We start from the raw sequence: 144,179 nt of genomic DNA on the forward strand, positions 1-144,179 counted from the left end.
CTGCCGGTAATTCCAGCTTGTGACTGGCTTCACACTCCCCAGGCTCACATGCTGTGGGGGAGGGGCCCAGCTGCTCCGTTTGTCCGGGCATGGTGCAAGGACTGGGGGATGGAGGCATGTCAGGCCATTCATCTTGCTCGGTCTGTCCGGGCATGGTGCCAGGACTGGGGGCTGGAGGCATGCCAGGACATTCTTCTGCACTATCAGCGTCTGGCAGGAGACGAGAGGGGCCCGGCTGCGGAGAAGGGGGGGCGAGCGAGGCACAACAGTTCTCCTGTTCTCTTCCGATGTTGCTATAGCCTTTCTGCATTAGCCAATTTAACCAGGGTTCTCCATGCAGCAGTGGTTAGCAGTGGTGGGATTCAGCCAGTTCCAGCGAACCAGTAGTTAAATTGCTGGCTGCTCCCGCCCAGCCCGCCCCTTCCAGGAGTCTCCACGCACCCCATTTTTGCTCCCAGGAGGCTGCAGGGAGGCCTCCAAAATGGGGCACTGGGTGGGTGGATGTGACACACATCCCCATGGCCCATTTTTGCTCCCAGGAGGTTGCAGGGAGGCCTACTAGGCCCAAAACAGGGTGTAGAGGGGCGACATGTTCCTCCCCCATGGCCCATTTTTGTTCTCAAGGGGGTGCAGGAGATTGAGTGCTGCCTGTCAACCACCCTGGCCACGCCCACCCTGGCCACACCCACCCAGCTGGTCATTAGGACAGAGAACTGGTTGTTAAATTATTTGAATCCCACCACCGGTTGTTAGGCAACGATTTGAAGGACACTCATGGAAGGCATAGCAGATGCTTGCGTGAAGGCAACATTTGTGTGTGTGGTCTAGTGGTGCTGTCCTAAGATTGAGGAGATCTCTGTCCAAACCCACCTTTTATTTGGAAAAACTCACTATTATTATTATTATCATTATTTCACAGGAATATTTTGGGAAAATATTGAGAAGAATTAATGTTTTACTGCATGTTGTCTCCAGTTCTTTGAGTTGGGATCTACGTCTGATGAATAAATAAAGTCAAAAAAGGCCACAGAACCTAAGGTGTTGCATTAAACATTTCTTCTCAACTTCTTCTTTGCTCTTCAGTGTTTTTAGATTGTTTTTTTTTCTAGTTTTCTTTTCCTTCCTTCCATGTTTTGTTACCTTTTTTCTGTTGCTATTGCATTTGAATCTTCTCAGCATTTTGGGTCTTTGCATGACCCATTGGCTCATTTCGATCTCCCTCCCCCGCAAAATATCTGGAGAATAATTAATGGGGCGTGCATAAGAGCACAAAAGTGCCTACCATTCCTGTCCTATTGTTCCCCTCATTATATCAAATTAACATAGCTGTTGCATACTATTACTTATATATATATATATATATTTCTTTTATGATGTGTTGGGTTTTTTTTTATGTCGATGTTTGTGTATACTGTTGTGACAAAATAAAATAAATTAAAAAATTATTTGTATGCAGAAACAGTTAGTATAGCATGTCATGGAAATAGGACAGTTAAGTAAGTTACATTTAATGGTAACCCCCAAACTGAAGATACCCCTGAGTTTTTTCAGGCTTGATTCTAAAAAACATTCTGAACTTGAAAAAAATTATTTTCGAGATCTGTTATTTTATATATTTTTTGCCCCCCCCTCTTTTTTTTTTATTTCTCAATGAGCACCAGGAATGGCAGTGCAGTGAAATGAATGGGACAATCAGTTCAGAGGCTCAGCTTGTGTTCTTTGTTGAAAGTGAAGTAGAGTGGGGTGTTTTTTCCCCAGGCACAATGATTTAAAAGAAAAGAAAGTATTGGCAAACTCCCAAATCCCCAAAGTTTTCTTCTGAAAGCCATTTAAAGAAGTCACTTACATCTTAGCTTACACTGCATTCCCAAGACCCTGGTTTTCCTTGATCTAACTGTCCTAGGCTGTTCTAATGTGTCTTCTGTATATATATATATATATATATATATATATATATATATATATATCAAGCAATAGTCTTCATTCATTTGTATATTATATAAATGTCAACTTATTGCCCCCAACAATCTGGGTCCTCATTTTACCTACCTTATAAAGGATGGAAGGCTGAGTCATCCTTGGGCCTGGTGGGACTTGAACCTGCAGTAATTGCAAGCAGCTGTGTTAATAACAGACTGTCTTAGCAGTCTGAGCTACCAGAGGCCCATTAATCTAAGGGCAGATGAGGAGTTTTTCAGGGGCTCCAGAAAAGCAATATGACTATTCTTAAAACTTCAAAGTTATTTCTCCATATGCAATATGGATAACCTTCCCTCCCTCCCATTCTACCTTTACTTCCTCCCTCCCTCCCTCCCTTCCTCCCTCCCTTCCTACCTTTCCCCTATCTTTCCTTCCTTCTTTCCTTCCTTCCTTCCTTCCTCCCTCCCTTCCTTCCTTCCTTCCTTCCTTCCTTCCTCCCTTCCTTCCATCTTCCCTCCTCCCTTCTTCTCCTCTTCTCCCTCCCTCCCTCTCTCCCTCCCTCCCTCCCTCCCTCCCTTCCCTCCTTCCTAAAAATTAGTCACAGGCTTAACACTATAGCTATCGTGAAGCTTTACTTCAGATATTTGATCTGGGATTGATTTGACCAGATCTCAAAAAAAAAAAAAAAATCAGCTTGCCAAAATCAGATTGAAAAACTGACCCAAATCAGATGAATTCAAATGGTTTTGTAGCTGATTTGGAAAATCAAATCTATCTGACTTAATTTCCCCCCCCACCCCCGCTGTTGGTTCAAACGGTCAGATCAGACGGAATCAACATTTTTAAATTAGTTTGAAACTCGTTGGCATAGCCTAATGGACATCACTTAATCTTTCAGTCTTGGTTTTTCATTGAATTTGCCTTAAAAAGGTGTTTGCAAAGGTCCCACATCAGAAATGTAAAATCTATGAGAACTCAGGGGTGTTGTTAGATGCCACTTGACAGATCGCTATTTGCATCAGTAGCTCTGCTTTAAGACTGGGCTATTTTTACACGAACCTCTTTTAAGATGCTGCTTGAGCTCCTTCCGCCATTTTAAATGCATTGTTTCATTGAGTTAATGGATTGTTGTCAGTGAATAAAGAAACACTATAAATCCTGGATGCAAGCAAATCAGATTTCAAAGGAAGGCAGTATGCTCTCAGCATGATCAAAGATACCGAAAATCAGCATGGCTTGGCGCCAAATAAAGATAAGGTTGAAACCTGCATATTTTTTTTGTTGTTTACATTTATACCCCGCCCTTCTCCGAAGACTCAGGGCGGCTTACAGTGTATAAGGCAATTTATATTTAACCCATGTGTTCCAAGGGATCATCATTCCCTCTTCATTTTGGGGAACACATTGGCTTTTTTATTTAAATCCCAGCAATTATTTTCAAATACACCACTGTGCTGATTTGGGGGTACCTCTATTCTTTATTTAATATGTTTGGGCATACTCAATTTGGAGGCTAAAACATATAAAGAACGGGAACTGGGTATGTCTAGTTTAAAGAAAAGAAGGATTAGGGGAGACATGATAGCAGTGGTCCAATATCTCAGGGGCTGCCCCAAAGAAGAGGGAGTCAAGCTATTCTCCAAAGTAGGGGTCTCCAACCTTGGTCCCTTTAAGACTTGTGGACTTCAACTCCCAGAGTCTCTCAGCCAGCAAAACTGGCTGAGGAACTCTGGGAGTTGAAGTGCACAAGTCTTAAAGGGACCAAGGTTGGAGACCCCTGCTCCAAAGCACCTGAGGGCAGGACAAGAAGCAATGGGTGGAAATTAATCAAGGAGAAAAGCAATTTAGGACTAAGGGGAAACAATTTCTGACAATTAGAACAATTAATCGGTGAAAGCTGTGAGTACTTCATCACGGGATGATGTTAAGAAGAGCCTGGACAATCATTGCCTGGAATAATATAGGGTTTCTGCCTGAGCAGGGGGTTGGACTAGAAGACCTCCAAGGTCCCTTCCAACTCTGTTATTCTGTTCTGAGATATAAACTCGCAGCCAACTCAACTCCATTTTCTTTTTACCACCTCATATTTTTGGAGTTACGATCATCAGTACGGGCTGAGTAACAGCTATAACGCCCTAACTGTAACTTTGTTGCTTGTATCCTTACGATTTATATTGATTGTTTCCTAGTATGATTTGATTGCTTATTTGTACCCTATGACTATCATCAAGTGTTGTACCTTATGATTCTTGATGAACATTATCTTTTATGTACACTGAGAGCATGTGCACCAAAACAAATTCCTTGTGTGTCCAATCACACTTAGCCAATGAAGAATTCTATTCTATTCTATTCTATTCTATTCTATTCTATTCTATTCTATTCTATTCTATTCTATTCTATTCTATTCTATTCTATTCTATTCTATTCTATTCTATTCCATATTTTCTCTATTCTATTCTATTCTATTCTATTCTATTCTATTCTATTCTATTCTATTCTATTCTATTCTATTCTATTCTATAATTCTATTGTATGGTATTGTAGTATTGTATTGTATTGTATTGTATTGTATTGTATTGTATTGTATTGTATTGTATTCCGTTCCGTTCCGTTCCGTTCCGTTCCGTTCCGTTCCGTTCCGTTCCGTTCCGTTCCATTCCATTCCATTCCATTCTATTCTATTCTATTCTATTCTATTCTATTCTATTCTATTCTATTCTATTCTATTCTATTCTCAGTCCATTTGGCACTTGTCCTATTAATTAGAGTGCACAGCAACAGTACATATTGTTGTTGTAGTTTGTAATCCTTTGGTTCTGGTTCTGAATTTGCAATCAATGGCTCGGGCTGCAACTGAGCCCTTGTTTCCTCTTCTGCTTGTATATCTAGTCAAGAACAAATCGTTTGAGTTTCTGCAGTTATAAAAAGAAAGTGCACTTTTCAAAGCCCGCGTCTTTCTCTCCCCCTCCCCAATTCTCTCGCCACATTTAGCAGAGCTCATCAATAGTTTCTTCACCATAAAAATCTACGACTCCCCATGTTGTGAGTTTCTGCATTAGGGAGGTCCATGCCTGTGCAAAGAGCACGCTTGATAACATATCACCTATTTGCAATTCCTTTCTCCTCTCTTTCTCTCTCTCTCTCTCCCATCCCATTTACCGGCCTGCTGCAAACAATGCGAAATTGCTTTATAATGGCTTCCTTGCTCTGCCAGCTGCTTTACCCTTTGTGGAAGTGTCTGAGGCCACTCATATTTCCATTCCTCTCTGCAGAGCCAAAGCCCAGTTCAACAAACCATGGTTGTGTCTTATATTTCCTCTTTCTCTTTGGGTGCCATGTGCACCCGCAATGGCATATCAATCCGGATCAAGTGGCTTGCTCTGAATGGAATGCCAAATGTTGCTCACTACCCCAAGGATTAGCTTTAAAATCGTGGGACTGAATGCTTTGATTGTCATGGCATTAAAACAGCTATTACAGGGATATATGATCATGTCCGTGGTAAAATCTGAACCGGTTTACTACCGGTTCACTGGGTGCGCATGCGAGCTGGGTGCGCACATGTGCAGTGCGCACCATGCACTAAATGCAAGGTGTGCGTGTGTGCGATGCAAGCCAAAAAGAGGCATGGGGTAAGTAGAATAGTGTGCGGGTGTGTGTGTAATCCGCTGTGGTGCCCGGTTTTTTTTACTGCTAAAAGCATTTTTTTTACAACCTCTTCGGTGGAATAGGTTGTAAAAAAATGCTTTTAAAAGTAAAAAAAAGGCTTTGATGATCAGGCAGCTCATCTGTGATCGTCAGAGCCTTTTTTTTTTTTTTTACTTTTAAAAGCATTTTTTAACAACCTATTTGACCGGTACAGAATACTAAAAACAAGGACAAATAGGCTGAAAAAACAGCTTCTATCCCAGGGCAATAAGCACATTGAATTCTACGCTATAGTGCAATATCGGGTTTTCAATTTCAACTATATAGAATGTAAAGGATGCATGTTTGTGTTTTTATTTTTATAATTATAATGTACACTGAAGACGGCATTTAATTTCCTTGTACCATGTGCAATGACAATAAAGTAAACTAAAGTAACTAAGCTAACTAAAACCTGTAACTCCACCCAGTGGTGAGTTGCTCCTGGTTCGGACCAGTTCTATAGAACCGGTAGTAAAACCGGTGGGAGGCTCCGCCCACTGACCCGAACGTCATCAAAAGCAATCTGCGCATGTGCAAAAGAGTGTGTGCATGTGAGCGGAGCAAGCGTGTGCGCGCAGGCATGATCTGAATCGGTAGTAAAGGTAAGTAGACCCCCACCCCTGACTCCAACCCTACCACCAGCAGCTCACCTTCCAAAGACCCTGAACTGAGGTAACCGCCCCATCACAAGGCCCCATCACAACCTCCCCAACCCACAAGCTCAGAGAACGAACCTTCACCCTCATTTATAGTGACCAGACGTCCCGCTTTTGGCGGGACAGTCCCGCTTTTGAATAATTTGTCCCGCGTCCCGCGGCAATTCCAAAAAAGTCTCGATTTTTTGTTTGTTTCACTCCCATTCTGAAAATGGGAGGCAGCAACGAAGAGGAGGAGGCGGAGAAGGGGGAGTGGTGGAGAAGGGGGCGCGAGAGGGAGGAGAGATGCCGCTTGACTTCACCCGAGAGGAAGAGAAGAGCGGAGAGGAGAGCCGAGGAGAGCCGAGCCTGCCTGGAAGAGTGGAGAAGCAGCAGCTGCTCCTCCTCCTTCAGGCAGGTGGCAAGACTCAGCGTGCATGCACAGCCCCCCCTCCCCCCACCCCCACCCCACCATCAATGGTGTCCCGCTTTGCCATCGCTGAAATCTGGTCACTTTACCCTCATTCTATCTGAACTCTCCAAGACTGGTTTTTAATAACAGAAACCTGTGCTGTTGTGGAAGTTGTCCATTAAGTACATCTGGAGGCTGCTGTTGCCATCTTCCACATAATCATATTAACAAAATAGATGAGATTGTCCACAGATACTAGATCAGGCTATTAGCAAAACAGGGAACAGATGGAAACTATTATCTCCTCCAAAGAGACAGCGCTTCGAGTTCTTTTATCTTCATGTAAAACAGATGGGGGGAAAAGCAGTACAAGAAATTTAGACATTATTGTTCTAAATAAAGGTACTCGGCAGTCAGTAGAATTCTTTTCATAATGGCTTTGTAGTTTTGCTACAACAAATAATAGTTATCTAAAGTATTTGCATCCTGGGAAATATTTTCTGGAGTGTTTTGCTTTGTCAGCCAAGAGAATACTGACAAGACACGTAGAGTGAAGAGGTAAAATCTTGAGTAAGTAGCTCAGACAGATGATTAAGAGAAAGGATCTTAGTTTTAATTATCTCTTATAAAATAAAATCCCTCCAAGTTTTAAAAAAAATTATCAAGCCAATTAAATCATCACGGATACAAATGTTTACATATGAGAACGTTAAAAAAAATTAACATTCTTTGTCTGCAGTGATTTATTTATTTTTTTTGGCTTCCTGAGAACTTTTCCACCCAGCTCATTCCTCATTCTGCGGCCTCTAGTAACTTCTGAGGGCCAAAGAAATGAGGCCTTTAAACTCTGGTGCTGGAGAAGACTCCTGCAAGTCCCTTGGACTGCAAGGCAATCAAACCGGTCAGTCCTGGAGGAGGTCAACCCTGACTGCTCTTTAGAAGGCCAGATCCTGAAGATGAAACTCAAATACTTTGGCCACCTAATAAGGAAGGACTCCCTGGAGAAGAGCCTAATGCTGGGAACGATGGAGGGCAAAAGAAGAACGGGACGACAGAGAACGAGGTGGCTGGATGGAGTCACTGAAGCAGTCGGCGTGAGCTTAAATGGACTCCAGAGGATGGTAGAGGACAGGAAGGCCTGGAGGAACATTGTCCAAGGGAGTCATGATGGGTCAGACACTACTTCGCAACTAACAACAACAACAATATAGATTTCACCTTGTTACCAGAGATCAGGGATATCCCTGTTGTTAACGAAGATTGTGGGCCATTAAACTGGGTAGCTGATTTTGAATGTTGGTGATGTAAGGCATTTGAGGGCTTTTTAACTCACACAATTTGATCTTGTCCAAACAAAGTTCCCTTCTGATTCCAAGTGACAGCATATATTAAGAGAGTTCTGGGGGGGGATTAATGTAATATAGAATTTCCTAATTAGAGGAGAACTTGGGGCTCTTTGTCTTTTTGCCTGGGGCTTGAAAAAAAGAAAATTGCATATAAAAGGAAAGAAAGGTATTCTTCTGATATTATGAGTTCAAAATACGTCTTTTGTGGCCACTCTGGAAATGTCTCCTGAGATTAAAAGTGAGAAAATGCAGCAATATGTTTCCGTATGCTGTGGACTGGATAAGTTTAAGGACTGAATTAATCTTGTATATAGATTTCTTCTTCATTATTTTCTTTTCTTTATGTTCAGATTACTTGCCCTCCATCTTTGGAGGCTGTTTTTTTAAAAAAACACTGCATAATCAATGATATACTTTCTATTGTTATACTTCAGGAAGTTTTTAAAATTATGGAATGACCTCTGAAAATTCTCTGTAAAGTTTCATTAATGCTCTGCATTGTTCCCGGGTTACAAATCAGTCTCTTCGACTTCAACAAACATGTGGAAGATCAAATACGTCACTTTTTAATTCAGAACCAGCAATCAAGACCATACAGGAACATTTTCGATATGAATTGCTAAACAGTTCTACTGTGCAACCTGATCTTTTTCTCCATCCAAAACAGTGTTTAAGCATTTAATTAACTGCCACCCAGATTACTAAAAGCCCATGGGTGTAAGCCATTTGTTAAGACTTTAAGCCGTCGTTTAATATGTTAATTGATATTGCAAGGAATATCTCCAGGTATCTACCTAAATACCAATTATCTGGCTCAACTTTCTTGGCAAATTTGGGTTTGTTAGCAAGAATCTAATTATACTAGTTTACTGTTGATAGAATTATATAAGGAGTGGATTTTTCTCTTACATCAGTGTTAGATTTCAATAAGTGATCCTTAGCAGTCTGTCGCTATTCAATTAACAAGTAATAACTTCCTTAATGAAAGTAATTGGAATGCTTATATGAATCAGGCACTTTACCAGAAGTGGGGGAAAAAAATTGTTGAGAGTACTTTTCAAATGCACCGGTTTTGTTGACTTGACTGAAATAAAATTGCAAAGCGCAATAGAGATAAGGATTAGATTTTAAACAGATGATGCCTGCTAAAAATGATATAACCTAATGTATATTTGTCATTGTTTTTCGGCTTTGTTTCTGTGTTTGGATGCGGTGGAAGATTTTGGGACTCTAAAAGAAATGTTGAGACTCTAGAAAGAGTGCAAGGAAGAGCAACAAAGATGATTAGCAGGCTGGAGGTTACAATATATGATGGATGGTTGAAGGAACTGGGTATGTTTAGCCTAATGAAGAGAAGGACTAGGGGTGACCTGATAGCAGTCTTCCAATATTTGAGGGGCTGTCGCAGAGAAGAGGAGGTCGACCTATACTCCAAAGCAGAGCTGGGTTTCAGCAGGTTCTGACCAGTTCTGGAGAACCGGTAGCAGAAATTTTAGTAGTTCGGAGAACCGGTAAATACGACCTCTGACTGGCCCCGCCCACATCTATTCTCTGCCTCCCGAGTCTCAGCTGATTGGGAGGAAATGGGGATTTTGCAGTAACCTTCCCCTGGGGTGGGGAGGGAATGGAGATTTTACAGATTTCCCCTGCCACGCCCACCAAGCCATGCCATGCCACGCCCACCAAGCCATGCCCACAAAACCGGTAATAAATTTTTTTTGAAACCCACCACTGCTCCAAAACACCTGAGTGCAGGACAAGAAATACTTCTGGTTCATATCACACTTGTGTTAGAAGGACTGGGGCACTTCCAGGTTGAAAGAATTAGCCAGAAACATCACCATTGCCCAGGGGATGCTCAACTGGGGCGTACTTTCATGTCACTAACAGGAGCTGGAGCAAAGGATGGGAGCTCAACCCTGCTCCATGGTAACAGGTGGATCTCGAACATGAGCTTGCTCCTTGTCAATCCAGCATCCTATCCACACGAGCCACCATGCTCCTTGAAACATTCTGTTAATATAGCCTTATGATAAAGTAGAGCTATTTATTTATTTATTTGAATCTGTCAAACAAAAATGAGAACAAGAGAATAAAAATACAATGACAGGGACGATAGGCACATTAGTGCACTTATGCACACCCCTTCTACTGACCGCTTAAGTATGAAGTAAGGTCCACGGAAGTCAATTCGTGACTGAAACTGTGAAAATTTGTAGCTGAGACAATTGAATCAGGTAGGGCATTCCAGACTTTGACAACTCTATTACAGAAATCACATTTTTTACAGTCAAGTTTAGAATGATTTACATTGAGTTTAAAGTGGTTGTTCATGCGTGTATTATTGCGATTAAAATAGAAAAAGTCATTTACAGGTAAAACATTACTACCTATAATTTTGAATGCAATACCTAGGTCTGACTGTAAGCGACGCAGTTCTAAATTATCCAAACTCTGAATTTCGAGCTTAGTAGCATAAGAAATTCTATTGTGTACAGAAGAGTACAAGATTTTTCTCACGAAGTACTTCTGAACCCAGAAGCTAGCTCAACTGTTTGTATTTCCTGACCGGTCTACTTGATAAGGCTTACAGAATTTCCTCCATTGGGTGACTTCTGTGGGATAGTCTATTTTTCTCACCCCAGCACTCCACCACCTGTTGGCAGCAGAATCAGACAGTTAGAAAGTTGGGGAGGAACTTGGGCCAGTCCTGGGGACTGGGGAAAGCTCGGATGAGGGCTCTGAATCGGAGGCAGAGAGGGGGCCAAGACCATCTGATAATTATGTGCTGCCTCCAGAGCCTCTGGAGTCTGACATCAGCGAGGCAGAAGAACAGCGTGAACCTGTTCCCAGCGTGCGCATGTGCAGAGCTGCCAGAAGACAAGAACAATTAAGAAAACAGGGTCAACTTGGAAGTAAGGCTTGGAGATGATTGGCCCCTCCCATTAGACATAAAAGAGGAGCAAACGGGACGTGAGCTTTTGCAGGAAGCAATTAGTTCACCTGGTCGGTTCAAGCTTTGAAAAGTTCTGTTTGACTCAGTGTCAAGTTTGGCCTTGCCCAGTGTTTGGCGATTATTTCTCTGGCAGCGTTCCAAGGGAGATAAGGTGGGTGTTTATAAACATTCCCCTGAAAGACTGTGTGTGAAGCCTTGTGTACTTTGAATGACAATAATTCACAGCCGTGTAAATAAAAGAGGTTTTACCGGGACTAAGATTGTGCTTTATAGTTTCTAAGGAAGCCTAAGTCAGAACACTACCCATTTTCCTCTTACTACATGGGTACCAGCCTTGGTTTTATGGCTATAAGTAGAAATCAATCCACTGTATTCCTATTACAATATTTGGTCCTGTTTTGGGTGGAGGAAATTGGCAATCTACGTGCTCAGCTGAGTGACCGCGTACAATGTGGCCTCCGGCTGCATGGAAATCAGTCATTTGAAACTATTATCATGTGTGAAATAAAACTAAATTTAGTGAGCATCTCAGGAAAGGGAACAATAGCTATTAAAGACTTCTTTCTTAAAGAATAGCTTTCTTGTTAAAGTGGAATTAAACAGGCAGTTGGTCACAGTGGCCGAAATGCCTGCCGTTAATTTAAGTGAAGTGACTAATTTATTCCATTCGGATGAGTTGCCTGGTGGACTGCAATCTTTTCTTAAATTTTTTTCAGTTACTTGAATATTGTGTCACAGTAACATGATGGAATGTAATAGCTTTCGTTGTCCATTATACCTCTTGCCTATGGAGTAATGAGTCCCTTAGTACTCACTGAGTGAAAAGGTCTCAGTGGTCCATTTGTGGGCTGCTGGCATTAGTTGTAGGGATAAATACAAACACACGCACACAAAAACACTCTCTCTCTCACAGACTTGGCTTGAAACATAGTTATCATTAAAGGTAAAGGTAAAGGTTCCCCTCGCACTTACGTGCTAGTCGTTCCTGACTCTAGGGGGCGATGCTCATCTCCATTTCAAAGCCAAAGAGCCAGCGTTGTCTGAAGACGTCTCCGTGGTCATGTGGCCAACATGACAAAACGGCAAAGGCGCACGGAACACTGTTCCCTTCCCACCAAAGGTGGTCCCTACTTTTCTACTTGCATTTTTTTACGTGCTTTCAAACTGCTAGGTTGGCAGAAGCTGGGAGAAGGAATGGGAGCTCACCCCATTACACGGCACTAGGGATTCGAACCGCTGAACTGCTGACCTTTCAATCGACAAGCTCAGCTGTCTTAGCCCCTGAGCCACCGCGTCCCTGGTTAGTTACCATTACACTAAACTATTATTACACTAAACTATTTAGAATCTTACAAATGCCCCCAAAGAGGTAACATGGGGTATGAAATTAATATGAAAGCCTAATGGAAGAATACCCATCAGAACCATGGGAGAAAGAGAAAGAAAGAAGGAAGGAAGGAAGGAAGGAAGGAAGGAAAGAAAGAAAGAAAGAAAGAAAGAAAGAAAGAAAGAAAGAAAGAAAGGACTCCAAGACCCATTTCTGGAGCAACATCCTGATCATAATTATTGAAAATTCTGTATTCTATATATTCTATATTCTACCATTGGAGGCAGAAACCTGACCAATAAAATATTGATTTGTTCAATTTCTGCAGCCGCCCAACTCAACCAAGTGAACCAGAACCTTCACATAAGCTTGATGTAAAAAACTCACAAGCATTTCCCCTCTTCTACTAACCACTTTACCTGAAAAACATGTAGCCCTCCACTCATAATTACCTGTATTTTCCAAGTTTTAAGAGACCTTACCATCAATTCTGGGCTAGAAAACTCTGTATTTTAACCAGGAATGATAAGATTTGTGTCTGGTTTTTCAATGCTTGATTCTTTGGTATCTAAAATGCTAAAATCCATTCCTTTGGTTCTCTTACAAGAATAGTGGCATGCAAAACTTCAGGTTAACACTAGATGGCAACAACAAGTAATCTTTTTTATACTTTGCTGCCATCAAGTTGTCCACTTTTATTATTATTATTTTTTTTGCAAATCCCGTCTCGTAGTTCTCCTAGCTGCGAAAGGGCACACAATTGAAGACAGTACCTGGAGAAAAATGAAACTGAATTGAAATTCGAAATGAACCAATCAACCACAGTTACAGTAACTAACGAGACGACTCTTTGTGCATTTAGCACTTTGTCCTTCTATTGTAGGACTAACATGTTCAAATATGCTCACCAAATTTTGGAGGTTAGAGATCCGAGGCCTTGCGAAACGATCTGTAACCACAAGAGTCTCTGTTCTTAAGAAAAGCTAGGAGTGTGTGACCCAGAAGTATCTCTTCTCTTCAGGTTAAGTGGGTCAGACCCCCCATTAACTTGCCTAAATGAGGGAAAGGCTAGCCGGGGACTCCTTTGGAGAAAGAATAGTGTATATAAAGATCTTCAAGACATCATTTGTGAAACATTTACTGCAGTTCCTGGTCTTTGAGGAAGGCTGTGTGTTTAGCAGAGAGGATAATGAAAGTGTCTTGCACTCTGAAATCTGTGTGCTCCAGGGATGGGAAAGCAAACAAAAGGGGGAAAAAAAAGTTTTGCTTGCCGTTTTTTGGCACTTGGGTAAGGTCAGCTTTTGACAAGGCGTCTCAGTAGAACCACATTAGCCTCCTGACCTTCAGCTTCAATAACTTTTTTTTTTAATAATTATCTGAGCACAGAGAAAGCCTTAAGGCATTTATTCCATGGACTTGTGCAGGCCAGGACCCCGGCATGTCCATAATAATGTGTTTTGCTCAAGGGTGTACAAAAGAAAATACATCCATAAATAAAAACAGAAAGAACTGGGAGGTTGCATGTTGGTATTAAGTTTTGGTTACCTACCTGCATTTTTTTAACCTTTTGGGATGAGTGGGTGGGTGAAAAAATGGTATCCTTGCATTGGATATCCTCTGAAGGGAGGTGTTGGTTGTTCAGAAGAATTGGATCTAGCTACCAGCTGAACAAAACACCCTGCCAACAAAAGTGTGTATAGTCAAGGCTATGGTTTTCCCAGTTGCAATCGATGGCTGTGAAAGTTGTGTTGGACCATAAGGAAGGCTGAGCGCCAAAGAATTGAGGCCTTTGAACTCTGCTGCTGGAGAAGACTCTTGTGAGTCCCTTGGACTGCAAGGCGATCAAACTGGTCAGTCCTGGAGGAGGGCAACCCTGACTGCTCTTTAGAAGGCCAGATCCTGAAGAGGAAATTCAGATACTTTGGCCACCTAATGAGAAGGAAGGACTCACTGGAGAAGAACCTAATGCTGGGAAAGATTGAAGGCAAAAAAAGAAGGGGACAACAGAGAACAAGATGGCTGGATGGAGTCAATGAAGCAGTCAGTGTGAGCTTCAATGGACTTCAGGGGATGGTAGAGAACAGGAAAGCCTGGAGGAATGTTCTGCATGGGGTCGCGATGGGTCGGACATCATTTTGCAACTAACAACAACAAATAGCAATAGCGCTTAGATTTATAAACTGCTTTACAGTGCTTTACGGTCCTCTTTAAGTGGTTTACAGAGTCAATCTCTTGCCCCCAACAATTTGGGTCCTCATTTTACCCACCTCAGAAGGATGGAAGGCTGAGTCAGCCTTGACCCTGATGAGATTCTAACTGCCAAATTGCAGTCAGCCAGCAGGCAGCAAAAGTAGCCTGCAGCACTGCACTCTAACCACTGAGTAAGCTTAAATGGTCTCCAGAGGATGGTAGAGGACAGAAAGGCCTGGAGGAACGTTGTCCATGGGAGTCGCATTGTGTCAGACATGACTTCGCAACTAACACCACCAGCACCAACTGAAGGCTTGTTTCTGAATGGTCGCAATTAAATCCTATATGAATCCAGATAAGGCCTTTAGCAACTCCTTAGATTAGCAAGCAGGTCACTTTTAACAACTGTAAACAGCAGTTGTGTGCAAGGAGTATGTGGCTCAGTTCTCCTGTGGAGATGGGGCTGTCGGGCATTGGAAGAGTGAATACCCTGAAAAATGTGGGCCCCCGATATCCAGGTAAGGACATTGCAAGTAGTCTTCTAGACCAGTGTGAAGTCTGCAGGTATATACATATCCCTGCATGTCTGGTGCTATTTATGCATCAAGTATGAACAGTGAAAAGACACAGAGGTAAATGCAATTGCCAATGCCAATGCTCTAGAATAGGGGTCTCCAACCTTGGCAACTTTAAGACTTGTGGACTTCAACTCCTAGAGTTCCTCAGTCAGTTTTGCTGGCTGAGGAACTCTGGGAGTTGAAATCCACAAATCTTAAAGTTGCCAAGACTGGTGACCCCTGCTCTAGAACAGGGGTGTCAAACTTGATTTTATTTGAGGGCTGCATCAGCATGGGCATATACTCTATCCTCTACCCTATACTCTAATACTCTACCCTCAAAATGACGCTACAGAGCACTGCACACCAGAGCAACTAGACACAAGAACAGTTTCTTCCCAAATGCCATCACTCTGCTAAACAAATAATTCCCTCAACACTGTCAAACTATTCACTAAGTCTGCACTACTATTAATCTTCTCATGGTTCCCATCACCCAGCTCCTTCCACTTATGACTGTATGACTGTAACTTTGTTGCTTGTATCCGTAGGATTTATATTGATATTGTTTCCTGATTGCTTATTTGTATCCTATGACTATCATTAAGGATGTTTGGGATGAGGGCAGAAATCCGGCAAGATGACCTCCTGAGACCTATGGAACCACGTGTTTATTTTTGGAAGGAATGTAGGGTCTAAACGGAGAATGACTCTGTTAGGGTGAAAAATGCATAAGTGCTTCCTGACTGATAGAGCAGCCATTTCGGAGATCCTGCGGGCGGAGGTTATGGCTATGAGAAAAGCTACTTTAAAGGTTAAGAGCTTGAGGCTGGAGGAGCTCAAGGGTTCGAAAGGGGATGAAGTAAGCATCTGAAGGACCAGGATTAGATCCCAGGTTGGATACCTGTGGACCGGAGGGGGACGCAGATTGTGTACCTTATGATTCTTGATGACTGTTTCTTTTCTTTTATGTACACTGAGAGCATGTGCACCAAGACAAATTCCTTGTGTGTCCAATCACACTTGGCCAATAAAGAATTCTATTCTATTCTATTCTATTCTATTCTATTCTATTCTATTCTATTCTATTCTATTCTATTCTATTCTATTCTATGGGCTCCCGAGCTCCGTTTTTGGCTGCAATGGCCTCCTGAAACCTTCTGCCAGCGAAAATGCCATTTTTGCTGGCAGGGGCACCGTGGGCCGGTCCTTTGCTGCTTCCAGGGTGGCTCTGTGGGCCACATCTAAGCACCCCGTGGGCCAGATCCGGGCCCCCAGGCCTTGAGTTTGACTGAATAGAAAGACTCCAAAGATTAACACACTAGCATTGTATTATTATTATTGGTTATGCATTAATATTATATGACATGCTGGCTAGGATGGGTTAATCGATAGAAGACACTATTTGTAGTCAGAGCTGTAACTGTAGGATCCTTGGTGCTCTCTGAGCTTAGTGGTTTTCTTGCAGATGTTTCACTACTAATCTAGATTAGTGGTCCCCAACCTTTCCGGTTTTGTGAATGGGCAGTGGGGGTGGGGGTGGGGCAGAGAGGAAATGATTCTATTTGCACAAGTGGTGGGCATGCCTGTGAGTGCCTGGCGCTTGCGCAAATGGAGCTGCATGCTCCCCTGTCATTTGTGCGGCCCGGTTCCAAACAGGCTGCGGCCCAGTACCAGGCCAACGTCCAGAGGTTGGGGGGGGACGCCTGATCTAGGTGACTTCATTAGTGCTAGGGTTAGGGTTCAACTAGCACGGATGACGTTACCTAGATTGGTATTGAAACGTCTGCAAGACAAGCACCAAAACTCAGAGAGCATCAAGGTCCCCATAAGATGGATTTTTAAAGAAGTTTTCCATTACCCACAATTACTCACAGCAGCAGATGGCTTAGCTCCTGGAGAACACTTCTCCTGCTCATTATGGGAATGATGGTGCATGGATATCCAGATTCCATTGCTGTCCATATTCCACCAAGCTCTGTTGTGGCCTGTCAGCCTCCGGCCCCTCCAGCAGCTGAATCAGAGGAGGAGGAGGAGGAGGAGGCGGGGGCGTGGGAATCAAGGTCAGCATCAAGGCAACCTGAGAGCTCCAAGGGGGAAGAGGGAATGGAGCTGTCAGAGAGAGAGAGAGAGAGAGACAGAGGCGGAGCCTGGGCCGTCCATCAGTCCTCAGATGGAGAGTCAACAGCCCCCAGGTCTGGAGGTGGCTGATGAGGAAGAGGAGGAACAGCTGGGTCCAGTGCCTGACGTGCGAATGCACAGAAGGCAGAGGAGAGGAGAGGAGTGGAAATCCGTGGGCTGGTCCTTGGGATGGAAGAGCCACCGCTGCTAGCGAAGCTCTGGGGGCAGGCAACTGTGGCAGACAACTATTCATCTCCGTGTCGGACGGATTTGTTAGCTTGTGTGAAAGAGAAAACTTTTTGCTGGGGCTGCTGGCACTCCTAATAAAGGAATCATTGCTTCAACTACTAGGGTTTGTTGCGTTTGGGGACAGAAGAGGCTCTTGAATGATGGTTTCCACTATTTCCATCTGTGCAATCAAGTGAGATGTGAGATGCGTGCTCCTTTTGAAGAGTTTATTTCATCTTTACATGCGGTGTTAAAAACCCAAAGGACGTCTTTTATTTACACATCCACAAGTACAAGTTTTATAAGATATCTATATACACGTTAACGTACTCTATAGCTTGTATAGAGCAGTTTTTCTTTCCTTTTTTTTTTCCTCTCCGGGTTACTGTTTCTTTTTTTTACTTTTTTTTTAAATCACCTGTACCATTTAAAAAAAGATACAATCTGCATTTACCTTTGCACAAACGGATAAAGCATGTGTTTATTTATTTTTTTTAAGGAGGAAAAAAAAAAACCCAACACAAATTATAAATTAACAGAATAAAGACTATGTCGAATGTTAGAGGGTTTTTTTTTTTTTTTCCCCAACAGAAATACTGAGATGACTCACGTTACCCACAAACGAGGCAGCACAATGTTACAGAAAAGTTATTCGGGTTCACATAACATTTATGTTTCAGTTTTACACAAGTATGTATTACTCATTAATGATTGTAAAGTGACGTCAATTACATTTTTTTGCGGTTTGATTTCTTTTCTTTTCTTTCTTTTTTTTTATAAAAAAAATTAAAAGGTATTAGTTGCAAGACTGAAGATATTTTATTTTATTTTTTTAGAAAAATTACTTGTGGCATTTTGGGAGACAAGTAATGCTTGACCTACAGATTGGAAAATGAGTTTAACTGTCTATATCCTTGATGGCAAACCTATGGCACATGTGCCAGAGGTACACGCAAAGCCCTCGCTGTGGGCACGTGCGCCGTCACCAGCTGGTGTTTGCGAGTGCTGGAAAATGGCCGGAAAATGGCAAAAAATGGCCAAAAACAGCCAAGAAACAGGCAGGTTTGGGGCCTTTTTCTGGCCCCAAAACAGCTGAAAAACAGCCTGAAAAATGGCCAAAACCAGCCAAAAAACAGGCATGCGCGCGCCAGCCAGCTGGACTTCGGGTTTCCGGTGCTCCGGCGCATGCACATGCACACACAGGCATGGACATTCCAATTTGGGCACTCGTTGCCGAAAAGGTTCGCCATCACTGGTCTATATCAGGGGTCTCCAACCTTGGCAACTTTAAGACTTGCGGATTTCAACTTCCAAAGTTCAGTCAACTCTGGGAGTTGAAGTTCACAAGTCTTAAAAGTTGCCAAAGTTGGAGACCCCTGGTCTATATGAAAGAACCATCAATTTGAAAACTTCCTTTTTTTAACTTATGGCAGAAACGGACGTTTTGTATTTGACCTGTAAACTTTTTAGAGATTGGTCACGGAGGCTTCAGCAACCAAATGGTGGAACATCCAACACAAATCAAGATCCTCATCTGAGTCGACAATCAGCGATAAGCGCACACACACTGTAGCCTGGGCAACTTTGGGTGGCTTGTATTCTCCTACAAATCTTCTACGATTTCCCATTGTTGCAGTTTGATTCTTAAGCAATTCAGGGTTGGATGTTTAGCACAGCGAGGTTTCTTGGCTTATAGATTAGTTTTTTCATGGATAATGAACGGTTCCGCGGAAAATATTTAATCCCTTCCTTCTCTGCTTTTTTCCCTTTCATGTTTTTGGACACTGCAGAGAGAACTTAAAAGCACTCAGGGGTTTACGATGTACTATTACAGAGAACACTTGACAGGATTTTTTTTTTTTTTTTTAGTAGTGAGCGATTTAGGAAAAAAAAAATCATTCTTGTGAATAAGGCACAAAATGCACAGATCTGAGTAAAGTCACACACAGAATATTTACAATAGTGTTGTGGTTGGCATGGCTTCGAAGAAACCATAAGCTAAAAAGATGGGCTGTGCTTCTGTTGAATTTTGATGGATGGATCCTGCTAAGACATTGGGGGGTGGGTGGGATGGTTATATTATGGGGATAATCATGTCACATTTATCTCCCTGACTTAGGAACGTAGCGTATATTGGGTGTGTTCACATAACATCCAAAGCCAACACCTGTTATAACAGTGAGAACATTGCTTGAACCTTCTGGTTCTTACCACAAGTGTTGGAAGGGTACGTTTTCAAAACTTGGGAGGAAATCACAAAGCTTCATACAGAAGGAGACAACTAAGATGTTACTAACTACAACTTCTAGTATCCCTCACCATTCACTGTTGGCATGCTTCCTACAGACGTTGGGACTTGTCGTTTAGCAATATCTGGAGAGCTACCAACTGCTTTTTGCAGCTTCAAGTGACCCTCTCTCAAACTTGTGTCCTCCCATTGTGCTGGGAGTTGTGGGTTGTACTCACAACTTCCAGCAATTCTAAATCAACCAAGTTGGTCTATCGAGACTTGCAGTCCCAACTTATCCGGAGGACCAGAGTAGGGAATGTCAGCTTAGTGTTGTAGGAACATACTCAATAAGTTCAACGGAGCTCTTTAACAATGAGAAGAATCTCCTGACAATGATGTAAGCAGTGGTCAGAGAAGCCCAATGGCAAATGTACCTTCTCACCTCACATTAGGCTTGACATGTTGTTGGACTCATAAAAGACAATAATGGGGTTTCTCCTTGACTTCCCATGAGCTTAAGACAGATGGTGGAAGGACACTGCAGGAAGCTACGGAGCAACTCTTTCATTTGAAAAAAGAAACACCCAGAAATCTGGGGTATTTTCTTGCATGGGAATATCCTCTTTTTCTTTCATGAAGATGTGTTTGAAATTTGGGGAAATTAAGAACCTCTACACTGGATGGCTTCAGCCCTTGATGTTTTGAAGGATAGTGGTTGGGTCAATGGGTAACCCATTAAAACAACAGTTGGAAATTAGAGATCTAGCTTTAGAGCAGCCTAGCTTTGGATATCTATGTTTGGCTTGTTTCACATTGTACCTTAATTGTGTCCTAGGTCACAATCAAGACAGGTAGTCCTCAACTTGCAACAGGTTGTTTTAGTGACCGTTTGACGTTACAAGGGCACTGAAAAAAGTGACTTACGATCATTTTTCACCCTTAGAACTGCTGCAGCATTGATCACGTGATCAAAATTCAGACAACTTGTCAACTGGCATCTATTTATGACCGTTGGAGTGTCCTGGGGAGTCATGTGACCCACTTTTCTGACCAGCAAACTCAATGGGAAAGCCAAGGTCGACTCGACAACCGTGTCACTAACTTAAACAATTGCAGTGATTCACTTAACAGCGGCGGCCAGAAAAAGGGGGCAAAAGTCACTTAACAAATGTCTCACTTCGCGGCAGAAATTTTGGGCTCCACGGTGGTCGTAAGTCGAGGACTACCTGTATCGGCCAAGCATGACCTCTGCAGTGCATCTTTCCAAGGCCAGAGTCCCAGAGTGGAAGCTTCCGGCAGGTCCTCGTCCTGCCACAAATGTAAACAGTTCTATCCAGACAACAACAATGGAATTTGAGCACCTCCCTAACGATTCTAGGCTCCCTCGCACCCTTGCATGCAACCCCCTCTCACCTCCTTCTCCCCTTTCATCTGTGCCGTTAAAACAAACTGCCATCCTTTGGAGGCAGAAATAAAAATGCTACTGTCGGACCAAGAGGCTGAAGTTCAGCTCGCTGCTTCCTTAATCAACAGACGTATCTCGAGACATTTTTTTTTTCCTTCCAGATATTTGTGCAAGAGGCAAGGCAAATGCATACATAGTTTTTTTTTTTAAACGTTCACATTTTGTGGGAAGACTACACAGTATGGCAGTCTAAAAACAACCCCCCCTTTTTTATTCTTACTTTAATTATTATTATTATTATTAATTTCAAGTATTTTTTGTTGTTGTTGTTGTCGTCGTTCGCAGATCTGCTTTCTCCCTAAAGTACTCTAAAGTAGCTCTTTCGAAGTGGCCACGGAGTCCCATCCTTTTGTGTGTGTGTGTGTGTGTGTGTGTGTGTGTGTGCTACGTCTCTCCTCCACTCCCAACACAAGAGATGCAGTGGCCAGCCCTTCCTCTCTCTTTAACGCATGGGGCAAGCGGAGTCTTGCTGCGGGCCAGACCAAACCAGCCGACGGAGCAAAAAGAACCTGTTTGCCCCCCAAATTCGGTCCCACCCCCCACAATGCCCTCCGTGACAAGCGAGTCGGAGTCTTTCTTTCCATCTGTCCTGCACCATCGCCCCCAAGGTCTGGATGGCTTGATTAGGCAAAGTTTTAGTAACTGTATTTGTTCAGTGGTCTGACCGAAGGCGTCTGTGGGGCAAAAGAAGGAGGTTTAGGTGGCACATCTGGCTTAAGTGAGGGCATCCTCTTTATCCCTGTCCGAGGAAGCGTTCCGTTGCTTGTGTAACTGCTTTGCCTAGACAAGGAAGGCTGTAGATGGACGCTGACCGGTGTCCCTTGGATGTAGTCCATCTTTGTGCCTCCGGTCGGAGTCATATATCCTCCCCGGTTAACGCTAGGCTGCCTGGAAAGCAGCATCCCGTTTGGGGAGTTTAAGTTTTTAGGAAGAGCTGATATAGAATGCCTCTGGGAAGAATTCTTGTGGTAGCCCCTTTGCCTTTCCAAAGAGGTCATTGGTGCCGCCGGCGCGTTGGGGACGTCGACCCGTTTGGTCGGGCTATTTCGTGGCAAGGTGGAAGGAGGAGAGTACAAAGACGCTTCCCGGTTAGGGACTTTGGGGGGGACCTCCGTCACGTTGCCCATGGAATCCAACATTAAAGTCTGGTGAGCCACCTGAAGGTCAGCCATGATGGCTTTGGAGTTGCTGGGGGCCTCGTTTAAATGTTTCAGGAAGTCATTCAAGGTGTTTCTGGAATCCACAGATCGTCTGTGGTCTCTTTTACCCGAGGACTTAGTCAGTGGGTGGTCCACATTGGGCATCTTTTTGTCTGCTTTGTGCGCATTAGAATTGGAGAAGGACATGTTGTAATCGTGGGTGGCATTGGGAAGGACAATAGCGCTGGGGATGTGTCCGTGACTTAAAGGAGAATGGGGTGGAGGACTGGAGGGGAAAAACTGAGGACTCTTCAAGGGGGCTTCTTTCCTTGAAGAGCTGAGGTTGTTCTGGGCCTTCTCCATCTGGCTCTTCATCCCTTGTAAGGTCTTTTGCTGAAGCACAGGAGTCGATTCTGGAGTCGGAAGAGCTGCCAGTTCTGGTGGTTGGGCTCTGTGGTCCACCATCAACATGGACTTCGTGTCCGCCGTCTGGGGCAGCTCTTTGCGACTTGTCAGCAAGTTGGAATAAAGTTTGGGCGAATCGATGTTCTGCTGATACTCCTTCACCGGGCTATCGAAGAGGCCGTTCAGCTTGGCAAAACTCCCGCTGGAATCCGTGCAGGATTGAGCCGACTCCGCGTCTTTATGAATCTTCCTGGATTTTCTCACAAAAACGTCTCGGTAACAGTAAACAGCCACGCCGGCAATAAACGCTCCCAGAAGGAAAGCCGCAAAGACACAGGTGATCAGGACGTTCATGTGCACCATTTGGTTGGAATCGCCCGACTGGACTTCCCACCTCACACCTATGACAAGCACACACACACACACACACACACACACACACACACACAAACAAACATGATGAACAGGTTAGAGGGATGATCAAATCACGAGACAAAAGTTTTGCTATTTCGGGTTGCATCCCTAAAGGGCACCTAACCAAAACTTGGTATCTTGAACGCAACACCCCTTTGAGAAGCATCAAGGAATTATATCACTCTTGACAAGGAAGTGATCCACAAGGAGCATCCCAAGTGCATTCTAATGGCCTATATGTGTTATGAAACACCTGTGTGAATCCTTATTGCTTAACATCTCTCTTTTCTTTCTCAGTCCAGTCACCCCAGGTCCCTATTAAACATAAACTGGACAGGATCTAGCACAGCTTCCCTGTCTTCGTGTTTATGGTTGAATGAACTGAAATGAATGGACCTGATATTCCTGAAACGGTGTCCAAGATATAAAGCGGCCTTTATAAGTGCCAAATAAAACATGTTTAAACTAATTTTTGGAAGTCAAATCATGATTATTCCTAGATTTATTATACTCTTGTATGTGGTGGATTTTTCTTGGGGTGGGAGTTGTACATAGACGTTGCAACGTTATATTGTACAGCCCACGAAAGCCGTGAGTACATGCAATGAATAGCAAAGTGCAGCTGCACTTACGGTTTGTAAGAACGACCTTATTGTTCCTACCCCCTCCTGGTCAGCCTTCTAAATTTTGGAGATAATGCGCCTGATCTTTCAGTGAGGTTATCACCTTTGCACATTGGGCCTACTTTGGTGTCTCCACTTCTTCAGGAGTCCTGCGCTAAGCATATCAGTTGGGCAGTGAGATCAGCCAAAGGGCACAATATATAGAGTAATGGCATAGATTGGCATTTCATTCTGAGCGGGAATGTGGCCATTCAACATTCTTTCTGAGCTTCTTCTTCTTTGACGGTGTGCAAAAACTGACGGTGGACATGACCCAATCCATGTCCAAAGCAGGAAAGTCAATAGACCAGGGGTGGGCTCCTGGGGGTTTGGGCGATCCTTTAGCCAAGGATCGCTGGGGGTTCAACGAACCCCCAAATGCCAACCCTGGATGACCATGCCCACCCCTCCCCTTCCCTCCCCGGAGTCTCCACGCAGACCGTTCATCATTCCAGATAAGTGCAGGGGCCACGCGGAAGGTCGGGGAGGGCAAAAAACGGGGCTACCGGAGGTCAGGAAACGGGCCTGTTTCTGGCCTCCAAAGGGCCCCGGGGGAAGCAATTTTCGCCCTTCCGGAGGCTCGAGGAAAGCCTCAGGAGTTTGGGGAGGGTGAAAAACATCCCCCACATAGTGCAGGTGGCCAACTAGGCTACGCCCACCATGGCCACACCCACCAAGCAGCGGGGCAGTGAGCCCGTTGCTAAAGGATCTAAAGCCCACCCCTGCAATAGACTGAGTTACTCTTTGCTGAGAATACTTGTATTAAGAAGTATTTCTGCTCTTTGATTGCTTCTGTCCGGATTTCATATCCATTATAGGCACTTCTCTGAAGTTAAGGAGATGTGAGCTAGCTCTTACCTAGTTATAAACGCCCAACAGGATTGAGTTAATATCCTTACATCCTTACTGTGAAGGACATTAAACCAGCAGCAGCTGTTTCCCATCCTTTTTTCTATCTGGTGGCTGGTTTTCGCTGCTCTTAGTTCTCTAATTAAAAGAGCACGATGGCTCAAGTGGTTGAACACTGGGCAGGAGGTTAGCTAGGCAGTGTTCGAGACCCGAGAGCTGCTATGGGGTGAGCTTGAGCTCTCGTCCTTCACTCCAGCTCCTGCTGGGGATGTGAAAGGAACTTCCAACTGGGCATTCCCGGGGCAACGGTGAAGTCACCGGCTAAACCTTTCAACCCAGAAGCGCTTCTCACACGAGCGCAGCAATGTCCTCTAACTTTCTGCAAGGCAACTATCACCAGGGAGAACTTCTGCCGAAGTAGAGAATCAAAGCACAGTTGTGAAGGTGCCTCACCAATGGCTCCAGTTCTTAGTTGACAGGAGCACGGAGCAAAAAATTGAAGGCTGATGTGAAGATCTCCTTCCACAAATATATTCCTATAGAATTCCTTCTATTCCTATAGAATTTTTCAGAAGTAGGCTTGGGCAAGCATAGACTTCGCTCTGCTTTTGGATACAAGATGTGACTTCTACCTCTGGGTTGATCAGCTTGGAGAATGCGACATTCTGCCAATCTGTTCTCCTTCTGTCCCCAAGTCTCCTTTTAAGAGTCACAGATAGTAGCTTGTATGTTATTAACTTTAACAATTTCTGCTGGAAAATTGAGGTTAGAAGGTGTTACTCTGGCAGACTACAATTAATAACTCATGGAAGGATTTTTCTCTCAATTCCCTGCCTGACTCATAAATCAGAAATCAAATGCAAGAGGATTATGCAAATATATATATATATATAATTTGCATTATGCATATATATATATATATGTATAATTTGTTCATTGTATCAGGTAGCACTATGGTTCTCTTCCAACTCAATGTTTTATAACCTTTTCTTAGGTTGTCTGCAGATTAAAAGAAAACAAAACAAAAAAAGAACGATTTTATATTTTTATGGTTTATGCCTGAATAAGGAACGCACATTTGGAACCTCATGCTGGTTTAGAGATGACTGATTAATGAAAGGTATTAGTTTTTTCCCCTAAAATATAGAATGCATCTAATTTAGTCTTGAAGAATAATTAAAATCCCAATTAACACACAATTACCGGAGCTTGCATATTTTTCTGACAGCAGTTTTATTATTTGTTTGTGTTAAGGCAGCCACAGAAATCATTCCGGCAAGAAAATGTTAGCTTGGAAGAATGCATCTACTTGTGTTATTCTAACACCAGGCAGAAAACTTAAAATGAAGAGGAGCATTATTCTTATTAGTAGTAGTGTGGTTATTATTTGTTAGAAGGCAAGGCTTTTGACGAGAGTTAAATGCGTTCTGGTTATTGATTTTAATGGCTTTGTGCAGAAGAAGGGGTGAGTTAAGGACAAGAGAGGCCAAAGACAAAAATGTGCCACCATATATATTGAGCGCCTGTGATTAAATCCGGATAAAGATTTCAAAGGACACTCAAGCTATAAAACACCTGAAGCAAAGGAATGTCAGAAGGCTTGAAAGGAAACCTGATACGTTCCAGGGACTATCAAAATGCAAACAAGGTTCTGATCCTTTAAACAAGGAAAAAAATAGGGACAAGTGCGCGCAAATATGCAGTATCTACTAAGAGGTATGCAAATATAAAGGCAGTTCAGGTGAGTGGATAACTGAGACCTGGGTTGAAATAGGTGCCTAGAGAAGAAACTGACTTAGTGACTTTAGACCTCTTAGAAAAACGGAGCAGATTGAGGCGGTGGTCCTATTTTGCTTTGATAGCAGTCCAGTGGCGTATCATCAAATTTCATGATTTGATGGGTCTGGGAGCAAGACAGAGAGGTCAGAAGTAATCCCGTGAAGTAATCCTGTGAGAGAAAGGATATTTGAGGCAAAGCCTGTTCTACTGCTTAGCCGTGATTCCACAATTCCTCTATTATCTAGTAAAAGATGGGTTGGGTTTTGATCAGAATGTAAAGTACTTCATCCAACATTGTTAGGTCAATTGCATCTCTCTCCCTTCCTCCCTCCCTCCCCCTCTCTCTTTCTCAACTTATTTAGAAGAGGGCTGTCCAAACTTGGAAACTTTTAAGACTTGTGGACTTCAACTCCCAGAATTTCTCAGCATAGCTGGCTGAGGCTGATTTCTCCTTAGTTCTAAGTTGCCTGTGGTGGGTTTCAATTTTTTTTACTACCGGTTCTGTGGGAGTGGCATGGCTTGGTGGGCGTGGCATGGGAAGGATACTGTAAATTCTCCATTCCCACCCCACTCCAGGGGAAGGTTACTGCACAATCCCCATTCCCACCCCACTCTAGGGGAAGAATACTGTAAAATCTCCATTCTCTCCCTACTCCAGGGGAAGGTTACTGCAAAATCCCCATTTCCTCCCGATCAGCTGGGACTCGGGAGGCAGAGACTAGATGGGGGCGGGGCCAGTCAGAGGTGGTATTTACCAGTTCTCCCAACTACTCAAAATTTCCGCTACCGGTTCTCCAGAATTGGTCAGAACCTGCTGAAACCCACCTCTGGTTTCTACCCATTGCTTCTTGTCCTGCCCTCAGGTGCTTTGGAGAATAAAGAACAGGGGTTAGCTCATATGAGTTATGAAGCCCATCTTTTGGTTGGTTCCCTCAGTTCCACATTTCACCATTTTTTTAGCTGCTTATGTCGCTCTGCCTTCGATCTAACACACTCTGCATATCCATCGAGCGAGGGAGGAGGTCCAAGTTTACGGACCGAATCTTTGAAAATGGCGGAAGGTATCAGGTTTTCTTTCAACTGCAGTAGATTCCCTGATTCGGCCTTACCCTTTGGAACCCCTGATAAAGGTTCAGAATAATCAGAAGTGTTTGGGTCATCTTGAGCTACAAATTTCCGAGAGCCAGTCACTTTAGGTTTCCAGGAACCAATCACTTTGGGCGAGATAACAGGGATGCTTCCCACTGTGGTAATGGAAGCTGAGGATAACAGCATGTCTGTGGTGGCAAACAGATTTTTATTAATGTGCATTACAGTTGTTTTTCTTGTTCTTTCCTTTTTTTAATCCCCCCCCCCCCCGCTCATCCACTGCTGGCTTTACTCAATGGCTGCAAAGTACTATTCAGAGGGAGATGTTTAATGGGAGGAAGAAGGATAGACAATCAAGCCCGATGCCGCTCTCGTGAATTCATCTCCAAATCAGATTAAAAATGAACCGATTGGCCTTATTAAGACCGCTTGAAATGAGATGGACGGGTCGTGTCAAGAGGCAAAATCTAATTTATCCATTTGGCTCACTACTGTCAGCTTCGGCTGGCACCTTCTAGGTAAGCCTTTTTCCTATCCTGACTGTTGTCCAAACAGATGTCAAGAGTCTGAATTTCTCTAGGCTCAGCATAAGCCCGCGTGGGAGCTGCCTCAAAATAGTCCAAGGCTTATAGTCTAAAAAAAAAACGTGACACCTAAAATCTATGGCATCATGTCCAAGGGAGACAATAAATTCCGTTTCCTTAGGGCGTTCATTTGTTGTGGCTCCATGTAAAAAAATAAATATATAAATAAAAAATCCAGGATAGAAGCTGGATTTGGATGCTTATCCAAATGTAAGCTAGCAAGGGATGGGGTCTTTTTATGCTCTATGCATGGTTGATCCAACACTCTTCTGCAACAGCTGAAGAAGGGGCTTTATATGGGTAGAGGATGGGTTGCAGGGATTTGCAAATGTAATTAATTTAGGCACGTTAGAACAGAAATAATTCTCTAATCTAAGATCATGTAGTGGGAAGTGAGAATAGCCTCGCAGCTGAAGCAACAGATAAGAGACATCTGAGCCCAGAGCTGAAATGGAGGAAGAAAGTAACTTTGACCCTCCACGGTTTTATTTAGGATAAAGGCAAGCTGGAGGGAGGCACGTTCAGAGTTGCGAGACCGCTACGGTAACCCTATCATAACAGTAGTTTCAATATTCATGACTTTGTGCCTGAGTTCGGCCTACCTTGGGACCAGTTCTGTGGGCAGAGGTTTTTCCTTGGACCAGAGGGGGCGTGGTTTTGCGTGCTGCCTGTATCCCATGGATGGGGCCTTGTTTGTGTGGCCCAGTTTCTGGAATGCCATGGCCTGGTGCCAGTCCAGGAACAGGGGGTTGGGGACCCTTATTGTCGGGCTAACGTGTCATGGGATTATTTTGGTCACTGAACTCAAATTAGCTATTACGGTGTTGAAACGAGACCGGTTTTGTTAAAGCCTGCACAGCTTCTTCTCTTCATAAGTGTTAAAAGTTCAAAGATATGCTTAGAATGGGATGTTTAGGGTGGATGCTTTATATATGCTTTCTGTATGGCTAATTAAATAAATTAGCAGAGCTTGTCAATCATTCCAATAGCAGTTCAGGACTAATAACCAGGACGGAATCATTGATTTCTGGGCTGGTGTGAATGCATTCTCAGTGGCTCAAAAGATCCCACCCTCTCCTCCATTTTCTCTACAATTTTTATTCTGATGATGAAGAAGGAAAAAAAAAACCAAATACATGTACAACTTCTGAAGTTATAATGCTAAGTATAATGATCAGCACAAACGCATTCTTATTACTGGAGAAATCAACGCAATTCAAACAGAGAAATACACATTTTGGAAAAATGCGTATTTGAGATAAAAGGAACTGGGAGATATAGGAAAAAATAAAGAAAGGGAGAATCAGGCAGGCATCCATATATTGAATTATGACAGGGGAGGTGGTTGGCATTCAAAAATGTATGACTGGGTGGAAGGTGGGAAGAGTAGGCGAGAAAATCTCATCCATGTTGATCAGATTTGTGGGTGAAGAAAAGAAAGACCTCAATTAATAATGAGCTGTTAAACATGCAGCTATATGAGGTGAAAAGTATTGTGTGAGCCAAAACCGACTGGCTTTATCTTGTCCATCAGTGGGAATATGATTAAAAGCAGAAAAGCAAAAATATAAATTAAAAAAAAGCGAAAGATTGCCAACTGCACCCAAAGGAACGATAGATAACGAAAAGAGAGAGAAGGGGAGGGAAAGAAAGAAAAGAAAGAAAGGAAGGAAGGAAGGAAGGAAGAAAGGAAGAAAGAAAGAAAGAAAGAAAGAAAGAAAGAAAGAAAGAAAGAAAGCTGAAAATATTCAAACTGAAGGAAAGAAAAGCTTCATTAATTGGGGGAAGGAAAAAAATGATTGGAAAAAACTAACCAGATGTTGGATCGCCAAATATTTTGTAATCTGGTGTAGTTGTAGTAGGCAAAATTTCTAAAAGAATTAAAGGAACACGTAATCAGTGAAAAGTAACCAAAAAGAAAAGCAAAAGATTTTCAAAGCCTGAGCAACGGAAAAATCGGAAAATAAAACACAATTGGCTACCCAAAAGGGAGGGAAAAACAGGGAGTAAAAAAATTAAAAAGGATTCAATATAATCATAAAGTGGCTGTGGACCTTCACGAACCAGCGTGATGGTTGGGGGGGGGAAAAAAAGAGGGTCGGTCGAAGAAATCCACCACCCAAGATCAAACAGCTTTCAAGTTTAAAGGGAGGGCAAGTGCTCAGTGCCATTAAATAAGGATCTTCCACACCATCGTGTGGCTCACAAACCAAACCATGCTGCATTCTCAAGCGGACGTCCAAGGTGGAGGGGCTTACCGTGGCAATCCCCCAGGTGGGCAGTGTTGCCGTACTCCACGTCTTGCTCATACCCTCCAATGCTGTGGTTGTATGAAACAAACAAAGACAACCTGCAATTAACAGCATTAGTTGGGGAAACCAAGGAGGACTGCAACATCATCAACATCATCATCGAAACAAGAACTGCAACATGATATGTCTGTATATGTCTATGGATTTGCAGATAATTCTCTATTTACAAAGTTGACCATTCAAAGTTGGGAAAGGCCCTGAAAATGGAGACTCATGACCATTTTTCACACTTATGACTGTACTAGCCACACAGTTTATGGATGTGCTAGTCGTTCCCGACTCTAGGGGGCGGTGCTCATCTCTGTTTCAAAGCCGAAGAGCCAGCACTGTCCGAAGACGTCTCCGTTGTCATGTGGCCGGCATGACTCAATGCCAAAGGCGCACAGAATGCTGTGACCTTCCCACCCAAGGTGGTCCCTATTTTTCTACTTGCATTTTTTATGTGCTTTCGAACTGCTAGGTTGGCAGAAGATGGAACAATAATGGGAGCTCACCCCGTTACGCGGCACTAGGGATTTGAACCGCTGAACTGCCGACCTTTCGATCGACAAGCTCAGCGTCTTACCCACTAAGCCACTACATCCCTGATTTTAGTATAGTCGGACCATGTATAACTGACAGATGGGATTTTATCATGGATTTTATCTGTTATTTATTATTTGATTCTAGAATTTTTAATTGTATATTTATTGAGTGTTTTTATTTGTTCTGGTCTCTGGTCTACGGATGTAACACAATTCTATTCTGTTCTAACCATAGTAGCCTCCTCATAGTCATGTGATCAAAGACCATTGGCAATGCACTCATATGGATGATGGTTGCTGTATCATGGGGTCACTCTTTAGTGCAGGGTCTCCAACCTTGGAAACTTTAAGACTTGCGGACTTCAACTCCCAGAATTCCTCAGCCAGCAAAGCTGAATTCTGGGAGTTGAAGTCCGCAAGTCTTAAAGTTGCCAAGGTTGGAGACCTCTGCTTTAGCGACCTTCTGCCAAGCCAAGTCAACAGGGAAGCCAAATTCACTTAACAACCGTGTTACTAACTTAACAACAGAAATGATTCGCTTAAAAACGGTGGCAAGAAAGGTTGTAGAATGGTGCAAAATTCACTTAACAACGGTCTCAATTAGCAACAGAAATTTTGGGCTCAATTGCAGCCATAGGTTGAGTACGTATGTACATACGTATGTATTTATTTATTTACTGTATGAATGTGTGGGTGGGCACTGGACTCAAGAAAGGATGTGTTAGACAAATAATGAAGGGGAGGCCTCATTTCTAATAGCATATCAATAATCTAATGGTTTCATGGGTAGAGTTCTTGGATCAAGATTCATACTGTGTTGAGTGGTCTTCTTGACTATGATCCATGCGGAGATGAGTGGTTGCCTCCTATGTTTCCTAAGATGCGTACTGAAACACGTAACGGACTCGGTGGCTCAGGGGCTAGGACGTTGAGCTTGTCGATTGAAAGGTTGGCAGCTCGGCGGTTCGAATCCCTAGTGCTGCCGTGTAATGGGGTGAGCTCCCGTTACTTGTCCCAGCTTCTGCCAACCTAGCAGTTTCGAAAGCACGTAAAAATGCAAGTAGAAAAAATAGGGACCACCTTTGGTGGGAAGGTAACAGCATTCCGTGCGCCTTTGGCATTGAGTCATGCAGGCCACATGACCACGGAGACGTCTTCGGACAGCGCTGGCTCTTTGGCTTTGAAATGGAGATGAGCACCACCCCCTAGAGTCAGGAACAACTAGCACATATGTGCGAGGGGAACCTTTACCTTTACTGACACACAGTTCACAGCTAATGAATGCAGGCCAACTCTAGCAGGCCTTTGGTCTTAGCTCACAGCTGCTCTTCCTATTCTGTCGCCCTTGCCCTAAGGATTTTCTCATTAAACCATGACCCAAATTACCAACAATTAAACTATTGAACAGAGCGTCTGACCTATGAGCTATTTCCTGACCAAGCAGCACCACAAAACTTCTTTCTGTCTGCCACCACGGAAGACGGAGAACTTCCAGTCTGGAGACAAGAAGCCCTCCTCCCATCCATCATCATTTACTGTGCCACAATTATGGGATGGGAAATTAGGGAGAGAAGGTCACGGAAAGGGCAGAAATGGAGGCCCGGTTTTGGACAATGGCTGTCTTAAATGACAAGTCTGTTCTGAAGCAAATGTGAATTGAGATTGTTATTCACGTTTCCTAGATTTAAACTTCCGAAGGGTCTCTCCTCACTGTGGGTAATTGGATATTGGACCACCTAAACGTTGGAATTGCTCCCCAAAAAACTGATCTTCAGCTCACATACAAATGGCAGTTAATCTAACCGTGTGTTGCCACCTTTGTTTTTGTGAAAACTTGAATTAAAAAAGAAAAAAAACCCATAAACATTACATAAAAAGTGAACGGCATCCTGGAGGAGTCTTAAAAAGGAACAAACGGCAACAAGAATAGCCTTAAATTAGGGAATAAGAGAGTATAATCAGGCATGGATGGAACCTGCCACAGCTCCCATGAAATCTGTGCCAAGGATGGTTTTCTGTGCCACCGCTTGGGTCTTTAAATTAAAGATGATCCAGTGTAATTGAAGATAGCTCTTAAAAAAGTCTCACTCAAAGCTTTTTTTTTTTTTTAGGGTTTAAAAACTTATACTACAACATTAAAGTTTAAAGTATTTTATGGGGCAGAATGTCATTTTGATAACAGGGAGCAGTGTGGTGGCCTAGCGGTGAAAATACTCGCCTTCCACTCAGAAGGCTGAGAGTTCAATCCTAGGTAGCAGCAGATGTTTCTCTCCTAGGGCACAGAGAAAAAGTATCTGCTGTGAACTCCCCACAGGTGTTCAGGAAGGGTATCCGGCCAGTAAACTCTCAGCTCCAGCCAACTGCCCTGACTCTACCCCAAATTAGGGGATTCCAGAGTTATAAAAGGGAGTTTAATGTCATTTTGATAACCTTTTCTGTGGCGATGTAAAAACTCAAAAATAAAATTGCTCTACTTACAACATGCTTGCTCTCACTCTCCCGCAGGATCCGTGGGCCAACCAGCCACAGTAAGGGTCCCGAGAAGCAATGCAAGTCCTACAGCAAAACCAAGAAAGATATTAGTCATCCGTTGTCTTGGAGGATTGGCAGACCCAATAGCATGAGGTTGCAGAGATGCCTTACTTTTTACATGATCCATGACGCTCACAACGGCTGAGGGGAATTCTAATGATGCAGCTGGAGAACGCAATAAACAACACATGGTGCTCTTTGTCCAGTTGTAGAGAGACGACTTTTTTGTCCTCTTCACCATCCCCATTACATCTGTGGGACACAGAAATTTTAATATCTTTACTTTTTTGGATATCCACTTGTTGACGCTTATCATCTCAAGCCTACACAGACCTTGGTTACTTTGTCTTTCAATTACTTCGTTAATAGCACTTTTCCCACATGGGTTTTGAAGGCCACAGTGTTGTGGCCTGCCAGCAGAGCTGGTGGCAGATTCAGACAGTGAGGAGGTTGGGGAGGAACATGGGCCAGTCCTGGAGTCTGGGGAAGGCTCTGATGAGTGCTCTGCGTCGGAGGCAGAGATGGAGCCAGGGCCATCTGACAGTTGTCAGCTGCCTTTGGAGTCGGACATCAGTGGGGCAGAAGAACAGCTGGAGCCTGTTCCCAGTGCATGCATGCACAGAGATGCCAGGAGAAGGGAACAGCTAAGGAACAAGGGTTGACTCAGAAGTAAAGCCACAGGTGGACGGTGAATGGCCCCTCCCATAGGGAATAAAGAGGAGCGAAAGGGGAGTGGAGTTTGCAGGAGACAATTAGTTAGCCTAATTGGTTCGTGACTCTCAGAGACTTCTTGCCAAGTGTTGAAGACATCGGCCTGGCAGCTCTCCAAGTCAGATAAGGTCTGTGACTGTAAATTCTCCCTTGAAAGACTTTGCTGGATGTGAATGAGAGGAATTCACAGTAACTTAATAAAAAGGGTTTTTTGTCGGGACAAGGAGTCTGCTTCATGCTCTTGGGAAGTCTAGGTCAGAGCACAAAGTTAGTTGAAAGAAGACATATCGAAGTCTTCTGCAATTTTGTACCCTCTAGCCCAAAGGACAATGATATGTTGGGGAAGTCTGACACTTGGCATGATTGAAGTCAGAGAAACCAGGTAGAATTCCAGGATTAAAGTGATGGATGAACTCCTCTACAACTCTTCTCTTCAAGGGCCTCTGGTGGCTCAACAGACTAAAGCAGTCTGTTATTAACACAGCTGCTTGCAATTACTGCAAGTTCAAGTCCCACCAGGCCCAAGGTTGACTCAGCCTTCCATCCTTTATAAGGTAGGTAAAATGAGGACCCAGATTGTTGGGGGCAATAAAAGTTGACTTTGTATATAATTTACAAATGGATGAAGACTATTGCTTAACACAACGTAAGCCGCCCTGAGTCTTCGGAGAAGGGCGGGATATAAATTCAAATAATAATAAAAAAAAAGTTGGCTTGGTTGTAGAAGAGGAGATGCTGAAGGGACAAACAAGCACAAACCAAACTAAAGACAAACCAGTAACTCCCCACCCTTTGACGAAACCTCAACCACTAAAATGCGTTCTTCAAGAGAGCAATTTCCATTAGATAGACTGCTAGACAAGGCCAGTTGTTGTTGTGTTATGAAAAGAGAAGGCTTGGTGAAACGGCCAGAATTTCATTACCAATTATCGTCTTGATCGTAATTAATGACTTCATCGGCTTTTCTACATTAGCTTTTTCTCTGATTATTTTTTACCGGAGGATAACAAGAGGATGTTGATATACTTGCACCGTTCCGGAGTATCAGCAATATACTGGGGCATGTCCATGCATATATACATGAAAACAAAACGTGCTCACCTCAACACAAACTGTTTTTGAAATTATGTAAACCCACATTTCTTTAGCGATCGGGCTTCACTAGGACAGGAGGAGATGACAGAGGGAGTGAAATGTCACTGAAGTGGGAGGAAAGGAGGAAGGAGGCGCTTTTCAGTCAAGTGGCTAACAGCAAAAGGGACTCAAACAAGATGGACGCCCTCAAATCTTTCGCAGCCTTTCTCATAAAATAAGACCTACTTGGCGTGATTGAAAGCATCGATCTCTTCCAGTAAGATGCTGTCGTTGAGTGAAAAAGCTCTGGTCTTCACCAGGATCTTAAGCACCATTCCAGCTTCAGAGCCCACAAAGATGACAGTGTAGTTTTGATAAGGGCCAGCTGAATGATCCACGGCTATTGCGGTCAGCCGATACCTGTTGAGATCAAGACACCTCTCGTCATAACTGCGCTCTCCACCCTGACATCCGGGGTGGCTTTGGAAGGACGGTGGGATTTTATAACTGTAACAGAGTTGGAAGGGACCTTGGAGGTCATCTAGTCCAACCCCCTGCTCATGCAGGAGACCTGTACTAGGGATTCGAACCGCCGAACTGCCGAACTTTCTGATTGACAAGCTCAGCGTCATAGCCGCTGAGCCACCTTTGCGAGGATGATGGGGAGTAGATTCTATCGAGGGCAGACACCACTTTCTTTAAGGAAGGCAGCCCTCCAAAAGCTTGTGTTTTTTTTTGTAGCTTTGAAAGAGAAGCATCACAGCTTTTGCCAATGGTGTGTGAATAGGCTGCGTTTTGATAGCAGCAGCCACAACATTAATCAAATAAAGGTTGATTGTCATGGGTACAGCATATTTTGTACGCGGGAAAGAAAGAAAAAACAACATGCTTAATATCTATAAAATCCCATTCTTCGTGGCACCTGCATTAATCAGCCTTCCCCTGTTGTACAATCCAGGTGAGAAAGAGGAAGGTGAGCAGTTCGGTTTGTATGTAGGTGTTTTTAAACTTATTTATAGTTTTCCAATGAACAAAGACACATTTTAGCGACAACAATAACAAACAATAACAGACAACAACAAAAATTGGGCCTCTGTGGCTCAGACTGCTAATGCAGTCTGTTATTAACAGCAGCTGCCTGCAATTACTGCAGGTTCTAGTCCCACCAGGCCCAAGGTTGACTCAGCCTTCCATCCTTTATAAGGTAGGTAAAATGAGGACCCAGATTGTTGGGGGCAATAAGTTGACTTTGTATATAAATATACAAATAGAATGAAGACTATTGCTAACATAATGTAAGCCACCCTGGGTCTTCGGAGAAGGGCGGGATATAAATGCAAATAAAAAATAATAATAATAATAACCTGGCCATCGAAATTACACGGCTATGGATGAAACATTGTCATCGGGGCACTTGGTACCATGTCCAAGAATTTTATAAGATACATCAACAAAATTGCAGCTTCCTGCAATAACACCAGCGGAACTGCAAAAAACTGGGCTACTCGGAACATCATATATTTTAAGAAGGTCCTTGGTTGATACCTAGGACACTGGCAGCAACCAGTATCAACCATTAGCACCAGTCAATGGTATCTGTGATACGTTTTTGAATGTTCAGTTGACTGAGTTTCATGTTTAATGAATAAAGTAAAAAATAATAATAATAATAATTTGCAGCTTCCTGCAATAGCACCAGCGGAACTGCAAAAAACTGTGCTACTCAGAACACTGTAGACCTTAAGAAGATACTTGGTTGATACTTAGAGCGCTGGCAGCAACACGTATCAATCATTAGTACCAGTCAATGGTAATTGTGTTGCATTTTTGAATATTCAGTTGACTGAGTTTTATGTTTAATGAATAAAGTAAATAATAATAAACACATCAAGAAACTGGAGCTTCTATATTCCTTCAAATTTCATAAATAATATACAAGTGGGAGGAAAAAAAAATTTGAACTTTAGAAGATGGACTAATTTTTAAAATGGACTGTAAGAAGAATGGACATTAAATGTTATGGCAATTGAAGAAATATATAAGTGATAAAAATTTGAGTTCGAGAAGATGGACTGTAATTTGAGAAATGGACTTATGAAATTTGAAGGAATATACAAGTGGAAAAAAAATTGAATTTGAGAAGATGGATTAATTTTAAAAATGGACTGTAAGAAGAAGTAATATGTGAAGTTGGTATTGTTTCTTTTCTTTTCTTTTTATTATTCTTTCCTATCTTTTATTTTTATTGTGAGGATCTATAGTTTTAAATTTTTAAGGTGGGAGGTTATGTATATTTTGTATACTTTAGCTTGTGATTGTTGGTCATAATACCGGTATTTGCTCTGGGAAGTCTGGGGGAAGGGGGAGGAGGGGAAAGGGGAAAATGAATCAACAAGTGATACATGGAATGACTATTAATGTACAGTAATTTTTGAAGATATGGAATTTAAAAATTTAAAATGATATTGGGGATGCTCAACTGCCATTTCAGGAAGAAAAGGAGAGAGGAGTAGAAGGAGGGAAGAAAGTAGGTAGGAAAGTGTAGAGAAGGAGGAGGGGAATAAGAGGGTTAGATAGGGTGGAAGAAGGGAGGAGTGGAGAAGGAGGAGAGGAAGTAGTAAAGTGAAGGAGATGAAGGATGGGAAAGTAGTAGAGGGTAGAGAGGGAGGTTGTGTAGTAAGGAAGTGGCAGTCGGGCAGGCCTGAATCAGTAATAAATAAAAATTAATGATTAATAATGGATAATAGTTTGTACATAAATATGATGTTGAAAAATGGAAATAAAAAATTATTTAAAAATAAAAGAAACTGGAGCTTCCTGCAATAACACCAGCGGAACTGCAAAAAACTGTGCTACTCGGAATATCGTACATTTTAAGAAGATACTTGGTTGATACCTAGGGTGCTGGCATCACCCAGTATCAACCATCAGCACCAGTCAATGGTATTTTTGATACATTTTTAAATGTTCAGTTGACTGAGTTTCATGTAATACTACTACTACTACTACTACTACTACTACTACTACTACTACTACTACCACCCCGGATATCACGTTGTGGAAAAGAAAAAAATGTGGATTGTGGAAAAGAAAAAAGTGTGGATAGTCGACATTGCTATACCTGGTGACAGCAGAATTGATGAGAAACAACTTGAAAAAGTCACCAGATATCAAGATTTGGGAATCGAATTGCAGAGACTCTGGCATAAACCAGTGCAGGTGGTTCCAGTGGTACTCGGCACACTGGGAGCTGTGCCTAAAGACTTAGGCAAGCACTTAAAAGCAATTGCCGCTGACAAGATCACCATTGGTCAGCTGCAGAAGGCCACCTTACTGGGATCTGCTCCCATAATTCGCCGATACATCACGCAGTCCTAAACGCTTGGGAAGTGTTCTACTAGTGATCTGTGATATGAAATCCAGCATAATTATCTCGTTTGCTGTGTATACTGTCATTTTGTGTAAATAAAATAATAATAATAATACAAAACATGATGGTAGCACTGAAACCAAATAGAACTGGAGAGCAGGTGATACCAAATTGGAAAAGGGGGAAGTTGTTGATCTTTCTGCTCTCTGGATTCTCCCTGGAGAGAATTATACAACCGAGAATCCAGCACTCTGATTAACGTCCACCAATCCCTGTTTAACGAGAGGCCCTGTAAAGCTAACTGTGTCAATTTTAAAACTCAAGTAGGTCCACATGGAACATATAATTAAGATATACTAAATCTGAGCTGCAAATTGGCTTAGAAGAGTTCACACCAACTTAGGATACACTTGAAAATGGACACGTTATTTTTATTTACTTATCTGATTTTCGTCCCACCTTTGTTACGTTATAATTAATCCAAGTCTGAGAACATAACTAATACTCATCCTTCCTAATACTTTTCCAACAACAACAACCACCACCACCCTGTGAGGTGGGTTGAACTGAGAGAGACCAGTTGGACGAAAGTCACCCAACCAGCTTTCATGTCTAAGGCAGAAGTAGAACTTACAGTCCCCTGGTTTCCAGGCGAGCACCTTAACCACTATACCAAGCTAGTGTACACATCAATACATTAACTTTAAAAACTTTAAAAAGCAAAACTTTAAAATAGTAACACACGAACTTCAAAAGCACCCAGGAAATAAAACCTAGAACAGCAGAGCAAACATCTTCTAAGATAGATAGCAGAACTAACAAGCTACTCTTGCTTGCTGTGGATTGTGTCTTAATATCCGATGCTTGCTGATGTTATGTCAACTCCTTTTAATGGCAACTTGTGTGCCACTTCAGTTACTCCAAATTTGAGAAGAAAATCTCACTGTATCAATAGAAGAGAATATCTGTAGCTCAGGGTGGAACAGTGGAGTCTTCGGTGCTCTCTGACTTGGTGGTTTTCTTGCAGATGTGTGACGAAAAAATAGTCCAGTTGCAATGGTGGCACAGTGGTTAGAGTGCAGGACTGCAGGCTACTTCTGCTGCCTGCCGGCTGCCTGCAATTTGGCAGTTCGAAGCTCACCAGGCTCAAGGTGGACTCAGCCTTCCATCCTTCCGAGGTGGGTAAAATGAGGACCCATATTGCTGGGGGCAATAGGCTGACTCCGTAAACCACTTAGGTTTAACCGCTTAGCTGTAAAGCACTGTGAAGCGGTATACAAGTCTAAGTGCTATTGCTAATTCTTGCAAACAAATCTGCAAAATTCAACCGTCTGCCTCCTCTCAAGTCTGTGCAGAAGGGCTCTGAGCCTTCTGTCATTAGGGTGGGAATTGGATTCTGTTTCAGAACTGTTGCTCCTTGGCCCGCTGTCCCAGCCATGCCTCTTACCTGACTCGCGTCTTTGTGAACCACGGCTCCTCAATGACAGATGGAACAGCGGAATCCATCAAAGGATGGGACTTGATGAAAGAAAGCGTTTCATCTGGGAAATCAATGGAGGTTTTGTAAGCCTCTGCCGGGCCATGTTTTGCACAGCAGCCAGGTCTGAAAAGAAAGTAACAATTTTTCCCCCGATGGTTTTTTTTTTTTTAAAGTAAAAATATCAAACAAACAAACAAACAAAAGCTGCAGAGGAGTAACCATAAAATCAGGATCCAAAGGAAAACTACTGCTCTAGAATTATTTTTAGAAAGGATTTGAGCAAGTCGCTGGACAAATTATTTGCTGGAACTCCAAGTTCTTTCAAGGATATCGCTGCTGGATTTACACAACACGCTTAACTTAAGCATAAAGATGGCTGAGGAGTTAGCAATTTTTAGTTACTAGTATGTTGGGAGTTCAGCCATTGTCTCAACCAATTGCGTGAATCAGGCCATTGTGTGAAATCATAATACAGTTAATTTGTTGGAATTATGTTATTTGTAAGGATTTAGGGCAAAATCTGCTCCATGAAACCACAGTGATGTAAAACAGGGGTCTCCAGCCTTGGCAACTTTAAGACGTGTGGACTTCAACTCCCAGAATTCCTCAGCCAGCAAAGTTCCCAGAAATCTGGGAGTTGAAGTCCACAAGTCTTAAAGTTGCCAAGGCTGGAGACCCCTGATCTAAAGTGTTGCCTTCAACTTGTAGTTCTGCATACTGTCAGTAAGATAGCTTTCAGAACATTACCTGGTTGGGTACAAATTCCTGGAAAATTTCTTAAGAGGGAGTTCAAATTGCCAATATGGTCTCACCTTAGATCAAGGTTGAAAGGCTCCCGGATCGGACCGGATTGTGAGATCTGGTAGCAATCGTGACCGGTAGTTCGGTGATCCGGTAGCGATGGCGGAGCAAAGCTCTGCCCACCCACCTGGGGCGTCATGACTTCCTGGTTGTAACCAGGAAGTAATGTGTTTTTTGACTTCTGCGCATGCGCAGAAGGTTTTGTGCATGTGCAGGTCTGCGCACGCATGTGATGTGATGCACAGCACGTGCACTTCCGAAACAGTAAGGAAGGTAAGTAGATTTCACCCCTGCCTTAGATGATTATCTTGTGAAAAGATCTTTGAGATCTATCTCAAGATTTGCAGGCCTTCATTGACCAGAAAGAGAAGCACAGTCTCAAGACCCTTGCCTGATTTTGAATTCTCTCTCTCTTCCTCCTCTTTAGATGGAGGAATTTCCTAATACTGAGAACAATTAACAGGTGGAATGGCTTGCCTTCAGATGTTGCAGGTGGGGAAAGCCTCCATCATCGGAGGTTTTTTAAAAAAGAGATTGGAAAGCTATTTGTCTGGCATGGTATAGGGTCTCCTACTTGAGCAAGGGGTTGGACCAAGAAGATCTTCAAGCTCTCTTCCAACGCTTGTTATTCTGGGCTTCTGGTTTATTTATTTATTTATTTATTATTTATATTTTTATACCGCCCTGCTCCGAAGACTCAGGGCGGTGTACAGCCAAAATAAAACAGTAACACAACAATTAAAACAATATATCACTAAAAATCTAATTCAATTTGGCTAAAAAGTTAAAAATAATAAAATTCATCGAGCAGGGCTGGCCTAATGGGAATTTTAATGGGGTTTTATTGGGTTTTTATAATTTTTATTTTATTTTATTTCATTCCACAGGGCAGGTGCCCCCACCAAGAATGCTCTTCCCCTGGGAGCCGCCAGCCGGCATTGTTTGGCTGACGGCACCCTGCCCTCCCTGTGAGAGCGCACAGGTCGATGGGAGGCTATTGGTGGCAGTAGGCGGTCCCGTAAATATCCCGGTCCCAAGCCATGAAGCACTTTAAAGGTGATAACCAACACTTTGAACTGCACCCGGAAGACCACCGGCAACCGCTGCACTCTAGTTAAATTGTTCTGCCCATCCAAGATGTGGATCGTGAAGAGAAGGACCAGGGGAAACAGGATAGCAGTCTTCCAATATTTGAAGTGCTGCCGCAGAGAGGAAGGGGGTCAAGCTATTTTCCAAAGCACCTGAAGGCCAGACATGGAGCAATGGATGGAAACTGAACTAGGAGAGATTAGGCAGGGTGGTTGGACTAGATGACCTACAAGGTCCCTTCCAACTCTGTTAATCTGAATCTATCTGCTCAATGAACTGGAGACTAAAACATATGAAGAACGGTTGTAGGAACTGGGCCTGGCTAGTCTAGTGAAGAGAAGGACCAGGGGAGACATGATAGCAGCCATCCAATATTTGAGGGGCTGCCAAGAGAGGAAGGGGTCAAGCTATTTTCCAAAGCACCTGAAGGCCAGACAAGGAATAATGGATGGAAACTGAACAAGGAGAGATTCAACCTTCACCGAAGAAAAAAAATCTAAACATGGAAGAACTACTAATCATTGAGAAAAACATTGCAAAATATAAAATAAATAAAAAAAGGAAAGGAAACTTGGAAGCTTATGTACCCAACAAATGCCAGGACTAGCAAAACTGCTAGTCCTAGATTACCTATTGATTTAAAATAATTAAAAAAAAAATAGAAAAAACAAATGAATGTTTTATAAACTCGAGGGAAAGAATTTTCAGCACAATACAAAACATTTAAAGCATCCCTTTCTTTAATTTTGTAATTTACTGTGGAAAAGCTCAGAATGTCACTACTGTTGTAGTTAGCAGTAAGGATTGATAGCTGAGCAAAGAACCACAATTTGGATTATAAAATTCTTGCTTTCATAAAAAGTCCTTAAACATTAAAAAAAGAAAAAGAAAAAAAAAAGAAATAAGGAGAAAGTTTCTGACAGAACGACCGGTCAGAGGAACAGAAGTTGCCTTCGGAAGTTGCAGGAGCTTCATCACTGGGGGCATCAAGAAGAGACTGGACTGCCGTTTGTCAAAAATGGGGTAGGGTCTTTTGCTTGGGTGGGGGGGGGTTGGACTAGATGACCTACAAGGTCCCTTCCAACTCTGTTAAAGTCTGTTAAAGATGGGGTGTGAATTCCTATTGCTGGGCAAAACTTTTCCAGCGTTGGGTAGCTGTGACATTGTAGGATTTCCGGGTGAACTTCAAGCCGCCGAGCAAAGTTATCTGCTCAATGCAAAAGCCCCCGAGGCACCATATTTCAGTCTCTAAAGCAGCGGTTCTCAACCTGTGGGTCGGGACCCCATTGGGGGTCGAATGACTATTTGCCAGGGGTCGCCTAAGACCATCGGAAATATGGGAAGTATACTTGCGAGTCGAAGAATCGCGCTCCAATGGTTGACTCCACAAGCCAGCTACAGGCTCTTCAAATCGCTAGCCGAATTCGGCTTCAAGTGCGATGAATTAAAAAAGAGAGAAATCTTTGCTCTGATATCTCCCTCTTGAGCCAGCTGCAATCACTCCCAATCGCTAGCCTAATCTGGCTTCAGGTGTGATAAACTTAATAGGGGAGGAGTCTCCGCTTTAATGCCTCCGTCCTCAAGGCAATCGCGAGCAGTTCAGATCGCTAGCCAATACGGCTTCAGGCGCGATAAATTCAAAACGAAAATAATTTTATGGTTGGGGTCGCCACATCGTGAGGAATTGTATTAAAGGGGTCGCCACATTGTGGGGAATTGTATTAAAGGGGTCGCAGCACTATAAAGGTTGAGAACCACTGCTCTAAAGGCTGGGGAGGGGGGGTTGATGCCTCGATAAGCTGCTTTGCGATAACTGTCCAAGTGTGCAGTTCTGTGCAATCAAAACACCTCTGAATCAAATCGGGCCGGTGTAGCTTTTCTGCACAGCTTTGCACGTATGCAAATATTTTTACCTTGGCCTCGGTACTTTGTCTTCGGGTACAGCTGTCCAAACAGAGTCTGGGGTTTTCTGCTCTTTAAATCTCCCTTTGAAGGCTTTCTCAATGTCTTCCATGTTGAAAGCGCAAACTGCTGAGCCAGGGATGCTGCCAAAAATGCACAAAAGAGGCTGTCAGGAAAAAAAAAAAGCTGGGCCGTGCGGTTAGTCCTGCCAGCAGTGAATGGCAGGACTTCCCTTTATGAGGTGGGGTTTGTTCCAGTGGTGAAATCCAATTTTTTTTTACTACTGGGTCTGTGGGCCTGGGTTGATAGGCATGGCAGGGGAAGGATATTGCAAAATCTCCATTTCCACCCCACTCTTGGGAAAAGGGTATTACCAAATCTCCATTCCCACCCCACTCTGGGGCCAGCTAGAGGTGGTATTTGATGGTTCTCCGAACTGCTAAAAATTTCCGCTACTGGTTCTTTGAACTACTCAAAATTTCCACTACCAGTTTCTCCGAACTACTCAAAATTTCCGCTACTGGTTCTCCGAACTACTCAAAATTTCCGCTACCGGTTCAACGAACTGCTCAAAATTTCCACTATCGGTTCTCCGAACTACTCAAAATTTCTGCTATCGGTTCTCTGAACTGCTCAAAATTTCCGCTACTAGTTCTCCAAACTGCTCATAATTTCCGCTAACGGTTCTCTGAACTACTCAAAATTTCCACTACCGGTTCTCCAGAACCTGTCAGAACCTCCTGGATTTCACCCCTGGTTGTTCCTCTCTCACCTGTTCAGCTGTGTGGTGAAAACACCAACCACAGTCGGGACGCCGCTGATTTCAATGATATCAGTGATAGACTGCAGCACATCGAAGTAGAAAAATGAATCCCCAGGCACCGAGCAGTTGAGACGTGCTTTCAGGAATGATGTCCAGTGTTTTTCCAGCACTCTCTGAGAGCCTCCCATGTCATTTTTGCAGATGCGAGCCACCCGGGAATACACAGCCTGAAGGAGAAGAGTAAGAACGACCACAATCACAAAAAGACTTGGTTAAGACAGACTAGTCGATGGGCAGATAAAATGGAGAGCTAGGCGAAGCTTTGAGTTGGAGAGTCGGTTTAAGGAGGATTTTGCAGAATCTCTCCATTGGAGCGATTCTCCAACTTGAATCATAACGTCAAATTGGATTGTTGAGTCAGATAATGAGAAGGCTTCTCCACCTGAAAAGAAACTTGTTTTAATTTGAGACTAGTTAGGAAAAAGAAAACCGCACAAAATCCATCTCATCCCACAAAAATCCTATTTTTGAACCAAGCCAGATCAGAATTGGTTGGATTGGATTTAAACAAGACAGCCAAAAGGACCAACATGCAAGCATTTCGTATTGACTCATCAGTACCAGTGGTGAAATAATAATAATAATAATAATAATAATAAAATGGCTTGGTGGGCGTGGCATGGCTTCATGGGTGTGGCTTGGTGGGCATGGCAGGGGAAAGATACTGCAAAATCTCCATTCCCACTCCACTCCTGGGGGAAGGATATTGCAAAATCTCCATTCCTAACCCAGCCAGAATTGATATTTGCCGGTTCTCCGAACTACTCAAAATTTCCACTACCGGTTCTCCAGAACCTGTCAGAACCTGCTGGATTTCACCCCTGATCAGTATCTACTGTACATTACAATAACACGGTTAAAATCAGCCTCAAATATAAAATATAGCGAGAACATTAATTAAGCCAATTAATGAATTCAACTTGATTTGGATTTGTCTATGGAGAACTGAAGAAGTTTCTTGGATGAAAAGCAAAATGTCTTCAAAGGAAGAAAAAACAAAACCCCAAGGAAGTCCAGTTGCCTTTTGGAAAAAGCACCTTTAGGATCTGATTTGGATTGGGTCAGGAGTAATTCAGCCACCCGTTCTATCTATCACTTTGTTGATGAGATTGATTTTAGAGTGTTTATGCTGGAGGGTATCACAGCGTCCTTGGCTCTGAGTGGAATTCCAGCTGCATTCCGACAAGTTGATGGGGTCGGAGATAAACATGATATTTGTTTTAATTCTAATTCGTTGTATTTACCCCTTCTGACATAGTCAAGATTACAAAATTGCCAACAATTTTTGGAGAGGCTCTAAGGGCCACAACAAAGATTTTTTTTGATGTGTGACACACATACATACACACATATCCTTGAGATACATATGCTTTCAAGCTTCACTTATGCAACTCTGTCCTATTCTAAATCCACGGAAATAAAGTCCAGAGTCAAAGTCCAGATGGATAAACAAACACACAAATAAATAAATAAAAATGAAGGAAGCAAGGCTTGACCATATAGTAGCAACCTGGTAGCATCTAGACCAAACATCCTTGCATTCTCAAATACATTCCCAAGCGCTTTCCCAGTTTCTGAAGAGAAAAGTAAAGTTAAGGAACTATACCAATGGTTGTACTTTTTTTAAAAAAAATTCAAGACAAAGTTAAAATACAAAATTCCCCAAAAAGACAAAAAAGACAAAACAATCAAAACATTAAAATTCCTTATCCCACCAGACTTGAAATCCTAGGCTTAGAAAACTTGGAACTCCGTCGCCTTCGACAAGACCTAAGTTTAACTCACAGAATCATCTATTGTAATGTCCTTCTTGTCAAAGACTACTTCAGCTTTAATTGCAATAATACTAGAGCAACTAATAGATTTAAACTTAATGTCAACCGCTTTAATCTAGATTGCAGAAAATATGACTTCTGTAACAGAATCATCAGTGCTTGGAATACTTTACCTGACTCTGTGGTCTCTTCTCATAATACACTGAGAACCAATGCTGTAGTAATGTATCTGGTTGTTGTTTTTTTGGAGAGAAAATAATAGTGAGCCATGTCGCCTGGCATGCATGGCATAGCCTGTTCATCTTCTGGGTTTCTGGCAAGCATGCATACACAACTATCAGTTGGCCTTTTTTTGCATGTGGCAGCGTCTGAAACTAGAAGATCTTCTAACTGGTCTTCCATTTTCCTGAGTGAGCATGTGCGCTGGCCAGCTGATCATTGCATGTGCATGCGTGCCAGAAACCCAGTGGTGTGGTCCACCAGAAGCCTGCAGAGCTGGCAGCGGAGTCGGACAGTGAGGAGGATGGGGAGGTCAGTCCTGGAATCAGGGGAAGTCCTGGACGAGGGCTCTGCATCGGAGGCAGAGATGGGGCCAGGGCCATCTGGGAGCGTTGTGCGGACTCTGGAGCCTCCAGAGGCCGACATTAGAGAGGCAGAGGAACAGGAGGAGCCTGTTCTTAGTGCACGCATGCGAAGAGCTGCAGAAGGCAAGAGCAGCTGAAGCAAAAAGGACAACTCGGGAGTAAGGCCAGGAGATGATTGGCCCCTCCCATAAGGCTCAAAAGAGCAGCAACGGCTCTTGGGCTGTTTGTAGGAAAGCAACATTGCTACAATTATTTCTTTTTAGCGTCTCCTGTTTCTGAACTTCATGGGGTTCTTGCCAAGAAAAGCCTTTGGCAGGGTGCCAAAGAAGTCAAAGGTTTGTGATAAGGCCAAAGGACTTTTTCTGAAGGACTTTGTTTTGGACTTAATTTGGATGAAGCTGAGAATGAAGTAATTCTCAGCTGTTCTAATAAAATACGTTTGTTTAGGACTGATTGTGTCTGGTTATAACTACTTGGGCCTAGGTCACAACACCTGGAAGAGTAGCTGGCTGAAACCGGAAGTTCAGTAGCTGAAACCGGAAGTTCATTTTTGGGCGCGCACGTGGGACCTGGCCAGCTCTTCTTCTGGATTGCAGTCCAGACCCACGTGCACTCCCTTTTCAGCACTCAGTGCTGAAAAGATTTGCCATCACGGATCTAGGTCTTCCTGGCCTCCATGATAAGGTGGTCTCAGAATGATCAGAATGAACAAAGTTTGGGGCTTTTTAAGTTTTGACGTGTCCACATATACAGACAAGCCAGGTGAGACCCCAAGAGCGACGTGCGGAGACGGAAGATGGAGGGAAGAGGCAATAAAGGAACAGGTCATTTAACAAAGTAGCAAGAATAATGGCCTCAGAGCAAGGAGATTTACAGTACATCTCTAGCTCTGCTCAACCATGCAACTTATCTTGATTGTTCTCCACATTATATTCTGCTGGTAATTGAAAAAAAAAACTTAGTTAAGATGGAACTATTTGGGAGGCATGTTGGGGAAATAACAGACAGGATCTGTTTTGATTGTGGTCGGTTAGATTGTTATGATTATTTTATGAGGTTTTGTACTTAGTCTTGATTGCCACATTTTATTATGGTTTTTATGCCTTGCGAGGTTAACTGCCCGGAGTCTGCTCTGATGAGATTATAACAATATAAAAATAAATAGATAAGGCTGTGATGAGATGAAGAAGGAAGGTTTGTTCACGCTGCCCTGAGCTCTGAAGACGAGGGCCGTCATAAAAATGGACGATGTCCGAGACAACAAGGAAGGCAAGGGTCACGTACTTCGTTGAAGTCTCCCAACCCATAATGAAATGCAGTCAGCCAAAAGGATGTTCTAGGCCAGGGCTCAGCAACCTTAAACACTCAAAGAGCCATAAAGGTCCTAACCGGAAGCCCCCTATTCAACTCTGGAGATGACCGGAAGTCTGGTTCCCACACCATAGAGTCTCTTCCTAGCATGGCATCCTTTTCTCTCTGCTGACTGGAAGTCCAGTTCCCACACCATAGAGTCTCCTCCTAGCGCAGCATCCTTTTTTCTCTGCTGACTGGAAGTCCGGTTCCCCCACCATAGAGTCTCCTCCTAGCGCAGTGTCCTTTTTTCTCTACCTGTCCTAACTGAAAGCGCTGCCAATTGTGGAGCCAACCGGCAACAGGGAGCCGCAGCAGAGGGATGAAAGAGCCACATGTGGCTTCACAGCCGCAGGTTGCCGACCCCTGTCCTAGGCCAAACAACTTCTCTGGAGGAGGACTAACTTTTCCAAACTACAAAACAAAAGGAGCAGCGGCATGAAAGGGTGGGGACCATTTTAAAAGCTCAGTTTAAAGAGGGGGAAAAAAAATCGCCAAAAGTTGAATGCTACAATCACGTACATCTGTCTTTTTGTGTAGAGCAGGGGTGTTAAAACTTGAATTTATTGAGGTGAAATTCATCACTTGCGTCGGAGGTGCCTGCGGCAGCCAAAGCACTCTGCCAGCGAAAACATTCTCCTGACACTCCGTTTTCGGCTACAACGGCCTCCTGCAACCCTCTGCCAATGAAAATGGAGCTCCTTTTCACTGATAGAGGTATGGCAGGCTGGTCCTTCGCTGTTTCCAGGGCCACCTTGTGGGCAATATCTAAGTACCCTGAGGGCCGGATTTGGCCTGTGGGCCTTGGGTTTGATACCCCTGTTGTTAAAGGTGAAACTGCTGTAAGAACAAGGGGGGGGGTTGCTTGGGGTTTGCAGAGATTTGGGAGAACCTCTAGCTAAGTTTTTGTGCAGTTCGGAGAATCACCAAATCTCACTCCTGGCTGGCCCTACCCACCCTGCCTTGCCTCTCTCAGGAGTCCCCACGTGCCCCGTTTTGGATGCAGGTAAGTGCAGGGCGCCTGCGGAGGCTCGGGGAGGGTGAAAAACGGGCTTACAGGAAGTACCAGAAGTCTGGAAACAGGCCCGTTTCCAACCTCCAGAGGGCCTCTGGAGCCTGGGGAGGCTGTTTTCGCCCTCTGGGAGGCTCAAGGAAAGCCTCCAGAGCCCAGGGAGGGCAAAAACGTCTCCCCCCACCCGCTGTGGCGCAGGAGGCCGACTAGGTCACACCCACAATGGCCACGCCCATCCAGCAACCAGGCAGAGAACCCCTTGCAAAAAATTTTGAAGCCCACCCCTGCAACAAATGTGACTTTTGAGGGAGACAAAATGAAAAGGAGAAAGGTTACCACCCATGACTATGGGGGTTCCAATTTAAGATTTTCAACCGTAATAAAATATAACTGAGCGTGAGGTCTTGATTTTGAGAACAAAGCAGAACAACCAAAAGAGAAAAAGGGAAGAAAAAGAAAGAGGGACATTCCACAGCCTTCTTCAGCAAGCCGAAGTATGAAAATACCACCCTTGTAGAAACAAAATAAAACAAATAGAAGACGGTCCACGCCTTTGTAAGCCTCTTGTTTTCACCCTCAAGAAATCAACTCTTGAGACTCTCTGCCACTCGTCTGTAACAAGTGGCTGCGTTTATTCTTACCTTGCCTAAATTGTTATGTTCCACAGCAATCTCTCGGAAGAAGAAATAAACAAAGTTCCCGTATTCGATGGCGTGAAGGAAATGGGGCTCTGAAAGGCACAAGGGAAAGGAGAGCAGTCAAAACATTTTGCTCATGGACGTTAAAAAAACCAAACAGATGTTGAATTATTCTGATTAAATCCACTACTGGTCTTAGAAAGGATGGTAATGTTTCTTCGGTATCTTTTCTGCTGGGTTCCTTCCTTCGTTCCTTCCTTCCTTCCTTCCTTCCTTCCTTCCTTCCTTCCTTCCTTCCTTCCTTCCTTCCTTCCTCCTTTACTTCCTTCTTCTCTCCCTCTCTCCTTTCCTCCCTCCCTCCCTCCCTCCTCCTGGGGAAAACTCTAAACATAATTGATTTTAACGTCACCAACTTTAAAAGGAGAATTTTATTTCATTTACGTTATGGGATGGTGCTTGTTCATTTAGTTTACCGGTGTTTTTTCGTCTTTTTTTGTTTCTTTTTTCTACTTTAAATTGTTTATTATTTTTAAGAAACGGGAAAGAGGCAAAACTGACTTATAAGCCTTTAAATAGGCTAACTTAATATAATCTCCTTCCTTCAGCAACAATCCCTCTCTAAAGCCAGGAAAATACTGTAGTTAAAGCAGAAGGTATAGCACACACTGGCCTGCAAGGTTCTTGTTACTACGGCCTCAATAAAGTGTAGGTATAGTTTTCCTATGGAGTTAATGATGAATGATGAACGTATCTTTTCTTTTATGTACACTGAGAGCATATGCACCAAGACAAATTCCTTATGTGTCCAATCACACTTGGCCAATAAATAATTCTATTCTATTCTATTCTATTCTATTCTATTCTATTCTATTCTATTCTATTCTATTCTATTCTATTCTATTCTATTCTATTCTATTCCTATGACTATCATTAAGTGTCGTGCCTTATGATTCTTGATGAACGTATCTTTTATTTTATGTACACTGAGAACGTATGCACCAAGACAAATTCCTTGTGTGTCCAATCACACTTGGCCAATAAAAAATTCTAATCTATTCTATTCTAATTCATGATTTGGGGTACCTTGTAGGCCTGACACTACAGAGCGGATGGAAAAAGTTATATGCCTAGATTCCATCTCCATCATTTCTGGAAATGGTTGGAAAAAGTCCTTAGATGAACCTTAGTCATCTGCTGTCAGGTGATGAATAGCCTATATTTAGCTCATTGGACTAATGGAATCAGGAACCGAGAATCCAATTATTGGTTTATCTAATCTACTGCCGCTGTTTTGCTCGGTTCAGTAAAAGGACTTTCCCTGCAAATTTGGTACCCAAAAGCAATTTTTATGGGAAATGAAAGGGACTGAACCAGGCATTTGGGGGATGCAAGTCATATATTTGCGGATTAAGTGTCTGCCATTGCCTAATTAGCACGCAGAAAACGCTAGGCGTAGGATTTGCAATTTTTCATATCTCCTTGGGCAAACCATGTAGTTATGAGAGTTCTTCATTTGGAAATAGGGAACGTACAATGATAGCCCCCCCCCAATTTAGAAGGTCTCAAAAGGGAATTAAAAAAAAACTTCTGCTAGTCCAGAGGTTGTATTTAGCAGGTTCTGACCAGTTATGGAGAACCGGTAGCAGAAATTTTGAGTAGTTTGGAGAACTGGTAAATACCACCTCTGACTGGCCCCGCCTCCATCTATTCTCTGCTTCCCGAATCCCAGCTGATCGGGATGAAATGGGGATTTTGCAGTATCCTTCCCCTGCCTCGTCCACCAAGCCATGCCACGCCCACCAAGCCACACCCACAGAACCGGTAGTAAAAAAAAATTTGAATCCCACCACTGTGCTAGTCCTGATGGTTATGGCTATCCTTCAGAACCAGAGGTAGAACATTATTCTGTTGCCGGAAAATGAGCTTTCAGTATCATATTTGTCCGGTGGCTTCCCCAGAGGCCCATCAACTCTTGTGTGAACTGATCAAGCCTTCAGTTAGTTTCAGTAGGACTCTTCCTATTTGTTAGAGCCTTTCTGATGGCATAAACACAGTTGGGTTGATGCTTCAAAAGATGTGGATGCCAAGAGCTTCGCTGTGGTTATTCAAATCACTTTAGGACATCCTATCTGTTCTGGCCCAGCAGAAACAAGAAACAGACTCCTTGTCTCGAAAAAAACCCCTTTATTTACCTCTTGTGAATTAATAGCATTCAACCACCGAAAAGTCCAGCCAATAGCTCTTCAAAGAGTTAACCATAGTAACAGATCGTATTAGTTCCTTGCGTGAGCTCCCAGCTGAAAGGCTGCAAATTAAGTTCTGGCAAGCAGTCTTTGTGGCATGAAACACAATGAGCCAAAATCTTCAGAAATATGAACGGTTGTCTCCTACGACAACCACTCCCCTGTCCTTCTATTTATTCCCCAGCCAGGGAGGGGCCATTCAGCATCCACATTTGCTTTGCTTCCAGAGTCGACTCCTTGTCCTCCGTTGTTCACCTCTCCTAATTGCTCTGCACATATGTGCATCTGGAACAGGCCCCAGCTGTTCTTCCTCCTCACTCATCTCAGCCTCCAAAGGCAGCTGCCACTCTGGTGGCTGGGAAATGTCGGACGGCCCTGGCTCTATCTCTGTGTCTGACGCTGAGCATCCATCGGAGCCTTCCCCAGGCTCCTGAACTGGCCCAAGTTCATCCCCAACCTCCTCATTGTTCCTCCGCTGACAGCTGGCAGGCCACAACACCTACAAGTCAAGCTCCGGTGAAACTGTAAGACTCTTAATGCCAGCTAATGGACTGTAAAAAGCCCCTCAAGGAATTGGGCTACAGCTCCGCAGTCTTTATTACTATGGCTTCATTCATTTGCTGAGTTGATTGGTTGGAGGAGGAGAATGGCTTTATTCTTGGCCCAAATTGAAAAAAAAAAAGAATAAGTTTCCTACTTTGAATTGTACTATATTGAAAGTTTGGAGCAGAAAAGCTTAGACATAAATATTGCAGCTGGTGGATCTTTCATGTCAGTGCACCAAGACACTGGGGCTGGCAAGAAAAACGCTCAGCATCAGGCATGCTAAAATATAAAATAAAATATTGCTCTCGTGGAGAAAAATGGGCATTCCGTTGATTTACTATGTTTTGCACATTATACAAGTCTAATAGAACGATCCTGTATAGGTTTGATTAAAAGATTTATTCCTACTGAATATACAGGAGCTTTCAGATAACTGTACATACGAATTGTGGCTGCTGTCATTTCAAAATAAATTATTATTTTTTCGGTTCTAGCTCTGATGGGTTTTAATGCGATGTGTAATTTTGAAGACATTTAAATCTACAATTAACATTTTAAAAAAGGCAGCCGGGGGGGTGGGGATAAAAGAAATTACTCCCGGGGAAATTTGCTAATGTACCATAATGGATTAAGTACTTCAATTGCAGGTAGTCCTCGACTTACGACCAAAACTGAACCCAAAACTTCTGTTGTTAAGCAAGACAATTGTTAAGTGACTTTTGCCCCGTTTTACCACCTTTGTCGCCACAGTTGCTAAGCGAATCACTGCAATTGTTAAGTCAGTGATACAGTTCTTAAGTGAATCTGGCTCCCGCATCAACTATGCTTATCAGAAGGTCACAAAAGGGGATCACATGACCCACTGCAACCGTCGTAAGTACAGGCCGTTTGCCAAGCCTCTGAATTTTGATCAAGTGACCACGGGGTTGCTGCAATGGTTGTAAGTGTGAAAAACGATTGTAAGTCACCTTTTTTGGTAACTTGTAACTTCGAACAGTCACTAAACAAATGGTTGTAAGCAGAGATGGGTATTCAGCCGGTACAGACTAGTTTGCTCGAACCGGCCTGCCCAGCTGCCCCGGATCTATGCCATCCTATTTAGGCAGGTTTTTGAGGCAGGGTGTTCGAGCCCAGCTCCGGCTCAACACATGATGCTACAGGGATACGGATCATGGGAGCAGCCCCTAATCAAAGATCCAAAGGGATGACATATCCAGGACTTATTTTTGGGCTGCAGGGATCTGTGTTTGGCAAGCATGAGAAAGGAATCAGCACACTGGTGGCCGGGATAGAGGGAGATGATGGCTGAGCGTTTGAAAGAGCTGCTTTAGTTCCGGGATTTAGCAGATGACGTGGCAGCTGAGGCTGTCAGACGAGGAGGGAGAGAGCGGCCGGGCATCCAATCAATCCCATTGGGCGGGGCATGAGCAGCGCAGGATATTTAAAAAGGGGCTGAATGGCAGAAGCTCTCAGCGCTGACTTTATACAGAGAGACCTTGACTTTTCCTGAGACCCGGTTTGTAGCAGACCCAATAAACGAAGTCACTATCGGAAAGAAAACCAAGTTGGCTTGTTTCTTCTCACGGCGTCTGACACAACTGTGGCTGAGCTAGCCGAGACCGGGCACGTGCGCGGAAATTGCGACCGCCAGCAAACCGAATGCGCGGAAGGCTGGACACATGCATGTTCACATTTGCAAACCGGTAGGGAAAGTAAGTGAATACCAACCCTGGTTGTAAATTAAGAATTACCTGTAGTCAAGACTTTCTAAAGTGCTCAGTCACAGATCAGGATGTCCTATAGATGTTTCCCTAACTAGCATCTCAAAGTGGGAATTCTCCGATTTAGCAATTCTACAGAATCTAAAAGTCTTATTTGTACTCACTGGCTCCATTTCATCTGAGTAAATAAAAACAGTGGATCATTACGGGACTGACTTCCACTGAACTGTGCAACTCTTCTCATCTCCTGAGAGACGTTTGGAAGTTGTGAGTGTTTGGAAAACTACAGCTGAGCATTGAGCATTTCTGCACCAGTGGTTTATGGCACCACCCAGCCATAGCACTGGGAATAAGAAGCTGCTTGTGTTATATCGCCACAGAGATGGCTGGATAATGCAACGATTGCTAATTGCCGAAATGCTAATGACATCTGAACCCAGTTACCCAAAGCCAACCAACTTCGATCATTATAAACCTGTCTTGTTCCCACTAAATATGGTGAAAACTGGCCATCATTTGCAACAGATTTCCCCAACTTGGCACCCTACAGAAGCGTTTGAGGTCAATTCCATGGTAGGGCCAACTCTCCAAAACAGTGTTGTTTTGCTCAACCATTGCAACTTCAAGATGTGCGGACTTCAATTCCCAGAATTCCCCAACCAGCATGCCAGCAATTGGGATTGTGCTGCATTTGGATTGTTGCCCAGGCTGGGGAATTCTGGGAGTTGAAGTCCACACATCTTAACATTGCCAAGGTTGAAAAACATCATTGTAAACAGCGATCGTTTGGAAATGGGAGTTTCTGAAGTTGAAGTCCTTCAAAACTGGAAAAGGATGAGCACTTAAGAGTTGACCCACAAATCAATATTCTTACTTACTTCATCCACATCCTTTTTTTTTTTTGGCCAAATGTTTTCCAAGTTGGCTAATAATGAGGCACTACACCTCTCCACAACTTACTGTATTTTTAACCTCCAAAATCTTGCAGAAGAAGATGATGGGAGTGGTGGAAAGAGATAACATTAAAAAAATATCAAAATCTCCCTATAAAAAGTATGCAAAGGCTATGATAGTATTAGGTAAAGGTAAAGGTTCCCCTTGCACATACGTGCTAGTCGTTCCCAAATCTAGGGGGCGGTGCTCGTCTCTGTTTCAAAGCCGAAGAGCCAGCGCTGTCTGAAGACGTCTCTGTGGTCAAGTGGCCGGCATGACTCAACACCAAAGGCGCACAGAACGCTGTTATCTTCCCACCAAAGGTGGTCCCTATTTTTCTACTTGCATTTTTTACATGCTTTCGAACTGCTAGGTTGGCAGAAGCTGGGACAAGTAACAGGAGCTCACCCCATTACGTGGCATTAGGGATTCAAACTGCTGAACTGCTGACCTTTCGATCGACAAGCTCAGCGTCTTACCCACTAAGCCACCGCGTCCCTTAATTAGAGATTTACAATTCCCTAGAATCTAGAAGCAAAACTCCAAAGCGCAGGTTGCTGTTTTTTTTTTGTTTTAAAGTCACGGAATACAAATGCAAACCGAAGCACAGATCCATTCGGAGTACAATTCAAACATGGAAATGAAGAAGTGAAACTCCAGCTGTTGAAAGCCTTAGTTTCGGCAAAGAAACCACCTAAAATGCCAACATCTCTGCCTGCTGGTTGGAAGGTAACACACAGAGAGGAAATTAGAATAGCTTTTCTTGGCAGGCTGTCTGAGAGGCTGTTGATTGCTAAGTGGCCCACAAGGGGTGAGGAGAACCTAGACTTTTCGGGGGAAAAAAAAAAAGAGCAAACGTACCTTCCCATTTTATTAATCCAAAAAGCATGCTTCCAATTCAGGATGTCTGGGAGAAATGGACTAAAATTCAAATTGGGAGAAAGGTGGAAAAAAATCATCACGCTCCGGAAACATGTACTTCAACTCTCTTAATTTGTGTGTGTGGGGGGGGAAAAAAGGCTATGGGGGAGAAAAGAGGACAATTGCAGGTAGCGATTCAACTCCCAACAGAAGTACCTTTTATCCACTTGGAATCGTATTTTATTGTTCGTAAGGCTGACCCATCCCCCATGCTCCGGTAAATAACAGCGTCGCTTGCCAAGAAATCCGCGACGGTGGCAGAATAGAGTTTGCCATCTAGAAAAGGGACACACACAAAGAGCGTTCAGTTGCAATAGGGACGTCGCCTTCTTCTATTACCGCAGCGTTCTTGTCATCTTCTCCGTCGGCAGCTATTTATATCATTTCTACCTTTCACTTTCTCGCCCCCCCCACCCCTCCCACGCTGCCATTATCTCAATCACGTTATATATTTATTCATACTTTTTAATTTAAGAGTCGGAAGGCTCATCAGAGCGCTGTGAGGAAAACGCCTCGTAGGACTGAGCAACGGTTCTAGGAAATGCGAAAGCTTCATTATTACCGCAGAACCGCTTTTCACATGAACAGTTAACATAATAACATAATAACAGAGTTGGAAGGGACCTTGGAGGTCTTCTAGTCCAACCCCCTGCCCGGGCAGGAAACCCTACACCATTTCAGGCAAATGGCTATCCAACATTTTCTTAAAAATTTCCAGTGTTGGAGAATTCACAACTTCTGCAGGCAAGTTGTTCCACTTATTGATTGTTCTAACTGTCAGGAAATTTCTCCTTAGTTCTAAGTTGCTTCTCTCCTTGATTAGTTTCCACCCGTTGCTTCTTGTCCTGCCTACAGGTGCTTTGGAGAATAGCTTGACTCCCTCTTCTTTGTGGCAACCCCTGAGATATTGGAAAACTGCCATCACGTCACCCCTAGTCCTTCTTTTCATTAAACTAGACATACCGAGTTCCTGCAACCGTTCTTCATATGTTTTATCCTCCAGCCCCCTAATCATCTTTGTTGCTCTTCTCTGCACTCTTTCTATTTAATAAGTTAATAAAAAGAGTGCAGAGTAGGGGCCCATTCAAAATCTACGGGTGATTCACAGGAGATCATCTGAGTGCTGACTTCCAAAGGGTTTCACAACAGAAGGAGGGAAATGTACATTTTTTCCCCTCTCTCCACTTCATTCAGATGGCTGAAGTTAATTAAGGAAATCCGGTCAGGTCTTTTGAACAAATCTGAACTATGGGCCTTTTGGATTTCACTCTGGTTAGCAGCTCTTAGAATCGGAGTATCGAGTGAAACAAGAGTGAATGAATTAAGAACTGGCGCACTAATTCCACAAAAGGTATATTAGCATTTAAAAAAGAAAAAAGAAAATGCAGTGATGTCATAGGCCTGTTTATTTCCCCTTTTTGTATCATCTATCAGAATGGTCCTTAGAAGAAAAGATTCTCACCAGCAAAGAGAGCAACATTGGTTTGCTTGGCATCAAACGGGCATCTGGCCAAACCACTAATTTCGTCACCGTCATACTCCAAGGTACTTAGCTGAAGAAGAAATACACATTTTGGGTGTTAAGGCTATTTCAGCTTCCCTGGGTCCATGCAATAGGTCAACCAAATCAGGTATTCATACACCAACCTTCCTCAGAGTGGTACTTTCTAGATATGTGGGACTTCAACTTCCATAGCTTCTAACCTGCATGGTCAAAATCCAACACATCCAAAAAGGAACCAAACTGAAAAGGCTAGCATGCAGTTTCGTTGACCCCCTTAGATCTGATCTCATCTCTCCTACAATCCTGAAGACGTATTGCTCAAGGAACCACACAGGGGATCGGTTTTTGCATCCACAAGACTACCGTCCATAATGGAGAGATGCAGTGGTGAAATGTAAAATTTGTTACTACCGGTTCTGTGGGCGTGGCTTGGTGGTGGTGGGGTAATGTGACTGGGTGGGCGTGGCCAACTTTTTTTTTTAACTTTTAAAAGTATTTTTTCTACAACCTCTTCGGCTGAAGAAGTAAAAAAAATGCTTTTCAAAAGCTCTGATGATCAGGCAACTCAGCTGAGATGGTCAGAGCCTTTTAAAAGCATTTTTTCTACAACCTCATCTACTGAAGAGGTTGTAGAAAAATGCTTTTAAAAGGCTCTGATGCGCGATCATCAGAAGCTTTTTTTTTACTTTCAAAAGCATTTTTTCATCTGAAGAAAAAATGTTTTTAAAAGTAAAAAAACAACAACAATCCTCTGATGATTGTGTGGCTCAGCTGGGCATGCAGGTGGGTGCGGGGGGCAGGGATTTTTGCTACCGATTCTCTGAACCTCCCGCCACCATCGCTACCAGATTGGGTGATCCGGTCCGAACCGGGAGTATTTCACCCCTGGATAGATGCTTCCTTGAGGATCAATAACATTAATTAATTAGAATTACTGGGAAAGGCTTACTGTATTAAAATGTGTGGCTTATTGAAATCACCTCTTCAACCATCATACGAATGAAAAGCTTTGGACTACATTGGCTGCTGGCTCTTATGATCATTTGAAAGACTCTGCGAGCTGTGATGACCACTTATGGATGGACCAGCTGGGGACCGAAAGCCCTTCAAATCGTCAGCGGTCCAATACATATTCTAATGCATATGCAGAAGGGCAGATATGAACAACCAAGCTTTGAATTCAACAGAACTGCTTCCCCCGAATGCTCTGTTAAATCAAAATTTTATTACAGTGTGGTTAGAAAACCGGACCTAGGGAGATTTGATTTCTAATCTCCAATTAGCGGTTAGCTATGAAACTCAGTGGATGGTGAGGTGTGAGTTGAGTCACATTTCTTTTGCTCACTGGCAGGGTCGTTGTGAGAATGAAGGAGTTGGCCATGGAAAGAATGATGAAGACTTATGCTCCAATCTCTCCGGAGGCAAAATAGGATGAGAAAGACAATGGGTAAGATTGATAAGGAATCTTTGAAGTGCATCAAAGATACTCTTCGAATATTGGCAGGGGACAGTCTGACCGGTCTGGGCATTGGTTCTTACCCGATAATAACGGCACATAGGATTAAAAGCATTTGTTCCACAGACAAACACCATCTCATCGTTCCTGGGGACGAAGACTTTAATAAAGTTATGGCATTCGTCCTAAAAAAAATTAAATTAAAAGAAGAAGAAGAAGAAGAAGAAGAGAGAATGGCTCACATCGCTTATTCACTAGCAAATATTATTTTTGAACATGTGCTCAAGGAGGGGAGAAATAAGGAGCAGGACCAAAACAATCCGGGCCTAACAAAGCCCTTACAATTTCAGTGTAAATGAAAAGCTCTCTTTCTTTTTTTTATTTTTTATTAAACTTTATTAAACTTTTTTACATTAAAAGCATAAAAAAAAGGGAAAAAAAGGCTTATATCATTTAACAGCTTATTTGTGGTGTTTTTCATCTAATAATAATGCAATAATGACAAACATTAAATTATACATATTTGTGTTCTTATTTTATCTATTGATTATGTTTAGTAACTAAATATTCCTATCTTCTTTCCATCCATCCATACCACCGTTCCCATATACCATAAAATACTGATGTCTCCTTATCCTTCAGACTCAAAGTTAGTTTGTCCATTTCTGCGCAATTCATAATCTTTTGTACAATAAGTCTCTCTGTGGGCACACATGGCTGTTTCCAACATTGAGCGAAGGCCATCCTAGCAGCAGTTAATATATGTAGTATTAAATATTTTATACTCTTCACTTATTTTTTTTTAAAGATCCCCAATAAAAAAAGTGAAAAGCTCTCTTTCTATCAACCTGACGAATTCCAACTCATTTCTTAGGAATATTAATTTGGACGTTTCAATTTTGCTGTGAAAAATTAGTCTGTGCAGTGTTCCACAATGCCCCTCTTTTCTGCCTCCCCCAAATTCAGATTTTTGCAGCGATTAAAGAGATGAATTAGTTAATCAGCAGCTCTAAAACGGCATCTATCGTGACCTTGTAAAAGATTTCGGGTGGGTTAGAAGTATTTTGCTTAAAAGACAAACCTACTTTGTGTTTTCCTTTCATAGCACAGTTCTCCCGGTCCTGTTGTTTTGACCGCCACGTTAGCTTCTGTTCCGATAAAAGAAAGAATAAGACAAGTTTGTCATTGACCAAGAATGCTTGTTTTTTTTAAACAAACAAACAAAACACAAAAGGTGTATACAAGCATTTTCTAACCTTGCTTGGAACAACTTCCCCTTTTGGAATGTCATTTAAGTTTACTGTATAAACTTGATCCCTGGAAGGAAGAAAAAAAACACCATATCAGAAATCTGATTGATTGATTGATTGATTGATTTTATTTAATTTATTTGCCACCCATGTCATAGCAAGTGACTCTGGGTGGCTTCCAGCATTAAAATATTAAAAGCCTAACAAATAAATAACTTTAACAGAGTAAAAAATAGAATATCCCATTCAGATAACAGATTAACAGAGTTGGAAGGGATCTTTTAGGTCATCTAGTCCAACCCATTGTTCGAGCAGGAGACCCTACACCATTTCTGACAAATGGCAGACCAATCTTTTCTTGAAAGTCTCAAGTGATGAAGCTCCCACAACTTCCAAAGGCAACTTCTGTTCCATTGGTTGATTGTTCTCACTGTCAGAAAGTTCCTCCTCATTTCAAGGTTGAATCTCTCTTTGATTGGTTTCCATCCATTATTCCTTGTCTGGTCTTCAGGTGCTTTGGAAAATAGCTTGACCCCGCTCCTCTCTGTGGCAGCCCCTCAAATATTGGAAGACTGCTATCCTGTCTCCCCTGGTCCTTCTCTTCACTAGACTAGCCGTGCCCAATTCCTGCAACCATTCTTCGTATGTTTTAGTCTACAGTCCCCTAATCATCCTGGTTGCTCTTCTCTGCATTCTTTTCAACCGTCTCAACATCTTTTTTATAGTACGGTGACCAAAACTGGATGCAATGCTCAAGGTGTGGTTTTACTAGACCTTTATAGAGTGGTATTAGTACCTCACTCGATCTTGATTGTATCCCTCTGTTAACACAATTTAGGATTGCATTGGCTTTTTTGGCTGCCGCTGCACACTGCTGGCTCATATTTAGCTGGTTGTCCACTAAGACTCCCAAGATCCCTCTCACAGTCACTGCCATTAAACCTGGTTTCACCCAGTTTATATGTGCGCTTTTGGTTTATTTATTTTATTTATTTATTTTATTTTGTCACAACAATATATGTAGGAATCATAGAAAAGATTATATAATATATAAACATATATGAGTAAATATAAGGAGGTATAAGCATATATATAGAAAGAAGAAAAGAAAAACAATAGGACAGGAACGGTAGGCACGTTTGTGCGCTTATGCACGCCCCTTATGGTCCTCTTAGGAATGGGGTGAGGTCAATAGTAGAAAGTTTTTGGATAAAACTTTTAGGATTGTGGGAAGAGACAACAGAGTCAGGTAAAGTATTCCAAGCACTGATGATTCTGTTACAGAAGTCATATTTTCTGCAATCTAGATTAAAGCGGTTGACATTAAGTTTAAATCTATTAGTTGCTCTAGTATTATTGCAATTAAAGCTGAAGTAGTCTTTAACAGGAAGGATATTACAATAGATGATTAATATATAGATGAATTTCTTACCTAAGTGTAGGGTTTTACTTTTCCCCAGCCCCATTTTGAAAGCCATACTTTAAGTCAAGGATCAAGATCCGTTTGAACTCACATGGTCCCTCCATATCATTATTAAAAGAAGCAGACACCTGTTCTTCGTTAGGACTTGCTCATTTCCCCCAGATTTCAAAGTTTGAAGCAAGTTGGGGAGACTCGGTTGAGCTTGATTTGATATTGTGGCCTATTGCAAAACCGTCAACAATCATACGCGGGGGTCAGAAGAAATAAGGAAGGTGTAAAGAGTAATCGGCCTGTTCAATTTATGTCACGATGGGAGTAACTGTACCTATAACGTCTTGCTTTGAGGAAGGACAAGATTGTTCCTTCCTCTGATACAAAAGGCATCATAGGCTGTGATGCCTCTTTTTGGCCTTTGAGCAGGGGTGGGCTTCAAAAATATTAGCAAGGGGTTCTCTGCCCGGTTGCTGGGTGGGCGTGACCTAGTTGGCTTCTTGCACTGTGGGGGGCATTTTTGCCCTCCCTGGGCTCTGGAGGCTTTCCTTGAGCCTCCAGGAGGGCGAAAACCGCCTCCCCAGTCTCCGGAGGCCCTCTGAAAATGGAAACAAGCCCATTTTGGTCCTTTCCAAACTTCCAGTAGGCCCATTTTTCGCCCTCCCTGAGCCTCTTCATGCACCTTTCACTTACCTGCATCCAAAATGGGCTGCATGGGGACTCCTGGGAAGGATGGGGCGGGCGGGGCCAGCCAGGAGTGGGATTTGGGGGTTCTCCAAACTGCACAGAATCTTAGCTAGGGGTTCTCCCGAACCCCGGCGAACCCCCAGCAGCCTACCCCTGCCTTTGAGTTTCCTTCTGGTAGGTCATTTTAATCTGCTTTTGCTTCCTTCTGTCTTTATACAATCTCCATACAATCTTTACACAATCTCCACTTTCGGGAGACGGCAGCTCTCAGTCCGCAAAGTTGCATCTCAGCCTGTTGGGAGCTGAACCACGCAAAACTGAGTTTATGTACCATCCCAAAGTCAGAAGCAGGCAAAAGTCACCGTGGGCGAGAAAGCTGGATAAGCCATGTTTTGTGGCATAGCGTGTTATACAAACTGAATGAATGGTGGCTGGTTTTTCCCAAATCACAAAAGCAATCCATAGGTCAGCAGAAGTATAACCTAGTCTCTAGCTGCCAAACTTTTGTGAGGCTCATTCTGCACAAGCTCTTGTATTGATACAACCAATTTGGTATGGCCTGTGTTTAACACACAGAATCATCTATTGCAATGTCCTTCCTGTAAAAGACTACTTCAGCTTCAATCGCAATAATACAAGAGCAAACAATAGATTCAAACATAATGTCAACCGCTTCAAACTTGATTGCAGAAAATATGACTTCTGTAACAGAATCATCAGTGCTTGGAACTCATTACCTGACTATAGTCTCTACTCAAAATCCCAAAATCTTCAACCAAAAACTGTCTACTATTGACCTCACCCCATTCCTCAGAGGACTATAAGGGGCGTGCATAAGAGCACAAATGTGCCTACCGTTCCTGTCCTATTGTTTTTCTTTCATTATATCAAATTAACATAGTTATTGCATACTTTTGCTTATATACATATATTTTTCTTTTATGATGTGTTGTTGCTTTATGTCGATGTTTGTGTATACTTTTTGTGACAAAATGAAATAAAACAACAACAACAATTTGTTTGTCCAAAATCAAGTCCGTGGCGAAAAACAGAATCTGGAACTGCATGGATCACTACCAGAGTTTTCCTTCTACCCCATAAATCAACCTCTCCCTCTCTTGTCTCCAGGTGCTGAGTCCCTCTTTTCCTGAAATTATCTAGTGGATTATTTTAAGACAAAGCGTATAGATCAAATGCAAAACCAGGCAGCAGATGGAACGTGGGGGATGGGTGGGGGGGGAGCGGGGAATTTTAATTTAATCAGTGGACTGCAGGAAAATTACCTGCCAGCTATATAAAGTGTGTCTCGAATTTTCAGCATCAGTTGAAAGTCCAGCTTGTGTTGAGATTCGTTGCCTGAAGGGCGTCCTCTAAACACTGGATATTGCTTGGAATCTGCAAGTAAAAATAAGTTATGCCATCAGTCAGAATGATGGAACCGAAGGAATCAATAAGCGGCATTGATTAGCTGTATATACCGGGAGCAGAAAGGGCTTAAACTAAATTCTTCGTGCAATGTCTTGAATATCAATGAATAAAAGATGGCCAGCAAGAGCCAATGAACTTAAAATATATATATATATATAAATTAAAACTCGCACTTCCCCGCCGCCTTTTTGGCTGCAGTAGATAGAGAGAGTCCATTAAAGTCCACCTGAAACTTGGCAGCTAGCAGAAGGAAGAATTGCTGTCATCCGGCGAGGAGGACGCAAAGAAAGCGGCAATCTCGCAACACGTTCGGCTTTGCTGCTCACTTACAATGGTAGTCGACCACGTTAATAGGATCGTCATCTTCTGGAAAGCTGACAGCCCAGCATCGGGAGATCGCGAGGAGCAGTGCGTAAGCCGTGAGGAGACGAAACTTCATGGCTGCGGCGTGGGATGGATGGGGGGTGGGTGGGGGAGCAGACCACAACTGGCCAAGCGATTTACCTGCAAGAGAGGGAGGAAACCAGCCAGTTACGCCCTTTTCTGGGCCGGCAATCCCTACTCACAGTCACACATGCCTTAGTCACTTCAGGTAGCGGAAATTTTGAGCAGTTCAGAGAACTGGTAGTGGAAATTTTGAGTATTTGGAGAACCGGCAAATACCACCTCTGGCTGGCCCTAGAGTGGGGTGGGAATGGGGATTTTGCAATATCCTTCCCATGGAGTGGGGTGGGAATGGAGATTTTGCAGTATCCTTCCCCTGCCAGGCCTACCAAGCCACGCCCACAGAACCGGTAGTAAAAAAAATTTGGATTTCACCACTGAGTCACTTCCTGTCTTGACTATTGCAGCACGCTCTACATGGGGCTGCCCTTGAAGAGCATCCAGAAGCTCCACTTGGTGCAAAATGCAGCGGCCCGCACGGTTTTGTGCACACCCCAGGGTGCACATGTATCACCTCTCCTGCGGGGCCTGCATTGGCTGTCTATTTGTTTCCGGGTGATAGAGGGAGCCCCTCGTGGCTCCCATGTGACACCACTCCTGTGCAGGCTGCACTGGCTACCTGTGGTCTTTCGGGTGCACTTCAAGGTGTTGGTTACTACCTTTAAAGCGCTCCATGGCTTAGGGCCGGGCTATTTACGGGACCGCCTACTGCTACCGATTGCCTCCCACCGACCCGTGCGCTCTCACAGAGAGGGACTCCTTAGTGTGCCGTCCGCCAAGCAATGTCGGCTGGCGACCCCCAGGGGAAGGGCCTTCTCTGTGGGGGCTCCCGCCCTCTGGAATGAACTTCCCCCAGGACTCCGCCAACTTCCTGACCTTCGAACCTTTCACCGCAAGCTGAAGACATATTTATTTATTCGCATAGGACTGGCATAGAATTTTAGATTTTATTCGGTTTTTAATTTTTTAGTGGGTTTTACTGTTTTAAATATATTTTAATCTGGGCCAAATTTAATAAGTTTTTTTAATATTATTTTATCTTGTATTTATTCTATTGTTCTGTTTTATCCGGCTGTAAACCGCCCTGAGTCCTTCGGGAGAAGGGCGGTATAAAAATCTAATTAAATAAATTAATAATAATAATAATAATAATATTTTAATTTGTATACCGCCCTTCTCCCGAAGGACTCAGGGCGGTGAACAGGCAGATAAAATATAAATACACACAGTAATAAAATTGAAGGTACTGGTTGTCACCTTTAAAGCCTTTCATGGCTTGGGACCAGGTGATCTGAGGGACCGTCTCTGGCCGGTCACATCTACCCCACCCACCAGAGTAGGGAGGCAGGGAATGCTGCAGGTCCCATCCAAATCTTTTTACTACCGGTTCTGTGGGTTTGGCTTGGGCATGGTGTGACTTGGTGGGCGTGGCTTGGTGGGCATGGTAGGGGAAGGATACTGAAAAATCCCCATTCCCACCCCACTCTGGGGCCAGCCAGAGGTGGCATTTGCTGGTTTTCTGAACTACTAAAAATTTTCCCTACCGGTTCTCTGAACTACTCAAAATTTCCGCTACCGGTTCTCCAGAACCTGTCGGAACCTGCTGGATTTCACCCCTGGTCCCATCCCATTTCCCCTACCGGTTCTCTGAACTACTCAAAATTTCCGCTACCGGTTCTCCAGAACCTGTCGGAACCTGCTGGATTTCACCCCTGGTCCTATCCCTGAGGGAGATATACTTGGTGGGATCCAGAAGAATGGCCTTCTCCATGGTGGCTCCCTCTCTCTGGAACATCATTCCCCCAGAGATTAGAATGGCCCCCACTCTAATACTCATCCGGAAGGCGCTGAAGACCTGGTTCTGCCACCGGGCCTACAGAACCGAGAGCAGGATGGAGCCCATTAAATGGCTCGTGTGATCAGCTGTCGCCGAGGCGGGAGCAAAGGTGGGTTTCAGCAGGTTCTGACCAGTTCTGGAGAACCAGTAGCGGAAATTTTGAGTAGAATCGGTAGTAAAAATTCTGACTGGTTCGTTCCCCATCTATTCTCTGCCTCCCATGTCCCAGCTGATTAAGAGGAAATGGGGATATTGCAGTAACCTTCCCCTGCCATGCCCACCAAGCCACCCACCAAGCCACATCCACAGAACCAGTAGTAAACATTTTTGAAACCCACCACTGGGCGGGAGGTAGTTTTATTTTATTACATTAATTTATTTGATTTTTTAAAATTAGTTTTACTGTTTTTTTAAATGTGATTTCTATATTCTGTAAGCCGCCTTGAGCCTCCATGGACGAATAGGCGGCAATATAAATTTAATTAATTAATTGATTGATTGATTGATTGATTAATTAATTCCAGGCTCCTTAGCAAGCAAGCTTCAATTTACGTTCTTCCATTGCTGTCGAAGTCTGAGAAAATGATTTGGCTCGAAAGGGTTTTATTTTTGTATTTGCTGACAGAAAAAAAAAACAAACCCTGCTACATGACAGGCCTGATTAAAACTTTTCAGCGACACGGTGACATTTGCTAATTTATTTATTTTTTTAAACTGTGCTCGTTTCACAAATGGAATTTCTCTTCTGGAAGTAGGTGACAACCGTCAGCCTGGCTGATTCAGAAGGATGGCAAAAGAGAATATGCAGCCTTGCTGACTTGGCAGGAAGGCTGCTAACATCGGGATTAAAATATTAATTACAGTGCAGCCTCTTTTCTTTCTCCCCCTCCCGCTAATTGACGCATGGTTCTCAGTCAAGACCGTTGCCTGCAAATTAACCAGAACGCCTTCGCGAAGGGCGGGGGCGTCCGGAATCCACATCGACGTTAAGCCAATCTTTTGTGCTTTAAAGCTTGGTGGCTGCCTTTGGCAAATGGAGGACATGTGCTTGGTTTTAAGATATATTTAAGGTCCCCAAAGCTCTAACCAATAGACTAACCTCATGAAAGCGGAACACCCAAACCGAAATGACAGCCCTTGGCACTCTCTAAACTTGGCGGTTTTCTTGCAGACGTTTCATTACCCAAACTAGGTTAACGGCATCAAATGCTAATCCACACTAGCACTGATGATATTCCCTAGCTGGGTCATGCAATGTCTGCGAGGAAATCGCCAAGCTCAGAAAGCACCAAGAACCCCTCATTTCAACCCTGAGCTACATATATTCTCCTTTATTGAAATGACAATTCCTGAATAGAATGGAATAGAATAGAATAGAATAGAATAGAATAGAATAGAGGCTAGGCTAGGCTAGGCTAGGCTAGGCTAGGCTAGGATAGGGGACAGGACAGGACAGGACAGGACAGGACAAGACAGAATAGAGGATAGGATAGGATAGGATAGGGGACAGGGCAGGACAGGACAGGACAGGACAGGACAGGACAGGACAGGACAGAACAGAACAGAACAGAACAGAGGCTAGGCTAGGCTAGGCTATAGGATAGAATAGAATAGAATAGAATAGAATAGAATAGAATAGAATAGAATAGAATAGAATAGAATAGAATAGAGGCTAGGATAGGGGACAGGACAGGACAGAATAGAATAGAGGATAGGATAGGATAGGATAGGATAGGATAGGGGACAGGACAGGACAGGACAGGACAGGAGAAGACAGAATAGAGGATAGGATAGGATAGGATAGGGGACAGGGCAGGACAGGACAGGACAGGACAGGACAGAACAGAACAGAACAGAACAGAGGCTAGGCTAGGCTAGGCTATAGGATAGAATAGAATAGAATAGAATAGAATAGAATAGAATAGAATAGAGGCTAGGATAGGATAGGATAGGATAGGATAGGATAGGGGACAGAACAGGACAGAACAGAATAGAATAGAGGATAGGATAGGATAGGATAGGATAGGGGACAGGACAGGACAGGACAGGACGGAACGGAACGGAACGGAACGGAACGGAACAGAACAGAACAGAACAGAACAGAATAGAATAGAATAGAATAGAGGATAGGATAGGGGACAGGATAGGATAGGATAGAATAGAATAGAATAGAGGATAGGACAGGATAGGGGACAGGATAGGATAGAATAGAATAGAATAGAATAGAATAGAATAGAATAGAATAGAATAGAATAGAATAGAATAGAGGCTAGGCTAGGCTAGGATATAGGATGGATAGGATAGGATAGGATAGGATAGAATAGAATATAGGATAGGATAGGATAGGATAGGGGACAGGATAGGATAGGATAGGATAGGATAGAATAGAATAGAATAGAATAGAATAAGTGGAAGGGATCTTGAAGGTCTTCTAGTCCAGCCTCTTGCTCAAGCAGGAAACCCTATACCATTTCAGACAAATGGCTGCCTATTTGTTGCTTGATTTGAACTCTGATCAACTTCAAGGCTACGGAAGACCAAGTTGGACTGGATATCTGTGTAAACCAGGGTAGAACCCTTTCTGGGTAACCAGCTGTATTTGGAATGCTGAGGTCATGTCCCAGGCACTTTCCTCAAATAGCAACCATAATAGAATAAAATCACGTCTTTTGGACCACTCCAGATGCTCTCTACAATACAATCCCATTTCCGGCAGATTGGTACACATGGATATATCTACTGTCCTACTAACTACATCATTTCTGTGTTCTAAGCATGCTTAGAGAGGGTTGGTGGAGGTCAGAGGAATTCTCAGAAATAGAAATTATTTCTTTCTTCGTCAAAGAAATTTACATGGCCGTCTGACTCCCACAGAGATGGGCAGATTACAACATTAAAAACGCTAACATAAAAAACCATAAACCCCCTCAAATAATGCACCAGAGTGGTGCTGTGTTTCCATTTGTTGAAAAGAAATTAACAATTTTTTTTTAAAAAAAAAATTAAGAATGGTAAGAGTCCCGGAAAACTAATCTACTTCCATCTGATAGAGGTTTCCTTATGGCTAATTCCTAATCCTTTTAAATGAAGATGGCTGACCTTGAGTTAATCTAACAAGGAACATATTGATCCATGTGCTCTTTCTATTTGTAACCCCATCTTGATTAAAAAAAGAACAACAATGGGGAAAGGCAATGACAATGTAAAAATTAATAGCCATAAATCAGCAGATTTATCAGAAGACGAAGAAAAGTTTTCTAATCTTTGCCCGGTCCAGTTTATAGAAGATGACCAGGCTGAGCCCGAGGGGTGAAGTATGTCATCAGTTTGGAGTCTATCAGTGGAGGGTTTCTACCGGTTCGCCCCTGTTCGGGCGAACTGATAGTGGCAGGAGGCTCCGCCCACCCACCCAGACGTCATCACAGATGCTCTGCATGTGTGCAGAAGGTTCTGAGCATGCGCAGAAATGCCATGAGCGAGCAAAGCTCCGAACTGGTAGCGAAGGTAAAAGGAACACACTACTGGAGTCCATGTGCACCCATAAGAGTTATAACTCCATCCCCCTTGAATTCTGTTGACTCTTATCTGCCACCAGTTTCCCCTTGACTCTTAGTAGTTCAGTTTCTTGTTTAGAGCTGACAGGGAATACACTTGCACTCGTTTGACCAACCCTGGTTCCTGAGTTTTTGCATCTGACACCAGGGCTGAAATCCAGCAGGTTCTGACAGGTTCTGGAGAACTGGTAGCGGAAATTTTGAGCAGTTCAGAAAACCGGTAGCGGAAATTTTGAGCAGTTCAGAGAACCGGTAGCGGAAATTTTGAGCAGTTCGGCAAACCGGCAAATACCACCTCTGGCTGGCCCCAGAGTGGGGAGGGAATGGAGATTTTGCAATATCTTTCCTCCAGGAGTGGGGAGGGAATGGGGATTTTGCAGTATCCTTCCCTGGAATGGGGTGGGAATGGGGATTTTGCAGTATCCTTCCCCTGGAGTAGGGAGGGAATGGAGATTTTGCAGTATCCTTCCCCTGGTGTGGAGTGGGAATGGAGATTTTGCAGTATCCTTCCCCTGGTGTGGAGTGGGAATGGAGATTTTGCACTATCCTTCCCCTGGTGTGGAGTGGGAATGGAGATTTTGCAGTGTCTTTCCCCTGCCACGCCCACCAAGCCACACCACGCCCACCAAGCCACGCCCAGAGAACCAGTAGTAAAAAAATTTGGATTTCACCACTGCCTGACACCATCTGTCCTTAACCACAAAGCGTTCGACGTATCTCCCCAAACCAATTGCAAACCATTCCGGATTACCAAAAGACCCATGATAGTTTTCAAGTCAGGAATGATCTGCTCATTTAAAAAAAAAAAAATAGTTGCTTCATTGCCATCCCATCCTTTTAAAACGATGGTTTCTAAAAGACGAAAGATTGTGGAGACAGGCTGAGGAAGGGATAGAGAAAGGGGAAAAAAGAAAAAAAAAAGAAAAAGAAACAAGATTGCCCGCTGTTTAAAGAATCACATTGTCACATTATAACTTAGGATCCTCGTTCTAACAAAGGCTGAATTTGCAGGCTCTGACTTATAGCAAGTTGCAAATTAGGAATTCACCCAAAATTTGAGACTTGGGACATTTGAGAAGATGCTAATGATGTTCTTATATATTCATGCAGAACGGTTTTTTTTTTTTTGAGAACAAAACTTTTTTCAACTGAGAAAGGATGATTGTTTCAAACCAATTAAGTTTCTGATCACCATCCCTATGGCCTCAGAAACTACCTCTTACATACACTTTATTTTCCTTTTGGAGCTGAGTATCCAAAAAACCCTCTAGCTTACTATCATTGAAATGCAGGGGGAGCAAAGTGGTATTCGCTCATTAGTCTAGTTTTAGCATATGCAAACTTTCAAAATTATTGGGCGACATTCTCAGGTACTCAAAAAAAAAACCCCTAAAAACAAAATAGGCACATGCTGTGAAAGTTAACACATTTTAGTCATCATGAAAGTGCCTGCCTATCATTTGTTCATGTGCAATACTTTCTCCCAAATTGTTCCCTCTATAAAATATTTTACATGACAACTCACACGGTGTTGGGCCCCATCTGCTCCCTGGGGTCTGATGATGGTAATGCTCGCACAAAATATTTGGAAGGTGCCAAAAGGCATTATGAGATAATCTTAGAGAAAAGTGGTAAAAAAAAAAGTGGTAAAAGGGCCGCGGTGTGGCTCAGGCTGTAAGAAGCCTATTATTAAAACACAGCCGCCTGCAATTACTGCAGGTTCAAGTCCCACCAGGCCCAAGGTTGACTCATCCTTTATAAGGTAGGTAAAATGAGGACCCAGATTGTTGGGGGGGTAATAAGTTGACTTTGTAAATATACAAATAGAATGAGACTATTGCCTTATACACTGTAAGCCGCCCTGAGTCTTCAGAGAAGGGCGGGATATAAATGTAAATAAATAAATAAAATAAAATAAATAAATAAAATATAAGTGTAACGAGAATTGCTAACCCATCCCATCCCATCCCTTCTATATTTCTTTTTCTATATATCTTTTTCACTTTTTTTTATTTTATTTATGCTTTTTTCATTTAAAATTTGTCCTGTTTTTAATTCTGGTGGAAAAAAAATATTCAATAAAAAACATTTTTTTTTAAGAAAGAACACTAAACTGTTTTGTTCCTATGTGGAATTGATGCCATGCAGAAAAACTGCTACCATCTAGGGGGAAAAATACTATATGGTTATTTATTAGAGGCATGGTCTGTCTTTTTCTAGATTAGATTGTGAACCAAAGCGTGGCCTGTTTCACGGTATGTAGCTAATGTCCCATTAAACTGCAATTCCTAGAATTTGCTGATGGAAGATGATGCAAAATGAATCTGCAGAAAATATAATGACCACCTATAATCAATTAACTGTCCTTTGCCAACCGAAGCTGCAATGGAATTACTTTCAAATTTATATGCATTGGATTATACCTCAAGGCTACCACTTAAAACATATGTCTGGGGAAGCAGTACTTAAATGAAATTGCCAATACTTAGTGTGAAATATTTGATGTTATTTGAAAAAAAGCAAATAGTCTCTCTCTATATCTATATCTATCTATATATCTATATCTATCTATGCTCTCTCTCTCTCTCTCTCATCTCTCTCTCATTTATCTATCTATCTATCTATCTATCTATCTATCTATCTATCTATCTATCATCTATCTATCTATCTATCTATCTATCTATCTATCTATCTATCTATCTATCATCTATCTGTCTGTCTATCTATCTATCTATCTATCTATCTATCTATCTATCTATCTATCTATCTATCTATCTATCTATCTATCTCTACACACACACACTCACACTCTAAATCAGGGGTCACCAACCTTTCCGACCTCAGGGACCACTCAATTCATAATTTTAAATCCTGTGGACCACCAATATGATCTACTTAATGACCGGCTGGGTGGGCGTTGCTAGGTGGTCATGTGACTGGGTGGGCATGGCCAACTTGATGTCACTCACATCAAGGTGTGCCTCGACAGCCTCTACTCGCCCCTCCCCTCCCAGCCTCTCTTCGCCTGCCTGCCCGGGCTCCTTAGGGCCCCAACAGGAAGCAGTTGTTGGAGCTAAGCAGCCATCACGGGAAAGAGTTCGCAAAACAGCTGGCTCAGTTCAAATTGGATCTGACCGAGATGGAGGCTCAGTAGAAGCACTTCACCGAGGACTAGGAGCATAGGCTTTCCAAGCAGAGGGAAGACCTGCGGGAGTGCAAAGCCAGGTACCGGCACCTGGAGGCTCAGCAGGCTGAGATGGTCAGCCAGTTCCAGGCCATGAGGCAGTCCCGCTGGAATAAGGCCCTCTGGCTCTTCGCCACTAGCGGTGCTTCCTTTCAGCCTTCACCCAAAGCCCCGCACTAAATGGCTGAACCAGACCCAAAGTCAGAATTTCTTTCCCCCTCCAACCTGCACAAAAAGACCCCGAAAGGGGAGACTCTCTGCAGCAACACAAACATTCATCGCATGTATCTGTCCCAGGGGCCATAGTTTGAGGACCCCTGATTTAGTGCAATGTAAAAAATGCAAATAATTTTTCTGTGGACCACCAGTGGTCCATGGACCCCCGGTTGGTGACCCCTGCTCTAAACGGTACCTACAGACCCTCACAGATAAATACTTCTCTAAAAACAATTGAAACAAGATAACATCTCTTTCTGTGTATTTATTATCACTCACTTTAGTATATAGCCTTTTCAAACTGAATTCCACGCAAGAACTTGGGATCTGCCATAGGTCAAACTGCAGAAGCTTTGCAACTTCTGGTAACTTAAATATATTTCAGCCCCTCACATAGCTAGGCAAATTTAATAATAAATAAATCAAATGTAGAATGGCTGCCCATTCCAGAAGATTCTGAGCAGCTGTTTTTGTGCAAACTGAGCGATGAAACGGGTGATTGGAAAAATTAGCTGAATTCCTGTCCGTTAACCGTAAGTTCAACTAGAAGGAATAAGGTTCTCTTACTCAAAAGTAGCCCTCAGCTTTCTGAGGGAACAAAGAAAATGGGATCCATCACAAAAAAACCCACAAATCCCATTTCTCGACCCCTATCTATAACCACACTAAATCCACTTTTATTTTTTTTGCTTTATATATATATTTATATAATCACCCATCTTATAACAAGAACCCCGGACGGCCTTTAGTCTGCTAAGAAAAGCAGAACTAGGGCGAGATCTCATGATCTCGTGGAATTCAAGCACCCAATGGAAAAGGAAGCAAAAAACAAACAAACATTTTTTTCCCCTGGTTTTGTTTTGTTTTGCAACAGGCGTTGTAAAAACTTTCCCTCATCTCAGCTGTCCCCGATAAGAGCTGATTAAGTTTGGAAAATCAAGACGTGCAAGTCAAGGCTAAGTCAAGTTCTAAGGTTGAGTTCATCCCAGTCTCTAATTGATTTCTGTGGCAGCTTGCTCCGGTGAAGTCATGATGGAATTAGCTTAGATAGGGAGAGACAACTTGGCAATGAAAAGTGTGAGGGAGTTTTTAGGCATTAGAAGCTGACCTGAAAAAGATGCTTTCCCTAACTGTTAATGATGCTGCTGTAAGTTCGGGCCTACCAGTCCAGAACTGATGGGCTAGCCTCATTGCCAAGATTGATGAACAAGAAACAATTCCTGGCACTTCTCCTCTGCTCTCCCTCTCGCATCCCGTCAGCCTCCCATGATGCAGTGTCTAACATCAAACGGCTAATGAATAAATGTAAACAAAGCAGAATGACTAAACTCGAGCGAGAAGAAGCAAAGTGATCGGTACGGGACGCAGCCCTGGTGCAAGATGACAATATTTTGCAACTGCTCTCTCAACAGTCTACGGAGATTGATAGGATAGCAGCCTTCCAATATCTGAGGGGCTGCCACAGAGTGGAAGGGGGGGGGGTCAAGCTATTTTCCAAAGCACCTGAAGACCAGACAAGGAACAATGGATGGAAACTGATCAAGGAGAGATTCAACCTGGAAATGAGGAGAAATTTTCTGACAGCGTGAACAATCAACCCATGGAACAGAAGCTGCCTTTGGAAGTTGTGGGAGCTTCTTCACTGGAAGCTTTCAAGAAGAGACTGGACTGCCATCTGTCAAAAATGGTGTAGGGTCTCCTGCTTGAGCGGGGGGGGGGTTGGATTAGATGACCTATAAGGTCCCTTCCAACTCTGTTAATCTGTTAATCAACAGTCTACAGAGATTCACAATCATCCAGGTCACGGTTGTCCCAAAAGATGCTTTTCAAAAGGCTACTGGACTTCCTTGGGTTGTTTTTTTTTTCCCCCTTCAAAAGGTTTGCTTCTCATCTACGAAGCTTCTTCAGTTCTGGCAGTTCAGTCAGAACTTCTTGGGAGGAGAAGTGAAATATAGGGCCGTGGTGTGGTTATTAAACACAGCTGCCTGCAATTACTGCAGGTTCAAGCCCCACCAGGTCCAAGGTTGACTCAGCCTTCCATCCTTTATAAGGTAGGTAAAATGAGGACCCAGATTGTTGGGGGGGCAATAAGTTGACTTTGTAAATATACAAATAGAATGAGACTATTGCCTTACACACTGTAAGCCGCCCTGAGTCTTCGGAGAAGGGCGGGATATAAATGTAAACAAAAAAAAATGTTTTCAAGGGAAAACAAAAACAAAAACCAAGAAAGGCCAATTGCCTTTTGGAAAGCACTTTTGGTATCCCTTCAAGAAAGAAAGAAAGAAAGAAAGAAAGAAAGAAAGAGAGAAAGAAAGAAAGAAAGAGAAAGAGAAAGAAAGAAAGAAAAAGAGAGAGAGAGGGAGGGAGAGAAGGAGGAAGAAAGAGAGAAAGGGAGAGAAGGAGAGAGGGAGGGAGGGAGGAAGGAAGGAAGAATCTAAAAAAAATGTGTTTAGACATGGAACAATGGAATCTAGAATTTATGAGGATCCATAGACACTTATTTCAACCCACTTCTAAAGAGAACATAGATCCACCAAGCACATCTATGGCACCCGATCCAAGGAACGGAATTTTCCTAGGCAAAACGTTGAAGGAACAGCATGTGCCCCTGGAACGCTTGAAACTCCTACATTTGGTGTTTTTCTGGAGGGGCGGAGAAAGGTGGTTTGAGTTGTGAAAGCTGCCAGCAAATTACAAATAATATTTGTCTTCGAACTGCCGGCAGCCAAGAGCTGACCTTGAGAGCTACATCCAGTCTAACCCTCATTAAAGATAAAACCTGTTGCAGAAGTCAACATTTCACAAGAAGGTGAAACCGCTGTTCGTTTCCTTCTATGATCTCTGGCGATCTCTTTTACAGAACGCCCATCTTCTGCTTTCTTCTGCCTTCCAAAGTATCCAGAGCTGTCCCTCTGAAAAAAGAGACACCATTTGCCCGATGCAAGTGATACATTTTTAATTGGAGCCAGATTAGGACTTGCAACATCTTTCCCGAGGAAGCAAGAAATCATTTTTTTTTGTGTGTGTGTGTGTGTCTAATATTTGCATACACACAAAAAGTATGATTTCTTTGGTCTAACATTTTCACTTTTTAATATTTTTAATATTTTCACATGAGGGACACGGTGGCTCAGTGCCTAAGACAATGAGCTTGTCAATCGAAAGGTCAGCAGTTCAGCGGTTCGAATCCCTAGCACCACGTAATGGGGTGAGCGCCCGTTACTTGTCCCAGCTTCTGCTAACCTAGCCGTTCGAAAGCATGTAAAAAATGCAAGTAGAAAAATAGGGACCACCTTTGGTGGGAAGGTAACAGCGTTCCGTGCGCCTTTGGCGTTGAGTCATGCCGGCCACATGACCACGGAGACGTCGTCAGACAGCGCTGGCTCTTCGGCTTTGAAACGGAGATGAGCACCGCCCCCCAGAGTTGGGAACAACTAACACATATGTGCAAGGGGAACCTTTCCCGTTTTACTCCCTCATAGCGCTTTACAACACTGTCTGGGTGATTTACAATGCCAGCATTATTTATATATTGCCCCCAACAATCTGGGTCTTCATTTCACTGACCCCGGAAGGATGGAAGGCTGAGTCAACCTTGAGCCCCATCAGGATCGAACTCCAAGCTGTGGGCAGTTTGCCTGCAATGCTGCATTTTAACCATCAGGGCTCTGCAAGTTGATGTCTTGGCATGTAAGGGGAACCTTTACCTTTACTAGAATAGAATAGAACAGAATAGAATAGAATTTTATTGGCCAAGTGTGATTGGACACACAAGGAATTTGTCTTGGTGCATATGCTCTCAGTATACATAAAAGAAAAGATACGTTCATCAAGATACAACATTTACAACACAATTGATGGTCAATATATCAATATAAATCATAAGGATTGCCAGCAACAAGTTATAGTCATACAGTCATAAGTGGAAAGAGATTGGTGATGGGAACTATGAAACGATTAATAGTAGTGCAGATTCAGTAAATAGTCTGACAGTGTTGATGGGATTATTTGTTTAGCAGAGTGATGGCCTTCCGGAAAAAACTGTTCTTGTGTCTAGTTGTTCTGGTGTGCAGTGCTCTATAGCGTCGTTTTGAGGGTAGGAGTTGAAACAGTTTATGTCCAGGATACGAGTGATCTGCAAATATTTTCACGGCCCTCTTCTTGATTCGTGCAGTAATACTAATAGTTTCACTGAAGTATTTGGGCAGACAGAAAGAAAATGCACGAAGCCACTAAGATGTTTTATCCAGGTTATGCTTTATCTGGTCTGTTCATTCATCCTTGAACTAGATATAAGTAGTTCAGGGGAAATTAGGTACCAGAGAATATCCATCAAAACAAACACACAGGCACAGATTTTTGAGTGCATGGAGCAGAAAAAGAGTCCTTTCTCCAGACAATACAAGCCATTTAGAACTTTTGCATTTCCTTACGATCAAAGTCTCGTAATGGGTTTGAACTTCTGGCAGCCAATTATTCCAGGTATTTTCACACACGCTGCCCGTGAGCCCACATGTATGTGGTCTGTGGGAGTCTCAGGATTTTGCACCATTAGTGGCAATGTGCACTTCTCCAATTGGTAGTAAAAAATGCTACTGGTTCGCCGAACCAGTAGCAAAAAAAGTAAAAAAAAAAAAGTTCCAAAGATCAGCTGAGCGACGCGTTGTCATCGGTACTTTTTTTTTTTTTAAAAAAACTTTTTAAAGCATTTTAAACTATCGGTTCCAGAGAACCGGTAGTTAAAAATGCTTTAAAAAAGGTTTTAAAAAGGTTCCCAAGCTCGCACACCACTGCGGATTTCCTCCCTCCACTGTTCTACTTACCTTCCCAAGCCTCCTTCTGGCACATATTGCACATGTCTGCAGCGCACGTTTGATGTGCACTGCGCATTCACAGCCAGCGAACCAGTAGTAAACCAGTTCATATTTCACCACTGGCTAAAACATATGAAGAATGGTTTCAGGAACTGGGTATGTCTAATTTGATGAAAAGAATAGAATAGAATTTAGAATAGAATAGAATTTTATTGGCCAAGTGTGATTGGACACACAAGGAATTTGTCCTGGTGCATATGCTCTCAGTGTACACAAAAGAAAGAAAAGATACGTTCATCAAGGTACAACATTTACAACACAATTGAAGGACTAGGGGAGACATGATAGCAGGGTTCCAATATCTCAGGGGTTGCCACAAAGAAGAGGGAGTCGGGCTGTTCTCCAAAGCACCTGAGGGTAGGACAAGAAGCAATGGGTGGAAACTAATCAGGAGGGAAAGTAACTTAGAACTAAAGAGAAATTTCCTGACAGAACAATTAATCAGTGGAACAACTTGCCTGCAGAAGTTGTGAATGCTCCAACACTGGAAATTTTAAGAAGAAGATAACCATTTGTCTGGTGCAGGGTTTCCTGCCTAAGCAGGGGGTTGGACTAGAAGACCTCCAAAGTCCCTTCCAACTCTGTTATTTTATTCTAGGAATACGAGACCACCTATCTCCTGTCTACAACACAGTCCTTTCATTAGTTCCAAGTAGGCTCCATACCCGTTTGCACTACTCAGGTGACCCTGACAACACAGGTAAACCTCCAGGTGGCCTCAACAACTCTCTAAAAGAATGCAAATGACCAGCCGTCTGCAAGGACTAGAAATCCTTCCATTCCCCACCAGCCAGTCAGAGCTGAAGAAGCTTCTTGGATGAGAAGCGAAACGTCTCCAACGAAAAACCAGAAAATCCAGTTGCCTCTTGAAAAAAAGCACCTTTGCGACAACCATAACCAGGAGAGCTAAGAATCTCTCCATAGACCTCCCATCCTCTATTTCTAGCTCATGAATCCAAGGTCCAAGCAGACGTCCACTTCGCCGCCATTTATTCAGTGCCGTTGAAACTTTGAACAGCAGCTGAACAACTGGTCATAAATCAAAGACTGCAAAGAGAAATACAAATTTTATCTCGATATCCACATACAGTATAAAGGTAAAGGTAAATGTTCCCCTCGCATATATATGCTATTCGTTCCTGACTCTAGGGGGTGGAGTTCATCTCCGTTTCAAAGCTGAAGAGCCAGCATTTAGACTTATGTACCACTTCACAGGGTTTTACAGCCCTCTCTAAAAGGTTTACAGTGTTAGCATATTGCCCCCCAACAATCTGGGTCTTCATTTTACTGACCTCGGAAGGCTGAGTCAACCGTGAGCAGGTCAAGATTGAACTCCTGGTGGCTCAGCGGCTAAGACACTGAGCTTGTTGATCAGAAAGGTCAGCAGTTCAGCAGTTCGAATCCCTAGTACAGGACTCCCGCGTGAGCAGGGGGTTGGGCTAGATGACTTCCAAGGTCCCTTCCAACTCTGTTACTGAGAGAGTCAACTATGAATAAGATGTTGTCAATTGTCTAGCTCTTCTTCCTTTCCTTCTTCCGTTCTTCTGTACAGAACCATCTGTGCTCTACCATTATTATTATTATTATTATTATTATTATTATTATTATTATTATTATTATTATTATTATTATTATTATTATTATTATTATTATTATTATTTGCATTTATATCCCGCCCTTCTCCGAAGACTCAGGGCGGCTTACACTATGTCAAGCAGTAGTCTTCATCCATTTGTATATTTATATACAAAGTCAACTTATTGCCCCCAACAATCTGGGTCCTCATTTTACCTACCTTATAAAGGATGGAAGGCTGAGTCAACCTTGGGCCTGGTGGGACTTGAACTTGTAGTAATTGCAAGCAGCTGCTGTTAATAACAGACTGTCTTACCAGTCTGAGCCACAGAGGCCCCAGTATTTTATCCCTGTTTTGCAAGACCAGTTATTTTTGTTTTATGGCAAAATGTGGCTGGTAAGACCACTTAGCGGTCGCCTTAGCCAACAGAATCAAACGTGTGTTAACACAGCGCCTTCATTTGAAGAAACCTGACTAACACAACTCCTATAAATGTAGTCAAAAAATTCAAATGAACAGATGCTTTCATCTCCCGAAATTTGCTGCACGGAGATAAGAAAACGGGAGTGTGAGTTCCAGACATGCTTAGCTCCGTGTCACGGGGGTAATTAAACATAAAAAAAAAAATGCGATAGGTTGGAAGTCGCAATCGCCTTATGGCGATTGTTTTCCGAGAAAAGTGTCAGATCTTGACATTGGAACAAAGCAAAGAAGAAGAAGGGAAAAAACAAAAAAACAACAACAACCCAACTGTGTTTGCAACAGCGAGGAAGAATTGGTGCTTGTTGTAAATAAAACATGGAAAATGAGCTATTTATCCACAGTGGCTTATTTAGAACACCGCTAGGTCAATCAACGAGAAAAGCATCTGATACCATTAGCGGTGTGGTTGCTGTGATTACTGCCAATCAGAAGTGGAGCCCAGCATGGCTTTCTTTGAGTTATGAAGACTAAATCTATACAGAGTACCACCCTCCTTTTTGTCCTTGGTAGGTAGCTGGAAAGGGAAAAAGAAACATTTCCTGGATTGGCTTCAAGAAACTCTAACTCTTCTTCTCCTTCTCTTTGCTGTTCGCTGTGAGATGGAGACAATGAGCCCGCGCAATTTCCATGTACAGAAGCCAAGGGTTGGCAGGCTATTATTACTGCCACACTGACAATGAATCGGGTTTCTTCCACTACACCTAAGAGAAGCCGGGAGGTGGGGGGGGATGCGAGGTTAAATAGGCCATTATTGCAACCGCCGATGGAGATTCTCGGTCATCCGGCTCATGGTCGTCCCCAAAAATGCTTTTTCAAAAGGCAACTGGACTTCTCTGTTGTTGTTGTTTTGAAGAGGTTTCGCTTCTCATCCAAGAAGCTTCTGCAGTTCTGACTGAATGGTGCGGGAATCTGGTCGTTTCCTTGCAGTCCTCTGGTCGTTTGTACTCTCTCTGAGAGTCGTTGAGGCCACTTGAGGGTTTATCTGTGTCCTCAGGGTCACCTGAATCGGAGTGGAAATGGGTGTGGAACCTTCTTGGAACTGCTGAAAGGACTCCATTGAAACAGGACATCAGGGGTGTCACATCCCTCCCCCTCCGTTACTAAACTAAACTAAACTAAACTAAACTAAACTAAACTAAACTAAACTAAACTAAACTAAACTAAACTAAACTAAACTAAACTAAACTAAACTAAACCTCAGTTTTGACTTTTAATACTTTTAATATTGCAGCTGCCTTTCCAGGCCACCTAACAGCACCTCCAAGAATCCAGTACAGATAGTCTACTACTTATGACCAGTATTGGGACAAATATTTCCATTGCTAAGCAAGGAAGTTCCTAAGTGAGTCAGTGATTTCCGCTACCGTTTCGATGAACCGGTCCGAACCGGCTGAATGCCACCTCTGGTGAATACTCCTCATTTGTGCTTTTTGTCTGGATTACCTTGAAGGGCTAATAACAAGCTTGGGAGACTGGAAGTATTTCTCTCTACTTCTCCTTTTACTCTCCAGAAAACTAGGGAGGGTGTCTTCTGAAATGCTTCCCTTGCTCCTTCTCCTTCTGGGCCCACATCTTTTCTATGATGGTTGTCCAGTCCACAGCTCTTCCTTCTGTCTCCCAAGGCCTTTCCCGCAGACCACAACCACAGTTGGCCTATAGCTCTGTCCTCCAACTAACCCGGGGTGAAATCTACTTACCTTCCTTACTCGTTTGGAAGTGCACATGCTGTGTGTGCGCTCTTGCTTCACTCGTGCGTGTGTGTCACACGCCTGCACAGACCTTCTGAGCATGTGCAAAAAACACATTATTTCCTGGTTAAAACCAGGAAGTAATGACACCCGGCTGGGTGGGCAGAGCTTTCCTCCACCATTGCTACCGGATCGCCAAACCACCAGCCACAATCGCTACCGGATTACCAGATCCGGTCAGAACCGGGAGCATTTCACCCCTGATCTAACCTGTTAGTGGTACTCGCTTCCTAGCCTCAGTGAAATTGGACATCTATTTGTCTATGGAAGTGGGACATCGTGGCTCAGTGGCTAAGATGCTGAGCTTGTCAATCGAAAGCCTGCCAGTTCAGCAGTTCGAATCCCTAGTGCTGTGTAATGGGGTGAGTTCCCGTTACTTGTCCCAGCTTCTGCCAATCTAGCAGTTTGAAAGCAGGTAAAAAAATGCAAGTAGAAAAATAGGGATCACCTTTGGTGGGAAGGTAACAGTGTTCCATGCCCCTTTGGTGTTGAGTCATGCTGGTGTCATCCAAGTGGCAGTGGTTCCAAAGGTACTTTTCCAAAAAGGCAACTGGACTTTCTTGGGTTTTTTTCTTTGAAAATGTTTTGTTTCGCATCCAAGAAACAAAGAACTGAAGAACTGAAGAAGCTTCTTGGATGAGAAGCAAAACATTTTTAAAGAAAAAAAACCCGAAGAAAGTTCAGTTGCCTTTTGGAAAAAGCATTTTTGGGATTGGACATATGATATATTTTTGCCCAGTGGTTGAACAGAACAAGTGTCCGAATCAAAGATGACAACAAAGTCACCAAGCTGAAAACTTTATCTGTTTAGTCAGAAAGTTGAAAACTTTACATCTCTTTCATTTCTCTCTTTCTTCCTCCCATCTCTCTCTTTTCCCGTTTTCTTTTACTGAGGTTGTAGCATCCAATGAATTAACCTATAAGCATCCCAAGTTGATCCCTGCCGTCCAGGGGTGCATTTTGCATATCAAAATGGACACATTTAATTAATTGGTGCTTCAATTATAATTGAACATACTCAGGACTCCCTTTTATTTTTATAAAAAATATCGACAACTCCAAAAGGAGGGTGGGAAACAAAAAATCAGGAGGTGAAGAGCAAATAACCAATCTGTTGCTTTAACAGCAACGGTTCACGTGTTTTTTTTTTCCAGGAACCACAAAGGATTTGTGTGTTAACACCTCTTGATCTGTTTCGAAGTAGCTGAATGCATTATTCCGCCCCTCCAAGCTTTAACACCAAACTTTACTACTGAACATCACAGCTTTGATCTTAATTGGCTGCAGTTATTTGCAAGCTTTTAACTTTTCTGGGAGAATTCTGCCTTCTCTCTCTCTCTCTCTCTCTCTCTCTCTCTCTCTCCCCCTTTCTTCCCTTATAAGCAGACAGAAGGTTTGTAAATGGCGAGGATGACTTTTAATGATCCAACTACTCATGGCTTGATTAGATGCTTGGAGGGCAACTTTCAAGTCACTCCACACACACACACAAACACACACACACACACACACACACACACACACACACACACACAAAGAAGGGGGTGGGGAAATGACATCCTTGCTAATGGAAGGTGAAAAGCAAGCCACCACGCTGAACTTTCCTGAAAAAGCGACGATTTAATTGACATGAAAGTAAAATCTGAAGGGCCCCATTTTCTTCCCCTTCATCCTTTCCCTCCAACACCTCCCCTCCGCCTGGGATGAAGCGAGAATCAGCCGGCAGCTGAGAGCTCTGCTTTTGTTTCTGACACCATTTTTTTTTTAAAAAAATCCCTTCCCAGTTGAGTTTCACGCCTGGGGAACAAAGGTTCCCTTGACAGTCTGCCAGGACCTGCACTTATTCTAGGACAAAGGGCAAGATCCTATTGTTTGCTTCAGCTTGTGATTAACTCCTATGAAAGGTCTATATACTGTTAATTTAAAGTAGCTGCTTGATGGATCGCTATTTGCTCGGCCGACACTCTATGAATCCCAGATGAAGGCAGAAGATGTCTTGAGTGCTGGAGGGGTGTTTTTTTTTTCCCTTCACAAGGCTCAGCTCCCCTCAGCCCTTACCCAAAGCGATGTTCCTGAGAGCGTGCAGAGTGAAAGCACTCACAAGGGCTGCGTTGTCCCACAGGCCGAGCTGAAGCAGAAGCAAGTACGCAGGTTTTATATAGCTCGGTGAGGATTTGCAAAACAGCAACAACAAAATCTTTGCATCCGCAGATTCAATTCCCGCAACTCCGTTTCAGGGGTAATGGATGGAGGGGCTTCCACTAGAGCCCCCCTGATTGTTATTATCCATTAGAAAAGGTAAGATGGATTTAGGACAATAAGGCAATTACTGATAGGAAGACTGAGGGATCCTGACTCCTTGGTACACTCTGAGGTTGCTGGTTGTTGTTTTTTTTGTTTGTTTGTAGACGTCTCATTACCCAAACTAGGTAACATTATCAGCGCAATAGTGGCAAATATCAGAGGATTTTTCAGTGGATAATTAGAACTGCAGAAAAAATAATTGCTACCAACCTGCCTTCCATTGAGGACCTGTATACTGCACGAGTCAAAAAGAGGGCTGTGAAAATATCTACAGACCCCTTGCATCCTGGACATAAACTGTTTCAACTCCTACCCTCAAAACGACGCTATAGAGCACTGCACACCAGAACAACTAGACACAAGAACAGTTTTTTCCCAAAGGCCATCACTCTGCTAAACAAATAATTCCCTCAACATTGTCAAACTATTTACTAAATCTGCACTACTATTAATCTTCTCATCGTTCCCACCACCCATCTCCTTCCACTGATGACTGTAACTTTGTTGCTTGTATCCTTACAATTGATATTGATATTGATGGTTTTCTAGTATGATTTGATTAATTATTTGTACCCTATGACTATCACTAAGTGTTGTATCTTATGATTCTTGATGAATGTATTTTTTCTTTTTATGTACCCTGAAAGCACATGCACCAAAGTCAAATTCCTTGTGTGTCCAATCACACTTGGCCAATAAAGAATTCTATTCTATTCTATATCTTAGGTTCGGGTGTAGGATGAGGATGAAGGTTTGTTCTCAGAGCTTATGGGTTGGTTTCTGAATGTTTTATTACCAGGCTACCATGTTTTCCCCAAAATAAGACCCTGTCTTATATTTTTTTTGAACCCTGAAATAAGTGCTTGGCCTTATCTTCAGAGAGGGCTTATTTTTGGCGAGAGGGCTTATTTTAGTGCATGTGCTCAAAAGCCTGTTTGGACTTATTATCAGAGGATGTCTTATTTTAGGGGAAACAGGGAAGGTAACATCTTCAGCGGAGTTTAGGGGAAGTCAATGTCTTGTGTTTTTTTGTTTATAAGGGCTTCAAATCTGGATGTATCAAATCTTGTGATGGGTGCAATGATAAGGAGATGACTTCAGGTTAGGGTCATTGGGAGGTGAACTGCTCCCAATCCTCAACCAACACCCCCCACCAGACACACCCACACCTGAAGCCCTTATAAACAAGAATTCTGACCTAGACATCCCCTAAATTCCACTGAAGATGTTACCTAGACTGGTAATGAGGCCATGATGGCTCAGGCTGTAAGAAGCCTGTTATTAAAACACAGCTGCCTGCAATTACTGCAGGTTCTAGTCCCACCAGGTCCAAGGTTGACTCAGCCTTCCATCCTTTATAAGGTAGGTAAAATGAGGACCCAGATTGTTGGGGGGGCAATAAGTTGACTTTGTAAATATACAAATAGAATGAGACTATTGCGAGAAGGGCGGAATATAAATGTAAACAAAAAAAATAAATTAAAAAAATGAAACGTTCGGAAACCAACCCACAAGCTCGGAGAACAAACCTTCAACCCTCAACATCATCAATGCTAGTAAGGAGTGGGGTTTGGGAACAATTGTGTTCCTAACTTACCAACTGCAGTGATTCACTTAGCAACTGTGACAAGGGAAGTCGTGAAATGAGCCAAAACCAGAGGTGAAATACTTCCGGTTTGGACCAGATCACCCGATTTTGTAGCAATGGCAACGGGTGGTTTGGAGAACCAGTAGCAAAAATCCCTGCCCCCTCCATGCCCAGCTGAGCCGCGCAATCATCAGAGGTTTTTTTTTTAACTTTTAAAAGCATCTTTTCTTTGGGCAAAAAAATGCTTTTAAAAGTAAAAAAAAAAGTTGGCCACGCCCACCCAGTCACATTACCCCCCCGCCAAGTCACGCCCACAGAACTGGTAGTAACAAATTTTACATTTCACCACTGAAATGTAAACTCACTTAACTGTCTGACTTAATGACCAAAATTCTGGACCCAATTGTGGTTGAAAGTCAAGGACGACTTGCATTATTTATTTATTTATTTATTTATTTATTTATTTATTTATTATTCAAATTTTTATACCGCCCTTCTCCGAAGACTCAGGGCGGTGTACGGCACAGATAAAACATGGGTACCAAAACACTTAAAAAATCCAATATTATATTTAATTCAATATGCTGAGTTATTAAAATAAATATGTAAAAATTCTAAAAAATTCTAAAAACCCCACTAAAACCCTCAATAAAATCGTTAGGCCAGCCCTGCTTGATGAAAAAAGAAAGTTTTGAGCTCGCGCTTAAAGGTCCGAAGGTCAGGGAGAAGACGTAGCCCCACTGGTAGTTCATTCCAGAGGGCTGGAGCCCCCACAGAGAACGCTCTTCCCCTGGGGGCTGCTAGCCAACATTGTTTGGCCGACGGCACCCTAAGGAGGCCCTCTCTGTGAGAGCGCACTGGACGATGGGAGGCTGTAGGTGGCAGCAGGCGGTCCCGTAAATATCCCGGTCCCATGCCATGGAGCGCTTTAAAGGTGATGACCAAAACCTTGAATTGCACCCGGAAGACCACCGGGTTGCATTTTTTTATTGCATTAAGTTTGCATTTTGTACTTAAGTCTAAAGGCAGCAGGGTTACTAAAGAATTACTTGCTCTCTGGCTAGAGAAAGGAGGACCTGCTAGGCTCTGCATCATTGAGACATGTCTCTTGCTTTTGAAAGTTTCTGGAGCTCATTGATTGTGTTCAAGGATGAGTAACCATGAGTTGCGGCATATTTCACAAATGGCTGGGTTCGCACAGCATGCACAAATTAAAACAAATGAAACTGACTTGCAGTTTAGAACAATGTGTGAATCCAGCCTTGGTCAGCCAATTGTTCCTCAGCTGCCCAGCACAGATATTTAGAAATGTAACATTAGAAAAGCAACATCTTCAGATCCTCGCACCCCATGCCAAGACATCAACTTGCAGAGCCCTGGTGGTTAAAATGCAGCATTGCAGGCAAACCAGTGGTGGGTTGCTACCGGTTCGCCCCGGTTTGGGCGAACTGGTAGCAGCAGTGCCAGGAGGCTCTGTCTACCTGCCCGGATGTCATCAAATACGATCTGCACATGTGCAGAAGCTTCTGCGAACTGGTAGCAAAGGTAAGTGAAACCAACACGAGGCAAACTATGCCCACAGCTTGGAGTTCGATCCTGATGGGGCTCAAGGTTGACTCAGCCTTCCATCCTTCCGGGGTCAGTGCAATGAGGACCCAGATTGTTGGGGGCAATATATAAATAATGCTGGCATTGTAAATCACCCAGAGAGTGCTGTTAAGTGCTATGAGGCAGTATAGAAGCCTAAATGCTATTGCTATAATTTCAGATCTGGTCATTTCTGGAACCACAAATCTTTTTATTCAAATTTGGCCTCTTCCACGCCTCCCCGCCCCCCATAGTCTCCGTAAAAACATGTCTCACATTGATAGATGATTTCAAGTGACTCAAAGAACAAGGAGATCCCAAATAATCAACATGGGTATTTTTTTTAAAACTTGACTTTTCCTGACACCTTAAATAGGCCGCAACAATAAACAAAAGTGGCTGCTCGCACAGCCTTCATTTCTGCAGATTTATTTATTAAATGTAGACGCCACCCATCCGGTGGTTCAAGGTCACCCTGATCAGAAATGCTGGGACAGTCTTAAGTGCAAAGACGTTCTAAGTTTAGCTGTTCCTGGAAGTAAATACCGGACAGATAACACAGCAAATTGTGGATGACCGTTTCCTAGCGGTTCTGTTCATGAGGAAGAGCCAACTGGCATGACCCAAACCATCTCATCCGCTACAAATGCATCCTTTTATATTTCTTGGAAGTCATCTTACCAGTTGGACTGCCAGACAAACCAGCTTTCTTTCCGCCCAGCCTTTATTCGCATCCAGACCCTGTCTGGATTTAGAAGTCATTATGATTTTTTTTTTGCTTCTGATTAAATGTTCCATTGCTTTGTCTTGGATGTGTTCCAAATCTCTCTCTCTCTCTCTCTTTCTCTTTCTCTCTCTCTCTCTCTCTCCCTCTCTCTCCCCCCTCCCTCTCCCTCCCTCTCCCTCTTCCTCTCTCTCCTCCCTCCCTCCTCTTCCTCCCTCCCTTCCTCTCTCTCCTCCCTCTCCCTTCCTCTCCCTCCCTTTCTCCCTCCCTCTCTCTCCCCTCCCTCTTCCTCCCTCTCTCTCTCTCCCTCCCTCTCTCTTCCTCTCTCTCTGCCTCCCTCTTTCTCTCCCTCCCTCCTTCTCCCTCTCTCCCCCCACCCTTCTCTCTCCATCAACCCACTGAACTCTACAGCAATCTCCCGGAAAACACTGTGCTTGCTACCTCATCAAAACAAGGCCTCTGATGCACTATTTTAATCAGAATAAAAGGCAATAAACAAAAGCAAATACTGAGAATAAGCATTTTGTCTCGTAATGAATGCACTGATCCTACTAAGCAAGGCTAGGTGTCACATTTAGGGGTCAGAGGTTGTAGCTAACATTATCTGAGAGGGTGAAAATTGTAACAGTGCAAACTACAGTAGGCAGGAACTACTACTACTAGTAGGCAGGAACTATGTGTTGGTGGAATCCAATATTGTCGAATTTTTGTTTAAAACTTTGGCTTGGAATTTTTGCTTTAAAAAAAAACAAAACTATATTAAGTCTATTTTGGGATTTATGGTTCTGGTTTTGAAATGTCTCCAGTCTTAAAATTATAGGAAATAAGGTCTTCCAACTTGGGACAATTATTGCCAGCGTGAACTCTGAGACATGAAAAAAAATAAAATCAGGACCATACACATAACTAGCCTGCAAGATGGCTAAACTTTGAAGGAAGCTGGTATCTATTTGCTGTCGTATCAAACTTTTGTGGACAGAACAAGAGATCTATTCTGGGAAGCAATCCAATATATCATCTAACATTTTCTATGCATCAACCAAGGAAATTAAGAACTTGCCACAATTTGTTGTGATCCACACAATCAAAGGCTTTAGCATAGTCAATGATTATGCTATTGCTGTTAAGTAGGCCAAATCTAACAACAAAAGCAGAATAAGCAACAACCAGAAGAGTTACTGATAAAACAATCCTTGGTAAGAAAATGTCTGTTTTTCAAGGGTAACTAAATTCAGAGATTAATGGGACACAAAACTGATCCCTAGGACCACTAATGTAAGATCCGGTGCTTCCTGATGTTACAGGAGATTTAATTGCCACCACACATCCATGAAATCTTAAGTCTTAAATCAACCCAGACAGCCAAAAGCTTTCACTCTGACCGTGGCAGGAAATCCAGTTATTCAGCAAAATGTGTAATATGATCGGCTTGTTCTCCTAATATCCAAAAAGAACATATGGTTAAAAATATCTGTAAAGCATCTCCCATTATGAGATCACACGGCTTAAGGTTTTGTTTTGTTTTGTTCTATCCATCCAGCAAAAGGATGTGCTTAAAGGGACAGAACTGCTTTGAGGCTACAGCAGGGACCATGGTAAATATTTACAGTTTTATACGTGCATTGCAAAGACTTCTGTTTGCAATAATAAAAAGGAAAAAAAACAACAACAACTAGCACCTCCAAGAGAAACATGCTGGCCGGCCCCGTGTCCCAGACACTCATTTTCTACTTATAAAAATATCACTCGCTGGCTTGTTTTGAAATAAACAAGACACTGTAAATCTGCACTGCTACCCACTCGCAATCTGGACTCACATCCTCCGCTTCCTTACAGGTATGAGAGATTCATCTGCTGTCCAGAATGACAAAATTGTATCTAAGTAGCCCAATTACAAAAAAATTACAGTCCGATGATTATTCTACAACACGGGAAAGAAAAGGTAGCAACGAGGGAACGGTTTGGTTTCAGAGACCAGCTGAACTTCACTCTTGCTCTCCCTCTCTAGTTCTTGGTCTGTTCCGTAGACTGTTGACACACTCTGCACACACGTACACTCTTCCACCCACCACCGTGTAGGTGGCAAACTAGCAAAGAGCAAGTCTTACCTCTGCAGAGCGGTGCCAACAGCGGTGTTTGGGCAGCTGGGAAGTAAGCCTGAGCAAGTCTGCTGATTTTTCTACGCTTTGGACTGAATGCATTTCTCGGAACAATCCCAAGTTTGTTCTTTCCAGAGCTGCAGTATGTCTAAGAGGTTATTATTTCAGTCGTGTACAAATGCCAATTATACCTCTGCCTCATTGGCTTTAACTCCGGTGAGTGGAGAGGAAGGGTTACAAAGCAGCGAAGTGTTTTCACGTGTTTGCAGATCCCTTCCTCTGCAAAATTCACACTGGCTCAGTATGTAGGGTTGTCACCAGGGATGGGCTGCTGAGGGGTTCGTAGGGGTTCGGGAGAACCTCTAGCTAAGATTCTGTGCAGTTCGGAGAACCCCCAAATCCCACTCCTGGCTGGCCCCGCCCCGCCCCGCCCAGCCCCGCCCAGCCCTCCCCACCCAGGAGTCCCACGCAGCCCGTTTTGGATGCAGGTAACTGCAGGGCATGCACGGAGAATCAGGGAGGGTGAAAAATGGGCCTACTGGAAGTTTGGGAAGGCCAGAAACGGGCCTGTTTCCGGCCTCCAGAGGGCCTCCGGAGCCAGGGGAGGTTGTTTTCACCCTCCCGGAGGCTCAAACAAAGCCTCCAGAGGCCAGAGAGGGCAAAAATTCCCCCTCACCATGGTTCAGGAGGTCAACTAGGCCACACCTACCTTGGCCACATCCACCCAGTAACCGGGCAAAGAACCCCATTCTAAAAATTTTTAAGCCCACCCCTGGTTGTCACCCACCCTACCATGCTTTGGTGCTTCTAACCCTGCTTACTCCCCATACCACCACTGCCAAGTCTACCGCTGGGTTTCCACTCCAATAAGCATTGGATTTCCACTGCTATTCGACTCAAGCTAGCAGGAAATCATAACAGGTGAGGCAGGGATGCCAGGTTCGTCTCTTGGACTTGCAAAGTTGTTTTGTGTTAATTCTCCTACGTCTGAAGGGAGAAGGTTAACTCGTCTGTCATGTGTGGAAGTTCATTTGTTGCTTGCTCCTGGGGAGGAAAGCTATGGCAAATCTAGACAGCATTCTAAAAAGCAGGCACATCACCCTGCCAACAAAAATGCATCTACTCAAGGCTATGGTGTTCCCAGTTGTAATGGATGGCTGTGAAAGTTGGACCATAAGGAAGGCTGAGTGCCAAAGAATTGAGACCTTTGAACCCTGGTGCTGGAGAAGACTCCTGCGAGTCCCTTGGACTGCAAGGCAATCCAACCCAACCGGTCAGTCCTAGAGGAGATCAACCCTGACTGATCCTAAAGATGAAACTCAAATGATTTGGCCAGGGAATGGTAGAGGACAGGAAGGCCTGGAGGTACCTTGTCCATGGGGTCACGATGGATTAGACACGATTTCGCAACTAACAATAACAATAACGTGTCTCCTCTGTTTTCACAAACAGCTGGAGGGAAGAATGATTGATCTTTTTTCCCCCCAGCTGCCCTCCGAACAAGAGAGGAGGAGAGCAGGAAGAAAGACAGAGGAAAAAGGGAGGCATTACATTTTTATGTTTTAATCTGCAACACATACAGAAGTTCAGCAAAACTGGCTGGGGAATTCTGGGAGTTGAAGTCCACCAGGCTTAAAGTTGCCAAGGTTGGAGACCCCTGCCCTAGTGGTTCGCCCGAACTCGTACGAACCGGTTATTCAGTCACTATCTCAGCATTTGATATACACCAGGCTATCACAGAAAGCATACAACATTGAATAATAGAGTTGGAAGGGACCTTGAAGGTCCTCTAATCCAACCTCCTGCTTGTGCAGGAGACCCTCTACCATTTCAGACAAAGGGCTGTCCAATCCCTTTTCCCGAAAGCCTTCCTTGACGGAGCACCCACGACTTCTGAAGGCAAGCCATTCCATGGCTCGATTGCTCTCACCGTTAGGAAATTTCTCCTTGATTCTAGGCCACTTCTCTCCATAATAGTTTTATTTGAATATACTCAATGAGGCAGTTAGGTTTTATAAACCTGAGTTGATAATGTTTGGCCAACACAAACAAAGGAAGTGCTTGTGTAAGCAATACAAGTTTTCTAAGGAATCATAGGATCAAGGACCTTGCTCGCTAGTTGGCCCAACCTTTTACTTAATATACAAAGTCTAGAGTTACAGATAGAGAGCTTACTCTTACTCTAAGCAATCGGTTTCATTATGAAACCACGCATATACTGTCCAAGAAGTTGTAATACTCAATTGAAGATTACATTTCCTTAATCTAAGCCACACATGAGGTTGCTTGGACCCATCTTCATGGAACGCGTGAAAAGTTTAAGTCAACCCTGACTTATGAATGAAGGCAAATATACGTGTCCTAGGATAATGTTGCAAGATCCAATCTGGGTCAGTCACTGGGACCATAGGTTTTTCTTCCTAAGATTGGATCCTTCAACCCTGACTTGTCTCTTGAAATCTTCCTTCAACTAAGGCTGAATTTAACTTCACACTACACCATGGTGTGGCTAAATAAGTTAGAAGTGGCTGAGTTTTATACAACATACTAAGCCCAAACCAGGGGTGAAATGCCCTCCGGTTCGGATCGGATCACCCAATCCGGTAGCGATGGTGGTGCATAGTTCGGAGAACCGGTAGCAAAAATCCCTGCCCCCACATGCCCAGCTGAGCTGTGCGATCATCAGAGGTTGTTGTTTTTTGTTTACTTTTAAAAGCATTTTTTCTTCGGCCGAAAAAATGCTTTTAAAAGTAAAAATGCCTATGATGATTGCACGGCTAAGCAGGGATCGTCAGAGCATTTAAAAAGCATTTTTTCTACAACCTCTTTGGCCGAAGGGGTTGTAGAAAAAATGCTTTTAAAAGGCTCTGACGATCTCAGCTGAATTGCCTGATCGTCAGAAGCTTTTTTTTTTAAGGGCAAAAAAAAAAAATGCTTTTAAAAGAAAACAAACCAGGCAACTCAGCTGGGATCGTCAGAGCCTTTTAAAAGCATTTTTTTCTACAACCTCTTCGGCCAAAGAGGTTGTATAAAAAATGCTTTTAAAAGTAAAATAAAAAAGTTGGCCACGCCCACCTGGTCACATTAACCCCCACCACCACCACCAAGCCACGCCCCACAGAACCAGTAGTAACAAATTTTACATTTCACCACTGGCCCAAACCAATATGGCAGGGGTGATATTCACTTATCTTCATTACTGGTTCGCAAATGTGAGCGTGCATGCATAGAGTGTCAGAAACAAGACATGATGATATCCAGGCAAGTGGGTGGAGCCTCCTACAGCCGCTGCTACCCATTCGCCCTAACTGATAGAACCGGCTGAATACCACCACTGCAATACGGTCCTCTCTGTGGCTTAACATGATGTGTGAAGTCAGGTTTGACTTGAACAAAGATGCGTCTCCATTTCCCCCCCTCCTCCCCCCAAAATATTTTCCTCTGCAAAGTCTTCTCTGTTTTTCATCCTTTATTGCTGCCATGGGAAATGGGTAATTTATTGAAGGAAATGCAGATGAACAGGTACCGGGGGTTACAAATGACAAAGACTTTCAAGGTCGTTTATCACATTTATCAAAAAAAGTGCCCAAGTTATTCAAATATTCTAGGTAGGATATAATAAAACATAAAATGCAGTCTCTTCCCCCCGCCTTTTTCTATTCTTCTCTTTCTTCCTAGAGGGTACCTTTATTTTCGTCTTGTTCCAGGATGTAGCTTGTCTTAAGGTAAAGGTAAAGGTTCTCCTCCCACATACGTACTAGTCGTTCCCGACTCTAGGGGGCGGTGCTCATCTCCATTTCAAAGCCGAAGAGCCAGCGCTGTCTGAAGATGTCTCTGTGGTCATGTGGCCGGCATGACTCAATGCCAAAGGTGCATGGAACGCTATTACCTTCCCACCAAAGGTGGTCCCTATTTTTCTACTTGCATTTTTTACCTGCTTTCGAACTGCTAGGTTGTCAGAAGCTGGGACAAGTAACGGGAGCTCACCCCATTACATGGTGCTAGGGATTTGAACCGCCGAACTGCCGACCTTTCGATCGACAAGCTCAGCATTTTAGCCACTGAGCCACCGTGTCCCCTATCTTGTCTTATTCAACCATAAAACAGGGTTCTACTGGAAACCAGAATAACTGGCTAGAAAGTTCATCGCCAAAAGGGATGAAACATCCATAGAAATCTCAACACTTAAGATTTTATTCATTCTCATGCCTTTTTCTTTTGAGGGTATTATTATGCCATCTTCTGCCCAACAGCAATTTTCCTTGGGGTTGCGTTATTCATCTGAATGTGTGCTCTGTCAGTTCGTGATTCCGACTCTTTGTTTTGCTTTCTCTTCCAATTTCTCATTTTCTTCTGATCTCCACACTTGAAATTTCCAGGGACTGGAAATGTTTATTGTTCTTTAACGTCTCTACTACAGTTTTTGCTACCCGCCCTCTGATCTCAGAAAGAACAATCTAAAAATAAATACTGAGTTGGCCAAGGCAAATTAAATATACCGAACCTTTGGGAACTGTTGCTGGTGACTGACAGTTTGGATCGCAGAACGTGTCCTGCCTGACCACATACATTTATTTATTTATTTATTTATTTATTTATTTATTTATTTATTTATTTATTTATTCACAACAGTATATATAAGCATAAGCATGAAATAACTATACAATATATAAGCATATATATATAAACATGAGTATGTAATAACTATATTAATTGGATATAACAAAAGGAAACAATAGGACAGGAACGGTAGGCACTCTTGTGCTCTTATGCACGCCCCTTACAGACCTCTGAGGAATGGGGTGAGGTCAATAGTAGACAGTTTTTGGTTGAAGCTTTGGGGATTTTGGGAAGAGACCACAGAGTCAGGTAGTGTATTCCAAGTATTAACAACTCTGTTACTGAAGCCATATTTTCTGCAATCAAGATTGGAGCGGTTCACATTAAGCTTAAATCTATTGTGTGCTCGTGTATTGTTGCAATTGAAGCTGAAGTAGTCTTTGACAAGAAGGACATTGTAATAGATGATTCTATGAGTTAAACTCAGGTCATGTCGAAGGCGGCGGAGTTCTAAGTTTTCTAAACCCAGGATTTCAAGTCTGGTGGCATAAGGTATTTTGTTGTATTCAGAGGATACATTCCTACTCGGTCAACGATTTAATTGGTTTCGGTTTAGTGTATTGAGTACACTCAACTATAATGGCTTGTGAAGCATAATTTACGACTTAGCCCCATGCCTTATACATTGCTTATCGATTTTATTCTTTTGGACGTGACAAGATTTGATTTTCCACAAGTTTTCTCTAGAGAGAATGGTGGAAAAGGTTTATCAGAGGTCTGTCAAACGTTACAGCATCAAAAGATTTTTTTAAAAAAATCATAATAATCCATAGGCAGGCCTTTCAAGAAGCATTATCTAAGGAAGGGTTTCTTAGGAAGAGCTGAATGCTGTTCTTATTTACATAGTGACGTGCAAAAATGATCAGGGCAGTGCGTTAGGATTGGCTTCAGGAGAAAAAACTTGAATGGAGGTGACTTATATTTACCTACACATTCCAAAGTCTACTTCATCTATTTAGTCATTCATTTTGTAAGATTTACTTGGCTGCCCAGACTGTATGACTCTGAACAATTCATTCTTGCAGTCTGGTATCTATTGCTTGCTCTGGTCTTTTTTTTTTTTTTACATTTATACCCCGCCCTTCTCCGAAGACTCAGGGTGGCTTACAATGTATAAGGCAATAGTCTCATTCTATTTGTATATTTTTTACAAAGTCAACTTATTGCCCCCCCAACAATCTGGGTCCTCATTTTACCTACCTTATAAAGGGTGGAAGGCTGAGTCAACCTTGGGCCGGGCTCGAACCTGCAGTAATTGCAGGCTTTGTGTTCTAATAACAGGCTTCTCTATTGCCTGAGCTATCCCGGTCTTGTTGCTTTGACTTAAATCCAAATAGTTATTATAGATCTGGATTGTATTTTTCCCCCCTCTCTAAAGGATAATAAATTGACCTTCGGTTATGTAGCACCATTCACTAAAATAGGTTCTGCGTTTGCAAAAAAAAAAAAAGAGATGATGCATTCCAGTAACCAAAGTAAAAATAAAATAAAAATAAAGTCCTACGGTAAATTAAACTTTGACAAACACTTAAATCAAAGCAATTTAATTTAGATGGGTTAGACGTATTTTGGCTCAGGACGAAAGTCACTAGTTTGCTTGGGCTGTTAGCTTCCCTACTGCTGGAAACATTAACTCTGATTTTTTAAAAAAAATAAATAAAAAGCAATAATGTACAATCAGTTTAGTTGGAAACTGGCTGAGATGGTCACAAATGGTGATCACATGAACCTGGGAAAGGACAACTGTTGTAAATACATGGCAAGTTGCCAAGGGCCCAAATTTTGATCACATGACCATGGGGGTGCTATGACAGATATATGTACAAGGACCGGGGCGAGAAATAAGTACCTTGATCCACGTATTAAATGTATGGCCCAGTGGGAGGCCCATATTAAAGCAACATACCTCATATGTTGTATTTAATCTTGAAAACAAGATTAAATACAACAAAATTTCTGACTAAAATGGTCTGACTAAGATCGGTATATGTGAGCCTGATTGGGGGTAGATTGCAGAGGTGATAAAGAAATACAATTTTATGTCATTTTATTCTATTTTACATGTTTACTTATTAAATTATTGTATTTCAGCCTATAACTATTGTATTTTACCCTACTCTCATTTTAAATTGTTTGTTCAGAATTTTATTGGTAATATGTGTTTGAACCTGTTACGGCCTATATCAACGCACATGTGTTTGAACCTGTACGTCAATTAATTTGTTGATCAATCTATATATATCTATTTGTGGTTGTTAGTTGCGAAGTCGTGTCTGACCCATCGCAACCCCCATGGACAACGTTCCTCCAGGCCTTCCTGTCTTCTACCATCCTCTGGAGTCCATTTAAGCTCATGCTGACTGCTTCAGTGACTCCATCCAGCCACCTCATTTATAAGTGTGTGTGTGTGTGTGTACAAGAATCACTTGTAAGTCACTTTTTTCCCCAATGCTGTTGTAACTTTGAAGAGTTCTAAAAGAACGGCTGTCAAGCCGTTCTATATTTCTATAGAAATACCACTTTAAATAGTGATATTTAAATAGTACAAATTCAAATAATGTCATTATTTCATGGGATTCATTAACCACACTACTCGAGACCTACCTACCTGCTTATGAGTCGGCATTTGATCATCTAAGTATGCTGCCACATTCATTACATGGATTAGACAGAAGAGAACATACATTGGCATCCTTCCGTCTCAAAAGACTATGGTATCATGCTCTGGAAAGAGATCCTAAAACAGCATTTAGTGTGACTAAAAAGGCCAATTTGAGAGTGGCAATCCCTTCCACACTGAGGGCAGATACATTCTGTCCTCTGTCCAGCCCCCAGATTTCGCTGGTTCCGGGACTGCCTCTTTGCCTCAGCCTGCCGAACAAATGTCTCTTCCAATTGGAGAATGCCATGCTGCAAGTCTTTAGCCTCCAAGCTGAATGATGGGAAGTCAAGGTTTCCCAGTTGTTAATGTCCATTCCCAGGGCCTTTAGGCCCCTCTTGTAGATATCTTTATATCGCAGCTGTGGTCTCCCTCTGAGGGACTTTCCCTGCACTAATTCTCCATACAGGAGAACAGGATTTTCAATAAATTATAACCTGCACAAGAACTCCTGAAATCTTCACATAAAAGGGATATCGAGAAAGACTGCTATAAAACCGGGGTCTAATGACTTATCCTAGCTCTTTGCCAATTTCCAAGCAGGTTAACAGCCCAGTGACAACTTCATGTCTTGGTTGTGAGCCAATTAATTCGTGATTAAGATTCATTTCCTGCCTTGTTTGCCTTCATTGCCTAACATTTCCCTGCCAACCGTCTTCCCTTTACTGAACTCTACTTCCGACTCCTCTGGAGAGAGGAATTCCTAGACACTCACAAAGCACCTGGCCTACAGTGGTTGCGAAAATTAAAAGTTGAGTAAGATTGCTGGAACCACTTCACAGTGGAGGAGAAGGGTTATATTTGGAACTCTCTCCTTTGTCCTTTGTCTGCTGTAGCCATCAAATACTTGATCCAGTTTATCCAAATCAGTTAATCCAATATTCCCACTTCCAGCAGCAATTTAAAAGCATTAATCTGAAACAAAGGCATTACGAAGAATATAATCCCACACACAGATTTGCTCAGGAGGGAACTCATCTGATGTCAGTGTAGGACAGATCTACCAATGCTTACAGATGGCAGTGTGATGCCTCCAGAACGCAAGGTTGCTAGGTGACCCAGGTAAGAGTTTATTCCTTTTTTTTTTAGGGGCTCTACAGAGAAGAGCAACAAAAATGATTAGGGGACTGGAGGCTAAAACATATGAAGAACGGTTGCAGGAACTGGGCATGTCTAGTTTAATGAAAAGAAGGACTAGGGGAGACATGATAGTAGGGTTCCAATATCTCAGGGGCTGCCCCAAAGAAGAGGGAGTCAAGCTATTCTCCAAAGCACCTGAAGGCAGGACAAGAAGCAATGGATGGAAACTAATCAAGGAGAGAAGCAACCTAGAACTAAGGAGAAATTTCCTGACAGAACAATTAACCAGTGGAACAACTTGCCTCCAGAAGTTGTTCAATGCTCCAAACACTGAAAGTTTTTAAGAAGATGTTGGATAACCATTTGTCTGAAGTGGTGTAGGGTTTCCTGCCTAAGCATGGGGTTGGACTAGAAGACCTCCAAGGTCCCTTCCAACTCTGTTATTCTATTCTATTCTATTCTATTCTATTCTATTCTATTCTGTTCTACCTCTTAGATGATCACAATCACTCGGCAAGAAACCCAACTGGCCTAGACCAGCTTTTCACTTGGTTCAGCAAAATTTTCCTCCTTTTAAATAGTATACAAAATTTTATTTTCAACTTGATCTCTTCTACTATATTGGATTTCAGTACAACTTCCACCATCATAGAACAGAATATTTGTAGCTGAGGCTTGAATTATGAGATCCTTGGTGCTCTCTGAGCTTGGTTGTTTTCTTGTAGATGTTTTGCTATCCACCATTTCGCTAGCAATCAAAACTTAGATAGGCAGAGATTAATGCCAAGAGTAATACTGGACCAACAGTCAAGAAATAAACAATACCCGAATCAAGGAACTACCAACTCAGACAAACAAGCTAACAGTAAACAACAGCCTAATCAAGGAATCACAAAAGAACACTCCCACCAATGCTGACAAGATACAGTCAGACTAGTATATATATATATATATAAAGAGAGCAAGACTTACTCTCTTCTAGCACTGATGATGTTATCTAGCTGGGTGATGAAACGCCTGCAAGAAAACAACCATGCTCAGAGAGCACCAAGGACCCCACAATTCCACCATCATCCCAGATTAACAGAGTTGGAAGGGACCATGTAAGTCATCTAGTCCAACCCCCTACCCAAGCAGGAGATCCTACACTATTTCTGACAGGTGGCAGTCCAGTCTCTTCTTGAAAGCCTCCAGTGATGAAGCTCCCACAACTTCCAAAGGCAACTTCTGTTCCATGGGTTGATTGCTCTCACTGTCAGAAAATTCCTCCTTATTTCCAAGTTGAATCTCTCCTTGATCAGTTTCATTCCATTATTCCTCGTCTGGCCTTCAGGTGCTTTGGAAAATAGCTTGACCACTTCCTCTCTGTGGCAGCCCCTCAAATACTGAAAGACTGCTGTCATGTCTCCCCTCTAGACAAGCCTCTTCACTAGACAAGCCATGCTGATGGTGGTTTGTTGGTATGAGGGTTGGACAGCATCAGACGATAGAAAGGAGGAGCTAGATGTTGGAAATGTCATCAGATATCGGGGTCGTATTATCATATGTGGTGGACATGTGTAGAAGCAAAAAAATATTGGGCAAAAATTCATATGTGGTTGGAGAAGATGACGCAGCAACGTATCGATTTGAAACCTGAACTATTTCTGCTGGGGATTTTACCAGCTTATAGTAAAGAAAATGTTTACTTGATTATTCGTGTAATAACTGCAGCTAGAATTGAGTTTGCACAAAATTAGAAAAGTGAAGAGATCCCTACAGATGAAAACGTCATTAAGACAATATTAGAACATGCAGAAATGAATAGATTGACACTTGCAATTAAAGGAAAGGAAGAATCTGATTATTACAATATATGGAAGTTATTTTATCAGTGGTTAGAGAATAAATATGAAAGCAATGCATTATAAAATATAAAACATTATAAAAATATTTGCAGATCCCTCGCATCCTGGACATAAACTGTTTCAACTCCTACCCTCAAAATGACGCTATAGAGCACTGCACACCAGAACAACTAGACACAAGAACAGTTTTTTCCCGAAGGCCATCACTCTGCTAAACAAATAATTCCCTCAACACTGTCAGACTATTTACTGAATCTGCACTACTATTAATCGTTTCATAGTTCCCATCACCAATCTCTTTCCACTTATGACTGTATGACTATAACTTGTTGCTGGCAATCCTTATGATTTATATTGATATATTGATCATCAATTGTGTTGTAAATGTTGTACCTTGATGAACCTATCTTTTCTTTTATGTACACTGAGAGCATATGCACCAAGACAAATTCCTTGTGTGTCCAATCACACTTGGCCAATAAAATTCTATTCTATTCTATTCTATTCTATTCTAAAGGCAAATAAGTTAAGAAGAAAAATGTTACAATAGTAAGTATTAATAATAATGTGAGAATAGAGACAAATGATGAATATGGCGGTAAACTTTAATTGTTATGACACAAAAATATAGACTAGACTAGACTAGACTAGAATAGAATAGAATAGAATAGAATTTTTTTATATGTACTCAGACGAGATGGAGGAAGGAGAGTTTGGTTTTTTTGGGGGAGGGGGGGATTGAACAAAAAAATAAAAAGCTAATGACAAATGTCACAAATCAATAAGGCTACCCCTGCCAAATGTCCCAGCAGCTCTTGGTAACCTCGCTTCTATTCCTCTGCAGGTGTGCCTGCTAAGCTGTGTTGGAGCAAGTGACTAAAACCCAGCAGCACAAAAGAAACATCCAGTTTTGGATGTTAACTTCAGTCATCAGAGAACAGACAATGCTGCCAGTGGCAGAGAAGGAGAGGGGGCGGAGGAAGGGCTGCTGCCAGCTCCATTGTCCACCTCTGAATAGTTCCTCCAAAGGGTTATTGAGCCAATAGCTTGGTGTGGCCAAAGACAAGATGGTGGATTAACAGCACATACAGCGTCCAAGATAAAAAGAATGGTGGAAGTTTACTTCAGGGGTTATTAAAATGCTAATCTGGCTTAGTTAACAAAAGCTTACTGCAACTGAGGGGGAAATAAAGGGGGTTTGGGGGAAATACACTTCAAACCCGGATGTGATGTATTTGTTCCCATCTTGCCTCCGCTGTAAATTATAGTTTGTTGCAACCTTGGGAAGTCATCTTGACGGTCTATTGTTAGAGGCAAAACAAGTCTTTAAATTTCAAAGCCATCTTCCCCCTCCACCCCCTTCTCCCCCCACCAAACCATATGCCCACATTGCAAACGTTGAGATTAATATGCGACAATCTGGTGGTTTCGACACATTTTTGTGTGAATTGTAGAACTTTTGAAAAGAAGGGCGAAAACTTTCTTGGCTGTAAAGAGTCCAACCAAAGCCCTTCAGGTTCCATCTTTCCAGTCGCGATGGAACTGGACCTCCAGAAGTAACGGTAACAGTTAACAGAGCTGGAAGGGACCTTGGAGGTTATCTAGTCCAACCCCCTGCTCACGCAGGAGACCTGCACTAAGGGATTCGAACCGCCAAACTGCCAACCTTGCTGAGCGACAAGCTCGGTGGCTAAGTAGAAGCCATCTTTACTTCCCTCTCTTTGAGGACTTCAGCTTTGAAAACAACCACCACAATCACAACAGCAACAACCACAACAAAAACCTCCAGGCTTTTGTGAAAAAGCTGTTTGGGATGAACCATTAAGGCATGAAAAAAGGGAAAGGAAACAGACATTCGTCTGATTCGCCAGTTGCGTCCCTTCTTAGACCAGGATGCCCTATGCACGGTCACTCATGCCCTTGTCACCTCCCATCTGGACTACTGTAACGCTCTCTACATGGGGCTCCCCTTGAAAAGCACCCGGAGGCTTCAGCTGGTCCAGAATGCAGCCGCACGGGTGATAGAGGGAGCAAGTCGAGGCTCCCATATAACACCACTCCTGCGTAGGCTGCACTGGCTTCCGGTGATCTTCCGGGTGCAATTCAAGGTATTGGTTACCATCTTTAAAGCGCTTCATGGCATGGGACCTGGCTATTTATGGGATCACCTACTGCGACCGACGGCCTCCCAGCGACCAGTGCACTCCCACAGAGTGGGTCTCCTTGGGGTACCATCGGCTAGACAATGTCGGCTGGCGACCCCCAGGGGAAGGGCCTTCTCTGTGGGGGCCCCAACCCTCTGGAACGAATTACCACCAGGTATTCGCCAACTCCCTGATCTCCGGACTTTTCGACACGAGCTGAAAACATGGTTGTTTCATCGCGCAGGACTGGCCTGATAGTTTTAATTGAGAATTTTAAATGAGTTTTAAGGAGTTAGCCTAAATTTAAATATTTCATTTTAAATTATTTTAATGTTTGTAATATTATTTTTTATATGGCTGTAAACCGCCCTGAGTCCTTCGGGAGAAGGGCGGTCTAGAAATATAAACAAACAAATAAATAAATAAATAAATAAATTCCTATCCCAACGCAGAGAGATGGGCTGAATAACAGGGTGAGAAGGTTCATAGATGGGATTTTTCACTCAGCTGTTTTTTCACGGGAACGTGGGAACAAAGATCTCAGCATATTTTCCTTTTAGCCTGAAGTTGGCAGCTACTCACCAAGACGAGTAACAACTTCACAAAACAGCTTAGATGAATTTTAACGGCAACCGTAGCAGCTTATCAAGAAGCAAAGAAAATGGATCGACAGTCCTCTCAGGAATTTTGACAGCATCAACCGTTGGGAAGACTTAATTTGGATGCCGGATTTTTAGAGAGACCCCCCCCCCAAAATATGAACAAATACTTTGCCATAATAAATGCTCTCTTGTCCACAAATTCCAGAGCTACTACTGGGGGAGGGGGGAGAAGGGGAACTTTCTTTTTAATTTCTACAACTGGGAAAAAGTCACGCTGACATTCTAGGCTAGAATTAACAGATAAATATAATGAGCAGATATGTAATCGCTTTGTTTCTTAATGGAGCAAAAATAGTAATTAAGAAGCCTTCTTTTGGGAGTCGTTGCAATTGCAGATCAAAGCCATAATGGCGATAACACATTTTATTTACATTTAAAAAACAACAACCCCAACTCAGCCATGCAAAAAGCTCTCAAAATTTCCACAATAAATCCATGCTCAACTGGTAATTATTTCCTTGCTGGATATTGAAAGGAGTAGAGAAATCTATCTACTTCTTATCCTGTCATTTAAAAAAAACCCCAAAAAAACTAAAAATCTAGCAGTCTAGGGCAGGGATCTCCAACCTTGACCACTTTAAGACTTGTGGACTTCTACTCCCAGAATTCTTCAGCCAGCTTTCCTTCCTGAGGGATTCTGGGAGTTGAAGTCCACAAGTCTTAAAGTTGCCAAGGTTGGAGACCCCTGGTCTAGGGGAAGGAAAACAGTTAAGAAATTTGGCAGCCGTGACTTTGAAACAAACCTTATTTCTGTCTCTTGATACATTAAGATTTTGGATTTCCGTAACACAACTAACCAACAACGGGGGCTAAATAAGAGGAAGAAATCATCATTTTGACTCTAGAGGAGATTTGCTTAGACAAGGACTGGCTTCATGCATGTTCTCAACGGATGGTGTGCTTCAGAACGGTTTCACAATTCTATTTCTGAAGTAGATCCAATTCTACAGAGGAATTATTGAGTCTGTCATTTGCACCTCTATAACTGTCTGGTTCGGTTCTGCAACCCAACAAGAAAAACACAGACTTCAGAGGATAATTAGAACTGCAGAAAAAATAATTGCTACCAACTTGCCTTCCATTGAGGACCTGTATACTGCACGAATCAAGAAGAGGGCCGTGAAAATATTTGCAGATCCCTCACATCCTGGACATAAACTGTTTCAACTCCTACCCTCAAAACGACGCTATAGAGCACTGCACACCAGAACAACTAGACACAAGAACAGTTTTTTCCCGAAGGCCATCACTCTGCTAAACAAATAATTCCCTCAACACTGTCAGACTATTTACTGAATCTGCACTACTATTAATCGTTTCATAGTTCCCATCACCAATCTCTTTCCACTTATGACTGTATGACTATAACTTGTTGCTGGCAATCCTTATGATTTATATTGATATATTGACCATCAATTGTGTTGTAAATGTTGTACCTTGATGAAGGTATCTTTTCTTTTATGTACACTGAGAGCATATGCACCAAGACAAATTCCTTGTGTGTCCAATCACACTTGGCCAATAAAAATTCTATTCTATTCTATTCTATTCAAATAAACCAGAAGCGCACAGAACCCATAAACCCTGGTTTCTAAATCATGGTGACTAAGTGAACACAAGGCTACAAGCAAATAAGTTGCACTGCGGCTTAACACAATGGCTGAAGGCAGTCAAGATACAGCCAGTCGTGAACCTTAACTCCGTTGAGTTTTGCAATGCTTGTTATTATCACCCAAGATCTGATAAATCCACACAGTAAAGATCTGATGATGGTCACACGAGGGAGGGGGTCCCTTCATGGCATTCGTGTCTGAGTTGAAAACTCTTCGAACTCTCTTGGTTGCGAACTGTTGGAAACTGGAAGACTTCTATAGTGAGAGTTCCAACCAAGGTTTCATCTGCTTTGAAGTGCACGTAGCTCTCAACCTACGACCCAAATTTCTGTTGCTAAGCGAGAGAGTTTTTAAGCAAGTTTGGCCCCGTTTTACAACTCTTCTGTCGCCACGTTTGTTAAGCCAAGCACTGCAGTTGTTAAGTTAGTAACACGGTTGTAAAGTGAACCCTGCTTCCCCATGGACCTGGCTTGTTCAACAGTCACAAAACGGGATCACACAACCCCGGGACATGGCAACCGTCATAAACTCATGCCGGTTGCCAAGCATCCGAGTAATTCTGATCACATGACCAGAATGGGGATGCCGCAATAATTGTAAGCGTGAACAATGGTCATAAGTCACTCTATTCAGTGCCGTTGTAACTTAGAATGATCACTAAATGAAAGGTTGTCGGATGTTCAAGCAACAGGTTGACACCGGAGTGTGTAGTAAAAACACTGAAGATAAGAAAGGAAGGCCGGCTGCTCCCATCTCCTGAACAATACTGTAGCAGCAACAAAATAACTGACCTGAAATAACTCAAGTCATGTATTTTTTGCACAGTCAGTTCTGGCACTTAACTCCAATTTCCTGGCTGAAAAGTGCTTAATATCTTTTGCGCCCAGTTCTAAGTGCTGTATTTTGGCTGCTGATAAGTGGAGTAGACAATCTAGGCTTGAGGCCTAGCCTCTTGCAAACAAAACCAAGCCTACAATCAAGATCGCTCAGACTGACTTCTAGGAACTGTGACAACAGCATAACTTTTTTTTTTTTAAAAAAATGTGCAAACTTTGAATTTATTTAAAAGATTTGCATGGCCCTCTGTGGGGTTCACAACAATACACCCTCAGAACCATAAATACAGTAGAGTAGAGTAGGGTAGGGTAGAGTAGAGTAGTGTCGAGTCGAGTCGAGTCGAGTCGAGTCGAGTCGAGTCGAGTCGAGTCGAATCGAAGAATAGAATAGAATAGAATAGAATAGAATAGAATAGAATAGAATAGAATAGAATAGAATAGAGGCTAGGCTAGGCTAGGCTAGGCTAGGATATAGAATAGGATAGGATAGGTTAGGATAGGATAGGGGAGAGGAGAGGAGAGGAGAGGAGAGGAGAGAATAGAATAGAATAGAATAGAATAGAATAGAAGGGCCTCTGGTGGCTCAGACTGCTAAGACAGTCTGTTATTAACACAGCTGCTTGCAATTACTGCAGGTTCAAGTCCCACCATGCCCAAGGTTGACTCAGCCTTCCATCCTTTATAAGGTAAGTAAAATGAGGACCCAGATTGTTGGGGGCAATAAGTTGACTTTGTATATAATATACAAATGGATGAAGACTATTGCTTAACATAGTGTAAGCTGCCCTGAGTCTTTGGAGAAGGGCGGGATATAAATGCAAATAAAATTAAATAAAAATAAAAAATAAAAAAATAAAAATAAAAGAATAGAATAGAATAGAGTAGAAGATAGGGTAGGGTAGGGTAGGGTAGGGTAGGGTAGGGTGGGGTGGGGTAGAGTAGAGTAGAGTAGAGTAGAGTAGAGTAGAGTAGAATAGAATAGAATAGAATAGAATAGAATAAGCAGAAGGGACCTTGAAGGTCTTCCAGTCCAGCCTCCTGCTGAAGCAGGAAACCCTATACCATTTCAGACAAATGGCTGCCTATTTGTTGCTTGATTTGAATTCTGATCAACTTCAAGGCTATGGAAGAATAGAATAGAATAGAATAGAATAGAATAGAATAGAATAGAATTTTTTATTGGCAAGTGTAATTAGACACACAAGGAATTTGTCTCCGGTGCAGAAGCTCTTAATGTACATGCAAAGCAACAGAGTAATAATACTACTAATAAAAGCTGTACCCCCCTCCCCAAATATTGAACTATTGACCCCCACTTTATCTGCACCCCTTGGTCCCCTTGCATCCTGATATGATGTTTCCTTTCTGCATAGAAAAGTATTCATAAAACTATAAAGGTTAAAAGTATTCACGAATGCACCAGCTTTCAAAGACGATAGGAGAACTCTATGCTAAGCTTTAACATGAGCACTCTCCGCTTAGAATGACAGCTGAGAAAGAGCAGCCAAATAAGAGCTAAAAAGCTAGAATATTCAGCCGGGCAAGCCCACGGTCCTCTCATGATTCAATAGGAAAGGGAAAATGCCTTCTGGGAGGTTAGCTGTCGGAACAGAAACAGACTGGAGCATTGCCTGTTTGTCTGGCGAAGACACTTTCATCCCACCAAGTATGCTGAGGATGTGACATGACGTTGACAGGAAGGGTAACAGATGAGCTCAGGTAGTAAGGAAAGAATGACAACTTGCTTAAGGAACCAAAGATGCACATCAAAGCAAGAAGGCGTTTATAGCAAACTTCTAGCTTTCCCGACTTGAACATTTTCCAGGTGAATTTCTACGGCTCAGCTTTCCGTTAGACGTTCCGCGACGTTAGTTAAAGTTCATGATAGACAAGGGGGCCGACTTCTGTAAATTTCTATTTATTGGAGGCAGAATAAATATTTGCACAGGGCCTGCCAGCTGAATATGAAAACACCCCTTCCTCGATACATTAAACATGGCGATCATCTACTGGATTTCCTGCAGAGTTAAAAACCCTAGTTCTCTTTCAAAACAGAGGTAACACAACAGCAACGAAGGGACACCCTTCCATTATTGTGTGCACAAGATAAAAGTTTGAGAGACCTTGCCTGAACACGTTTCCAAAACTAAGCTTGCTTTTAAAATTATCCTATAGGCTTGGAAGCAATCCCACACCCCCAGCGAGAAAGGAGCAAACATTGGTAGCTTTGATAACCTGCGTGCAGCTGCATAGAAATATTGCAGACTTATTATTGCCATTCAGAGCTAACCTTCTCAAACAATAAGCTCTTCCAAGTACAACGCGGCTTACGTTTTGATCAGCAAAGAGTTTCAACAAAACTTCTGAAAAAGTTTGCAAAGCTCAGCTTGGCTGTTTTTTGTTTTTTTTCCGTGAAAGGCATGCCAAATAACATTTATATAACGATCCCCGGGGATTCATTTTGGAAAGGGGGTAACGTTAGCTCGAGCAACTTTTAGGATACTTTTGATAGGGAACTCAACTGGCAAGAGCCATAGTAAACTCTCCAGAAACGTTAATCTTCAAAGCCCAGCATTTATCCGTGGATTGTAGCCAGTCAGTTGTTTTTACTGCTGATGTACACAGAAATAAAAATAAATATAAATGTATCTTCCCTTTATGCCCTGTTCTGGATTAGGTTCTGCCTCCATCGCCACCCCTCCATAAATCTGATACAATGTCGGGAGCACACCAGAACTGCGCAAGGCTGAGATTTCATTTCATGCACGTCCAACAGAAATTATACAGCAGCAAAGGCAGTGGGTTATCTACTACTACACACAACCGGGAGGTGGGGGGGAAGAGTGACTCACTAGTTTTAAGGCAAGGCTGTTTTTGGGACTAACCCAACCCAACCCAACCCAACAACTCAACCAACAACATTGTAACTTACCCCCAGATTACTAAAGTGAGGATCCCCCAGAAACTCCAAAGGGCACTGTGTCACACATCCGTTCAGGTTCTTCTTCTTCTTCTTCTTTTTTTTGCTGTCTACGAAGGCCGAAGTTCAAAACCAATGGAAAAGGCACGGAAGAGAAGGAGGCAAAGCATCTGGGGACTCCCAGGGGTTTATTCCTCAGGAATGTGGGGGCACCTTTTTAGAACTTTCTCAGTTTGGCCAACGGGGACCTATAGAGCAATTCTGTAAAGGGAAAGAGACGGGAGGAGAAATAAGTTTTGCTTTTTTTTGGTTGTTTTTTGCATTTTAAGCCTTCTCTTTCAGAGGAAGAGGAAGAGGAAGGAAAGGGCCAGGGATGAGCCTTGCTCTGTTTCCATCCGTAATTGATGGAAAGGCTCACAGACGGCTGCTTCCACCTCCCAATTCCAAGGCTGACTCTAATCAGATCCAGCAAAGGAAGCAGATTTAATCTTTCAGAGTTTAGGGTGGGTGAGTAGGACAGGAGACCCACATATGCAAATGAGGCTCGAGTGTAAACCAGGTTGGGGAGGGAAGGACGGATTTACGGCCGGTTCACGCCCATTTTCATGCCCCACACTTTTGAGGTCCATCTCTGGGACCTGTAGATAATTAGGCCTCTCTCCCCTAGTGACCTGCGGGCAGCCCAGTCCTGTCGTCTGGATTGGCTCACCCTTTTCCTTGGGGGTGGGGTGGGGGGAAGGGGAAGATGTCACTTTTGTTTTGGTTTAGCCCCATGAAACGTTCCAGCTGCCAAGAGGGAGGCGTGAGACCCCCAGGAGCCCAAAGGAGAAAGAGAGAGAGAGAGTGAAAGAGAGGGAGAGAGAGGGAGAGAGAGAGAGAGAGAGAGAGAGAGAAAGAGAGAGTGAACAAGAGGAAGAGAGAGGGAGGGAGGGAGAGAGAGATTGAAAGAGAGGGAGAGAGAGGGAAGCAGGGAGAGAGAGAGAGACAGAAAGAGTGAAAGAGAGGGAGGGAGGGAGGGAGGGAGGGAGAGAAAGAGTGTGAAAGAGAGGGAGAGGGAGGGAGAGAGACAAAGAGACAGAAAGAGAGAGGAGGGAGAAAGAGTGAAAGAGAGGGGGGGAGGGAGGGCGGGAGGGAGAGAGAGAGAAAGAGAGAGTGAAAGGGAGAGAGAGGGAGGGAGGGAGAGAGAGGGAGTGAAAGAGGGAGAGAGAGGGGAGGAGGGAGAGAGAGAGTGTGAATGAGAGAGGGAGAGAGGGAGGGAGGGAGAGAGAAAGAGAGAGGGGAGGAGAGAGAGAGATAAACAGCGTAGCTACCTTCTATAAACAAGGGTATCAATTTGCAGGAAGGGGCACCCAGAGACCATCAGACCAACCAAAGAGCTACTCACTTAACTCCCGTTCCCCCCCCCCTTACGCTCCAAAACACACCTGCTAGTTAATCCGTGCAGATTTTCCAGAAACAATTACGGGGGTGGGGGGTGGGGGGTGACAGGGGTCTTATAGCCCTCTGTCCAAGAAGAGGAACCTGGAGGAACCGAGTTGGGGATGTGGAGGGGGGGGGGAATCTTCCTGGGGATCGCACGCTCTTCCGAAGCAGGGCTAGAAGAGAGGAGGGTCTCGTGCAACTCGGGCTCTTCGCTCGAGTCCCGATTCTGCACGTCAAAGCCCCGGCAGGAGGAACCTCTCGCGCAAGCAAAGCGCCGGAGCCGAAGTTTTAGCGGCGGGGCTGCGAGCGAGGCTCAACCGAGAGAGGGACTCAGTCTCCCGGGTCGTTCCCACGGCGCTGCCAGGCCGACGGTTCCCCCCACTTTTGAAGACAACCTTTCCCCCACCCCACCCCCGAGGGGGCCCAATCTGGAGCGAAGCGCCTCCGGCTCACCCTTCCCGCGGCGGCGGCTGCTACCGGCTGGAGCTGACCAGCTCCAAGCCCGGTCCCTTCTCTTTGGCTTGGCTCTTTCCACCTTTCGCGGCCCGTTTGCCAGCTTCCCTCCTCTTCCTCTTCCTCCTCCGCACCGCGCCGACTTCCACTCCCCCCCCAAGCCCCCCTCCTCCAATTCCCGCAAAGCCCTCCGACTCGCACCCGGACGGCTCTTCCAAAACAGCAAGACCCCCCGCCCGCCTAAGACCCCCCCCCAGCCCTCTCCCCAGCCCCGCCACTCCTCCTCTTGCGGCCTCTTGAAAGCAAATCCGTCCCCCTCCCCAATTTCCCGATCTCTCCGACACCTTCCCCCCATCCTCCTCCTCCTGCAAGGTCCTCTTGCTAAACCTCTCCCGCTCCCCACAAACCCATCACCCGCTTCTGACATGTAAACCTACCGGCTCCGAATCCCAAGCGGGGCTGCCGTTGCCTTCTCCGCCGCTCCACTCCGCTCCTTCATTTCTGGGCGCCCAGACCCAACCTCCTTTCCCATTTGCCAAAGCAAACAGAAGCGCAGCAGCCGGAGTTCGGGCTGCCCCCCTCCCTCCCTCGCCAGCCCGAAGAGAAGGGGAGGGGGGCAAAGCGGAGCGGAGCGGGGGGCCTGGTCCTTCCCCTCTCCTCCCTTCCCTTTCCCCTCCCCTCCCTCCTCCCTCCCTTGCAACTTTTCAGGGCGGGCGGAGGAGGAGGATGAGGAGGAGGAGAGAGGCTCTTGCCAGTCCGAGTGCCAAGGCACTGATTGCGGCGGCGCTGGGCGAGGGCGCGCGAGCTCTGCTGGCCGGAGGACTCTGCTCTTCCTCCTCCTCCTCCCTCCTCCTCCTCTTCCTCTCGCCCGGTCGTCGCCAGCAGCCAGCCGGATCGCGGCGCCTGGAAAGAACCGGCGCCCCGTTTCCTGCCTTTGGCTTTGGCGCTCACCTCGGCTTACCTTTAGGGAAAGCGGGCGGCGGGTGGTGGTGGTGGGGTGGGCAAAGGCCAGGGCAGGCAATGCCCGGAGTCCGGCTTAGCCGGGCAGAGGCGCGGGGTTCTGCTGCCCCTTGGTCCTCCTCCCCCCCCCAAGAGGCCGGATCCCCAAGATCCCGGCCAAGCGGGCCATCCGATCTCCGCCGGCGGGGGTCGCTTCTCTTGCAGACCCTCGTGGTGGGGCTGGGAGCGGGCTCTTGACGGGGAACCGCGGGGCGCCTCTTTGCCCAGGCGAGAGGATTTGGGTAGCTCCGACCCGTCCGCCACCCCGCTGGAGGCGGCTTCAGCGGCCTCTGGGCTGCTTTCCCACTCCCGCTGACCCTGCGCTGGCCTCCGCCTCCGAGAAGCCGCTCCAGCTCCGAGCCGCCGCTCCGTTTCCCTGGCAAGACAGGGACCGAATTGGGAGGAGGACGCGGGGGGTGGGTGGGCAGCGGAGGACAGCTCCGGACTCCTGTTCCCTCGCTTGGATTAGCCGAGCCTTTTTGGCACTCTCCCGGGGAGAAAACAATGGCTGGCAACGGCCCGGGAGCCCCGAAAGTTTCCCCAGTTGGAGGACCAATCCTTCTTTTCTTCCTTCCCCCTTTCGTTTCCCCGTCTTCCTCCCATTGTACTCCTTTGCCCCCAGACAGCTCCTTTCTCTCCCTCCCGCGCATCCATGAAGTTGCCAATAGAAGCCAGATAAGTAGAGAAAGACTTCAATCGAATAGCAGAGAGAGGCACACAAACAGCCTCCCCTTCTCTCTCTCTCTCTCTCTCTCTCTTTCTCAAAGGGATTGTTTCCGCCCAGTTTTAATTCCTTCTCTAAAAGAAAGGCCTTACTCTTGGCAGAGTATCCCAAAAACTTTTACAGATAGGCTCAGGGATCGTGAAATAACGGAGGAGGGGGAGGAAAAGGAGGAGGGGAAGGAAGACGAGGGAGTAAGAAGGATCGAAGAAGAAGAATAAGAGGAGGAAGGAAAGGAGAAGAAGAGGAAGAGGAGCAGGAGGAAGAAGAAGAGGAGGAGCAGGAGGAGAAAAGAAGAAAAGAAAAAGAAGAAAAAGAGGAAGAGAAGGAGGAGGAGGAGGAAGAAGAAGAAGAGGGGAGGAGAAAAGAAGAAGAAAAGAAGAGGAGGAGAAGGAAGAAGAAGAGGAGGAGGAGAAAAGAAGAAGAAGAGGAAGAAGAAGAGGAGGAGGAGGCAGATGAAGAAGGAAGAGAAAAGAAGAAGAGGAGGAGGAGAAGGAAGAAGAAGAGGAAAAGGAGAAAAGAAGAAGAAAAGAAGAAGAGGAAGAGGGGCATCATCATCATCATCATCTCAGGTCCTTGGAAAGGACTTGATAGGTAGACAAAAATACCAAATCCAGTCTGAACATCTGGCTGATTGTGCAACAGATCAATAACAACAATAATAAGTGAAATAAAAGGGAAAAAATGAATTCACACACATTTTTTTCCCTTGCAGGAGCACACACGGTTGAAACGAAACGTGTGTGCTTCTGCAGGAAACAGTTTCTTTAATGGTGTTAAAGAAACTCAGTGTCACTTGGGAAACGGAGAAAGGGAAATCCGTTTTTTCTGAATCTGAATCTGACTTAAAAGCCGGGAGGAAATTCCCCCTTATTTCATTTCAAAAAATATTGAGCCTCGCATAAAGCTGCTTTATGGAGAAATCCCCAGAGATTTCCGAGATTTTTTTTAGCCTACTACTACCCCAAAGATGGTTACGCTCTGGGATTCTGCACCCAATGGCGCCATGCTGAAAACAAACAAACAAACACACACACACACAAAAACCCAAACGAAAATTCGCAACCCACCTTTCCAAGTCACTTGGCTGAGGTTTCCCACAGACTCCATCCCACCTCCTGCATTTTCTTGCAATGAACTTTGGGGGTTTGATTGTCCCCAAATTGAGTCCCAGGTAGACCAAAATCTCCTCTCTCTCTCTCTCTTATTTATTTTTTTTTCCAATGAGAGGGCTGCTTAGAGAGTAAATAGCTGGTGCATTTATGGACGGGGTGGGTGGTGGGGGGTTGGGGGGGTTGGGAGAGACTTAAACATTTGGCCTGTGATGTTTCTCTTCAGCTGCTGCCAACACTGTTTCCCAGCCATGGGAATTGGGCAGTTTTGGTTGGCAGCCCTTGGGATATTTCACTCCGAAGTTTTTTGGGCGGTGACAGGCTGAAGGCTTCATCACTGCAGCCTTCTGTGTAAACTGACATTCAGCAGATCTGTTTTCTGACATTAGAAGATTGGCTCTCTTTAGACGGTGCGAGAATATTCTTCTCCTTTTTCTCTCCCTCTAGCAAACCACCCAAAACTGGAAAGGACGTCGACTTGCATGTTGAATGAAAAAAACAAAAACAAAACAAAACTACGCAATTTGGATTTAGAACCAGATGAAAAAAGGGGGAAGAAGGAGAGAAGGAAAAGGAGAAAGGTGGCCCTTGACTTATTCATTTAATAACCGCTCAACGTTGCAATGGCATGGATTTATAACCGGTCCTCACACTTATGGCCGTTGCAGGATCCTCGCGGTCACGTGATCAAAATTCAGGCGCTTGGCAATGGGCATGTGTTTACCACGGCGGAAGCATCCCGGAAGCACAACGTGATCCCTGTTTGTAATCTTCCCTGTTGAATTCTGGTCAAGCAAACTCAATAAGGGCCTCTGGTGGCTCAACGGACTAAGTCTGTCTGTTATTAACAGCAGCTGCTTGCAATTACTGCAGGTTCTAGTCCCACCAGGCCCAAGGTTGACTCAGCCTTCCATCCTTTATAAGGTAGGTAAAATGAGGACCCAGATTGTTGGGGGAAATAAGTTGACTTTGTATATGGATGAAGACTATTGCTTAACACAATGTAAGCTGCCCTGAGTCTTCGGAGAAGGGCGGGATATAAATGCAAATAAAAAAAAAAATAAGGCAAGCCAGATTCACTTAAGGACCGCATGGTTCACGTCATACGAACGATATCGGCTTAAAAAAACCACAGCAAGAAAGGTTGCAAAATTGGGGGCAACTCACTTGCTTAGCAATGGAAATCGTAGCCTCAATTTTGGTCGTAAGGCAAGGACTACCTACATAACCAATTTGGGAAGAGGAGGCAAAGCCAGGGGGAAAAGAGAAAGAATGATAAAAGATCACAAAAGGAAGATGGAAGAAGTGATAGTGGCAATGTGGACACGGCCCCACAAGTGGAAACAGAGGTGTCCACGAGATATGGCCAGAAAAAAATATATGGTTCATGACAACGTCCTACAATGGTGCAATCAAATCTCTCCCTATTGTTGAATGTGTAATGTACTTAAAAACATGTAGAGCTTCAATTGCAACATCACAGTCAAGTGCTGGATATTTGGATCACCCCAACAGGGGGGACATACTGCATGCAAGTCCCCCACTCAACCTACAGTCTGTAGAGATTCTCAGTCATCCAGCCATGGTTGTCTCAAAGGTGCTTTTTCAGGAGGCAACTGGACTTCCTTGTTTCTTCCTTGAAGACGTTTCGCTTCTCATCCAAGAAACTTCTTCAGCTCTAACAGGATCTTTTATAGCTATACAATTTGGGATGAAGACCCTTTGAATTGTGTGGGAGTAGGAATAGATTTCCAGATGGGGGGCGGAGAACTGCAGACTACAGGAACCAGAAGCACCACTCAGGTGACCCTGAGGACACAGATAAACCTTCAAGCGCTTCAGTGACCCTCTAAAAAGATACAAATGTCCATCTGTCTACAAGGAGCATCCTCCCCGTCTTTCAGCCAAGAGCACAACCTCCCTGTAATCCCTAACTTAATATTAGCAGTTCTGTTTTATATAAAGCACCACACAGAACAAACAAAGTGTACAGTCACCATGTGCTTTACTGCTCAACTATACAACTTTAACAGGAAATCCTTCCATTCCCCACTATCCTGTCAGAGCTGAAGAAGCTTCTTGGATGAGAAGCAAAACATCTTCAAGGAAAAAAACAAGAAAGTCCAGTTGTCTCCTGAAAAAGCACCTTTGGGTCAAACTACTGTCCAATATTTGAAAACATCTGCTGAATTAGATAAATGTCATTCAAAGCAGTCAAAAAACCAAGCAATGAAAATGGAATGGCCAGAATTATTTCTGTTTATGGGGTTCCCCCCCACATGTTGCAGTTTCCTGGGCTGCTGGCTTAAATGGACAACAAGAAGAAAGTGTGACATTGACGCAGAAGTGGTGATGATAGGACACACAGGAAGGATGCACGAGCCTTCAAAACAAACAAACAAACAAACAAACAAACCACAGAGCATTGAACCCATTGCAATAAACGAAAAAATACACAAAGTTCTCCTGCCAAGTGTCTGCAGACACTTTCATCTTTAAAAACAATCCAGCCAAGAAAGTTTTTCACAAGTGCCTCCAACCAACTCTCTTGCAGTCTAAAGTTGGGCACAGTATCTCCCATTAGTCGAGTCTCACCTCTGTGATATTTATAGGCCCTACATTTGCCACGCTCTCTGTTTTATACTTTTAGACTGTTCGGTGAGGCTCAGCTCTCCCACAGCAGATAAATTCAAGGCACTGTTATAAACAAGATAACACAATCCAAGCACCACCAGGAAACGGGTGCAAGGTGAACGAAACGGCGAGTGCAACAAAAAAAATATGAGCAGGAACTACAGCGGGCGGGATCACAACTTCAGCAGTCCAATTGTACGAAGCGCCCGAAGGTTCTGTTCCATTGAGGGCTCCTTGGTTGCTCTCTGAGCTTGCTTGTTTTCTCATAGATGTTTCCTTACCCTAATTAGGTAACCCCACCACTGCTAGTAAGGTCAGCTGTCAGTTTTATAGTCTGGTGACTTATATTCTGTTCTGTTGCTTTGGAATCCACGCAAAACTCAAAAGGCATCCTTCAATACTCTGCGGGTGGCATTTGGATCTAATAAAATGCTACTGGGACACTCGTAGAGAAGTCTAGGGAGGTAGTCCTTGATTTACAATCATTCATTTAGTTATAGTTCGAAGTTACTATGGCACTGAAAAAAGGGACTTAGGACCGGTTTTCACACTTATGACCGTTGCAGCATCCCCAGGGTCACGCGCTCAAAATTCAGATTTTATCTACTGGTTATCTATCTATCTGTCTGTCTGTCTGTCTGTCTGTCTATCATCCACCCACCCACCCACCCATCTCTCTCTATTATCCATCCATCTATCCATCCATCTATCCATCCATCTATCCATCCATCCATCCATCCATCCATCCACCTACCTACCTACCTATCATCCATCCATCCATCATCCATCTATCCATCCATCCATCCATCCATCCATCCATCCATCCATCCATCCACCCACCCATCATCTATATATCTATCCATCATCCATCCACCTATCCATCCATCTCTCTCTATATCATCCATCCACCTACCTACCTATCATCCATCCATCCATCCATCCACCCACCTACCCACCTATCCACCCATCCATCATCCATCTATCCATCCATCTCTCTATCATCTGTCTGTCTGTCTATCTATCTATCTATCTATCTATCTATCTATCTATCTATCTATCTATCATCCATCCTTCCTTCCATCCATCCATCCATCCACCTACCCACCCATCCATCCATCCACCCACCCACCCACCCACCCACCCACCCACCCACCCACCCACCCATCCATCCTTCCTTCCATCCATCCATCCATCCACCTACCCACCTATCTATCTATCTATCTATCTATCTATCTATCTATCTATCTATCTATCTATCTATCTATCTATCTATCATCCATCCATCCATCATGGGGATGCGGCAGCACTCCTAAGGGTGAAAAACAGTCGTAAATCACATCTAACGTATAAAAGAAACCTTAATATCACTGATCTCCTTTCAAGAGAAAAAGGAAATACTGGAAAAGCATTTCTATCATCTGGGAAAATATTCCTATTATCTAATGGACATAAACCATGTCCAGTAATAGCTGGTTCGGGGCTGGCTTAGACTAACAATTAAGTGTTGCACTTAGGATACAATGTGTAGGCAGAGGTCCAGGGCCCTACTTAAGAAGATGAGAAGAGATTCCAATGAAAACACAGCTTGCTACTACTGGAATAAATGAGCCCCCAAACAAGGGAATGAAGAATAATAGTCTGAGATCTAACAACTGTTATCGAACTGCAAGCACTGATCATTTGCCACTCCTTCCCATGAGGACCTGATTCAACCAAACCTTAAACGTAAAGCTTCCCCTCGCACATATGTGCTAGTTGTTCCTGACTCTAGGGGGCACTGCTCATCTCCATTTCAAAGCCAAAGAGCTAGCGCTGTCCGAAGACGTCTCCGTGGTCATGTGGCCGGCATGATTAAATGCCAAAGGTGCACGGAACGCTGTTCCCTTCCCACCAAAGGTGGTCCCTATTTTTCTACTTGCATTTTTTTATCTGCTTTTGAACTGCTAGGTTGGCAGATGCTGAGACAAGTAACAGGAGCTCACCCTGGTACATGGCACTAGGGATTCAAACTGCTGAACTGCTGACCTTTCCATTCAACAAGCTCAGCGTTTTAGCCACTGAGCCACCGCGTCCCTCAACCAAATCTTACCAGATCGCAAATTCTAACAGGGAGGCATTGTGCCATTTTAAGCAAAACAACCTGCTGCATTTCTGGTTTTTAATCCCTCCCTCTCCTCTACGCAACTCTCTTCTCAGCTCCGGAAGCTTCTCTTGTGGCTCTGAGGGTTCCTGAAATCTTTTTATGCTATTTTCTCCCCAAGTGTACACAATTCAAATGTAAATGAGTATGCAACTAATTACCATGTAGCTTTAATACTTGTTTATCATGCTAACGGCTTTGGAATCACACTTACAAAATGCATAGGAAAGAGTCTTGCCTGTGAACTGGGGATAATTATAACAATGAAATAGGGTGTAATTATTAAGGCTGCCTATAATTAGGGCTAAAAAAATTAGCATTCAAAGGGGTATTTAGAGGCTAATTTGCAATCCATAAGCGAAGTCACTGGTAAAATATCAATCCTTATCCGGTAATATCGGTTTACCATTGATCGGTAATTCTCAATCATGTTCATTGAAGATGGGTCTAAAATGATGGAGGGATTCTGAAGAGGAAGGGAGCTGTGCATGAGAATGGAAAGATAACAAGAAAAAGAAAGTAAAATATGTTCTAGAAAAGAAGGAGGTTTGTCTTCATAGCTTAATTAAAGAAAACGCATCTTCTACTTAGAATACAAGAACATAAACTGGGCTTTACTTATTGGATTAGACCCCTAGACCCTATAGTCCAGCATCTGTTCTTCTGATGGCCAACTGAGTAGACCATCTAGTTACCAGCAGATGGTCTTCAGACAGAGTCACACTGCCATCAAGGTTAAAAAACTAATTGCAAGAACAGTTTATTTTAATGCTTTAACGGTTATTCTTTAATGCTTGAAATGAAACTCAATGGTGGGGGGGGAAGGAAAAGGAAGATTCTACATTTAGGCAAGAAAAACAAAATGCACAGGGACAGTATAGGTGGGACCTCGCTCAATAGTACTATGAGAGGGATCTTGGAGTCCTAGTGGACAACCATTTAAATATGAGCCAGCCATGTGTAGCAGCTGCCAAAAAAGCCAACACGGTTCTAGGCTGCATAAACAGAGGGATAGAATCAAGATAATGTGAAGTGTTAATACTACTTTATAAGGCCTTGGTAAGGCCACACTAGGAATACTGCATCCAGTTTTGGTTGCCACGATGTAAAAAAGATGTGGAGACTCTAGAAAGAGTGCAGAGAAGAGCAACAAAAAGGATTAGGGGACTGGAGGCTAAAATATAAGAAGAATGGTTGCAGGAACTCGGTATGTCTAGTTTGATGAAAAGAAGGACTGGGGTGACATGATTGCAGTGTTCCAATATCTCAGAGGCTGCCCCAAAGAAGAGGGAGTCAAGCTATTCTCCAAAGCACCTGAAGGCAGGACAAGAAGCAACGGGTGGAAACTAATCAAGGAGAGAAGCAACTTAGAACTAAGGAGAAATTTCCTGCAAGTGACAACAATTAATCAGTGGAACAACTCGCCTCCAGAAGTTGTAAATGCTCCAACACTGGAAGTTTTGAAGAAGATGTTGGAGAACCATTTGTCTGAAGTGGTGTAGAGTTCCTGCCTAAGCAGGGGGTTGGACTAGAAGACCTCCAAGGTCCCTTCCAACTCTGTTATTCTATTCTATTCTATTCTATTCTATTCTATTCTATTCTATTCTATTCTATTCTAGTCTAGTCTAGTCTAGTCTAGTCTAGTCTAGTCTAGTCTAGTCCAGTCCAGTCCAGTTCAGTCCAGTCCAGTCCAGTCCAGTCTATTCTAGTCTAGTCTTTACTGTTTCAGGTATTTTTCCCTTTTCCTCTGTATTAGAGTGAATTGTGTGTTGTTAAACCCTGACAAGCCATGAGACATTTTTTTTTTTGGCAAAAGTTTCCGTGCTATCAATTGTTCCCTCCTTTCCCCTTTGCCCCCAATGACGTCTCTTGTTTTCCTTTTCCTTTTTTTTCAAACACAAGCAAGCACTTTAACAAAAAATCAGGATTACAAAAGAAAAAAGGGATCTGGCTTAGATTGCGGTAACATGTTGAGGTTTATTTTTCAATAGCTTTTGGATAATAATAATAATAATAATAATAATAATAATAATGATGATGATGATGATGATGATGATGATGATGATGATGTGCCCAAAACATTTAAAACATCACTTGAACACCATCCAAGAATTGACAGTTCGAAAGCAGGTAAAAAATACAAGTAGAAAAACAGGGACCACCTTTGGTGGGAAGGTAACAGCATTCCGTGCGCCTTTGGTGTTGAGTCATGCCGGCCACATGACTACGGAGACATCTTCGGACAGCGCTGGCTCTTCGGCTTTGAAACAGAGATGAGCACCGCCCCCTAGAGTCAGGAACAACTAGCACATATGTGCGAGGGGAACCTTTACCTTTTACCTTTTTAGGACCTCTGATGAGGCTTTAGAGGTCTCTGTCTGGCTGTGTGCAAAAAACCAGCTGATTTCTTGCCTAAGAACAGTCTTAGTCAGATGGTACGTTAAATTCTGGTTTATAGTGCTGTGCTGCTTGGTTGTTCCCAATGGCTAAATAAAGGGGAGTGGTTAAATAAACCTGGACAGTTCTCTCCGTGGTTTATTTAGTTTTATGTGCAGACTGGGAACTCTGGCTTGTTTCCCTCCTAACAAATCCTAAGCCAAGAACGCATCATTAGCCAAGAGCAAGGCTGAGTAATCAGGTCGGACATAAAACTGAACAAACTATGGCTGGAGCTATCCAGGTTTGCTTAGTTGTTTCCCTTTGTAGGCCGACAGAAGATGCCAAGGCAGAATTGTATCAAAGCAACAGCCTGCTCATCCACAAGGAAGCCAACAGATTAATAAAGTTAGAATTTCTATAAGGTCCCATTCTAAAATGCTTAATTTCTCTTGATGACTTTGCAGCAATGACTGGGAGAGACTGTGTGCCACCCCAGTATTGAATAAGATTTTTCGTGAGTTGTCTCTGTCTCTGTCTGTCTGTCTGTCTCTCTCCATCCATCCATCTATCTCCTACCTACCTACCTATCTATCTTTGTGTGTGTGTGTGTCCGTCTATCTCTCTCTCTCTCTCCTTCCTACCTACTTATCTTTTGTGTTTGTTTGTCTGTCTATCTATCATCTCTCTCTCTCTCTCTCTCTCTCTCTCTAGCTATCTCCTACCTACCTACCTACCTACCTACCTACCTACCTACCTACCTACCTTTGTGTGTGTGTGTGTGTGTCTTTCTCTCTCTCTCTCTCTCTCTCTAGCTATCTCCTACCTACCTACCTACCTATCCTTCTGTCTGTCTGTCTACCTGTCTGTCTATTTCTGTATCTCTGAATCTATCTATCTATCTATCTATCTATCTGTCTATCTATCTATCTATCTATCTATCTATCTATCTATCTATCTATCTATCATCTATCTATCTATCTATCTATCTATCTATCTATCTATCTATCTATCTATCTATCTATCTCTGTAACTACCTACCTACCTACCTACCTCTATCCATCCATCCATCTATCCATCCATCCTGACCAGCTCAAGGTTGACTCAACCACCCCTCCTTTCCAGGTTGGTAAAAGGAGGACCCAGATTGTTGGGGGCAAGATGAGGACTTTGTAAGCCACTTAGCGAGGGCTGTAGTGCACTGTGAAGTGGTATATAAGTCTACTGCTGTTGTTATCCATCTACCCATCTTCCATCATCTATCTGTCTCCATCCATCCCTTCTGCTGCTGCTCTATTGCTGCCAGGATACTAGGTTGGATCACGTTGCCAGTCTACTTTTAGATGAATGCTGCATCTTATAATCATTCCCCATGCACCTCTTTTTGTTCTGTTTATTGTCTTTAATTACTTGATTTTTAAGAAGAAAAGAAGGAAGGAAGGAAGGAAGGAAGGAAGGAAGGAAGGAAGGAAGGAAGGAAGGAGAAAGACAGAGGAAGGGAGGGAGTTTTCTGCACTTTTGGGGCTAGGAATTCAAAACAATATGTGATCGAACTTGGGAAGATGGTGAAATATTCCAAGTATTTAGAACTGGAAGTTGGTAACTACCAAACTTTTGAGATCTTCTAGTCCAGGGGTCTCCAACCTTGGCAACTTTAAGCCTGGAGGACTTCAACTCCCAGAATCCCCCAGCCAGCAAAGCTGGGTGGGGCATTCTGGGAGTTGAAATCCTCCAGGCTTAAAGTTGCCAAGGTTGGAGACCCCTGCTCTAGTCTATGGCAATTTTTGACAATGTCTGGTTATTCAAACCTGACCCTGGCATCTTGGTTGGTCCTCCTCATTATAGAACTATCAGGCTGCTTCAACGTTTTAATGTTACCAATTGTGGAAGACGCACGTTGTCATTCAGACCTTTGGTTCCCTCTGAGGAACTCCTCCGCTCGCAACAAAATACCTTATGCCACCAGAGTTGAAATTTTGGGCTTAGAAAATTTTGAACTATGCCATCTTCGGTATGACCTGAGCATAGCTCATAAAATCATCTGCTACAATGTCCTACCTGCCAATGACTACTTCAGCTTCAACCACAACAATACAGGAGCACACAATAGATACAAACTTAATGTAGAGCACAGCAAACTCGATTGCAGAAAATATGACTTCAGCAACAGAGTGGTCAATGCCTGGAATGCACTACCAGACTCTGTGGTTTCATCCCCAAATCCCCCAAATTTTAACCTTACAACTGGCTACTGTTGACCTCACCCCATTCCTAAGAGGTCTGTAAGGGGCATGCATAAGAGCACCAACGTGCCTACCGTCCCTGTCCTAATGTTCCCTTTAATTGTATTCATTTTATGTATTCAATTCATGCTTATACTTAGATATATTATGTATTACGTACTCGACAAAATAAATAAATGAATGAATAAATGAACCATTAACTCAAATCCTTCTCCTCCTTGGGAAAGAATGAAGGAGCCGGCACAATGTTCTCAGTTAATTGTGAATGAGTCTCTCTTCTTCCGGCTCTTCCCTTCCTCCCTTCACAAATTAACCTCACAGCCATTATCCTATTTAGCTTCTCTTAAAGCCCCTTTGGAAGCAGTAAGACCAATCTTCAATCTGTCACCAGGGATTTGATCCAAGTTTCCTACTCATCTTCTCCTAATCTCTGTCCCCTTAGAGAATGCAAACACGGGGCCTCTCCATTGCTGCCTTACAGGCAACGGCTTGCAATAAAAGTTGCCATTTGTTTTCCTAAACCCTGGATTCACACACACACACATACACACACACAAAAAACCCTTAACCAAACCATGTAATTCACCACCTACCAGCTACAAGGTTCCCACATCCCTTAAAAATAAGGCACAGGAGCATGAATATCGACAGCCAAAATCTCAGGCAAACATTTCGCTAAATCTAATGTAGCAAATTTGACTTTCGGCTCCATCTGAAATGATGCCTACAGTATATGTGGGGGGTGGGGAGTATATACTATCTAACTCAGGGGTCTCCAACCTTGGCCACTTTAAGCCTGGAGGACTTCAACTCCCAGAATTCTCCAGCAAAGCTGGCGGGGAATTCTGGGAATTGAAGTTCTCCAGGCTTAAAGTAGCCAAGGTTGGAAACCCCTGATCTAGATACTTTTTTTTTTTTATACTATATAGAAATCATGGACGCTCCATCCCTGTAAGATTTTAAGAAGAGTCTGGACAGTCCCTTATCTGAGATGGTATAGGTCCGTGATGACGAACCTATGGCACACGTGCCCGAAGTGGCACACGGAGCTATGTCACCTGGCACATGCGGCGTCACCCGTTCCTCTTCTGGGTTTCTGGCGCGCATGTGCGCAAGACAATCAGCCGGCCTTTTTGCCGGAAACTAGAAGAGCTGGTCTTCCATTTTTCTGCATGAGCATGCGCGTCGGCCAACTGATCGTCACATGAGCCTGCATGCCAGAAACCCGGAAGAGTAGCTGGTTGAAACTGGAAGTTCAGTACCTGAAACCAGAAGTTCATTTTCAGGCACGCGCATGTGCCCTGGGCAGCTCCTCTTCTGGGTTCCTTTTCGGTACTCAGTGATGAAAAGGTTCGCCATCACTGGTATAAGGTTCTCCTACTTGAGCAAGGGGTTGGACTAGAAGACCTCCAAGGTCCCTTCCAACTCTGCTACTCTGCTCTGCTCTGCTCTGCTCTGCTCTACTCTACTCTACTCTACTCTACTCTACTCTACTCTACTCTACTCTACTCTACTCTACTCTACTCCACTCCACTCCACTCCACTCCACTCCACTCCACTCCACTCCACTCCACTCCACTCCACTCCACTCCACCCTACCCTTCCCTTCCCTTCCCTTCCCTTCCCTTCTATTCTATTTTAATTTCCCCATCGCAAACAGTTTGATTGGAGCTTTTTCCAGCTTGTGGACATTTTACTCTGGGATTACACATTTCTGTGACTAGTAGCTCACTATGACGGTTTTGGCATTGCTGATGATTGCTCCATGTTTGCCAGTGTTGATTGTGCAGGATTGTCTGAAAGGTGCATTTCGAAAAGGCATCTGGAGTTTGTTTTTTCCTTGAGGAAGACATTTTGCTTCTCATCTGAGAACCTTAGTTCTGATTGAATGATTTGGGGAAAGGGGGAAATGGAAAGATTTGTATTCCAAAGAAGTTTAGACAAATTCTGCATCGCAAGGAATATAAATCCTTCCATTTTCTCTCCCCCCTGCCACCTCGACCATCCAGCCAGAACTGATAAAGCTTCTTGGATGAGAAGCGAAACTTCCTCAAGGAAAAACAAAGTTAAGTCCAGTTCAGTGGTGGGTTTCTACCGGTTCAGGAGAACCGGTAGCAGCACCGGCGCGAGGCTCAGCCCATCCGTCCGGACATCATCATGGACGCTCTGTGCATGCGCAGAAGTGCCATGCGCGAGTGAAGTGCATTCACAGTTCCGAACCAGTAGTGAAGGGTAAGTGAAACCCACTATTGGTCCAGTTGCCTTTTGAAAAAGCACCTTTGAAACAACCATGAGCTGAATGACTGAGAATCTCCATAGACATTGAGCAGAATTCTACTCATAGGTAAAGGTAAAGGTTCCCCTCGCACATACATGCTAGTCATTCCCGACTCTAGAGGGCGGTGCTCATCTCCGTTTCAAAGCCGAAGAGCCAGCGCTGTCTTAAGACGTCTCCGTGGTCATGTGGCCGGCATGACTCAACGCCAAAGGTGCATGGAACGCTGTTACCTTCCCACCAAAGGTGGTCCCTGTTTTTCTACTTGCATTTTTTACGTGCTTTTGAACTGCTAGGTTGGCAGAAGCTGGGACAAGTAACGGGAGCTCACCCCGTTACACGGCACTAGGGATTCGAACTGCTGAACTGCCGACCTTTCGATCAACAAGCTCAACGTCCTAGCTCCTGAGCCACCGTGTCCCTTTATTCTTATTTATTTACTCCATTCTACTCATGGAGGAATGTAATTATTTAAGCTACAATCTAGATCTTTTTAGCTTTTCCTTCATTTGGCAAGTTTTGGGGACTTTGGGGGGGGGGGAGACGACTCGAGGTTGCATATCTACCTCCCACTTACTTGAAGAAAGCCAGAGCGAAGCCTGTAAAGATTTTGAGGCTTAAGAAATTGCACTGCTTTGTGTAGCTGCTTGAAGAGCGTCCGTGGGGGTTACAACAAGGAAAATAGATTTAACGGAAGAGACATGTTCTGTTCCTGATGTGGAAATGACTTGATGCTTAGCATCCCGTTACGCTGATGTCTTCTTTTGGTTGTGGCGTTTGGATGCGATAAAAATGCCACCCCGTCTCAAAACAAGAAAAAGAATCTGCAAAGAAGTTCCAGCGTAGACTTGAAGTCAGTTAACTGAGGTGATGACACAAACGCCAGAGGTGTTGGCAAGAAACCTATTGCTGCGCCTCGGTGATGACAGCCCTATTACTTGCACTTTCTATAAATCAAAAAAAAAAAAGGGGGGGGGGGAGAAGAGGAGAGACTTTTTTCCAAATGAAGGTTTGTCAGCTGGAAGCGTTTTGAACACGTACACACACACACACACACACACGTACACATAAACACATACAGAGAGAAAACCTGGCCCCTTCGCAACTTTAGAAGGAATAATGAGGACATTGGGAAGAAGTGATGGATTTACTAAGGATAGCAACGTAGGGTGCTGTCTTTACATCCAGCCAGATGTTTGGTCTATCTGCTCTCTCTAACTTTCAGACACAAGCCTTTCTCGTTTCCTCCTTATTTATTATTTATTATTTAAATTTTTATACCGCCCTTCTCCCGAAGGACTCAGGGCGGTTCACAGCCAGATAAAATAAACAATAATATTACAATATAAATACTATTAAAATACGATTAAAAGACTTATTCAATTGGCCAAGATTAAAAATTTAGAATAAATGATAAAAACCCATTAAAAAACCCACAAATTTAAAAACTAATCCAGTCCTGCGCAGATGAATAAGTGTGTTTTAAGCTCGCGACGGAAGGTTCGGAGGTCCGGAAGTTGACGAAGTCCTGGGGGGAGTTCGTTCCTTGAACTCAATATCTTCCATGGGCAAATCATTCTGCATCTTATTGGGTCGTAGCCTGATCTTTTGGAGAGGGGGGGCGGGCAAGGACATTTCACGGCACTTAATGCTCTTTTAATTTTTTTTTTTATTATTTTTTTACAAACATATTACATCAATGCATGACCAGCGTGGCACCTGAGTGTCATACATTCTAATGCAAATAAAACTAGTAAAATTAATCATGATTATTACATTCAATCAACTTATGTATTTCTAATAATGCTACACAATTATAATACGTTTCAATCTCTCATTGTTCAATTATTCCATGTTTTCTCTTATTGTTACTTTTATTTTAGTATATAACAGGGTCTACACTAACATTCCCTCCTTCTCTTATTTCTATCACTTATTCTAACTTTTAATCATATCACCTTTTACCGAAAAACATTTTCTTTCTATCTAACCTAACTTCTAGTCGTGCCAAGAAATCATCTATCCATCGACTCTTGCCCGCTTCGATACTTTAGTTGCTGTGCTTTTTTTTTTTTTAATTTGCCTCCCACATTCCTCTCTAGAATCTTTATCTCTATTTATTACTGCTCCTTGACTATTCAATCTAGGTAGCAAAAAAGGCTCTAAGAGTTGTTAACTTAATTCTACGTAGCTTCTTTTCCAAAAACACCACACTACTGACCAGAGCATATAAAACATTTGCTAGGCCAATTCTTGATTACTGCTCGCCTGTCTGGAATCCATACCATATTTCTGACATCAATACAGTTGAGCGTGTCCAAAGGTATTTTACGAGAAGAGTTCTCCACTCCTCTGTAACTAATAAAATACCTTATTTCACCAGACTCGATATCCTGGGTTTAGAAAACTTGGAACTCCGTCGCCTTCGACAGGACCTGGGTTTAGCTCATAGAATCATCCGTTGTAATGCCCTTCCTACCAATGACTACTTCAGTTTCAACTACAATAACACAAGAGCTACCAACAGATTTAAACTTAATGTCAACCGCTCCAGTTTAGATTGCAGAAAACACGATTTCTGTAACAGAATTATCTGTGCTTGGAATGCATTACCTGACTCTGTGGTTTCTTCTCATAACCCCAAAAGCTTTATTCCAAAATGTCTGCCTGGGCCCTTATCTCCCTTTCAAACGTATCTTCCAACTCTCTTAATACATTTTCCCCATGGCATTTAATGCTAATGGGTTGCTTCAAGTCTTACATTAAAGGCAAGACATGAAACAATGGGTGGAAACTAACCAAGGAGAGACGCAACCTTGAACTAATGAATGGTTCCTTAGAATGGTTCATTCGAAAAGAGTCTGGACAGCCATTAATCTGGAATGGTAGAGGGTCTCCTGCTCAAGTGGAGGGTTGGACTAGAAGACCTCCAAGGTCCCTTCTTTCTCTATTATTCCATGTTCTAAATCAGAAATACATTTCAGACCCTATGAAACGCTATGCCTACTTATAGTGTGATAGGTTAACTGTAGAGATGACGACTTACTATGAACATGTCCTATTTGATCTTACTTGTGCCTACTTGTATCAGTTTTATATTTTTGATACGATCAAACAACCAAAAACAATAAAGTTTGTGATCTATGCCTGATTGTATTTCCCCAAAATCAAGTATCTTTTGGTTTGCTCCGTGACAGTCTCTCAGCCACAGGGCCCTGGAAAATTGGAGTTGGAGATACTCCGCAAATTGATAAACAGAGCTGTTGCATAAAGAGCTGAGTGTAAAAGGGATGTATAGATCACATCCAGTGACTGGCAGAGAAAGGACATCCTCGGTCTGGGGAGGAAAGGGCCCCAGCTGCACAATCTTAGTACAAGTAGTATCCCTGACACACTGGGATATGTGGAGGCCAAAGCCCAGCTGTGATGAATTAACTCATTCTTTCCAAATTTGATCCGGAACTTGTTTAAATCAGTGGCGTAGAAAGTTAGCACCCACCCCTCTCCTGGAAGAATGAAATATTTTGAGAAATATTAAAAAGGCAGAACATCGTATTTCCCTGGATGAGAAATGGAGAAACATGCTTTTGGGAAGCAGCCCCCACCTTCCTTAATAGCCCTCAGCAGATGTCAGCGCTTAAGAGAGAAAGAGATAGCTAGCTCTATTCCGAAGCAAATTCCCTGCAGCAAGGGCTGAACAAAGGTAGCCCTCAGTCTACCTTTGTCAGATTAACCCTCAGTCACACTAGGAATTTTCCCAACAAGCCTCTTCATTGCATCAGCCAAACTTCAACAAAACCTGGGAGTTGAGACAACCTAAAGCGCCAGCTATGACCACTACAACATCCAATAGAATACATGTTCTTGCACAGGAATAGGAAGCTAAAGTTCAAAGCCCAAAAGAAGGTATAAAAAACCTCTCGCTCTCAACTCCATGTGGTCAACTCCTTGAGGGTAGGAGTTTCAACTCTTACCCTCAAAACGACGCTACAGAGTACTGCACACCAGAACAACTAGACACAAGAACAGTTTCTTTCCGAACGCCATCACTCTGCTAAACAAATAATTCCCTCAACACTGTCAAACTATTTATTAAGTCTGCACTACTATTAATCTTCTCATCGTTCCCATCACCCATTTCCTTCCACTCAGGACTGTATGATTGTAACCTTGTTGCTGGTATCCTTACGATTTATAGTGATATTGATTGTTTCCTGATTGCTTATTTGTTCGCGATGACTATCATTAAGTGTTGTACCTTATGATTCTTGACGAACATATCTTTTCTTTTATGTACACTGAGAGCGTATGCACCAAAGACAAATTCCTTATGTGTCCAATCACGCTTGGCCAATAAAGAATTCTATTCTATTCTATTCTATTCTATTCTATTCTATTCTATTCTATTCTATTCTATTCTTATTTTTTTGAACATTTTATTTTTTATTTTCTTATACACATGTTGTAAATGTATATTCTCTTGTCCATAAATAATTATACATATTTTCTTTGAAGAAAGCACAAAGATAAAACATTTTAATTACATTTGGAGTTGCTCTTCTACCCTTTCTTTCCCTTCATTTCACAACAAACCTTCTTCTCCTCTTTTCCCTCCCTCCCTCCTCACCTTTCCTACCTTCTTCCTCCTCCTCTCCCTCCTCCTTCCTACTTCCCCTTCCTCTCCCCCACTCCTCCTCTTTCCCTCCTTTCTCACCTTCTCCCCTACTCATATCCCCTATCTTATCTTCCTCTCCTCCCCCTTCCTCTATTCTATTCTGTTCTGTTCTGTTCTGTTCTGTTCTGTTCTGTTCTGTTCTGTTCTGTTCCGTTCTATTCTATTCCCCAGAATCACACATGCTTGGTGGTTCGGCTTCTTCATTAAACCATCTTTCCAATCAGCCTCCATGTTTCCAGTGTCTTTCTCCCGGCTTGGAAATGAACCAGATGGATATTGCAAGAGGGTGGTTGTATTTGACACGCCAGGGAGGGGTCCATACGTATGTCCACACTCCAGAACAGAAACCAAATTACTGATTTTCCATCACATGAGCCAAAGGTTTGAAGTGAGGAAGATGTTCTTGATTGAGTTCACGGACTCAAAGAATGGCTCATGTCTTTTGCTAAGGTCTCCCGTGGTCTGTTTGGTTTGGCATTTGCGTGCTGAGAGCCCAGGCTACCGCCAATAAATCATGGCTTGTTGCATTATGTAACCCTAACCATGGAGCTGGAAAAGACCATGGTTCAGGAATCCAAATTAATGCATCTCCAAAGATGGTTTTTCGAGCTTTTGCTTGAATATAGCTGGATAGCATGAGCGCATCACTTCCCTAGGAGTGTTCCCTAATACTCAGCCAAAATTTGCTTTGCCATAATTTTGTCTTGTATTTGGATTCCAAGGCAACAGAGAACAGTTTGTGGCCTTCCGTAGTGCTCTGCCCACTAGCTAAGTTAAGACCCTTCCACATTAGCTAGACACTGTTGTGAAAATCAGCCAGCTCACAACAGCTGAAGGACTGCAACTGGTCTGTTCAAATACTGGATGGTGGAGATAAAACAACTGAGAAATGGAATACCTTGCGGAGGGTTTAAAAGCTTCTCTAAATTATGCTTCCATCCAAATAGTAATCTAATGCTACTAAGACTAACAGTGATCCATGAGATCCCTCAAAGTAAAAGAGGACAGAAATCAATTTCTATGTTAAGGGATTTGAAATCAATCATACATTCAATTGTTTTGTAAAGGATGACTTCCCTTCCCTTCCTTCCTTCCTTCCTTCCTTCCCTTCCTTCCTTCCTTCCTTCCTTCCTTCCTTCCTTCCTTCCTTCCTTCCTTCCTTCCTTCCTTCCTTCCTTCTATTCCTTCTCTTCCTATTCTCTTCTGTCTTCTCTTCTTTCTTCCCTTCCCTTCCCTTCCCTTCCCTTCTCTCCTCCTCTCCTCTCCTCTCCTCTCCTCTCCTCTCCTCTCCTCTCCTCTCCTCTCCCCTCCCCTCCCCTATTTGAACCGTTCAGAGCTATCATGGATATTCATCATTACATAGTGCTAGATTAGATGGTTTCCGGAATCCTATCTTATATGTTCACCTATCTCTTTATTATGAACTGTCAATGGTGGACAGCTCATCAAATAAAAATGTGAACAAATTATCCATTAAATTCAATATGAAAACAGAACGCAATGTCTGTTGTATATGGCTTTTTAGAAGTTGATTGGGGTGTTGATGGCTGGTTATTAAGTCATTGGTTCTTGTTTCCTTATGAACAATAAAGACATTGGTTGTTGTTTCCTTGTGTACAAGAAAGCACAAGGAAACAACAACCAACATACAAAGCAGGGGTGAAATCCAGCAGGTTCTAACAGGTTCTGGAGAACTAGTAGCGGAAATTTTGAGCAGTTCGAAGAACCGGTAGTGGAAATTTTGAGCAGTTCAGAGAACTGGCAAATGCCACCTCTGGCTGGCCCCAGAGTGGGGAGGGAATGGGGATTTTGCAGTCTCCTTCCCCTGGAGTGGGGTGGGAATGGAGATTTTGTAGTATCCTTCCCCTGCCACACCCACCAAGTCACGCCCACAGAACCAGTAGTAAAAAAAAATTGGATTTCACCACTGATACAAAGTCACATACAAGGCACCATGTAAAGACAACACACAGAGTAGCCCAAAGCACAGAGAGAATTCCCTGAAGATGGGCTCCAGCACAAGTGTGAAAGCTCAGAAGACTAAACCTCTGGTCCCGGTGACCGATCCAAATCGGATCCTGCAACGTTATCCTGTTGAGATGTGTATTTGTCTTCCTTTGCAACTAAATCATTGCTGTTTTTGCACACTGAATTATAAACCCTCAGCCGCTCCTCCAGGAAGTCAATGAGGGAATATTTCTAGGCAGCGTAACATTGCGTGGCCTATTTTCATAATAGTGCTATGGAACTCCAGCACTTCCCAGGAAACCCAGCATTGTGCAAGAAAATGTGTGGTTCGTGGGATAAGTAATTACTCACTCCATTTAAATACTGAGCAATACATTTATCTGCAGATTAGTATTGTATTACTCAGGCTAAATTACATAAAATGTAGCATGAATCAGTTTGGCTGGAAGGCTCAGATTTCAAATCTGGTACCAAAGCATACTCCATGGAAAACAAAAGTGATGACATTCGATGATTGTTTAGTTTGGTGAAATGTGCTTTTAATAGTTTTGCAAAGTTCTAAAGAGAATAAAAACTTTCCCCCCATTGTAATGTAGATACGTCAAGAGTTGCTCTCTGGGTCAAAAATAGCTAAAAGCTAGAGTATTTGGAATAATGAATCCAGGTTTAATTGCCCCATTCAATGAAACATAAAACAGATTGAAAAAAATGCAAGTAACATGATCCAGGATTTGGAACTATTTCCTTACTGGGGATAGTCCAAGTTAGTTATCTTTAGAAGAGAGCCAAATCGTTAGCCTTATGAAACCCTCTACCTTCAGAGGGATATTTATCAAAAACTTTTCTGAAGGTTGGGAGATCATGGCAGAGTACGGGAACTCGATATAGAATAGAATAGAATAGAATAGAATAGAATAGAATAGAATTTTTTATTGGCCAAGTGTGATTGGACACACAAGGAATTTGTCTTGGTGCACATGCTCTCAGTGTACATAAAAGAAAAGATATAGGAGAAGAGCAGGCGAGCTGGGGAGCAGAGTTAAACAGGTCATCAACCCAGAATCTTTATATTCCCACAAATGGTCTAGGTTCAATTTCTCTTGTATTTTGTTGACGCTTATCTGGTGCCAATTTAGTATTGAACTAAATAGCAATAGCACTTAGACGTATACCGCTTCATAGTGCTTTACAGCCCTCTCTAAGCGGTTTACAAGAGTCAGCATATTGCCCCCAACAATCTGGGTCCTCCTTATTTTACCGACCTTGGAAGGATGGAAGGCTGAGTCAACCTTGAGCCAGTTAGGATCGAACTCCTGGCAGTGGGCAAAGTTTGCCTAGAATATTACATGCTAACCACTGCACCATTAAGGCACCAGTCCTTGCAACTAGCGGTTTGGCAAACCAGATGTAAAATTAGCATCCGGTTCTCCCGAACCGGTTTGAACCAGCTGGATATTAGCCCTGGATATAGTCTATTCTGGGACATATCTATTCAGTGATATGCCGAGAAGAACAACATCAAGGAACTTGAGAGAAAACCCTCTAATTTTTGATGCATGGGACGAGAAAGGGAAGGAAGGGAAGAAAATCCTGACTTCCTCTCAATAGTTACGTAGGAAGTTTTTTCCAGAGGCAAATAGTGGATAGACAGACAAGGCGTGTGCAGTAATCTTGAAAGATCCTCAAGAATAATTTGGAAATTCTTTCACTATTGACACTATAAGAGGATTTCAAGGGTTCTTCTTTGGTATATAGTGGGGCTATTTTTATGTATTCTGCTACATATTTTGTGGTTTGTGATAGGGTTTTGTTTGCTTTCTGGTCTTAAAAAAAAGACATTCACAAGATTGGTCTGCTCACTTATAAAAAGACTTTTCTTCTCAAGCTGAAGGAATTTATTATAAGAAACCAAGCACAAGTGTGAGCTATAAAAGAGGAGAAAAATGCCTCTAGTATATACGTGCTCCTTTAATTATTTTGCAATTATATATGATTGGCTCCGAGACACTTAGCTTTACTACATGTATTGAAAAATCACTGGGGTTTAATTCAAATCATTGCTAATAAATCACATCCATCTCAATGAATAAGCCTAACTAAGGCTGGTTCCTGCTCTTTATTTGTTTATCAATAAAGGGCATCCAGATTTTATTAGACTCAGATGTGCACTTTATGCTGGGTTCACTACCCACAGCTAAAAATATGAATTTTCACAACACGGCTAAATAAAGATAATTAATTGCCAAAAGAGCTCATAAAAGTAATATATTAGATTTATCCCAACAATATTTCACCATGTTATACTTGATAGCAATGGATAGTCCAAGCTCTGGTTCAGATGACATCCCGGCCCCAATAGCACAGCCTCAATTAAAGGTAAAGGTTCCCCTTACGCATATGTGCTAGTCATTCCCAACTCTAGGGGGCAGTGCTCATCTCCATTTCAAAGCTGAAGAGCCAGTGCTGTCCGAAGATGTCTCCGTGGTCATGTGGCCGGCATGACTAAATGCCAAAGGTGGTCCCTATTTTTCTACTTGCATTTTTTACATGCTTTTGAACTGCTAGGTTGGCAGAAGCTGGGACAAGTAAGGAGAGCTCACCTGGTTATGCGGCACTAGGGATTCGAACCACTGAACTGCCGATTTTTCGATCGACAAGCTCAGCCTCTTAGCCACTGAGACACCGCATCCGAGCCTCAATTATTCTTGTTAAAACGACCAGGTCCTGCCACATTGTAATCGGCCATCTTGAATTTGTCTTTTTCTCCTAGGAATTGAGAAATCATCTGATTAAATGCAAACGATGGCAAGGAGGTCAATGTGAATGCAGCTAAAACCCTACAGTATAGCAAATGGTAAGCAATATTAACCTGGATAGAGATATGCAGGATTATTTGCCTAGGCAAAATGGACCAAAACATTGTGTAAATCCACAAAGTTTTCTAAGCCAGAAAAGCATTTTGAAGTGGTTCAGACAGATAGCTCTCTAATTCACTGAGCTATTACAAGGAGGAAAAGTACAGTCAGACCTCCAATATTCTGTTAGAATAGCCAAGTTCAATATAAATAGTTTTAGTCTTCTCATAGAGTTGAATTTCCTCATCTGATCTATCTACAGTGGCTGCTGTTTCCTTCCCTTGGTGATATCTTGTAGTTCAGAAATTGTCAAGTCCAAAGCTCAGATTTGACACGAGACCTATTTGAGTCCAGGAGTTTATCTGCTCACTGTCGGCTACAAAGGATTAGGACTGAATATTGAATTGCAGTTCAGAAAATTTATTTGCTGAAGAATATGCAAGAATCTAGTCTGCTAATGATCAGCACCAAATCGGCACTAGATAAGAGTCAACAGAATTCAAGGAATGGCTTGACTTGGATCGCTGGTGGCAACATAATGACTCTAAGCTGATGATGTGCTTAACTCAACACCCCAGCTCTGCCTTTCTTTCTCCTATACCGGGGTCAGCAACCTTAAACCCTCAAAGAGCCACAAAGGTCCTAACCGGAAGCCCCCTGTTCAATTCTGGAGCCAATCGGAAGTCCGGTTCCCCATAGAGTCTCCTCCTAGTGCAGTGTCCTTTTCCCTCGACCTGTCCTAACCAAAAGCCCTATCAATTGTGGAGCCGACGAGAAAACCCGTCCCTTGCCATAGAGTCTCCTCCTGGCATGCCATGCTTTTCCCCCTAACTGGAAGCTCCTCTCAAAATTGTGGCGCCGACCAGCGACAGGGAGCTGGAGCAGAGGGATGAAAGAACCACATGCGGCTCCAGAGCTGTGGGTTGCTGACTCCTGTCCTATACTCACACCTAATAGACAGAATCTTGCTAGACTAAGCTATAACCTTCCAACCTAACAGATATATCCTAGAGTTTCTAGGGTGTCACTATCCTGAAACTTTTCCTCCCTCCCTCCCAATGCATGCCAGGACTACACAGGATCATGTCTCAGGCCCACTCTGGAATACAGAGCCCAAGCCAAAAGGTCCCCTTGGGGGAGAGAAAGGTGGTTAGTGTGCTGAAGTAACCACTATGCTACTCTTGTTTCAGGACACACTTTTCTGATGCGGGTGGGGGTGGGGGCAGCCTGGAAGCAATCTTTTTCATTGGGTCTTCAGACCTGCCACATTTACTACTGTGGGAAACAGGGAGGGGGGATTGTATGGAGCCAGAGTGATATATAGTCATAATAACATTCCTTTCTCAGAGAGTCAAGGACATCTTGCCCTGCACCTGGGCGGCATCTCCAGTTGGGACGGTGCATGGATTGAACCATGTGATGGACTTGTGGGTTTTGGGCAAGGACTCGAACTTTCCTTTGGGTGGGGGAAAACCTGGAAGCTTTCAGATTCGGGTTTTCCCAGATGTGCCAATAGGACATCTCTAATAAAGTGGAACTTTGAGGAAACTCAAACCTTGGAGTTTTCTTTCGTTGGGGGTGTTACTTGGAACCCTGACATTTTCTACAATACTTATCTATATTTTATAATACAGTAGAAAAGGAAAACAATTAGTATACGGGATCGATCCTATTAAATCCTAACAATTAATTAACTAATAATAAATGGATTTGAGTGGAATCCATGTTCACACTCACTTTTTTCTTCTTGGCCTATTTTTGGTCATGTACTGCCTCCCCCGTGTGTCCCTCCAACCCCATGAACGACCCTTGTTCTAAGAAAGACCCTGATGAGCTTCCGAGCTTCAGAATCGGAGGGGAGGGGGGGCATCTCAGACTTTTCAAGACTATGGAGTCAGCGTGAGGTTAAGCAGTACTTCTGGCCCATCGCCCAGGAACACACGTTCACCAGATTAAAAAAAAAAAATGGCTAATCCTGACAATCTGATTAATGCGTTTGAGGTGCTTAATGGGAAGAAACGAGAGTTAAATCCTATGAAAGGACATCTGGAGGTCCTCTCGGAATTCATTCATGAAGGGAATCAATGGTCTATACGTTCATACACTAAATTCTTATTACCCAGAAGTTGGGTGCATGAAGGATTTCAGTGGTCTTTAACTCAACCGTGATCACCTCATATATTGCAATTTGATTGTCGTAAGTAAGGATAGAGAAGCTCCTTAGGGTTGTTAGTTTTTTTTGTCCTAAGTACCGTATTTTTCAGAGTAAAAGATGCTCCGGACTATAAGATGCGCCTATCTTTTTTTTTTAGGGAGGAAAGCAAGAAAAAAAAATCTTCCTCTGCCTCCCAGCAATTTGCCTCCTTGCAGCAAACAGTAAACAGCCTGCTTTATTTTCATTTTCATTTTCAGCACAGCCTGATTAGCACAAGAAAAAACAATCTGCCTCCCAACAACTTGCCTCCTTGCAGCAAACAACCCGTTTCAGCTTCAGCTTTACCACAGCCTAATTAGCACAAACAGCTGATTGTTGGGTGGATCAGCCTCCCATCCCTCAGCTGTTTCAGGCTGCAGGGATTGTCATAGCCTATTGCCGCCTCCGCGCACTGCATTTTCCAGGGGGCTGCCAGGTGGATGGGGCTATATTTGGTGTATAAGACACACCCAAATTTTCACCCTCTTCTGGTGGGGGGTGGGAAGAGTGCCTTATACTCTGAAAAATATGGTAATCAATCAACCTGCCTTCCATTGAGGACCTGTATACTGCACGAATCAAGAAGAGGGCCGTGAAAATATTTACAGATCCCTCACATCCAGGACATAAACTGTTTCAACTCCTACCCTCAAAACGACGCTATAGAGCACTGCACACCAGAACAACTAGACACAAGAACAGTTTTTTCCCGAAGGCCATCACCCTGCTAAACAAATAATTCCCTCAACACTGTCAAACTATTTACTAAATCTGCACTACTATCCATCTTCTCATCGTTCCCATCACCCATCTCCTCCCACTTATGACTGTATAACTTCGTTGCTGGTAATCCTTATGATTTATATTGATATTTTGACCATCATTTGTGTTTTAAATGTTGTACCTTGATGAAGGTATCTTTTTTTTTATGTACACTGAGAGCATATGCACCAAGACAAATTCCTTGTGTGTCCAATCACACTTGGCCAATAAAAAAGTTCTATTCTATTCTATTCTATTCTATTCTATTCTATTCTATTCTATTCTATTCTATTCTATTCTATTCTATTCTATTCTATTCTATATTCCAGAAAGAGGCACAAATAAAGCAGATGTTACAACATCAGACATGATATGGATGAGTGTGAAGGGCTCATCTCAGGGGTGAAATCTTACCGGTTCAGACTGGTTCGGGAGAACCGCTAGGGATTAGGGGAATCAGTTTGCCGAACTGGTAGTAATTACCCCTCCTTGACTCAACCCACACCTGGCTCTTCCAGCCACTCAATATTCCACAGAATTCAATGTTAAATGCAGCAGAGAGAATGCTAACTTTTCTCCCTTCATTCAGAACGGAGCTGCTGCAGCCTGTTCCTTTTAAGGGAGTCCCCAGGAGGGAGGGGGAGGGGGGAGCAGCTGGAATGGAGCCATTTTTGTGAAAGTCAGGAAAATGGAGAAGGGGATTTTCCTGCCAGTTCTCCATTCCTCAATCTCAGCACAGACTGAGGGAAGGATGGTAGGCAGGAATATTCCCCTCCCAATTTTCCTGCCATTCGTGACAAGGAATGGCTGGGAGGGGAGGGGCCGGCGAGGAGCCCCTCGATGTGAGTGATGTCAAGTTGGCCATGCCCGCCCAGTCACATGACCACCCCCAAATAAGCCACGCCCACAGAACTGGTAGGGGAATTTTTTAAATTTCACCTCTGACTCTACTATTAATCTTCTCAACTCTACTATTAATCTTCTCATCGTTTCCATCACCAATCTCTTTCCACTTATGACTGTATGACTGTAACTTTTTGTTGCTATCATTAAGGGTTAAATTGCAACCTATGACCATCATTTGTGTTGTAAATGTTGTACCTTTGATGAAGGTAGTTTTTTTTTTCTTTTATGTACACTGAGAGCATATGCACCAAAACAAATTCCTTGTGTATCCAATCACACTTGGCCAATAAAATTCTATTCTATTCTATTCTATTCTATTCTATTCTATTCTATTCTATTCTATTCTATTCTATTCTATTCTATTCTATTCTATTCTATTCTATTCTATTCTATTCTGACTCATCTGTATTCTTTTCAAAGATAAAAAAAATATGTTTAGGTTGTTACAGAACTAACAGGTCCTGTGTAAAAACTGACCTACCTGTTATGTCAGGGAAATGGTTTTGCCGAATATTCGCAAGACCAAAAGAAAAACCAACCCATCTGCCTGTTGCTGGTCATAATAATAAGACCAGTGAGTTGTCTAAGCTCTTTTATGGCAGTGTTCAATTCCCAAACGGAAAGCTATGTTTGACTTTGTGTGTGTGTGTGTGCGGTATGCGTGTGTATGTGCGGGGATAAATTTGTAAACCAGACCGAAATAAAAACGAGGTACTATAATTCACCCAAGATCCTTTGGAAAATAGAATTCGCCAAAGATACAAGAGTAATCTGTAATGACATGTCACATTTGATCTATGGCAATGCTACCAAGATTTTCTGGGAGAAACATGGCACTTGAGCATCCATCAGAAAGTTTTCTTTCCAGAGTTTGATTTAGAAGAATGCTGGTTAGTCCCTTCAATTAACAGTCCCTGTTGCTGATCTCATAAACGATTATGGTTTGCTGAAGTATCCTTGGTTTCCTCAGTGTGAGTGTGGATGTGGAAGGAAATTTTGCTTTCCTCTTTTATGGTGAGTTTGTCCTAAAAAAATGCGCTAAGAACGGTTGGGTAAAATGCACCCACTCACAACTTATTCATTTTTCTTCCCTCATTCAATACCATCATTCAATACCATCAATACCATCATTCCAGATATTCTACTACCTACCTAATACTAAGAGTATTTGATCAATACTCAAAATGATGCTATAGGGCTCTGCACACCAGAACAACAAGACACAAGGACAGTTTTCCCCCGAATGCCATCACTCTGCTAAACATCTAATTCCCACAATACTGTCAAATTAACTACCAAGACTATATTATTATTATTATTCTCATCCTTACTAGTACCTATCTTTTCCCACTTATGGCTATATATCCATGTTGGTTGTATCTTTACAAGTTATATTGTTTTTATTGTTCCCTAGTATGATTTGATTGCTTATTAGTATCCTATGACTATCACTAAGTATTGTATTTTATGATTCTTGATGAATATATATATCTATATATCTATATATATATGTTTTCTGAGGTTTTCGCGGGTGTTTGCATGTAGGTCCTTGGCTATTCGGGTTCTCTCCACGTAAATTGATATATATATATATATATATATATATATATATATATATATATATATATATATATATATATATATATATATATATATATATATATATATATATATATATATATATATATATATATATATATTTACGTACACTGAGAGCATATGCACCAAAGACAAATTCCTTGTGTCTCCAATCATATTTGGCCAATAAAGAATTCTATTTAATCATTTTAGTTTGGCAAAAACTTTTTTTGTGAAGCATACGTTCAACATGTTGGACCAAGTGATGGCCAAACTCTTTGGGACAATACTTTAACGGCAAGATCATAAAAGCAGAAAAACCACGATCTGCTTCTGAAGCTCTCCCAAATCAAGAGTCTGGACCTTGGGATGGAAATGTCCTCCATGCTCATACTTCCTACTCATTGAAATGGAGACTACAAACCAAGTACAAGATTCTTCTCCATCTTCTCTGTTGGAGCTGTGAAGGGGATGGGACAGGTTGGGTTGGGGTGACATTGCTTAGATTAGCATATTAATGTGATCAAAACTCATTTCCATATCGCAAGCTGATGTGGAGACACAAGGCAATTATCTAAGGATCGAATGCCTATCATTGGAACTCTTATTTACATTTAATTGGCTGCCTTATTTACATTTGGATTCTCCCTTCATTTAATCTGTGCTTGATCTAGATGCCTGCTCTTTTAGCTTTGCCTGTTTATTTTATCCTTTCTTCAGATTGTATTTGGTTCTGCATTTCTATTTATAACTGCTTTAGTCACCTTTAGTGCCTCTTGGCTGAAAGGCAGCATTAAAAACACCAACCGACCAATCAATTATTCATCTGCAGATTAGCCCTATCAATTCTTCGTTGAGATCCTCAAGAATTTAAAAATCATATAGGCTTTTTCGTTTAAAAAAATAATAATAATACCAAGCAGGCAAGCTCTACAACAGCTACTAAACTGGCCAGCTATACAGCTTTACCCTAAAACAGATAGCAGATGCCGCTAACATTATGTTGTTTGAATCTAGATTTGGCAATCTCTTTAAAGTACATTTTGGAATGTTGAAAGCTTGTAGCGGTCACTTTCACAAAATGAGTGGGAAGAAAAGTGTGGCTTAAATAGGCAGAACACCTAAATGCAATACCAGTTCTGAAAACATACTAACCCTATCAATAGATTCAACAAAATACCTTATCCCACCAGATTTGAAATCCTAGGCTTAGAAAACTTGGAACTCTGTTGCCTTCAACAAGACCTAAGTTTAACTCATAGAATCATCTATTGTAATGTCCTTCCTGTTAAAGACTACTTCAGCTTTAATTGCAATAATACAAGAGCAATCAATAGATTTAAACTTAATGTTAACTGCTTTAATCTAGATTGCAGAAAATATGATTTCTGTAACAGAACCATCAGTGTTTGGAACACTTTACCTGACTCTGTGGTCTCTTCCCATAATCCCAAAAGCTTTAACCAAAAACTTTCTACTATTGACCTCACCTCATTCCTAAGAGGACCATAAGGGGCGTGCATAAGCGCACAAACGTGCCTACCGTTCCTGTCCTATTGTTTTTCTTTTTCTTCTTCATATATATATATGCTTATACTTCCTAATATTTACTCATATATATGTTTATATACTGTATAATCTTTTTGTATGATACTTATATATATTTACGTACACTGAGAGCATATGCACCAAAGACAAATTCCTTGTGTCTCCAATCATATTTGGCCAATAAAGAATTCTATTTAATCATTTTAGTTTGGCAAAAACTTTTTTTGTGAAGCATACGTTCAACATGTTGGACCAAGTGATGGCCAAACTCTTTGGGACAATACTTTAACGGCAAGATCATAAAAGCAGAAAAACCACGATCTGCTTCTGAAGCTCTCCCAAATCAAGAGTCTGGACCTTGGGATGGAAATGTCCTCCATGCTCATACTTCCTACTCATTGAAATGGAGACTACAAACCAAGTACAAGATTCTTCTCCATCTTCTCTGTTGGAGCTGTGAAGGGGATGGGACAGGTTGGGTTGGGGTGACATTGCTTAGATTAGCATATTAATGTGATCAAAACTCATTTCCATATCGCAAGCTGATGTGGAGACACAAGGCAATTATCTAAGGATCGAATGCCTATCATTGGAACTCTTATTTACATTTAATTGGCTGCCTTATTTACATTTGGATTCTCCCTTCATTTAATCTGTGCTTGATCTAGATGCCTGCTCTTTTAGCTTTGCCTGTTTATTTTATCCTTTCTTCAGATTGTATTTGGTTCTGCATTTCTATTTATAACTGCTTTAGTCACCTTTAGTGCCTCTTGGCTGAAAGGCAGCATTAAAAACACCAACCGACCAATCAATTATTCATCTGCAGATTAGCCCTATCAATTCTTCGTTGAGATCCTCAAGAATTTAAAAATCATATAGGCTTTTTCGTTTAAAAAAATAATAATAATACCAAGCAGGCAAGCTCTACAACAGCTACTAAACTGGCCAGCTATACAGCTTTACCCTAAAACAGATAGCAGATGCCGCTAACATTATGTTGTTTGAATCTAGATTTGGCAATCTCTTTAGAGTACATTTTGGAATGTTGAAAGCTTGTAGCGGTCACTTTCACAAAATGAGTGGGAAGAAAGGTGTGGCTTAAATAGGCAGAACACCTAAATGCAATACCAGTTCTGAAAACATACTAACCCTATCAATAGATTCAACAAAATACCTTATCCCACCAGACTTGAAATCCCAGGCTTAGAAAACTTGGAACTCCGTTGCCTTCGATAAGACCTAAGTTTAACTCATAGAATCATCTATTGTAATGTCCTTCCTGTTAAAGACTACTTCAGCTTTAATTGCAATAATACAAGAGCAACCAATAGATTTAAATTTAATGTTAACTGCTTTAATCTAGATTGCAGAAAATATGATTTCTGTAACAGAACCATCAGTGTTTGGAACACTTTACCTGACTCTGTGGTCTCTTCCCATAATCCCAAAAGCTTTAACCACAAAATTTCTACCATTGACCTCACCCCATTCCTAAGAGGATCATAAGGGGCGTGCATAAGAGCACAAACGTGCCTACCGTTCCTGTCCTATTGTTTTTCTTTTTCTTCTTCATATATATATATGCTTATACTTCCTAATATTTACTCATATATATGTTTATATACTATATAATCTTTTTGTATGATACTTATATATATTGTTGTGACAAAATAAATAAATAAATAAGATTCAAACTCAATGTAAATCGCTCTAATCTTGATTGTAGGAAATATGACTTCTGCAATAGAGTAGTAAACATCTGGAACACTCTACCTGATCCTGTTGCTAGTCTCTCTAACCCCCATACCTTTCACCTTAAACTGACTACCATGGACCTTTCATGTTTCTTAAGAGGCTCCTAAGGGGCCGTGCATAAGCACACCAGCGTGCCTACCGTCCCTGTTCTACTGTCCCCATTTATATGTAATCATTCTATGTGTATATGGCTATGTTTTGCCTATTTATATCCTTTTTTTTTTTTTGGTGCCAATTTTTTTCCCCCATGTGTCCATGTCTATGTCTATACTGTTACTTGTTTCCTTATACTTGTTGATAAATAAATAAATAAATTAGTTTTGGTGGGCTGCTGGTTTGATTCTTGATGGTTTAATTCAAGACTTTTTTTTAAAAAATAGTTCCTTTGTAAACTGTTTTGGGCTCAACCAGGAAGAAGAAAATCATGAAAACATCCTCATTATCACCCTCAACATCCTACATCTTTTTTTTTTTATTCAAAAAGTTTTACAGAAAATTTCCCTTTCCCCTCCTCCCCTCCCCTCCCTTCACAACCCCCTTCCCCCCCCCCCCGACTTCCCGGAACGAGCACAAGGTATAGTTAAAAAAAAAAAACATATGCTAAAAATTTTTTGTCCCAACTTAATTATACCCCTACAATCATCAATTCCTAACTTCCCCCGAAAACAATCAAAAATAATACATCATAATCATTCAAAAACAGTCTGATAACTCTTAGTCTGATATCTACTTTGAATATAGTCAATCCATTTTTTCCATTCCTTTAAGTATCTTTCTTGCGTATTGTCTTTCAAAAAGGCTGATATCTTCGCCATCTCAGCCAAATTGGCAACTTTCAATATCCATTCTTCTATTGTAGGTACTTCTTTTTTCTTCCAGT

At 42.9% G+C, this 144,179-nt stretch overlaps 1 protein-coding gene across 10 annotated transcripts; it reads right to left on the reverse strand.

Moving 5' to 3' along the window:
* Positions 1-17,604: 17,604 nt before the first annotated feature.
* SEMA6D (semaphorin 6D) lies at positions 17,605-112,034 on the reverse strand. 10 transcript variants are annotated; one of them, XM_058156334.1, is made up of 20 exons: positions 111,520-112,034; positions 108,696-108,944; positions 64,412-64,585; positions 63,937-64,048; positions 60,559-60,619; positions 60,388-60,450; positions 59,386-59,487; positions 57,805-57,895; positions 56,499-56,618; positions 49,982-50,070; positions 44,569-44,786; positions 43,808-43,939; positions 39,972-40,127; positions 35,401-35,574; positions 33,481-33,621; positions 33,316-33,393; positions 30,260-30,351; positions 29,816-29,872; positions 27,438-27,605; positions 17,605-23,025 (listed from the first exon to the last, which is right to left on the reverse strand). In XM_058156334.1, the coding sequence occupies exons 3-20, from the start codon at positions 64,518-64,520 to the stop codon at positions 21,716-21,718; spliced, it is 3,273 nt and encodes a 1,090-aa protein (XP_058012317.1). In that variant the 5' UTR covers positions 64,521-64,585; positions 108,696-108,944; positions 111,520-112,034; the 3' UTR covers positions 17,605-21,715. The 10 variants fall into 10 exon arrangements, with proteins under 10 accessions (XP_058012317.1, XP_058012316.1, XP_058012319.1 ...); XM_058156333.1 differs by lacking the exon at positions 111,520-112,034 and adding an exon at positions 110,996-111,229; XM_058156336.1 differs by lacking the exon at positions 111,520-112,034 and adding an exon at positions 110,559-110,592.
* Between the last annotated feature and the right edge of the window lie 32,145 nt (positions 112,035-144,179).

The sequence above is a fragment of the Ahaetulla prasina genome, chromosome 13, assembly GCF_028640845.1.
Source record: "Ahaetulla prasina isolate Xishuangbanna chromosome 13, ASM2864084v1, whole genome shotgun sequence".
NCBI classification, from domain to species: domain Eukaryota; kingdom Metazoa; phylum Chordata; class Lepidosauria; order Squamata; family Colubridae; genus Ahaetulla; species Ahaetulla prasina.

What these genes read in the sequence shown, in the direction of transcription:
- SEMA6D (XM_058156327.1), bottom strand. An exon ending in CTATGAAAGGAAAACACAAA is followed by an intron (nt 59,488 to 60,387) that starts GTAGGTTTGTCT and finishes AATTTTTTTTAG; the next exon opens with GACGAATGCCATAACTTTAT. An exon ending in AGAGTGAGAGCAAGCATGTT is followed by an intron (nt 30,352 to 33,315) that starts GTAAGTAGAGCA and finishes TGTTAATTGCAG; the next exon opens with GTTGTCTTTGTTTGTTTCAT.